Genomic DNA, 144,179 nt, shown 5'->3' on the forward strand with positions numbered 1-144,179 from the left:
AGTTGTCCTCTGGGTCACGTACTATGTTCATTTTGTGAGGTGGGGTGTCACAGCAGTGACAGCACAGTCCCTTGCTGTAGAAGTGGACATGGAGATGACAGTTGCCTTTTAGAGCTCCGTTTTTGCTCACATACCATCACAATATCTTGTACTGACGCAGTTTCCTGGAAGAGCTGTCTCTATGAATATAGAGACAGAAAGATCTATCTGACAGAATTTGTCATAACTGTTAGAGAATGAGAAGTAATGAAGTCTTCAGTAGCTTCTTTCCATTTCAGAAAAGCACGGTGCTGTGCCTTGGACCAAACCTTTACCTGAAGGATAGTACCTGCTGATTTGAATCTTAATTCCTGTTCTTAACAGAAGTACTTTCAGAAGCACAGGATAGAAGAAATTGAAGGGACCTCTTGAGATCTTCAACTCTCCTGCTTAAGGAGGGTCAAGTTGAAGTACCCACAACTTTGCAGTCAGTCTTGAAACATCTCAGTATTTATTACTGAAGGAAGAGATAAACCGTTCCCCATGCTGAGTTAGGGAGTGGGAGGGGGAAAGCAGACAGGGTTCAGATGACTGGTAGGGTGGAGGTGGGTTCTGGTAGAATTTCTTCCTCCGAAGAATTAACAACAGATGAAAAAACAATCCATCAGATAACGTGATGCAGAAACAGCTTTCTCGCCGTGGTGGGAGAATGGAGTGTTTGATTTCTTTGGGATTTTTCCAGCCCTATTTCCCATGGTTGTTTTTCCCTGACAAAATTCTACTGAATTATTGCTTTAATGAGGAGCAAAGATTTCTCATTTTAGGTTGTGATAAATTATTACAGTATTAATTAGGACTTGCATAGCCAATTTCACTTTTTCAGAGGTTTTAAAAAGATGTTAATTACTTCATTAGTAATAATTAACTTGTTCTTTGGGAATTGTAGAACTTATTTTTTCCAGTTGTTTGTTTGCCATTGATTTTTTTTTCCCTTTCAGATATGTTTGCTTTTCTCACTGTGCACTTTCACATTTTCACCTGGTACAAGTTACACTCAATTTTTTCCCTTGACCCTTTTGTTTCTGATAAGATGGGTTGTGGGTACAAGGAAGAGTATGCAGCTATGATGATGGATCTATGATGAGCTGACTGTTAAAATGAGACATGACTTCCAAATGTCACTCTAAGAGCCCTTGTGAGAGGGAACTCTTGCTCTGATTGTAGAGTTCTACCTGAGTTCTACCATACAGTGCACCTGGTGTTGCATGTTTTTGTTATCTTGAAATGTGTTTATGAAGTATTTCAGGGCTTTGGGGGAGGGGTGGTGGTGGGGTTTAGTTTTTTCCCTTGGTAGATGGCTATTCTGATGGAATGGTTGCAATGTTCTCTAATTTGATTTGGCATGTCATCTCCAAGTCTTTTGAGAGCCCAGATGCATTGCCAGGGTTATTCAATGAAGTTTGGTAAGTCATCATGGTGTGAAATCAGGAGTCCAGCTTGGCTCCTGCCACAGCTGTTTCTGTGGCGGTGAGTGAAGTCAGCAACAAGCACATTGCTAGCTGATTATGAGGAGAGTGGAAGTATTTCCTGGCTCCATTGCTGTGTGGATTTCACAGTGTCTTATTCCTAGACAGGAAGGTAATACCTAGCCAATAATTCCTTGATGCTCTTAGGAAGAACTTGCTGATGAAATTAAAATTGTTCAAAACAAGGCCTCCATGTATTATAGTAATACTTCTCAATCGTGCCATGTTAAGTTTAGAAGATACTTGTTACATGAAAAGTAGAAGATAAGGAAAGAGCACCGACAAGGACAGAGATGATGGCCTTTACTGTCCCAAGAGGCAATGATCAGAAGATCAGTCAGCCTTTCTTTATCTGCCAACGCTGACCATACAGATGGGCAGTATAGGAAAGAACAAAGAAAATGGTGGAGTGGGAACAAAGAGGATACGAAAAGTAGCTGGGTTACTGTTAGAAAGCTAGTGGTCCTGATGGCCTGCTCCATCTAATCTGTTTGCAACTGGAAAACAGGGCTGAAACTGTGCATGTCCCCCCGTTACTGGGAGAGCAGAAAGAGGGTTGGTGTGGCATAGATGTATAACACAGCGTGGTGTCGTATTAATAATCTCCCAAGGAAGCTGTCTTAAAAGTCAGGGAAGAATCAAACAAAACAAAATGCCAAACCAAAAGATGCGGAGGGTAGTATAGTTGATATTTTTTTCTGAGGAGTTGAAGATGACCTATGCAGCCCTGCCAAGGGACGTCTTTCCGAGAAAGACAATGCTTCAAGTATTCCAGAGATTTTCACTGAGCATGAACAAGATTTTGACTGCTTCTGAGACTTCCCCTGAAAAGTAATGGTTTTGTAGCAAGTAATCACTTGAATATGGAGAAAGCCTCCAGATATATAAACCAGCTGGTTTATGAATATCTTATTAAGGAATGCTGATTGAAATATTATTATTTTTACTTTTTATTTGTGTTACTCTATTTTGGTAACCAGGACCTTGCCACAGTTCTTTGAACATCTGGATATACAGAAATATTTTATTATTAGATTGCAAAGCTTTCTTTATTAGTCTTACTGCTTGCTCTCTCTCTCATTTAAAGTGGAGAAAAGCAAATTGTCTCTGCTATTTGAATTAAGTTAGGTTTTTTTCATAGCCTGCTCAGATCTGATTTCCATAGTGGAAGAGACTGAAATTAAAGTAGGGAGATAATGAGGAAAGCACCTCGAGGCCTCACAGCCTAACCAGGGAATCAACTGATCTCGCTCAAATCTTCAAGCTTGGTCGGTAGGTTCACTGACTCACAGCCTTCATGCCATGGAGAAATTTAAGAACTGCCAGACTATCACTTCTTTTTTTTTTTCCAAAGTTCAAAGAGAAACTACATTTCATCTAAGGCCCAGGTTCCCAGCCTGCTTGCATGATCAGGGAAATAAAGAATAATTTTTACCAGTCATAAAACTTACAGAGTTCATCTTCTCTATAGTTTGTTTCTTTTGCCAGAAAACTGACTGGCTCCAAAGACAAGACTGGATTTTTTATTGTGCATTATGCTGTGCTCCTGTCTTACCAGTCACTTTCAGAGGCACAGAATTTCACTTTGGTGGATAAGTTCTTCCACTGCTACAAAATAGGTTTTGTTCCCAAATCCTCTGAAGACCTGGGCTGAACCTGTCTGTTGGTGGGAAAGGGAAGATCTGACTCTGATGTACTTGTTTGCTCTTGGAGATTAACACAAGCTATTAGAAGAACAGCCACCCGAGAACACTGTTTTGCTCGAGGTGTAGGAGGTGGGGAGAATAAATGCCTCATTTGAGAGACATGTGTGACTTCTGTTATGTGGAGGCAGAAAAAGTGTCAGGTATGTCGCCCAGCTAATAAGCCAGAGAGCAGCACTGGCATCCACTTGCACATCAAAACAGCACTGAACTCACTCCTTGTCTGCACTAATGAGCAAACGAGTTTCTACAAAATTAGTTACCTCCATTCTGCTTGTGTGTGTGCTTCTTTATATGTAGAGAGATTGCTGTAGTAAATTCCTATTTACTTTCCAAGCCCCTATCAGCCTCCTGTGCGTGGAAATGTTGCAGAAAGTGCTGGTTGCAACCTCCGGTGACAGCACTGGCTCAGGCTCTTATGGCTGGTTTTTGCGACGAGCCATAAGACCCTACAGACAAAGTTAATGTCATGCCTGGGTCACTTTATCCTGTTTTGAACTAGAAGTAATTAGTGGCCTGGACTTTTCTGTGAGGTAGAAGCATATCTGCATTCATTTATGCTGACTCTAGTATGGGCATTGCTCTGCTCACCCCCTTGTGCTGCACTCGAGAGTTCAGGTGACGTCTGCCAATGCTGAGCACTCAAATGAGTCCTACCTTCCCACCATTTTCTACCCTTTTGAAAAATATAGAGGATCTTCTTTCTGATTTTGAAGGGAGGTGTGCTGAATGAGAACAGAGCTGTTATGGATCTGTTTGCTTGGCAACTAAGGGAACACATAGCTCCTTGCTGCAAAATGCTAGTGCGATGCTCATCTCTTGCGATCTTTTTGATCAGCACGGGACACTCCAAAGGCAAGCATTTTCTGAAAAGCCTTTTTCTCTGGATCAAACATCCTGTGAGATCTGCTACTGATAAATGTGCAGCTTGTTCTCACTTTGGCCTTGTGTCTATCTAGGATTTCAAAGCCAGGACGTAAATCCTATGTATTTAGAAGACTAAGTGGTGCGAGTATGGATAAGGCCACTGTACTGACACCTTAAGCCTTGTACAGGCTTGTGTGATCCACTCAGCTTACTTGATGCATAAGTGTATGAGACATTGACACAGTCCCAATTGGCAAACTGAAAGCTTGGACTTCAGATACTCTCACCTTTGTCTTTGCATTTTCTCCCTGCTTGTCACGAGCAGAATGGGAACTGCAAAGTTGATTAGAGATTAACTCCTATTTAGTTACAAGATGCAGAAAGGACCCTCTTGCTTTCTAAACTCCTCAGGGAGGAGTCTAGGTGCTGCTGGATCCAGCCTTAGCCCCAGACTTTGTCAACGGTTTGAGTCTGAAGGATTACATAGGTGCAATTGAATCTTTATACAACTTTGTCCTGCAGGATTAAGGATGGTAAACCAGATATATTTATATAAATAAAAATGATTTATTTTGATAATGATTGAACCAAGAGACCTTAATTGGAGTTACTACACAGTATAGGTAGCTGTAACTACTGGTAAAGTATAGCGCACTATTTTTGAAGCAGTATTGAAGCAATTATAATAAAGCAATTATATTGAACCAATTATATTAAAATTAGCAAACCCAATTATTAAGTAGAGATTGATGTCACTCACCCATACTAATGACCATGGGTAATCTCTTTTGCTCAGCCTTGAGGAGTAACCTTGAGGGGTGTTCCTGCTCAAGGAACAAATCTCAGCACACACTCCAGAAGGATTATGTTAGAAGAACCTGCTGTTAAAGTGGGACTGAGCTTTTATAGTATAAACTGACTGTCAGTCATTTGTCTCCAGGCCAGCTATGTCAGCTCAGCATCTTAAGATAAGTCATCAATAGTATCACTTGTTTGTTCCTTTACTAGGTCCTTTATCAGGTCTACCACATCTTCATCTCACTATCAGGATGTTTAACTTTGGGATTGATGGGTCAAATTGGCTTCAGCATTATTCAACACCAAAAGTAACATGATGCCCCCTTCTCCATTCACCACTGCTGGAGGCTGTTCTGTCATTATTTATGCAGCAAAGTCTGCATAGCCTTCTGCCATACCCCTGGATGGTGCAAAATAAAGAAGTGAGAGTAGCAGAAGGAAAATAAGTGGACATGAATGACTTGAGATGAAAACTCTTCTGCTTAGACAGGACTCTCTCCACTCTGTAAACTCTGACAGCTTCAGGAATTCCTTTTGATGCTTTATTGCTGGTGGCCAAATTCAGGAGGCCAGAGAGTGTTGCACTGCCATTCCCCTTATCAGTAGATCTTCTGAACTGCCAGATCTGAGATGAAGCCTTGTATGGGTTTTACCTGGCTGCAAAGCAGTCTTTTCAGAAGATTGAATGCTATAAGGAAGGGAGATGTGGTTGACCTGATGAACCCTTCCCACACCTGCAAGATTTCTGGATGGCTTCTCATACAGAGCAGAAATCCTTACACATTTTGAAAGTTTGACTCTAGCTGTGTTGAAAATGGTTTGCTGACCTCTACATTAGCAAGGCCTGCTTTGCAGCAGAAAGAAGACACATCTGAGGGGTGGAAGGCGGGAATTCTGCCTGCTGCTATCTCCCTAGCACTTTAAAAGCTTAGTCCTTTCTTAGAATTCCACTGAAGCTGTGGAAGAAGTAGCATCAGCGTCATGGAAGACCTGAAATGAGCTTGTAAGAGCTTTCTCTTCATGATCTGTGATGCAATCTGTACTTAACTTATTTTTCAGACGTTCTTTCTAAGAAATTACACAAGGAAATGTTGTATTTCCTTGGAAAGTCCCAGGGAATGAGCCTTTGGTAGTGCGTGGAATCACTGTTGTATGGACCATTAAATAATGAGAGCTTTTGGAAGTCCAGTGAAGCACCGGCAGATTTTCACTAAGTAGAACCCCAGGAAATTTCATGCAGAGACTCGTCTAATGGTTTTCTGGGTGTTTAAGGGTTAGTTCTTCAATGTCTGGTATGATATTTAGTTTAAGAGCTCATGCCTAACGGTTGTGTGCTATAACAGAAGGAAAAAACAACAACCCCAAGCAATCTTGTAAGTTGCTGAGGATTTCTCCTGTTTCTTTAAACAGAATCAAGTAAAATAATCTTACTTTATCTTTCCAGGTACATTGAGTCTGTTAATATTTGAACATAAAATTGAAATCAGGTAGACTTTATGTTTTTGGACTAGCAAAGATGAAAGGAAAAGGCTGCAAAGAAGACAGGATCCTGGAGAACAAATGGGAAGCTGTCTTGCAGGGCTGAGCCATCTTTTCAGTTCCCAAACAAGTGTTACTTCTGAGGCACTAAGCAGTTGAGTAGGTAACTGACTCTGTGAGAAACGTGGTGCTGCTGGTTATGTCCGGCTGTTTGTTATGTTTCAGGGATGGCAGAATGCATGTCAGCATCAAACCAGGTCTGAGAGCAATAGGAGGGAAAATTGAAAAGGGAGACTCGCATCCCTTTCCTAGATCTTCTCTTTGAAGTCCTTAATTTATCTACAAAGTGTGAAGAGAAAAGAAGGACAGAGGCAGAGTTGGGAGGCACATTGAATAATAGCAGTTTCCTAAGTATGACAGACAGCTATATAGAATAAAAGCAAGTAATGTCACTAAATTATGGGGGACAGGAGTGACACAGGTCCCCACAGAAGGGTGAAGACCTTCGGAAATAAACCATGATGAAGAGTCAACCAGTCTATCACAATTTCCAAACAGAACTTCACAGCACTGCTCTGAAGGGAGTCAAAGATGTGCAAGGTTCCAGGGGGACATGGTACAGAGTGGGCAGAGCTAAGTAACTCAAAGCATTATTGGGGATCTTGCTATGACTCTATACTTTGATCAGGGATGTTAGAAGCCTTGATACTGGAGAATACCAGACATCTGGATCGGGAAGGAGCTTTGCCCTCCACTTATTTTGCATGGGCAAGCACACTCTGAAAGCTTTTATGATTCTTGCTCTTCTTCATTTAGAAAATCATTTTAAAAGGAGAGGTTGTGGTATCTCTCTGCCTGGAGATTTCCAAAATGTGAGTAGCCAAGGATCTAGGCAGCCTAATTTAACTTTGCAGCTAGTCTTGCTTAGGCTTGGCTTTTGCTAAACACCCCTAGAGATCCCGTCCAGCTTGAAATGTTCTGTGATTTAGCCAGTGAAGAGGAGTTGGTCAAGTCATAGGAAGGTATTCTGGACTTTTTACTGTGTCTTTTACTAGATGACATGCTTGGAAAGCCCTGTTTTTCCCCATGAATATTATTCTCCATTTAAAAAAAGGAATGAATCAGTGAGACGGCAGCAGTTGTGAAACTCCCAAAGTACAGTAGGGGAATACTCAAAGGCAGCTTGTCTCATATCACCACTGAACTGAAATACTTAGCACAGAAAAAAGAGACAAGGTGCAGTGCAGTTCACTGTATAAACTGTTCCATCATCCTTGGTGGAAAAATGATGTTAGCAGGTAAGGCAGGCAGAGAAAAAGAATGTGGATTTGGGTTTATGTTTTCGGAAAGATTCATATCTCAAAAGGCAGCAGAAAGTCAAGGGATGCAGAGGTTTATCAGTAGCGAACTGAAAAATCTTGATGATCTGATCTGTGCTTGGCATTAGAAACAGGAGGTATCAATCATTAACTGAGATTTCCAAAAGCCTCAATGTCATTAAAATGTTCTGGACATGATGAGATTTTCTGCCAATGTCTTCTGTACAGAGTGTGAAATCTCAGCCTCCGTCCTTGAGATGTGTGAAGTAAAATGGTTGAGCTGGGATATAGATGAGAAATAGTGCAATTAAAAGCAAGTTGGGGAGCTCATCAAGACTTCTTTGCAGCCAGTGTGACTCTGGCCGTGCATACAGCATAATCCTCTCTAGAGATCCCAAATGTTCAGCGTAACAGCCAAAAGATGCTAGACTAATGCTTGAAGTACTTCAGGCCTAATACTTTCAGCTAGTGATCCAGACCTCAGTTTTATCAGCCCACTCTGTGCAAATCCTATGGTAGGACAGATGAGAAGTTAGTCTTGAGCAGACAGTGTGCATGGGAGAGCTGGCCCTGGAATTCCTACCAAAACCCTTGTCACCAAAATCCTACTTTAGTGCCAGAGGTTTTCCCGTAGCCGGCTGCCCTCTTCTTCCTTGTCTATCGGTAGGGGCAAAGGAACGAGAGAAAGAGAAGATGAAAGCTGATAGGCCAAACCATCTTCAAACAGCAAGGTCTGGCACTCTTTCAATAGACATTTGTTGTGGTTTAGGAATAGTATTCTCTGATTTTGCGCCTCTCCTCCCCTGAAGACTCCAAAAGCACTTGCTGCTCAACTTGCTTCCTCTTCCCTCTCTTCTGCTGGAAGGTCGCCAGAGAGGAGAGTTAGAGGCACAAAAGGCAAAGATCACAGGTTGAGATAAGAACAATTTACTGGAAACAGCAATGAGATAAGAAAATGAAGAGTAACAGCAACAATATTAATAACGAAAATGTACAAAGAGAGGGTGACATACATGCAAAATGCTCACAAGACAGTGAGCATTTTCACAAGACAGTGAAATAATGGTGGATGGGTCCTCTAAGCCACACTTGCTCCCCTTCTCAGAAGAGAGAGAGTCCCTTTCACCCCCCCTCCCCTGGCCCTGGCAATGACATAAGATGGTATAGGATAACATTAAGGTCTTGGCCACATCCACGCTGCTGCAGGCTCCCCCACATCACAGCTACTGCAAAACATTAATCCTGTCCTTAGCTGAAACCAGCACATTTTACATCAGTTCTGCAGGCTTCATTTCCATCTCTCCTTGCAATCTCTCTTTGTCCAGTGCCATGTCTTCTTCTTCTATTGGTCAGTGTAATGTGACAGCCCTTGTCTACTGCTAAAAGATCACACAGAAGACTTTCTGTTGGTTTATTGTGAAGGATGTTGCAATAGGAGCAGGGACTGGAAAGGTCCTGGTCTTTACTCTTTTGAGGGCAAGCTTCATTTTTAATTCAAATGTTCAGGTGGACATATGAAATCAATTTGTGATGAAGCATTTCTGTAGGATAGATTTGGCATAGCATTGTGTTTTCAGCTGATCTTAATTGTGCATTCATAAGACTGGAGACCTACAAGTCTTTTTTCTTCCAGCCCCTGACATAGTTTGGAATTGTTGCATTTTCTCTTTTGGACATTTAGACCTGGGTTTTGCAGATCTACTCATATTTTCAGCCTGTCTTAGCATTCAGATGACTATCTGAAAGCAAACTCTGCAAATTATTAAAAAGAAACACAATCAAATACATCTTCTCTTAAGATGTATCTGCATGTTTCTTTTTCAAGAACAGCTCATCTGGGAATATTTGTGTGTGTAGACATGCTTGTTCCAGAATCAGCTGGAATCCAGGATAGCTTAATTCCCTTTCAAAGTTTTTGTGCTTGACACTTTCCATTTCTCAGGAAGGTTTGGGTGAAATCAGCAAGTTGCATTTTTTAAGACTGTTAACCTCATTAGCATAGAGTTCTTACCAGAGGTTAAAGGAAGAACCATCCCTGACTGTCATCAGAATTAGTTGCTGAAAAAATGAAGATAATAGATTTTGTCACTGTCTGTTTTTTATTTTTTTGTGTGTTTTGTTTTGTTTTAATGTAACTAGTCCTTCTTAGTGATGGAAATGGGATAAAATGTGTGCATTTTAAAGGGATGCCTGTGCAAACAACTATCTGCATATTAATAAAACTGTTAAAAACAGTAATTCAAAACAGTTAATCAAATATTTTGTCTTGGAAAACAAATACTTCTCTTAATGTCAGCTTCATGTTTCTAGCCTGATCACCATTCAGCCTTACTTTCGAAAACTGTATGTGTGTGCTTTAAGTATCCTTGAGCAAAAACTTCCAATGAAGTTTTTCTGGCAATAAATTAGAGTGAATTTTGTGATGTATGAGCTAAATGGAACAACCTAGCATAGAAAGGGCAAATTGACTCGTATGCCAAGGGAGGCATGAAGATTTACACCTGGTTTCTTCAATGGCAGCTGAGCTGCTGAGTGTTCTGCACAAGAAAGAATGCGTTCAGTAGGTATTTTTACTGAAACAAATGGTACAGTCACAGTGCATAAGACTGATGAAGTCTTTCTATCCCAAGAAGATGAGAGCTTTGGCAAAATTTCACAATTGCTGGGAAATATCTGAGAAAGTAAGATGGTGTTTTCCTGGCAAGTTTTTTGAATTCTGTGGGAAGTCCAGAAGAAAACTGATGTTACTTCCACAGTTAATTGTTGAAAGGAAGGAGGATGACCCAACTTCATCTGTTTCTGAAGAAATCAAGAAAATGCCTGACACAAGGAAGGTAAGTGCTTACTTCAGTTTGTGTGATTTAATCAGTGCCAGTCAACATACAGTTTCTTAAAAGTGCATCATGTCATGCTAAGCCAAATCCATCTGGAAATGATATCACATGCAAGACAGAGTATCAGCAGTATTGCTGATACAATACCTTGGTTTTTGAAAGATGTGAAGGTAGACACTGCATGCTATCTTTGAATAGATTAGAATATCAAAGAACAGCATCAAAACTGAGTCCTAGGTCAAACTCAGAATGTGCTTTTAAACAGAAGCCATGGATTTACAATGTGCACTGTTAGGTGACTAGCAGGGCAAGAGCTGGTGAGCCTGTGCTGAACTGACAAAAAAGTAGATGCAAATCATCATGCTGCTGGTTTTCCAGCTTGGGCCCATGACCCTGAAAGGTGCCATAGAGACCACAAAAAATCTGCTTTATTGTGGTGGCACACTGATGCTGGGTACTAAGTAACAGCTTTCAGAGGGAAATAAGGCTGCTTGCACACAGATTTGCCAAGACTGCCCATGTTACCTGCAATCTCCTTTCCAAGTGCATGATGCCCAGTTGCTTTTTAACTGGTCTTTTCAATGCATGAATTAGCCAGGAAAGGTTTTGCAGCTTTGCTAAGATGTTGCAAGTACAAAGACACAGAATCTGGAAGCGGTTGCATGGTAAAGTCCTTAACAGAAGGCTCTGATTCTGTGCCCATATTCACATGTTCATCTTGCTGTTGGTGGAGTGGATTGATTGCCCAGCCTAGGAAAGATGGAGGACCTGTACTCTGCCTCCCAGTTTCTTCTTGGATGTTTGGGAGGGGCAGCAAAATGATCACTCTTTAGTGATGGACCAGGATGTACTATAACTATGGACTTGAAAATCACAGCTTACACAGGCCTAGCATTCTTCCCAAGGGTAGAACTGTAGCCAAGGGCCTTCCTGTGCTTTGTGGTGTAAACAACTGAATTCTGTATTCAAATTAAAGCCATGGACTCACAAGCCTCTTTTAAAATGAGACCACTTCCAGCATGTTCAGAACAGGACAGCAGATAAGCATTCCTCATCTGCTCTTATCTCCTTACTCACCTCTGTGCAGCGTTAGAATCAAAATGTGTTCTGAACAGTATGACAGTAAATGTTAGCAGCTTTCTATCCTTTGGGCTAGCATGGGAGAGTCCATGCAAGTGTGTAAGAAAGGATCTCCTTTCCTTGCGTATCCTGGATAATATGTTGCAAGAACCCTTAGAGTCAGACCAGATATTTTTTCACGGTACCTGAAGAAAGGCATCTTTCACAAGAAAGGCTGGAAATTTTGGTGGAATCTAGAGGCTCTGAAAAGAAGTTGTGCTTTGCATATTGTGAACTACAGCCCAGCTAGTGGTAGATCAGGCAGCACTAGGCTACTGCAGTTTGTTGACTGATGCCTTGGATGCAGCTTAAAACTCTGAAAGAGGATGATATTTAGAGCTATTATGACAGTTAGTTTACAGTTATAAATGTTGACAAGTTCATTGCATGGATTTTTGATCTTGATATGTAAGCTGCTGTACCAATAAATTAGTTTTTGGCAACATCAAATTAATAATCAGAGTAGATTTCTCTGCTGGCTGCATGCAAATCTTACCTTACCTACACTGTAAATAAAGCTCTTGTGAAGTCTCTCTTAGACCTTGCTCTGTTTTATATTATGGACAAGAAAAATGACAGAGAGAGAAAAAGCAAACTGACAATGGAGGAGATCAGCAGAAAGTCTGATGGAGCTTGCCAGCTAAATTAAACGAACCAGCGCCAATGTTTATCTAGTAAAAAAAAATCTCAGACAAATCAGGGGCAATCCCTTCAGTTAACAGTTTGGACAAGAAGGAATGTTGTGATTTTTCATGAATTTGTTAAGGACAAATACATTTTGAGATGTGTCAGTGAATGACAAAAAGAGCCAGTATGTCAAGCCCAGAAGATGTTCAAGGCTTTGTGTGTTTTGCCAGCAGCAAATGAGATGGAACAGAAGAATAGTGTTGATCTGCTTGAGGGTAGGAAAGCTCTGCAGAGGGTTCCGGCCAGGGCTGAGTCCAGTTGTATGAGTGTCCCAAACTTGGGCCACAGTAACCTCACACAGTGCTACAGGCTGGGGGAAGAGTGGCTGGAAATGGCCCAGTGGAGGAGGACCTGGGGGTGCTGGTCAACAGCCATCTGAACATTAGCCGGCAGTGTGCCCAGGTGGCCAAGAAGGCCACTGGCATCCTGGCCTGTATCAGCAATAGTGTGGCCAGCAGGACATGGCACTGGTGAGAACTCGAGTTTTGTGTCCAGTTCTGGATCCCTCACTACAAGAAAGACATTGAGGTGCTGGACCAAGTCCAGAGAAGGGCAGTGGAGCTGGTGAAGGGTCTGGAGCACAAGTCTGGTGAGGAGTGGCTGACAGAGCTGAGGTTGTTTAGTCTGAAGAAGAGAAGGCTCAGGGGAGACCTTATTGCTCTCTACGGCTGCCTGAAAGGAGGTTATAGTCAGGTGGGCCTAAGTCTCTTCTCCCGGGTAACAAGGGACAGGACAAGGAGAAACATCCTAAAGTTGTGCCTGTGGAGGTTTAGATTGGATATTAAGAAAAATTTGGTCACCAAAATGGTTTTCAAATATTGGAACAGACTGGAACAGTGAAGTGGTGGAGTCATCATCCCTGGAGGTATTTAAAAGACATGTGAATGTGTCACTTAGGGACATTCTTTAGTGGTGGACTTGGCAGCGTTGGGTTAGTGGTTGGACCCAATGATCTTAAAGATCTTTTCCAACCTAGATGATTCTATGATTCTATGAAAAATATATATGGAATGACTGGAGATTTTCCAGAGAAGGACCACGAAGCTGATCAAAGAACAGAGAAATCTGCTATATGAGGAAAGGCTGAAAGAGTTGTCTTTGTTCAGTTTTGAGAAAAGAAAGCTTAGGAGAGACTTTGTCACCATGTTCCAGTATTTAAAGTGTGACTAGAAAGAAGATTGAGACTCCCTTTTTATAAGGAGTCTCATGGAAAAGAAGGGGAAGGAAATGAGTTACTCCTGGTGAGATTCTAATTTACCACAATATGAACAAACAGCAATTCAGTAATTTCCCCAGGATAGTGATGGGCTCCCTATCATTGGAGATTTTAAGATTCACCTGGATGGGATGCTGGCCCATCTTGCTTTTGTCAGGCAAGTGTTGGACTAAGTGATGTTTGAAGTTACTTCTAACCTGGTATTTTGTAATTCTATAAAAAGCAAAAGATAGAACAGTACGGAGCATGTATGCTGTGGTAACCTAGAAACTAGTTTGAAGAAACTCCTTTCTGTAAGTAAAGGTCTATGTTACATGTTAGTTTGAAGGGTATTGTTCTCTCTGGTGAGCAATTTGAGGTCTGGGGAACCTGTGAAGGGACAGTGTTCCCAAGGCAAGAGGCATTATCTCCAAAGGTTTAGAGGAAAATTCAATAGTGACAGCTTCTGCACTGGAAAAATGATGTAGTCTAACCCAAAAATTGTGTCAGGAGAAGTTAGCAAATGAAAGTACTGTGGTCTAAATGAAGCAGAGGTATCAAAATGTGGCACTTCAGACTGCAGTCGCCATTTGTGTGTATGTGTGTGTGGCTGCACTTTTGTTTCCTCTGGGAACTCCATTCAGCTGATAAGGCATCATATACAGTAGGCTTCCTGTGATTAGGAAGTCTGTCGTTTTAGTAGTGCTCACAGATGGAATCTGCCTCACCGTGCACTGAAGTCAGTGAACGTCTCTTTACTGTTTTTGTTACAACTTTTGCTTCAGCATGAGTCAGAATTTCACTAACCTGAATTTCCGCTCTGGCCTGCATAGGTTAAGAAGCTGCATTGCTTCTTCTGAAGATTGCCCCAGTACATCACAAAAATCCTGGCCCTTCTCTCTGTTCTGACCTTACTTTAACAAAGGTCTTCTGTGAGACACACTCTCTACAAACCCCTACCATTGTACAGACATTCTGCTGTTAATATTTCCGTTTTGGAGAAGATTCCATGTTTTCCCCTTGATTAGTCTGGCAAGGATAAAGCCACAGCTAGTTGAGAAAAATTGATGTAGCTTGATAGTCCTTTATGATCTAGGTGAAACTGGGAAGAACATGGTGCCAGGAATGGTCTGTGGTGCTACTGGCACCAAGACTGGATGCTTCCTTATGGAGCAGTCTTATGGAATAATTTGGCATCCTTTTGTGCATGTTAACGGTGATTTTGGTGCCTGGGTCAGCAGGAAGTCACTATATCTAGCAACAGTAACTCTTCTTGAGAATAATCACTTAGTACTAACCAGGAGTCTCTTATTATTGTAGCCTGGACTATACAATAAAGGTAAATCAAGTCTATTATTAGGCAGCTGTATTTTGTATAGTCCTAGTACTCTTGGCAATGTGGTGTTAAATACAAATTGCGTGAGGAATATGAAAGGATACCAGTATAATTGCTGAATGTTATGTTTCCATGATTATGCTGGCATTATGACTGCATTCAAAGACACAATCAGCCTCTGTATGAAGGTGCCTTATACTCTTTTAACCTGGTCTTTTGCTGGCCTGGGATCGAGTAACAGTGGATTGGAAAGACATTTATACTACTACCTGTTCCATGGTTAGATTCCTTGTACAGCTGAATATACTTAAGGCTCAGAAAGGTGTCATTTGGGCTGCTTCTTTGACATTTGAGGCCTTACAAACCAATCAAATTGCCTGGTTTAGTTTCACCTTGCATTGCCAGTCACATGGCTGGCATTGGAGAGTTTAGGAAGATAACTTCTGACAGGGAAAAGAAGGGACAGGAATTAATGTCTGAGTGCAGTAAGTCCTAGCAATATGTGTGTGGTCTGTACACAGTAAAGAGGATTGCTTTTTAAAGAGAAACCAAGAGCTTAATTGGCTATGGGTTGTTGAGGCTTTTGAAAAAATTATCTGTGTTCAGCCTCACATGTTGTGAAGCAAATAACACAATCTGTGGTTCCATGAATGGTAGGTGGCAGCAGTCCTCAATACAGCAATTTCTTTTGTTGTAGGTTCCCATCAATAGAATCTTAGAATGGTTAGGTGTGGAAGGGACCTTAAAGATCATCTAGTTCCAACCCCCTGCCATGGGCAGGGATGCCATTCACTAAATCAGGTTGCTCAGTGCCCCATCCAACCCAGCCTGGAATGCTGCCAGGGATGGGTCATCCACAGCTTCTCACTGGCAATCTGTACCACTGCCTCACCACCCTCACAGTAAAGAATTTCTTTCTAACATCTAAACCTGCCATCTTTCAGTTTAATTGCATCTTGTCCTGTCACTATCTGCCTGGAGAGAAAGTCCTTCTCTCTCATTTTTTATAAGCCCCTGAAGGTACTGGAAGGCTGAAATGAGATCTCCTTGAAGCCTTCTCTTCAGGCTGAGCAACTCTGGCTCTCAGCTTGTCTTCATAGGAGAGACGCTCTATCCCTCTGATTATCTTTGTGACTCTTCTCTGGACCCACTCCAACAGGTCCACATATTTCTTGTGCTGAGGACCCCAGACCTGGATGCAGTGCTCCAGGTGGGGCCTCACAAGGGCAAAGTAGAGGGGCAGAGTTACCTCCCTCGACCTGCTGTCCATGCTGCTTTTGATGCAGCCAGGGAGTGGTTGGCCTTCTGGACTACGAGCACACATTGTTGGCTCATGCCCAGCTTTTCATCAATGAGAACCCGTCAATCCTTCTCCTCAGGGCTGCTCTCAATGACTTCTTCTCCCAGTCTATGCTCATGTCTGGGATTTCCCTGACCCAAGTGCTGCACCTGGCACTTGGGCTTGTTGAATTTAATGAAATTCTTGTGGGCCCGCTTTCCAAGTTTGTGCAGTCCCTCTGGATGGCATCCCTGCCTTCCATTGTGTCAGCTGCATTGCTCAGCTTTGTGTCACCTGCACACTTACTGAGGGTACACTCGGTCCCACTGTCTGTGCCATTGGTGAAGACACTGAAGAGCACCAATCCCAAGACAGAGCCCTGAGGGACACAACTTGTCACCAGCTTCCACCTGAATAAAGAGCCATTGACCACAACTCTCTGGCTGCATCCTTCCAGTCAGTATCTTATCCACTGAGTAGCAGATAAGAAACCAAATCCATATCTCTCTAAATTAGAGATATGGATGTCACGTGGGACCATATCAAGGCCTTACAGAAGTCTGAGTAGGTTCTTTCCTTGCCAGCTGTTGCCATAATTCCATCATAGAAGGCAACCAGATTGGTCAGGCATGATTTTCTCATAGTAAAGCTATGCTGTCTGTCAGGATCACTTTCTTGTCTTTTATATGCCTTAGCATATCTTCAAGGAGGATCAGCTCCATGATCTTCCCTGGCACATAGGTGAGGCTGAGTGGTCTGTAGTTCCCTGGATTTTCTTGTCTCCCCTTTTTAAAAATGGAAGATAGTTACTAGGGACTTTGCCTGACCACCATGACTTGTCATATACAGTGTAGTGTGGCTTGGCAACAACAGCCAGTTCCCTCATACATGTCAGCAGATTCTCTAGACTTGTAGCTGTTCAGCTTTATCACGTGATCCTGAATCTGCTCTTCACTTATAGTGGGAGGAACTTCATTCCCCCAACACCCACTCAGAGGATCAAGGGCTTGAGGGAAGTGGGAAGCCTGACTGCCAGTGAAGACTGTGGGAAAGAACTCACTGACTACCTCAACCTTTTCCAGATCAGTGGACACCAGTTCACAGTTCTTGCTTATCAGTGGGGGTACATTCTCCTTTGTCTTTCTTTTCTGACATATACACTTATAGAATCCCGTCTTGTTATTCTTCATGTCCATTGCCAAATCCTGTCCCAGTATTGCCTTGGCTTTCGTAACTCCATCCCTGCACATTTCAGCTGTATCCCTATACTCTCCCCATGTCCCTGCTTCCACTGGCTGTACATTTCCTTCTTATTTCTCAGTCTGAGAAGTAAATCCTAGCTCAGTCATGTGTGTTTCCAGCTGGCCCTGCCTGATCGAGTTCCTGTGCATCAGGATGGAGAGCTCTTGTGCTCTAGGAAAAGTGTCTTTAAAGAGTTGCCAGCTCTAGTCAGCTCCTCTGTTCTTAGGGAGTTTCCCAGGGGATCTCATCCACTAGCTCTTCAAGCATTTTCCAAAGTTCAGAGTCCTGACTTAGTTCTTTGCCAGGCTCACATTCCTTGAGATCCTGAACTCAACCAGGGTGTGGTCGCTACAGCCCAGTCTGTTTCCAACCTTAACCCCTTTAATGAGCTTTGGTGAGCACCAAGTCCAGTAACATCTCACCTCTGGTTAGCTGGTCTAATGCCTGGACCAGCAAGTTGTCCTCTACACACTCCAGGAGTCTCCTACATTGTTCACAGCCAGCTTTCCCAGCAGATGACTGGGTGGTTGAAATCCCCCATCAGGATAAGAGCTTGCGAGCATGATGCTCCCTATATCTAAAGCAAGCAGGCTTTGTCAACAGGCTGCCCCTTATCAGGCAGCCTTTGGTAGCCTCCCATTTTCAGGGAAGAGCTGCAAAGATTTGAACTGGGACATTTGGGATTACAGTGTAAAAATGGAGTAAGAGGAATGAATTGGGAGGATGGAAATGCTTAATCCACCTCTGTGACTGAAGGCAAAATCTCAGTGTGTGTATTTTGATGAATAACAAAGAAATTTTTAGTCTGGCAGGAGATTCTTTACCTGTTCCCCCCTGCCCCCCCTTCAAAAATGAAGGTTTTGGGCATCAGACTCTGTCATGGCAAGTGCTTCTGCATCCATATATCTCAGCTACACTGCAGTGCAGCATTCAGTACAAAAGTATGATCAGCAGTCAAATGTCACTCTCATGCACAGGGACATAAGAGAATGCCTAAATAAAATAGAAAATATAAAATTCCTGAGTATGCACATTTCCCTTCTTCCCTCTTCAAGGAAGAGACTACTAACCACAAATACCTCTTTGAAGAGAGTTTGTATTAGATAAATAGCTCCACAAAATTTGCAATTCAAATCAGAAGTACTTGTGTCAGTGTTTGACAAAGCATGACCAGTGGGGCGCCCTGTAATTCTGTCACTGAGCAGATGGGGAGATAAAGGATTATTGCTTGCTGCATTTCATATAGACAGCACACTGTACATCACAAATGAACCCTCACAGCTGAAGTTTGACAACTGCTAATGGAAAAATACTGGTGAAGTAAAATGTAGTCCATTGAAATGGTAGGCTTACATGATGAGATTTTTTTTTTTTAATGGAACTGTTTTCAAGCTTCTGGACTTCATGGGATTAAAGACGATACATTTATGGTCCTGCAAAAGAATGGAATTGTAATGCAACTTACCTTTTTTCTGTTCAAATATAAGTCTCTTTTTATGGATAAACAAAGAGAGTGGTGACTGGCTTGGAATGATCTCCTTGTCTGCTACGAATTTTGATGGCATACTTAATTTCTACTTAATTTCTATTGTGACCTTCAGTTTTACACTGAAGAACAGTGCTAGTCTGTGGGTTGAATTCCAAAAGCCTGAAGCAATCTTGGACATCTTGTTGATCTAGTTATTTCAAAGCTTCTTGTTTGGTAGAAGCACATTTGTCATATAGCAGAGAAAGTCAATGTGTTAACTCCCAAGGCAAAACAAAATTACGTGAACTTGTAAAATGGCTCTATTTGGTATGGGGGATATTATCTCCCAGGTGCCTCTCCTGAGTGCCTGTGTTGCTTGTACACTTGAATTACTAGGGGAAATAAATAACCAAATGTTTAATTTGAATGTCTGTAACCAAAGAGCTGATGACTTTGAGCAGTATACTTATCTTCTTAAACTCAAAAACCAATACACAGGCATATTCCACCTGTTAAAGGATAATAATATTTTCAGTCTAGCTCTGTTTTTCTCCTTCACTGATAGTTATGTGACTATTACATAGTTTAGGCTCATTTCTCATCCACACATGTTGTTCATTTATGTGAAGCAGAAAAAAGGGAAGCTAGAAGGTTATTCTCATCATACTGAAAAGATGGGGTCCATCTCAGCTATGTCAGTACATCTTCCTCACATTTTGCATCCTTACTGTTGGTTGCAGTTGCAGAACAGGAAGCACAAAATCATCCCAATAGAATTGGGTGTATTTGAGGGGCAAGAAGGGCTAGTTCAATTTTTAGCAAGAAACTTTTGTCTCAGTACTCAGTTCATCTGTGAAAGTCATGTCAGGATGAGCTGAGGCATCCTTCCCTTGACAGAGCCCATTCCTGTGGCACGAAGGAATTTTTTTCCCATCTATGAAAGAAACAGAATCAAGTATGTTATATTTAGTGAAATCTCATTTTACTTACTACAGGATCTTGGTTGTAAAACAGACTTGGAATGTCTAAGTGTTCTAATGGTAACGGCCCTTTTAAAACTTCCAAACACCAAAGAAATTATCCGTGTCATGTAGTAACATTGTAAAAATACTCACATAAACACCCACAGGCTGCTTTCACTTTGGGGAATAAGCGGCAACAAAAAAAAATCATGTTTTGATGTGACATGGGAGAAGATGATGTGCCTCAGCTTCCAGAAATTGTAATAGAATTTCTAACATCTTATTTTTTTTTCTAATTTTTTTTTCTTTCTTTTTTTAAGGACTCTATCACAGAGGCCACAATTTCCATTCATCCCCCTGCCCCTAGCCTGAAACCAAATAACCTGTAGATGTAAATTCCAATTTTGCCTTAATCCTAATCTAGGTTGGAACAGTAGTGCAACAGGATCAAAGCACAGGTCACTTGAGTTCCCCATCCTGCTGCTCAGAGTGAAGGCTGTAAGTATAGAGGAAGTTTAGAATGCTGCTTCCCACAATATTCTCCTAGCTTCCAACCATGCTGGTTCAGGAACTTCTTGAACAGAAAGTAGTTTTTTTATATTTAGCAGCCCTCTTTTTTCTTCTTGAGCTTCTCTATTCTTCCCTCCATGCCATGAAAATTCATAGGCAAGGACTTTCACAGGTTAGTTATTTGCTTTAAGAACCACCACATTCTTTTGTTTCTTCAGAGTTTTCCTCAGACTAACTGTTTGAAATTTGCTTCCTCCTTAGGTCCTGCTTATCTCCTTTATTTAAAAAGACTGTGAAGAGTCATTCCTTCTCTCAGTCATTTCCAATTCTGAAGAGCTCCAGCAAAGTGTCTTTTTCACTAAATGAAAAGTTTCACTCCAAGTGAAAAGTTTTCACAGCCAGGCTGTCCCATACCTGTCATTCTTGATAACTTACTTTCGTGTCATCTCACTTACCTTGACAAGCTGCAGAGACCTTTCCCGTAGTGCAAAAGGAGTCTAAATTACACATTTATGTGAACATGCACCTATTCATGACAGATGCTGGCTGCATAAACACACACAAAAAAATGCACTGTGCTTCTCTTAGGTTACCACTTCAGGTTATTGTTGTTAGTGAACAATTATAAACTTTGTTCCATGGCTAGATGATCTTTCTAAACTTTGATTAGAGTGTTTCTTTTGACTTAATTTAAAAGATGTTTACTTCCTATACCTGAGAATATATTATCTTTAAATCTTTTTTAAAATAATTTTTCCCAATCATAGAGTGAATGGTGAGCTCTCAGCTTTTCACGGGAAAAAAATGGGCAGCGTCTCGGAGTTGCAGCCCATCTGTCTGCAAAAATGAGATTGAATCCAGTTGCAGGTGTGCTTGCAGATGAATTGAAACTAACAATCCCTGCTCCTGATTCTTCTGGAGAGCATTTGTTGAACACCTCAGTGCTGGAAACCTGTCCTTCTGATAACCCTCCTTAGGCCTGCAGTTCTGGGTTGTAAATGAGGATCCTAAATGTATATATATGGCTGTTGGAGGGACCAGTATTTGTTTCTCTGTGTAAAGCTTTTCCCTCCTTTCCTCTGCATATGTCTGTGTGTATGACTACAGCATTACATGTCAGGAAGTACAGCAGGCAACACACTGGGTTATGTTTTAAACAGCAAGCAAGCTGCAGTCTTGAAGGGATTCCAGTCGTGCTGTCATGTCAGCCTTGCTCCAGTGACCTTTGATTCCAGAGCTAGTACTAAGGGTACAAAAAAATTACCGTGAACTAGTTTCCTCATAGCAAATGATGTATTGTGCTTGTCAGCTGAGTTTCACTGTGGAAATGTGGCTTTACTCCATTGGTGACAGTGGAGTTAGCGCCAGTCTCTTTTTGAAGTGTTAGCTCATCCAAGAAGCTTGAAGGCCCTGGGGTCTCAGCTTTTCTTCTTTCATGATGAAAGCTTTATATTTGGTCATTGAGCTCCCTTGAGTCTCAGGGCTTGTGGGCATGGGAAATAGCAGTGATGTTATAGCACCATGGATGGCAGGTTTTTAGGAGACAGTGATTTCACATTGTATTATAGAAAGTAGGTATTAAAAAGCCTGTTAGTTTCTCTCTTGGCCTGGGGTAGGGAGAGACAGCACTAGTAGTGTACAATAAACACTCTGACTCTGGATGCTGCTGACTTTTTGTAGGTAGCCACCGTTGTGTTGAGATGCTCAGGAATTACTCTGGTCTCTCCTGGAAGTCTTGGGTGGCCAGTGGGCTCCCAGCTGGCTGGGAATGCCTTGGTTCAGCAGCACTGCTAACATGACCAAGAGACTGGAAAAGAGTGTGTTATAGGCCCTACCTTGAATACCTCTTAGATTCATTTAAACGCATCACCTACTATTATGAGCACTTATCTAGGGCAGATACAGGAGTGGCCACCAAAAATACTGTCCTGACATTTGACAAAGTATTGTCTCCTCTTACCTACTGCAAATACTGCAGTGCTTGGGCTCACAGCAAGGAGAGATCAGTGTAGCTAATGTACTGTGTGTGGATTCTCCCTGAGTCTAGAGGACAGGTGATAGAAAGATCAAACAGGACCAAGCTCAGAGCTGTGGAATTTTCCATTCAGAGTCAGCTATTGCCAAAGTCTCATGTTATCTTCCAGTTAGTCCTTTCTTAAGTCTGCTTTATACTTTTTCTTGTTGCATTTTGGCAGTAATGACATATTAAGTTGTATTTATATTCAGCATGGTCCCTAGGGGATGGACTGTGAAAAAAAATTGAATAGGAGAATTTGATAGTCATCTTTCCTCTAGGTAATAGACCTCCTTGTGATGCTTCCATGACAGGATTAAGCTGCTTACAAACCACTGAACTATTGCACACTTGTGAAACAATTTGTTTGATAATGATTCAGGTGTGAATCTGTGAGTACAAGGGTCCAATGGAAAGACTGTGCATGCATAGAATATCTATTTACCACATGAAGGAAAAAATGCAGCTTTTTCACATGATATTGGCATCTCAGATTATGAAGTACTCTTTTTATACACCAAGTGAATATGGTGGTCCTTTCTTCATGACTACGAGGCATACCCCTGCCCCTACCTTAAAATGCTTAAAGAAGAGCAGGATGTAATCCCTGTTGATTGTGCTGGATTTGATCCTAGAGTATTTAGAACCATATGCTATACTCCCTGCCCAGGGCAAAACTATACCATAGTGTAGTGTCAAGTTTTTGGGTATGGCTGTCCCCTCAGAGTCATGGCTGTCCCCTATTTCAAACCCTGACATTTCTGTTGCTCAGATAAGGCAACAGATGTGGCTATGGCATGTAAAGACTTGTGGAGGACTGATTTGTGCCCTGCTGCTGTACCTTCTGTTATGCAGGACAGCAAGAGGGACAAAGTGTGTCTGGAGAACAGGCTTAGTAGACTTACAACAATAGACAGCAGTTCCCAAAAGGGAAAAGAAAAATGTTTACTTGAGCTATAGTTGGTGTCTGACCAATGCTGACCATAATTTGCAATAGTTCCACTAGAGCACAAGACAAGGCCATGTTCATGCAAGTAATGAATGCAGGGTGAATGAGGCTGTGTTGCTTACATAGTAAACTTTTCACATGTAAATCAAGGTGAATTCAAGGAGTCAGAGCAACAGTTTTACACAACAGCTTCCTTGTCTTTTTCACTAGATAGGCATTTGTAAAAATATTTTTTTGCTTTAGGACTGCATTTTTGTCTCTTTCCTTTATGTGATATTTCTGTGAGTTGAGGTTAATATAGTTGCAAGCCATTAAAAATCTGTTTTCCTCATCTTTCATCCCTAAATGAGGATGTAAAGTCTCAAATGAGGCAGCATTTTAAATTCTTTTATAGAAAAGTTTTCAAAAAACATTTTCTTCTGGTTCAAGAGTGTTTCATGCCCTTCAATTTTCTTTTGACTCTCCTGAAATAAAAAGTAAAAAGTACAGAAATTACATCAGTTATTTTTCTTGCTCAATTATCTCCTGATCCCTTGAGCTTTTCTGAGTAATTCTATACACTGAAGTAACTCCATACCATGCTGAAAAGTGCATGGATCAATAGAAGGCATGGCCTATATATTAAAAAGGGCGAGAGAAAGAGCTACTGATGGAAGACTGAAAATAGAATAAGCACATCTTGTTCAATCAAAGCTACAAGGTGACTTGTAAAGGTCTTTGCTCCCTGAGTGTTCAACAGCACAGTGGGGCTTTTGTCTCCTGAAGTAAATTACCATAAAATTCTGCAAGGAAATTTACTTTCCTTTCTTTAAGAACATTTGTACTGGGATCTGCATATTCAAATGGGATTGTGCATCTCTCACACATCTCTCAGTTATGGAAACTGAACAAGACACCAGGATATGAAAGAGACTCTTAGAGTAAAGCTGAAGTACAAACTTCAGTAATATCAGATAGCTACGGTGATCTCAGATTTGTCAAAAAGTGATAAAGCCTATGTTAGGAACTGTGTCACAAATCTGGTTTTGTCCATATAATAAGAAAAGCAGCTTTTGTTTTGAGATTGTTACCCACAGAGGTCTTGCAGGACCCAGAATCACAAATGTTGGGGTGAAAGGGAAGGCTTACCTCCAGGGTAGGAACAAGTGCAACAGAAATGATACATGCATTGATTTGAGAATAGAAGATACTTGGTTTTTTTCAGGTATTTGAAGGAAATGGACTTTCTTAGTCCTGAGAGATGGTTTTTCTGGATGTCAGATGAGATTTACTGCTCACAGTCTATGAGGCAGTTTTTTTGTTGAGGTGCTCAAAGGTCTGAGTTGCAAACTGTGTAATGAGATTCTTGAAAAGCATTTCCAGACAGTGGAAAAAGTGTGAAGTCACTTTGGAAGAAGGGAAGATAATGATGTGGAGTTGAGAGTTGTGTTAATCAACACTAAAGGCTAAACCAGTGTGATGTGTCTGAAAAGAGACAGTAGCCAATGGGCAAATATGGGAGTTGTGTTTACTGAGTAAGGGGGCTTATGGATTCAGATTCTGACACTCAGATTCCATTCTGACACTCAGATTCCATTCTGACACACAGATTCTATGTGCTTGTGCAGGCAACTTCACAAACTGGAAGTTTATGGATACAGGCTTCAAAGGACTTGCAGGTCAAACATTTCATACTGAATCTGCTTCTTGCCAGGATAAGGATTATAAGGTTTCTAGGTGAGAGACAATCATCACAGAATAACCAAACTATGATGGTTTTGAAAATAATCTCACACATCTTACCTAATTATCAGGCTTGAAGAATGAACAACAGTTCAGCAAACCTTTCCGATAAGTTAGACATTAAAAGAATTGTCTCTTGTTTTATTTTTTCTCTATTTTTAAAATATATTTTCAGCTTTCTGTTTGCATTTCCAGTCTCCTAGAATACAAAACAATGTAATACAATAATGACTACTTTGACATTGTGATTTTTCTTATTACTTTTTTACAAATAAATGCATGTGTCTTGAACTGAAAGTGACTTCAGTCATTTGCTTCTCATAGCAGAATTTTGACATCTCAGATCTCTTGGAAGGTTTGGACTTACAAGGAACCAACTGCTCTAGCACTGCTTCTTCAACTTTTGGATACTTTTTTAATTTTTGCAGCTTTCTGAAAATAATTCACTTAGTGGGCTACTAATTTTCAATGGAATAATTGAAAAAGCCAGGCAACCATTTTGCTGAGTTCCATACTAGCAACCAGACCCGAGGCCATTGGACAGGCAACAGCATTAGAAAGCACTGGGTAGAATGTGCTAGTTCTTCCATGATCTGATTCTGTCTACAGTTGCTATTAGCTCTAAATTACAGAGGCAGAAGAGCACGTCTATCCATTGCAGGTCTGTTTCAGCAGATTTGGATACTCGGTGCTGCATTCTTAAGCTTGCCTGCTGGTAGCAAGCACGTTGTCAACTCGTTTCAGGAAAGCCTTGTCCTAAAATTTCACTGTTGCTCCAGTGGAAAGGCTGTGGAGTCTACGGGGATGTGTGTGTATATGGTGGGAGAGAAGGGAGACTGTGCTGTTTAACTTGTGTGTGAATCAAAGCCTGGGGGACGCAGGAGATAAGAATTGTCTGGGAGCAGCTGCAGGGCTTCTTTGCCAGTAGAGCACAGCCTCATAGTAGCAGCCTTGATAGCCACAGTCGTGGGCAAGCCCAGGAATGAATGGCAGGGCATGGTCAGCCAAGTCATAGCTTCGGGAGGGATGCAGGCAGGACTGCCTCATCAAGTGCCTTCAGAGGAGGGAATGGCCTGAGACTCTGCAACACGTGACACAGAGACTCCTGGGTGAGAATTCACCCAGTGCACGTGCAGGGCTTTGAGGCACCTCTCATGTAAGCCAAAACCACACTCCTCTGCCACTGCTTCACCCTTGCAGCCTTGGAGTCTTCATTTGCACCTCCATTCCAAAGGCATTGCAAATTACACTGCATCTGTACAATGCAGACAATGCCTGTACAGGCATTGACAAAAAATCCTCAAATGATATCATATGATGTCAAACCTGTTAATAAGCCTGTGGAGGTTATGACATGGATGATTTCAGAAACAGTCATCTCAGAAGTGGTTGTATTTTATTTTTTTTTTAAATTAAGGGAAGGTAATGGCTTTTGATATGTTCTGTTCCACATGTCCTGAAGGCAGATTTTGCCTTTTACTGTCTGAATTTTTTCTTCCAGATAGATTTGTCTGTTCCACCAGTGCTGCATCCTAGATGGAACTCCCACATGGAATTGAAATAATCCAAGCTGCAGAGAGAAGAGGGAGAGCTAGTCTGGCTAGCAGATACAATGTCTGTGTGTGTGTGAGAGTGTATATGTTATGTTTCTGTCTGTGGGTGTATGAAGAAACTGCTGAGAGCAAACCAAATTTAAAGAGTTTTTCATGGGTGTGGTGTATCTGTAATCACTGGTATTTCTTGACTATGGAAGTTCCATGGCTTCTCATGAAAACTCTGTCTCCTCTACTCACAACCTGCCTACTGACCCTCAGGCTTGAGAAAACATGACAAGCCACTGACAGAAACTATGTTAACATTTCTATATTTCTTCACATACAACTTGATTATCTTCAGTAAGATGAGGTTTACAAGCACCTAATTTGAGTAAAAGTACATTCCAATGAGCATTTTTCTCTGTCTGGTATAGGACCATCCCACTGAAATCACTTTAGCTACCAAGAAGCACCCCAGCACAGGTGTTATTACTATGCTGCTGTTACCAAGCATCCACATTTCTTGAAGTACACTAAGAAAATAAGTGGAAGTGAACTAATTATTTCTAAGGAGTTCCTGCCTTTTTCTGATAGGCAAGTAATTTTACCAGTTAAGCTTTATCGCAGCTGTTTAAACTTCTCTTGATGCTATGAAGAGTTCACATCACCAGAAGAACTGAACTGCATGGGAAAGAGTAATGAAGATTGTTGAAGATTTGACTTTCCTGTATGAGGATGTTGTTTTTTGAGTGATAGTCTAGCTTATGACCAGGCCCAGTGCCCTTATGCAGTGTCATTTCTTCCTGCCAATATACTAGACTCCTTCAAGGAGACGTGCCTTCCAGGAAATCTGCTAGGGCCAGGGGAACAGTTTGCAATCTCCCACCCAGCCACTGAGGAAGCAACTGAGGCAGCCATAACATCTTGCTAAAATGTCTAGGCTTCTGTTTTTTGTTTGGTATTAGGTTGGTTTTTTTTAATTAAAAAAAAAGTTTTCTTACTTTTAGTACTATTTAACAAATTAATCTGGCTTTGGTGCTAGCATAATGTTTTGAAGATGCCTGATAAGGAATCACAGAGTAGTTTGTTGAAAGAGGCCTTTGAAAGGTCATCTAGTCCAGCCCCAGCCCAGATATAAGATGAGAAATTTGAGGCAGAAGTCCACATAGGGAGCAGCATTTAATGCCCCTCCATGGCAGCAGATACAGGTGACTTGCTTCCCACCAGAGGTAGACGTCATGTTCTCCTGACTTCTTTGCTCTCACAGCTGTCTTTAGATAGGTTTGAGCCTGCTGCCAATTGAGAAACAATCATAAACACGTCACCAAAGTTACTGTGTAATGTGTTGTTCCAGTCTCTGTTAGCTTTTCTTTAAAACAACAGGGAGATTCCAGCCAGCAGGATTGTCTGACAGGTTGATGTTTCTGGGCTTTCTGGGTAGACTTGTCATCCTTGTCAGCCATAAACCATGGGGAAGACTGTCATGTTCCAAGGCACCAGAGAAGGTCTGGAATGTGTCACCAGGATTAATTTAGGAAATCTGTTAGAGCAGCAGAAATTCGAACAGTTAGCAATTAATTATTCAGCTGTTCTCTCTGTGCTGAAGTGAATAATTTCTGTGAAGCAGGGAAGTGGGACTGGAACAATCATAAATTCCAGGCAAATAAATACTGTGGCAAGCAGATATGCTTTCATGTTCTTTTCTTCTGTTGGAACTACAAGCTACATGTGACTAGTGCCAGATGCTGCAGTGCAGTTGGGCTCACGTGAACAAGGACCTATGTTTTCTTCTCCATCAGTAGATACCTGATATAATCAGGGCAGCAAGTCCAGAGGAAAATTCTCCTCTTAAATTAGGTGCTTCAACTTGGCCTGAAGAATCCTATCCCAAGCTCTGTGAGTACCTGGAGTAGATCTCCATGGACTAGGAAGGGAACTTCTGCAGAAGTTATATAGAGCTGCATCCTTGCTGGGTCATAGGGGTCAGGAGGACAAGACAAGCATTTGCCAGTCATTCTTTATCAGAACAGGAACTGCATTCACGTTACACAGGAAGTTGTTCCTGCTTGTGGGGTTGCATGGAGTGTTCCCCTGAAAATGGGACTGCACTCTTCCAGTGTAGATCTGGCTCAAAAGTGCCTGCTTTATAATGCAGAAAGCAAAGATCAACAGAATTACTGAGAAGGAGGAATGGGAGTACACCCCAAAGATGTATACAGCAGCTCTGGAGCAGAGGCAGCAGCAGAACCTTCTGTTATCAGAATCACTGTTAATCCTGCTAATCTTGACCTGTCTCTTAATCCGTTACTGAGTCATAAAAGGCATCATCTTGTTTTTGAGGGAAAAGATTTGTATAACAGTTCAAAGAGCAGTTCACACAGAATGATTAGCTGTTTTTGTGTAGTCCATCTGATACATACTAATACAATATGTCCAAAGGCAAGCCAGGGTGTTTTCATAACAAAGATTGCACACACTTTGCAGCACAAGTAGAAGACGTGGTGGCCTTCCAGGTATCTTGGAGTAATAATGACTTCTCCAAAAGAGTAGTCAGGTTTGCACTCTTCATCTGGCAGCTCAATCTGATACACCAGAATCACTCCCCATCATGTCTGCATCATTTTGATTTCTCTTCCTGTACAAGCTGCCTGTAACCAGTGGGGGCACAACTGTTGGAATATTCCCTTAGTGCTGGGTGCTGAAGACTGGTGATTGCTTTTGCTTCCAGCTTTTTGCTTTTCCCTCCTGCTGCCTTGTAGCAGGATTTAACTGGCGGGAGTTAGGTGAAAGGAATCCCGGGAACCTGCCTGCTGTGTGTGTTGGTCTAAGGGGAAAACTCCTCCAGGCCCCTCCTTACACAGCTACAGGATCTTGAGGACTCATGACCTGATACTCTTCTGCAGTGGACACAGGCATCAGAGTGGGATGGAGAAAGGAGAATGCTCCTTCAAGCTACCTATTTATGCCTGTTTATACTTTATGCCTGCATAAAGTATGTGTGAGGGAAAACATAACTTCTGCCTTTGGAGGGATCTGGGCCAGCAGGGTGATGAGCTGGGTTTCTCTGATGGTGTGACCCCAGCTCAAGGCACGTTTTTGGGGCAGGCCGGACACACTGGCCCTGCTTACATGACCTTTGCATCATCAGATATTTGTAGTTGCAGGTGTGCTACTTAATTACATATGCACACTGAAGTAAAGCTTTGTGTAACAACGCTGTAATATAAATTATGTTTGAAATACTGCAGAAAAATTCTGTTATTTAGCCAGTTTTCTGGTTTCATCTTCAGTAAGACCTGCTCAGGTGAACCCACTACACTTCTGGACAATCTATTTTCAGTCAATGGGATTATTGCTTTTATGAGTGACTGAAGTAGTAGCTTATCTTAAGGGTCTGTGTGTCTTCACACGGTGACAGAAGGGCTTCACTGATTTTTGAGTGTTGTAGAATGATGGGGAAACTGACCTCATACAGAATGTGAGTTGTGTTTATGTGTGGAACTGAAACTAGGTTTCTCTCTGCCTCAAAGCCTTACCCACCTCAGGTCAGAGACAGCCTTATAACCTTCCCCCAGCTTCTGTCTTTGCACATTTGTATTATACGTTTGTCTCAATCATCTCATCGTGTACCACCATCTTGTAGTTCTCAACATGAAAAGATGTCATCTTATGATATTAATAGCTATTTGGCATAAAGTACACTTACGTATCAGAATATAATTGTTCATACTCCTTCTAGGCTTCATGAAAGGTCACAGAGCAGAAAGAGAATGAATGAAGGTCCATCAGGGAATGTAAATGATTTCAGCTAGGAAGTGTGGTTTTTTTTTTTTTTTTTAACAGCAGAGAAGGCTTGCAAGCTAATGAATGAATTGAACATTTCACAGCTCAGAGATATTAACTGTAGTAAATCAAATGTGCGTGGTGCAGTAAGAGATAAGAACACTGACTCTGATGCATATAAATGAGATAGAACTGACAGGCCATCAAGAGTGTTTGACATCTTTCAGAAATTGATTATAAAATGTGGTACCTGCTTCAACCTGGAAAAAAACACCTATAGGGTCATTCTCAATATTAGCCCAGTGGTGGTTTCTAGTTTGTCATGAAATGGAAGTTGAGATCTCCTCAGTGCATGGCTGGTTTTGGTAAACCTCTCACTGCTTCCTCTGAAACCTGTAATAGAGAGTGGGAGCTTCTGCAACATCCTCTGAGATCTGTGCATACACATACACAGGCATTTTGAAAGACAGGTGTAGGGTGCTGGTTTTTTACAATGAGATTTGTGCAAAGGAAATTCTTTTGATTTCACTTGGTTACCTTACCTTAAGCAACAGTATGTGCAAATTTCCATCATCACTTGCTTAATTAAGAATGCCTAAGTTGTTCATATCTTTTTCTCTGTAAGTCATCCTTAGAAATTCTAATACTGTAACTTTTGCAACTTTGCCTGCCCTATTTAGGAGATTTGTTTTTTTTTTTTAGCAAAGTCAACACTGCTCCTGCAAGTTAATTCTGTGAGTTTATGTTTTCTCTGTGAAAGCTGGATTGATGTCAGTCAGCTATTGAAGGGTTAGGTCGTAGCTGGTGGTGCTCCTGCAACAGAGCTCAGGCAGTTTAAGAATTTACTTTTTTTCAGTTTAGATGCAGGATCTGTTTAAGTATGTGCTCTTCACCATTTTCCTTGCAAAATTCACTTCAGTCTCTTTCAGATACCATTTAAACCACTTACTTGAGAGGTCTCACAGGGTCACACGATATATGAGGTTGGCAGTCATCTACAGGGCTTATCTAGTCCAATCTCATTCTCAAGCAGAGTTACTCAGGTAACTCAGTTACTCAGGTTGCTCACGGCTGTGACCTATGAAGTTTTAAATATTTCTACAGATGGAGACTCCACAGACACTTTCTTCAACTCAGTTTGCTTTTTCTTATTTTTTAATTGTATTCCTTGTGTTTCAGTTTGCACTTATGATCCTTTCTGTCACTGGGCACCAGTGAGAAGAGTCTGACTCCCTCTTTATTCATTCCCTTTCGTTGGGTGTTTGTGCATACTGCTGAGGCCCCCACTGAACCATCTCTTCTCCAGCTTAAGCAGTCCCAGCTCTCTCAGCCTTTCCTTATACCCAAGATCCTTGAGTCTCCTCTTCAGGGCTGTCTCACTTCTTTGCTGTCTCACTCCAATAGTCCATCTCTCTCGTATCTTGAAGTCCAGAACTGGGCACATCACTCCAAATGTGGTCTTACCAAGGCTGAGTAGATGGGAAGAATCCTTCAACCTTCTGACAACAGTGCTCCTACTGCAGCCCAGAAGGCTGTTGACCCTCTCTGTTGCAAGGGCGCATTGTGGGCTCACGGTCAGCTTGTTGTCCACCAGGACACCAAGGCCTTTACTGTAAAACTGCTTTCCAGGCAGGTGACCTGCTTTTCAGCTATTTCACTGGGAAACGTCTCCCATATGTACCTGAAAAACTGTATTACTGTTTTTCAGATGGCTGGTGACAACTTAAACCAGCAAAACTGACATGAAACTGTATGTTGTAACACCTAGCCAGCAACCACGCAGCTGCTTGCTCACTCCCCCAGCAGCTAGAAAATGTGTGGGTTGAGATAAAGGCAGTTTAATAGGGAAAGCAAAAGCCATACATTCAAGAAAAGCAAAACAAGGAATTAATTCACTGCTTCCCGTGGGCCAGCAGGTGTCCAGCCATCTCCAGGAGAGCAGGGCCCCATGGTTACTTGGAAAGACAAATACCATCACTCCAAACATCCTCCCCCACCTTCCTTCTTCTTCCCCCCACTTTATATACTGAGCATGATGTCCTGTGGTCTGGAATATCCCTTTGGTCATCTGGGGTCAGCTGTCCCAGCTGTGTCTCCTCCCAGTTTCCAATTCACTCCCAGCCTCCTTGCCAGTGTGTCTCTATGAAAAGCAGAACAGGCCTTGGCTCTGTACAGGCACTGCTCAGCAGTAATAAAAATTATTTTATCAACGCTGTGTTCAGCACATGTCCAAAACACAGCCTGTTACTGGTCACTGTGAAGAAAATTAACTCTACCTCAGCCAAACCAGCCCATCATATCTGAGTGCCCTCACAGTATTTGGTTTAACACCTGATTTTCTAGCTATTTAGCCCATATGGGTCAAGGACAGGACTATTACTTTGAAATAACTGCCATGCCACTTGTCTTCTAAACATGCCACCTCTGGGATGCTTTCCCTTATGGAAGTTTTTTTATCCTTTGCTGACAGGGCTGTTTATTGTAGCCAGAACGGTGACAGCACGTGTTGTCCTGGAGCTTTAGCCATTTCTGGTTTCTTCCTGTAGCCTTGTCTAGAGATGTTAAAAATAATGTTGATTGAAACTCCTCACTGACTAGTGGTTACTGTGGCAGTCTCTATTTTCTCTTTATGTCAAGGTAGATGTCATGGCTGGGATGTGAAAGAAGACGAAAAGACCTAGGCTTATCATATGAACAGATTCAGTGTGTGTGTCCTTCCCCTCTCTTTCCCTGAAAGCTTCAAAAGTAGGCTTGAGGACAGAACAACTGCTCTTTCCTTCTGCTTGTGCCTGTAACAGCAGCACCTCAGCTGAATGTAGATCAAATCTCTCGAGCATTCAGTGCTGAGCTGCTAAGAACAGAAGCTATTATCCAGACAGTGTTTACAACAAAGTCTGAAGTTTAGGATGAAGAACAAATGAGATGGAAAAAAAAGCTTTTCTTCACCAGAAGTAACAAAAGGGACCTTAGTTGAAGTGTAGTGTAACAGTTTTGTTCTCATAGTACATTTCTTTACAATCAGTTAACAGTGATACCACAGTGCGGCATTTTGCACATTTACAAAGTGACTTTGAAATCAGAGGTGAATTAAGAGAGCCTGTGAGGACCCTGAAACTGCATTCTTGTTGTTCTCAGTGTCCTGTGTGCTGAATAACTGCAAAATCAATGCTAAAGTATTTAAAATCTTCTTCTTGCCTAAGAGATAAAAGAAAGTTATGCAATTTTGTTTCTTACATGATGAGCTGAGCTGACATTATAACTTAATGATAGCCTAGAATTAGTGCTTAGAGGGAAAAAATAGTCTCTTTCTGCTGCTGAATTCTGTTTCCTAAGTAACTAGTGTATTATACTGTCTGAGAAGCTCTAGGTGGAGAGAAGTTAAAAGAGATAAACTTGAAAGATTATTTAACCCAAATCAGTTCCACTGATCATCAGTGGAAAAAATCTGTTCAAGGGGGTCCAGAAATTAACAGTGTTAGTGGCACTGGTGATCAATGATGTATACACAGTAAGGCTGCTTAGAGAGATTCCTGCAGTAGGAATGTGTGACCCAACTAGGCTGCATTTCCTTTGCATTTGCTATGAAATTTCATCTTTCTTGCAATTTCAGTTAGCCTCCCTTGCGTGACAGGAAAGAAATCACCAGATGGTCTGAGTAAATTTGCCCTCCATATGCAAGAGTTCCTGTACTACTCTGACCTTGCAAAGAAGGATGCAAAATTTTAGTAGAGGAAGACTGACAGTAGATAGGGACCGTGAGTATTCCAGGTGGGGTTTGTTTGGGGTCCCTGGGTGTCTTTCTATTTTTAGTGACAGATTTCCCAACAGTGGAAGTGTCAACAGGCTTGTGGTTCAGCTAGCTGAATGGAGACAGTCATGTTTGCTATTGTTATTATTTCTCACCTGACAAAAAAACCCCTGTGTATAACGGCCTGATCTTGTGAGGCTTAGTTTCCCCATGCTTCTCTGTGGGAGATGTAAAGGGGACATTTCTCTGTCACATTTTGGGGGGTTGGAGGGTTGTTTTTGATTCAGGGTTGCTTTCAGTTTAGAGCTCTGGGAAAACATCTGACCTGGAAAAGAAATGTGGAGAGAAAAAGGAATTGCTTACCTCTTAGAAAGTTCTTTGGTGTTTATTAGAGGCAATAGTTAATCTGATAACTGCCATAACTCAGTTGTTTAGAGCCTGGTGCTAATAACATTAAAGTTACGGATTCAATCCCTGTATGGGCCACTGACTTAAGAGCTGAACTGAATGATGATCACCTTGTGGGTCCCTTCCAACTCAGAATATTTCTGTGATTCTGTGATTACTGGGGCAATTCAGGGGAATCATTCTGACAGGTTGCAGATGTTTCTGCCTTTAAGGACCAAGGGTTTGGCATCATTATCCCGAGAACTGATGTGGAACACAAAAACAAACAGTCCTCCAAACAGAGTTGACATACCAAAGAGGTAATTTATAGGGGAGACATAAGGGGTTGTGAAAACCTGTGATAATGCAAACAAACAATTATTTGGAAGGACTTTGATGGTGTCTCCTTCCAGCCTAAGCCTTTGTAAGACGAGAGATGATAAATATGGATACACGTATGTGCCTGTGACTGTGCGTTACAACAAGGCTGTCTGAGATTAATTCAGTTAAGTCTCAGCCAGCAGTGAGCCAATTTGGAGGTGTCCTGACTCAGCAAATAAGGACAGCAACTAACCAGCTGCCTCCAGTGTTTTTCCAGGGTGAAGGAAACTATTTTAGTAAATGATGCAGAGTGTATTCCTGCTCCAGGCAAGGTACAAGGCAGCTTCCAAAGGACATGTGTCTTTACTTCATCCATGTAACCAGGCTTGATCCTGCTGCGACCCTCTGGTGCTCTGATGATGCAGTATCACAATACACGCTTTCCCCTTTCCCCAGCATCTGCTTTCCTGCCCAGCTGAATGATTGACAGTGATTTGCTAATAGAAGTGTCTCTGAAATACAGGGTGAATGGGTTTATGCAGCCCTGTAGGGACAGGAGGGCATGCAGGAAGTCACCTCTTTGAATGGCTGTGCAAGGGCTTTGTACAACAGCAAAAAGCTGTCTCAGGAACACACAGGGATTGAAAATTTGGGACTAATGTGTATTCAGGGCTAGAAAAAGGACAAGGCAGAGCCAGGATCTTACTTACATACTAAGCATTAGAGGTGATGGTGTCCAAGGGCAGACAAGAGACAAGCAGAGATGCTTCTTTCTGATCCACAGTAAGAGCCTAGAATTCATCAACAACTCTGAATGTTTGTTAGTGCTGTGTGGTCCTACTTGCCATGGGGTGTGTAATTCCTGACAACCATTAAGGCTGTGATTACTCATCCCTTCAATCAAGATTTCAAATTCCTTTCCTAGCCCTGGTGTCATTTCATTCTGGAGGTATTACCTGCCTATTACATTAAAGACCCTTCAAAATCAATCTTCAACCACTTGACTGAACTAATGAAGTGAAAACATTGTGTAGGCAGCTTGTCCCCTTCAGGACTGCAAACCAACTATGCTGCCATCATGGAAGTCTACAGATGTAGTCACTTCCTTTTGCTGTGGTGCTTCTCGTGCCAGTGCTGGGTAACTCATCTGGTCAGGCTGAGTGCTTTGCCCACCTCCTGCCTCCGGGGGGGAGTGTGCTGCCTCCTCAGTGAAAGGTGAAACCTTTCCAGATGCAGAGCGAGTGAAAGATGGTCCTGAGTGTGGGGAAGGAGAAAGCTGGCATCATGGTGGTTTTCACTGCATTCTAACAAGGCTTATTTTCTTTTGTGCTTTCTCCAGGGGCTACCAAAGACATGGGGAAGATGCTGGGTGGAGATGAGGAGAAAGACCCAGATGCTGCCAAGAAAGAAGAGGAACGACAGGAAGCCCTCAGGCAACAAGAGGAAGAGAGGAAAGCCAAATATGCCAAGATGGAGGCTGAAAGAGAAGTTATGAGACAAGGGATTCGAGACAAGGTAGGTGTCTGGCTTTCAGCACATGCTGGTCAAATCAATGCCCAGTGGAGAACAGCTGTTTTCAGATGATTTGTGACTAGTTCCCTGAACACCTGAATAGAGCCAGGTAATTACTTTGCCACACTGAACTTTATAATCTTGTGCACTATTCCTTATGCCTGCACTGGGCCAAACTTCCAACCCAATCCTCATGATTAAGGATGGAAACCCGAGTAGGGATGAATTTCTCTGGTGGCATAGTGAATTTTGGAAAGAGTTACTGAGAATAGTTCTGCACATAAGGAATTTGGGATTATGCTTCTAAGAAAAGAAAGGACTTGGAGGTAATTGTCTACCTGTGACTCTGCCAGAGAAAGGTATTATTTAAAGGAGGGTGCTAGTTACAAGACAGCCAGATGCAGAAGCTCTACCTGGTCAAAATTTGTTGTTTTATAATCAGAGAACCATAGAATGGTTTGGGTTGGAAGGAATTTTAAAGATCATCTAGTTCCAAGCCCTCTACCGTTGGCAGGGATGTCGTTCACTAGATCAGGTTGCTCAGGACACCATCCGACCTGACCTTGAACACTTCCAGAGATGGGGCATCCACAGCTTCCCTGGGCAACCTGTTCCAGTGCCTCGCTGACCTCTGAGGAAAGAGCTTCTTCCTAATAGCTAGTCTAAACCCATTCTCTTTCAGTTTAAAACCATTGCCCTTGTCCTGTCACTACGTGCCTGTATAAAAATTTCCTGTCCTTTCTTTTTATAAGTCCCCTTAAGGTACTGAAGTTTGCAATGAGGTCTCCCCAGAGCCTTCTCTTCTCCAGGCTGAAAAACCCCAGCAATAATGTATTTAATCAATATATATCTAGAGAGTTTAGTATACTAATATAAGCATATAAATGTGTGCATAATATGTTTAATATATGTTATAGGTGGAACTGTTTCTAAGCAATTACATACATCATGCGGGTGAAAGAAAATGTAATGAATTTCTGAGTTGCAGGCAAATGATCTAATGCCCTGTTTCCACTAGTCACTATCTCTTCTGCCAGACCATTGAAGTGTTCCCAGAGGTAGATGGGGGTTGTATTTTTCTTGCTGGGCAAACTGCTGTAAAAGCATTTTAAAAGTCTGAGATGGACTCTGTTATAATTTCAAGGTGATCACATTCATGAGTAGGATGTAGCCTGAGCTTGAGTCAAGCATCCAGCCAGTGGGTATTTCCCTGTGATACTGGCAGCTATCTAGACTTTGCCAAATTGGCTGAGTACTGGGTGGCAAAGTCTCTTGGAAATGCATTGAATCCTTGAGCAATATGGCAAGGAGTTGGGTCTGCAGAGAGAGAGAGAGCAAGAATACTTGGAGGAGCATTATCTGGCCTCAGTCAAGGCTCTGGACTGCAGCTTTTCTAATGGTGTGGTGGGCTACCTTTGAGATTAGCATCAGAAGGTCCTGCTTTGGGCAGGACACCAGGATTATGAAAACAGAGGGGCTTGGTTTCTTTCCTATGGTTTTCTTTCTCCTGTGAGTGATCCAGGTAGCATGCATTTGAAAAATGAAGGTGTTTTCTGCAGAATCAGAAAAGATGAATAAGGCTGTAGAAAGGAGCTGTATTTTTCTTTTTCTTTTTTTTTTTTTTTTTATGTTTGAGAATTCATGAAAGAGACATTACTTCATCCTGACAAAGAGATAGATTTGATTATATCCAAGGCTCTGTCTTCAAGTACTGTTGATTGGTGGCTGGAAATACAAAACAAATATTGAAAGAATCAAAGAAATAGCTGGATTATTTCCTCCATTACTTGATTATTTAGAAATTACCTTAATTTCTTTGCCAACTCCAGTGAAAGCAAAAATGTATAAAAGGAGAAAACTGAAACAGAAGTTTTGTCCAGTATGTATACATACACAAGTTGTTTTTAACAGGTATGGATTAAATCCAGGACACTTGAAGTTTTAGACAGCTCCATGATGATATTTCCTCATTTCTCACAAGAAAGAGTGAGAAATGAGCAATTAAGTTGAGTGAATGAGTAGGAACAGATTATTTACACAGAATACAGGTTTGAAAGTGCATGCCCTAGGTCATGAACCCACAGTCACAAAGTTAGTCCTTTAGTGCAGCTGCAGGATGTTGGGGAAACAAGCCATGAAATCGCATTTTCATCAATTAGTTAATAACGTTCTAGGTGAGGCTGACAGAAGGAACAGACTGATGATGTTTGTTGTTTTTGACTTTTTGCCTTGGCTTTCCAACAAATGTGATGAATGCACTCTCTTGTTTAGGGCTTCAGGAAATGTGGGAGCTATGGCAAGCTTGAAAGGAATAATGACAAATGCCATTTGCTTGTGTTACATTAAGCTTGTGTTAACTTCTGGTTTTAAATCCAGTCTGTTAAATTGAGACGCATATGCCCTTAGCCCAGCATGGCAGCTGGGCACAGAAATGACTTAGGGAAAGAATAGTATAAATTATGCAGAAATCAGATATTTTTTTCAGTAAAAAATATGCTGCACTCTCATTTGGAAATTAATTTTTAAGAATGATATTTGGACATGACATTTAGAAATAACTGGACTAACAGTTGTCTAAGCTTCTACCCAGTGTAGTCCGGCACCTGATAGTGAAAATGGACTGAAAGAATGTAAAGAATGTAACTGGGGTACACTCCAGCTTCCTCCTACCCCAAGAGATGTGTATGCAGCTTGCCTTCTGATCTGATCTGTTCTTGGTCTTAACATTAATGCCTCACAGATCTTCTGGGCCCTATTATAGCTGTCCCTGGGAAGAGATGCCACACTTGACCAACACAGGCAAGAGTGCCAAGAGGCCTTCAGTGCCCCTGTGTCTGGTAGGTGAGGCTCTGGATAGCTAATATCCCTGTTACCTTGCTAATACCAAGTACTATCATCTTGTTATGCTGCAGCAGCTTTTGTTTCCACGGCTCTTGGGTGGAATATGGCCTTCTATAAACAGATGAGCTTGTTTGTGTCTGTGCACACCTGCATACCTCAGCTAATTATTTTCTTCATGTAATAATCTGTACTTACTTATTTACATAATTAATTATTTCCACCACTGTTGCAGAACCTAGTCCCGAGGAAGCCCTAGTCCATGCTTTGTTATTAACACTCTACCTGTCTTGGCTGTTAATGAGACAGTGTCCGTAGTCTGGCTTCCTGAAAACCTCACACATGTTTAGGCAGTCAGCATTGCTGAACCCATGCTGAAAAGTAGCAAAAGGTCTGGGCTATCCTCACAATGATGGGTTTAAACCAAAAATTATGTAAGCTTGGTCCTCTGTCCAAATGTCTTGACTTCAAGACAGAATTTAGGTTTGAATTTAGTCCATGCTTGAGATGGAGTGTGAGCTTCCTCAGTGGTTCAGTTCTCAGAGTAAAAGGGGGAAATATCTCTGGCCCATCATGTCTTTGTCCAGCCTTATGTGCTGGTCATGTGCTGTACAGCACATGGTTTTGGTTTATGTCCTACAAAGCAGAAAATTAGTTATATTAATAAGGATTTTTGTGCTTATATTATTAAGGATTCATGTTCTATATAAAGCAGAAGTTTAGTTATACTGACAGAAATTCCCATCCTTCAACTGAAGCATGAAATCTGCATGAAAAGTATGGAAAGGTGTAAAGTGGAAAATTCTAATGCTGGAACAATTAAGGTTACCTCTACAGTTGTAATTGACTTTGTTGGGTGCTGTGTAAAGATTGTGACACAGTGCATGATTATATGTTTGTCTTCTGCAATGGAGAGCTGTGATTCCTAGAAGCATAAAGTCAACTGTTTTCTTAATAAGCAGATGCTTAGTATTTCATCTCTGTCATGCCTTACAGTGTGTGTTTTCAAGCTCATATACGATGTGTTGAAATTCTGAGGGCAATATAATGAATTTCCTCATTTGGGAGTTTAATTTGCTATTATTTTTATGCATTTACTAACATAGTTGAGTTTATCGCAAGCATGGATTCCTCTGAGATTTATCAGGGTGGAGGATAGAGTTTTGTTTAGTGTTTTGTGTTTCCAAGGTATAAAAGCAGAAGGGTCATTATGTGAATAAAGCTTTGATGGCAGGAGAACGTTAGCAACTTATTGCATCAGTGATCCTCAGTGACACAGTAAGAAATGCTCAGGACTTCTTGTCCTTTTGCATGCAATAGGGAATGGTGAAATCTGGGTTTAGTGTTTGTTCCTGCAGGCAGCATATCACACAGCAGGAGAATGTGCAGTCCTTGTTCTGTTTAAGTGTACGTCCTTCTGTCTCTGGATGCGAGCCACTAATTCTTCCTATTTTTCTTATTGTGGCATTAAATGCTCTCAGTGATTAGGCAGTAAGATTCTCTGCAGTATTTCGAATTGTCCATAGAATCATAGAATGGTTTGGATTGGAAGGGACCTTAAAGATCATCCAGTTCCAACTGCCCCTGCCATGGACAGGGACACCTTCTGCTAGATCAGATTGCTCAAAGCCCCATCCAATCTGGACCTGAATACTGCCAAGGATGTGGCATCCACACCTTCTGTGGGCAACCTGCTCCAGTGCCTCAACACCCTCACAGTAAGGAATTTCTACCTTATATCTAATCTAAACCTGCTCTCTTTCCATTTAAAGACATTCCCTGTTGTCCTGTCAGTCTAGGCCCTTGTAAATATTTTGTAGCCCCTTTAGGTACAGGAAGGCTGCTCTAAGTCTCCCTGGAGCCTTCTCTTCTCCAGGCTGAAGAACCCCAAACCTCTCAGCCTGTTTTTGTAGGACAGGTACTTCAGTACTCATTTCATCCTTGTGACCCTCCTCTGGACTCGCTCCAACAGGTCAATGTCCTTCTCATGTTGGAGTCCCCAGAGCTGAACGCAGTACACTGTGTCCCAGAAAACCATGAAAAATATTCAGTTCTTTGTGGATATTTAAGACTTGTAATTTTCTGGTCTTCCATGCCTTAAGGTGGATGGTATTGGAATTTGCTTCTAAGAAAGTAAGAACATTTGGGTTGCTGGCAACGGGAGCAGTCCTAAGCTAATGTCTTTATCTTCTCCAGTGGGAAAATGTTCTCATAATGAGCCTTTTTTTTAAAATCTGATTGCTGAACTTACTTTTAGAACTAAATCTCTCAGACCAAAATGCAGTCAGGATTTATAGCTGCAGCCCTAGATTCTTACGTGAGATAATCAGCATGCAACATAATATAATTATTTAATTTTAATATTTAATTTGCATATTTCCTTATGTAACTGGTGCATAGCTGTTAAAATCCTGTCGTAGGGCAGGAGAGATAGCAAAATGTGAATTGGCTCTGTTCCTCAGCAATATCAGACCTTTGAAACTAAACTCCAAGCTCAGGAGTGCAAGCCTAGGTTTGGTAAAACTTTGTTGCTATAGAATAGCTTCCCACTGTTAGCTAAACATTCTTGTTTCATTCTTGTATACCTTCAGATGCAGATATTGCCAAGGGCTTTAAAAATCCCTGTACAATGGATTGAAATTTCACTGCCTTAAAATGCAATTTTGATGGTGCAGTTTTTCCTCATGAGGAAGAAATATATAGTACATTTTTCATTGGAGACTATCGACAGCTGAAAAAAGTACTGAAATTGTATTATTTGCATGCCACAATGTGAAAGATCTCAAAGAAAATGTTTTCCTCAGCAATGAATCATGTTCTCTAATTCAAAAGATAAAATTCATGTCTCAATGAACACAAAGATTCTGTCTGATCTCTTCCAATTTAAATAATTGATATTAAACCAGTGATGTGAGTTTTTGTCCAGCACTTTTGATCTAATGAAGATGTGGCTACTGTTCAGTGTGGGAACCTTAAAATAGATTTTCAGAAATCTATATATACTGCACAGATGGAGAGGTATCATTAACTGGACTCTTCTGTTCCTACAGTAGATTTTTATAATTCAAGGTAAAAAAACAAAGAAAAAATATTCTGCTTAGTTTAGTTCAGTGCAGATTCTATTTGCAGTATAGACAGAAATGTTTACAACTGGGTCACAGGCCCTCTAGCTATGAGAAAGAAAAAGGCTTGCCTATGACACGACCAGTGTGATGATTTGCAAGACAGGGATTACATTGTGCCTTCCATGAAGTGGAATGGATGAGTGGGATGAGCGGGAACAGTCGTAATGGCACCAGTGATGAAAACTGAAAAGAATTGCACTCTTTGCAGCAATTAAATCATGGGCTGTTCTGGGTGAGGAAGTTTGCAAGGGCAGCATCCTGTGATGTTCTGGCCACATTTGATTCATTGGTTATTGAAGATGGTAGAAGCTGCAGGAAGCCCAGGCAGATTCAAAAGAAAGAAACACATCTGCAGGGTGATTGAAGGACATTGTAACCCCATTTCATATTGGTATTTGGAGGGTTCCAAGGGGATAAAGTGATTTGACCTGGACTAGACTTTTGACCTTCTGCCAGAACTTGTCCCCCTACCAGTTGTATGTAAGGATGTCCTGACTGGCCTGTGTTGCCTCTCAGCCAGATTCTTGAGTTTCTGTTATCAGTTTTCTCTATAGCTTAGAGTACAGATTTTTAGCATCAAACTTCTTCCCAAACTACAGCCCTTTGCAATTTTACTAAGTCACCCACTTCCCTACCACTTTCAACCTCCGTAAATTCCAGACAAGATTTAATTTTCTGCTTTGTATCTCCAAAGTCCCCTTGTGTGGAAGGCAGTTACTATCTTTCGTGAAAGGGTGAACAAACTGGTCTCCTTCAGTAAGAGGAAGCACAGCCAGAAAGTGAAAGGTTAATAAAGTTATTTGGGTATGTCTAAGTTCAGCAGTCTCTCTTACAAGTTGAGAGAGAATGATGCCTTCCCAGATGTGCTTTTTAACACAGAACAGGGATTGATGTTCCTGGTAAGGACCTCCAAGGCCGTTATTAAAGGTGGTCATCTTCAGAGTTATTGTAGAGACTCTGTTCCTACATAATTTAGTAGGTTTTTTTATATTCCCTTATATTCCCTTTATATTCCCTTAGAAGTCCCAGGATATACAACATGTCTTGACCTATGTGAATCCAACCACCTATATCTACACAATTCTCTGGGTGGTCTGAATGGAACTGTGAGTCAGGTCTTATCTCTTGGCATTAAACTAACAGAACTTCCCCAATGAGATAAGCTGCGTGCATTCATTCCTTCCTGCGCTGTAACTTTAGGCCTTTCTTTTTTTTTTTGATTCATAAAAGGAAGGCACCTTCAGCAAACCATTGGAGCTTGGAAGTAAACTGGCAATGTGCTTCCATAATAGTTAGAGGTTCCATTATTTAGCAGAACCCAGAAGGTGCTGATTCCCCCACTAGTTCCCTTGGGGTTCATTAGTCTGCTTCTTTGTGTAGCTCTGCCTTGCTCTAACTTGGTTTCTATGTTTCACGCTAGTCCAAATCTATACCAGTAGATGTCACTTTGGATACTTGCTAACGAGATCCCACTGGGTGATGCTTCTGAAGTTACCGAAATGTCTCTTGAAATACAGCCGGTTTTCACTGACTAGGGTGTCCTGTACAGTCGTTCAGATGAAATTCTCACTTAAATTTTGTTTTACTGACCTAACTGGCAAAACCTACGCGCGTTGCTGAGAGGGTCCTCCCACTCAGGATTGGGTGCAAAATAAACCCAAGCAGATGACATACAGTTATTAGTGCTGCAATTTAACTAGGGAAGGTATCTGAATAGTGTGTCAAGCCGTCCTTGATGTGACTCATTGGAACTCCACACATTTGGCTCATGTACTTGAAGAGACACAAAATATGGATCTCAACTTTTACAAGTTTATTTCCAGTACTACTGCAACTGTGCATTTACCTCTGAAATACCATTTAGCACTGTTTCTGCCTTTTTGATGCCTCTTTGTGATTGTAAGTGTGACTGAATGATGATCTTGTTCACATCAGCTGGCACGACCAAGCTACACAGGGGGAAAGGCTTTTTCTCAAGAGATCTCCAAAATGTAATTTTTAATGACTAGTATTTAGTTTAATTATTTATATTAGATATTTTGCACATTAATTAGATAGATTCTATCATGTACAATATAGTAAATACTATATTAATTATATAATTTAATTAATAATGTGGTTATTATTAATTTTTACTTAACATTACTGTGCGTGATTTACAGGTGGAGAAATTGAGTGGCTTACCCAAAATCATGCAGTGTTTGAGTAGGGAATCAATTTCCTGAGCTGGAGGCTTAGGGATATAGTCTACCCCTTTTATAAATGGTTTTTTTTTCTCTTCCTGAAAACCTGGACACCTCCACAGACAAGCAGATCATGACAGACAGAAGTTAAGGACTTAGAAATGGAGGCCATCCCAGTGTCTTTATGACCCATGATCCCATTGTCACTGGTCTCTAGAAGTGGTTGCCGTGCCCACACCTGCCCACTTGGAATTTCTTTAGCCACTAGAGCTAAGGCTACATGGAATCATTTTTTGGCTAAATCACAACAAGGGATGCTGCTTTGGGGAATAAAATATTTTTTCCTTGATAGAAAAAAAACTTAGTCAGGGTGGTATAAAATTTGGCTAAGTGGCTGGAGGGGCTCTGAGATTTCTTCCAACACAGCCACTCCATATCTTTTGGTTCATCTTACCTTTAAAAGTAGATGGCTCTGTCCTTTGAATCTTTCTGGATCATGCTACTTGTGTCAGCCTCAAAATGCAGACAATTTTGTGACAGTAATTTTATTAATACCATTGCCTCTAATAAGTACAGCTACAGCATTTTTTCCATGGAACTTTTTTCCTTGCTTATAAATCAGATGCAAGGGGGAGGGCTTGTACCATTGTTGATTCTTTTTTAAGTCAAGCTGATTCAAGGACTATGCAGGTCACCAAATAGGATTTAAAGGTCTATTCCATTTTTGCTGCAGCCAAAGAGCTCCCATTACTGCTTAAAATCAGGGAATAGCTACATTATGTCTCTTCTATTGGCAGTTTGTTATCTGAGTCTTGAACGATCATATAACTAACTAGGAATTAATGAGACCAGTGGAATTATGCCTGCTTAAGAATGCAGCCTGACGCCTTCATGACTCAGCTAATGGAGGTATCATTCTTTTCCTATGAAAGTCATCAGAGGCAGGCTCAGCCTTTGAAATGCTGCTGCTTCCTTAGAGCAAGCTGTGACTTTGTGCTGGCCTCACCATGAAGTTCTGCATCTGTTCCGGCATTGCTTTCAGTTTCATCAGTCTGGGATTTAAGATTGTCAGAGAGAGTTAGTCACCTCATGCCTGAAAGAAGGGCTCATATAAGGCCAGATCTGAGTTCATGCATGGGACAAGGTGGTAAAGTTTAAAACATGCTTTGCTTGTCCTAGTTCTGTAGCCTTTGCCTGCTGTGTGTCTTCGTTTCCCTTAGATGCTTACTGCTTATGGTTAAGCTGAGAAAAGAAAGGATGGTTTGCATGCCCTATTTCTAGTGACTGGAAATTCATATGGCCTTCCTAAGGATCTCGGGGGTTCTCTTTCCTTCCTTGTTGGCCAGCTTTGAGGCAGTCATGAGTAGAGCTAACTTAGTCTTAGCAGACACCAGTGCAAAGTGCCCTCTTGGAGGCTCCAGGCCAGGACGGTCCTCTTGCTGATGCAGGAGGAAGGCTGTGGCCTTCCTTTGACCATGTGAGAGTTTGGGGAAGACAGACTAGCTGCTGCTGGGAAAGAAGGAGGGAAACATTCACCCTTTCATCATTTCCACGGGCTATGGTTTTTTAGGGTTCTCTCCTTTCGCTTTCAACACAACCTTGTCTCTATGTCTACTCCTGCTGGGGAGCACAGGCTCAGGTTATTTATTTGAGTGGGAGACTTCATAGAGGAATTTCTTTTCCTTGGTTACAACGAAGGGAGGAAGAAGGCAGCCTTTCAGCTCCAGGCCACCACACTCAGATTCCCCATCCTTTCCTGGAACTGTTGACATGATCTTCACAATACCATCAGCCTATACTGAGCACTGTGCTTTTGTGCTTTTGGTCCCAACCTAGGCCTCCCAGCAGCTCATTAGAAATTTAGGGTCATAAAAGGGCTGATCTTACTTTTGAAACTAGCACCATGTAGTTCTGTAGGATCTCACTAGTAATTTTACAGCTACTGGATTATTTGTGTCATGCTTATTTGTAGGGAAATATATTCTCCTTGTTGAAGAGGCTGACTCTAAATTAGAGGAGGGATTCTTCAGCCGGAGATCAAAACACAAAGATAATCTAAGTAAATGCCTGATGTGGGAAAAGCAACTGATAAACTTCCCCTTGAATAGTGCAGAAAGCACAATGGGTCTTCTAGGTGTTTTTTAATCGGGACTTGCATGCCTGATTGAAAGTTTATTCCAGCTGCTGCCCAGTTGTTTTGGAGATAGAGGCATCCCAGTGTACGTCTCTTGAAAACTCCTCAACTGTTCTCCAACATTCTGAGGTTTCTGTTGAATCATTGGTTGTTGACTTGTGGGTGGTGCTGAAAGCATTTCTTTCCCCTGTTTAATGAGTGGCTAAGATGCCATAGGCAGAACACACCAATTTAAACTGTAAACCTGGCCTGCAAAGGCAAAAGTGGAAAAACAGTGTTGCAGAGAAGCAGAGGCTCAGCTTCAATGTCTGTGTGCTTGGTCCAGCTGCATATCGGGCTAGAATACTTTCTCACCTCCTGTCTTCTGGTATCGTAATCACAGATTTCCATGCACCATAATTTGGAGTGACTATTAGGTTTGTTTAGAAGGGAAGAAGCTAGTAAACTGCCTTCAATTGGGTAAGGGCTGCACCTCCACTTTCTGCAGTTAATCTGTTGAACGAGAAGGAAGACTTTTCGGCCCCTGTCCACTTTGAGTTATTCTCATATAACATGGGGTTTTAGCTCAAGGTAGGAATTGAAATCTGTGGCTTAAATTTATCACACTTTGATCTGGAAGTGAGGCTGCAAGTTTTAGGAGAACAACTCCTCTGATACAGTCTCCATCCATACCTCATTGCTACTACTGCAACTCTTGTCTGCAGTGTTTTTGCTTCTGGTCAGCTCTGATAGGAGAGATGAATGAGAAGATTTAAAGCAGAAACAGAGAAACATGTTTTTGAGTCATGCTTGGATCTCCCCAAAGCCTTAAACATGACATGGAGCCTTCTGGAAATCTGAGAGAACAGTTCCTTGGCTTAACACAGTGCCCTGTCAGTCTGATGCTGTGTAACAGAAGCATGCTTGTTTTAGTTAACTCCTAAAAGATGGATGGTGCTTTGTAAGTCAAGAAGTACACCAACAATGCCTCCTATGTGTGGTCTTGCAGCCTTTGCAAATCTGTCCGTGCTATTACAGAGAGCCAGCTTTCGCTCCTAACTTCCAGTAAAATAGGCAATAACCTGTATGTTTTCTTGAAGCAGTGTCTCGGTCTGATGTGTGCTTCTGCTCTTCATTTGCTTTTCTCCCTTGTCTTGAGAAAGAAGACAGATTCCAGAGGAGGAACTGAGGCTGTGTACTCACCTCTCTACAGGTGTTTGAAAGGTGGACATCCCATCCCCCCAAAAATGGTTTTCAGTGGGGAGGTGGGGTAAGGGTGTATGTTATGTTTCTTACAGGTTGTTCCAAAGGCAAATAATGTGCTGTTGCTGAATTTCCATGCATGGTTAAACTGACTCTTCCTCCTTCATGACATTTGCTAGGGAAGGGTGATCTGCAAACAGAAACAAATGGAAAAACATTGGTCTGCTTCTGCATAAATGTCCACTCTTCTGTTATTCAGACTGAGTGTTTGGTAAGTGGTTTAGGGTAATTCTGCCCTGCCATATGCTTTAGATGTGAATTTGAAGTAGAGAGAGGTAGGGGGTGCTTCAGGACTTCACTTTGAACATGCAGTGGGAGAATATCAAGTAAGAAGCTGGCAAGCTATGCCCAGAGATAAGGATGCTTCTGTTCCTGCAGGGCATCTGGCACTTTTAGGGAAGGAACAGGAACCAAACTGGCTCAGGACTACTCTGAAGGCACTCTTTCCATAGACAGCTGTGCGTGGTCTCTTGTTGAAGCGTCAATTTTCTCAGAGACTTAGCACTCAACCTTGTTTGACAGGCTCAGTGAGTGTCAAAGAGAAAGGCCTGTCACGCTACTCATGATCTGCCTCTCACTCTGACATGTCACATTAGAGCCTGTGTAAAAGACATTATGTATCCTCTGGGCCCTTTCAGAGGCTGGAGTCACAGGTCTGGTTATCAATAATTTTTCTAAGAATCTTTGAGTGAATTTGGTTGGCAAAAGCCAACACAGTGATAAGACAAAAGCAATCACAGATTATGGGAGAACTCAACAGACCAACATTCGTATTAATTTTTCTCTTCTGCCTTCTGGCTCTTTGCTTGTGCTGTTCACATAAAATGGTCAGTTCATGTTCCCAGCACTGCTTTTTATCTCTGCTTGGCTCACAAATGCAAAATCAGATTTTAAACCAAACAAGATTGTGTTCCTTTCCTCCTACTGACTGGTCCTGGGTTTCCAACAGGCAGTTTTTCCCTGCAAAATATAGCTGTTTCTCAAGGGCAAACGTGGGACTTCTGGGTGCTGAGAGCACTTACAGAGGCCCCAGGCAAAGGACAGAAGTCAAGGTGCTTTGCCTTCGATTCAGTACTACCACACTGTGTCATAACTGTGAACTGACCTGCCTACACTCTTTGTCTCTTCTATTCAGTTTAATGATCCACTTGAACCCATGTATGTTAGAGGCACCACATGACAGGTAATGAGCAAATACCCAACAGCACGGACTTTGAACCCATTAAAATAATTTAAATCTGCTAGAGATGGTTATGAAACCATACCCTTGACAAAACTTCTTTGGTGAAAGGCTTTATGCTCTATGACATTATATTTATTAAGAAGTCTCACCACTTGGACAGTTTTGAGACATCTTGGTTTCCAATCCCAGTGACTTGGGCACTCCTTGCATTTTTCCCTTATTGTTTGTGTGTATTATTGAGGCAGACAAAAAACACTATTTGAAATCCTGGCAGGAGATGATAATTTGAAGCTCCTCTCTGCCTATTTCTATGACATATATCTTGTCAAGTGTCTTAACCACAGGGCAGCATGAATAAGAGCACTGGCATAACCACAATAGCTCTATGAAAGACTGTGATTTGTCATCTGCTTTTAGTGAGGGTGCCCAGAAATGAAAAATGTATACCTCAAGCTTAGTGAAATTATTTATTTGACTGTCATGGGCTGTTTGCCTCTAGTAGTGGGAAGTAGTTTAGAAAGAAATTTGAATTTTTAGTTCAAAACCTAAATGGAAAAATTCATCAATTTCTCCCAAATCTGATGTGACGTAGAGTTGAGGAACCAACTATTGATTTACAGAGGGTGGGGGTGGTTCAGGTGCAGAGAGACCATTAAAGGTGCTTTTTCTGTCCTGGTAGCACCAAAAGGCATTAAATCAATTCCGTTATCTCACACATACACCCTGCAAGCTTTTAACACAAAATGTAACTCTGTTTTTTTAGGAGGATTTCTTGACATTTGCTCAGTGATGACTCAGAAGTAATGTGGTAAACCCTGCATTGTTGTGCACATATGAATTTGTACATAATTCTGACAAAGAAATCTAAAATAAATAAAAAATTCAAAGCTTAACTCTTGGTAAGCACAGCTTTGAAGTAGTTTGTAAAAAAAAGTCCACAGGACGAAACTGTGGCTCTTCCTAATGCAGCTAACTTAAAACAGCATTGCACAGTTCCTGTTCTCCTAGTCTTCTGTAATCAGGGCATGATGATTGTGAAGTAAGGAAGTTGCTTAAAAGATACTAAAAATGTCGCAGCTCCTCTAATTAAAATCAAACCTGAAAGCTCTGAAGTGTTGGATAAGCGAAATAATAGTTATTAAGGCACGTGGGCCTTGATAGGAAATGCCAGGACTCCCTGGCTTTACTGTTCTCAAGGGCACAGTGAAGAACTTCACAATATGAATGAAAAATCAAACTGGAAGCTGCACAACAGGATGCCTGTGAAACAGACTAATTTATAAGTTGGTGCGGAGCTAACAAAGGGCTATGTTGGACTCCTTTATCATGACTTTGATAACAGAACACAACCCTGTTTTCACAAGTCTGATTAAATAGGGTAATCTGTGCACTTTCTAGCAATTAAGCTTTTTATTGCAGCTTTCAAAATCTCCAGTCATGCATGCAGTATAGTCCTAATCACAGTGGCTAAAACTTCTGATGGTTCCTGGTTTACAAAAGTAGAACTCAAAGGCAAGAACCTCATTTGTAGTTAATGGGTAGTGCTTGTGAAAATTCAGGAATTGCAGTGGCTTTATTGTCTGGGAGGTGCAGTAAGTTCCACCCCAGCAAGCAGCCTCACACTTTCTGAAACAGAAATTATGGTGGTACTTTTGTGACAGGGTGAAAGGTGAAGTAACACATAAGAATAAGGATAATTTCACCTCCAGTGCAGCTGGGAGGCAGAAAGGAAGATGATACCACAGCTAAGAGAAGAATACTGTGTAACAGATAAGTGTTGTTAATCATTCTGGTATATGGTCTAGTGGTTAGGGTGCAGGACTCTCACCTCTGCGACCCGGGTTCGATTCCCAGCCCCCCAGGCAGATGGAGCTCGTCAGCCCTGTAAGGCAATCCATCTAAGAGAAGGTCACTCTAAACAAACCTACGTCCTGGGGACCTCACTGCCACTGTCCAAGCTTGCTCGGCCCCGGCAGATGAACCTCAGGATTAAAGGGTGGGCTCAGTTCAGCGCACGCTGGGTCTCACCTAAAAAATCCACTGCGCAGGCTCGAAGGGTTAATGACCTTTCCCAAATCTTCACTCGCGAAGACTGGCCATTATAGATTGCTATCCTAATAATGACAGCAGACCTAAATTTGTTATGCTTCCTATCACTTATGCTACACTGTTCATTTAAGGAGACATACCACTGTGAAGACCATCACAGAGCATAGCAGGAACAGGTACAAGTTTCTTCTGTGTCCCTTATCAAATTTGGATTCCACACCACCCCCAGAGCAGAAAGAAAGAAAAATAAAAAAAATTCCAATTAATTCAAAGTCACAGTAGGCTGGTGATTATAATCTTAAACAAGATAAAGCATGCATAGGTATTTTTTCACTTAAATAAAACCAACCCCAAATCAAAATATTATCTACAATTCAAAATAACTGAAAAATTTATTTATAATTTTATTTAGAAACTGCAGAGAAATATCCTGCAGTATTTAACTTGTTTAAATGCAGATTTACAGAATAATACAGGAACAATGGTATTGTTATGTTAAGCCCAACATTTTTAGTGTTTTCTATTTAAAACCTGTTTTTTCCTTTCTTTTGAATCTGTGAGAGCTGGTGTGCTCCGATTCTTTGTTCTGAACCAGTGGAAGTATTCTCTGGGGAAAAGTGCAGGGTTGTTTTGCCATGAATATGGCACATACTGCAAAGGAGGAAGCTTTGCATGATTTCTATGTGGATAGTTAAGCTTGTTTTGTTTCTGTTTGTGTTTAACTGTGGGATGGTTTTGGTTAATCTGACACAAGGTATCAGCCTTTCTGCTCCATGATTGCTTTTCACATAGCCTGGAGGTGTTTTTGTCTTTCCCGAGACAATATCACTAAGTGTCAACTAATAATAAAATGTCATAACCTGATATCATATGTAGTATCTTCTTACATGATTGGAGAAGTTTTCTATGTATTAAATAGTGTTGACAATATTTTCTTTGTCCTTCGACTATTTAAGTCATGACAAATTTCGCTCAGCTTATTTCATTAAGTTATGCAAGAAGCTTCAATGGGTGTGCAAATGGCAGTAGGTCCCTGCCATTTGTTCCCGAAGCCATTAATGCAGCTGGTGGTCACTCCTAGTCCTCAGCAGGTTTCTGAACAGCAGGCTTGTGCCTGACAGGAGCTGCTGGATTCTGTCAGGTGCAGAAATGGAGTGCTGTCAGCAGAGCTTCAACACAACAGAGGCTGTAGTTATGTGTCTCAGCCTTACAATCCTGAGATATAAATATCCTGTAGCTGTACTTCAGGCCGTGGGCATGATACCGTGGTCTCCTTTACTCTGCATAAAGTTTGGAGGATGAGCTGGTTCCATGTTTTTGCAGTCTCCTGGCTGGTAGTGAGCGGTTCCTGGCTCTCCTTTGTGCTCTGTATAGAAACAGTAGTAGTGCTTACAAACTGATGTAAAAATAGTGCTCTGACAAACACCTCTGTCCCTGGTTGGCCAGAGAATTTCCACCCTGCCTGGTCCCTCCCTGTGGTTCCCTACATACTGATGTCCACACTGCTCCAGTGCAAGAAAGCAGCTTGGACAACGTGCCACCAACTTGCTGTACCTGTTGCCCAGATTGCCTAGGAATAGAAACATTCTTTAATAGTGAGTGGAAAGCCTGTCAGGTTAAACTTTGGTCAGGTCTTCCCTGGCACCGTATGCTGAATTCCACACCCTTCCTCTGACATGGTGAAGTTGCCTGTGTTTCCTAAGGCGGCTCTGAGGCAAGTGATCCCAAATATTTCTGAACTGGTACTCCCATGCTTCTCATACATGATGGGCTGTGTCTGCTTTGGCTAACTATATTGCAGCACAGAACTGCATATTCAGCTCTTCAGGGATCTTAAATACTTACCTAGAAAGCGTAGAAAAAAAGTCTTTTTCCTGGGAGACTTCAACTAAAATGAAATATGTTGCATGCCTGCTACTGCAGGACTAAAAACATCCTTGGAAATATTTTTCCTAGATCAAGAGGTGTTGCTTTCACAAGGAAATTCTATCTTAAGACCTCATCTTGACGAATAAGTAGGAATTCAACTCAATACTTAAGGGTGGATGAGTCTCAGGTGCAAGGGATCATGGCCTGAACATGTTTGCAAAGCTAAGTTTAAATAAGCAAGGAACAATTATTTGATACTTCTGATGGGTGGCTGTAGAAAGTTCAAAACAATATTGGGCTAAATGAGCTAGAAGATCATATTTAACTAGGAAAACATAATTAATAATTTGAAACTGTTGAACACATTTTATCACATGAACGCCCTCATTATACAAAAAATCCTGATAGTCTTGGAGGAAAAAAAAGTAAGCATTAAAAATAGAAAATACACTGAAATAAAGGAAATAATATGCTCAAGATCATAAAATGTACCAGAATTTGTAAAGGAAGAAAAGGAGCAGAAGCAGAACTTTAGAACTGGAAGAATTAAAGGCAATAAGGTGCTTGTTTAAAAAAAATGGCCTAAGAAACAATACTTCCAATAATATTAATCAGCTATTAAGTGAGTTCTGCACAATGGTTATTAGTGCTGAAATTTTTTTCCAGGTACAGAAGACACAAACAATGCATCTGAGGTGAAAATTTTATAAAGTTGTTTGCAGCCAAAGGTGGTGCTAGATAACAGCACTGATGTGAAAAGAGGGAACCTGGGTGACCTGTACTGTAGATAGTAGGTATTGGGCCAGTTGGGTGGATACATCAGAAAAAGAAATACAGATAGATAGTACCAGTGAGCCTGCATTTAATCTGAAGTTGGAAGAATTGGTTCTTGTACAAGGTTAGAAGTTTGTTTCATAATATAACAGGACATTCTCAGACTTGGCATGTTATCACTTTTTAATTCTTAGCCTGAAACACATATTAAAGAGATAAAGGTTTTGCCAACAGAATCCTTGTCAAATATGTAGCTTTTCAGTCTTGTGAATGATTAGTCCTTCGCCTGAGACCTAATGAATGTTTTTATTAAGGAGATAGACAGTTGTGTAAAGAAAGAGCAGAAAATCTATTTTCTTTTCTGCTGGACAGGTTAAGAGCAAGTAATAACATCCCATGAAAAACCCATGTGAATCATCATGTGACAATAACAATGCTGTGGATTTCATTTCAGCCATCAAGCCTGTGATGGAAGTAAAGGCAGATCCAATTCTTTCAAAAATTGCAGCTTTACTGAGAACCATTGTTGAACCTCATTAAAATTATGTATCCTTTTAAAAAGAAAGAAAAGGGGAAAAAGGCATTTGATGATAAAAATGTCTCCTGCTGTTGGAAATTTTCTTGCATTCTTTCAGATAATTAAAGGACAGAATGAAACACTTACTTGTGTTTTGGATGATGTTAGGGTAGGAGCACAGCTCTGCTTGCTAATGACTCCCCTTCACTTAGCTACCTCTAAGCCATTGATGCTACCAGAACTGAATCACTGAGTTTTATGAAATATGAGTGGGTTTCAGGTTGCTTTTCCCCTTTCCTGGTATGAATAAGAAGAGGAAAGGGAGTAAAAGCTTGCAGTCTCGCCCTGACCAAATTCTTCCCTCTCCTAGAGGAACAGACAGGTGGAGGATGAATTTTAGATAAATTTAGCCTGACTACCTGAAGTGTGTCTCTGTTCTGGCCAAAGAAGCATTATAGACCTGAAGCAAAATCACTGTTCAGCCAAAAGAAGTGTGCTGTGGGTAGCTCTGAAAGTCCCATCATCCCACTGTCAGAGAAGAAAATGTTGCTGAAAACACTGATGGTGAAGACCTTTGAAGAAAATACATCAGTTTGAAAGAGATTTGATCTAGCTACAGAACAACTGAATGTTTGTGGCCTGTTGATGCAGTCCTATCTAAGGAAGAATTTCAGTGAGGAAGAAAAAAATCAGACATTGAAAGTTTCTTCCAAAACAGCAAAAGCATTGTGCCCTTTGAGTTTTTGTTAAAGCCAATGGCAAAACTACTACTTTTGACTTCTGTGGTGCAAAAGAAGATCAAAAAAGTTGGTCATAAAGAGCTCAGGATAGCTGAGAGAAGACAAAGAACATGGAAAAAAAATGAGTTAAGTGACATCATCAGGATGACACAGCAATTTAGTGGCAAAGCTGGAAACAATTTATGTTCCTTGAATCCCTGTGTCTGCTTAACAGTATGGCTTTTCAGCATGAGAAGGTAATCCCACTGATTTCCAATACTGTAAGAAGAGAAAAAATCCAATTGAGATACTATTCATGTGGTGTGGAGAAAAGCAAAACAATCATGTACATTAGATCCTTGGCAGCTAGGCAAAACAGACTGCCTTGTGCAAATGCTCTGAGGAGATTACCAGAGTAATATTTGTGAAAATTATTCAATTTATTAGAGATGAAAAGAAGAAATAAGACAGTCCCAAGCCTGATCTGCTGCTCAGAGAAATCACTGAGAGACTTTAATTAATGTTAATTGGAGTGGATTGATCTTTTTTGGAGCATTAAGTTAGCTTGAAATCACAGTTGAAAATGCAATCTTATATTAAGAAATAAAAGTTTGTATTCCTATCAGAGGACACAAAGTAATAAATAAAATATGGCCCCAGTGCCTTTAATATTTATAAAATGTAAATTGGGAAATGGCATTGATGAAATTACCTCAGAAAGGAGTAAGCATAGAAACTAGAAATAAATACATGTGCTAAATTAGCAAGTCAGTTCTGAATGGTGTTTTTAGACCAGCAAAGTCTACTATGACAATGCTTAACTGAATCATAGAGAATAATATGGTAAATATATAGGATATATTTTATGTTTATCTGGTATGTATTTCATGAAGTGTCAAGAACTTTTTTTATTCTCTAAATATACACTTCCAAAATGTAACAAAGAGCTGATGAGTTTCTTTGGTTGGTTTACCAATTGCAAATTACCAGTAGTCATGACATGCACACACTGGAAAAACATTCATAGTTTTGCCCAAAGAAGAGGCAGAGAAGACAAATGAGGGATTGTAAAGAACTGATTTCACTAAATACTGAAGAGGCACTTGATTTTTCAAAAAGCTTTAAAAGTTGAAAACACACAGAATGGGTAGTCTGTGCACCAAAATGTTTCTCTAAGCATGTGCTGTCCCAGCTTTGCACTACAGCTCTGAACAAGAGAAACCAGTTAGCATGCATTTCCTCCAGGTCTCAGACTTCTTTGCTGAATCTGAATGAAGGTAGAACTCAGATTTCCACGTGGCTGTAGAGTTAGCTGTATTTGTATGTCTTTGAATGTATACAATGAAGTATTAGCTGGGTATCTAACTATTCTGCATTTGGCTGAATAATAATTTTGTTAGAGAACAAGTGCTCCTTCAGACTAAAGAATGGTCACGTCCACCCACGACACTCACTCTCATGCTGTCTGGAATTTAATGTTAATGCAGTGGTTCAGTGTCTAGCTGTGGCTGAAAGAGAACCTGAGGTGGGATGCTGTAACAGTAATGTATGCATCTGTCTCAGCAAATTCTCACAGAGATGCCCAGTAAGAGATGTCCACCAGGGAAAGAGAAGGGATGTAAGATTTTGCAGGGCTTATGAAATCCTTGTCACAGTTTCAGGTGCGTTGCAGTGGTCTATGTGCAGGCTGCATCCATTTTCAAGCATCATGTCTGAAGTCTTTCAACAGACTTGGAATGAAAAATATAACAAGATTAGAAAAGAAGAAACATTACATATGGAGAAGAGCTAAATGTGGTGACCTAAATGCAAACTTGGTTACACAATGTCCCTAAATTGCTGATAGTTGAAAGTAGTTGTCAGAGACAGGATCATTTAATATTACCCTAATTCTTACAATCCTTCTCAGAGCAGCAACTTCTGGCTATCCAACTGGACCCTTGATCTAACACAGCATTACAGTTCTTCTGTGCCATTGCATTCCTGATACAAATTTTGATCTGTGGGCTTTTTTCTCCTTTCTTTCAGTGTTCAGTTTCACAGATTGTCCCAACACACGACTGCTGGCACTTCTTCAGACTGTCATAAAGTGATACCTGATGCAACTTCATTCTTGTAGCAAAATTTTAATTCTCCCCAGAAGCAGAAAATTTTCTCTAAAACTCTGACTGGCCAATGAGATTTAAATGCCCTGCAGCCACTCAAAGCTTAAGACATGGGTCTTAAGTTCCCATAAAGAGGTCAGCCTGGAAGGGCCTCAGATTGTTGGAGAGTAGTGGTGGCAGACCAGTACCCAAAGAGGAGAGCTGCTGGGAGATGACCCTTACTGCACTGTGGCTCAGGATGTGCAGAGAAAAACAGGTCAGGCTGGTTCCTTGACCTTTTCCTGGCAGGAACTATCCAGCTTAGCAGCACTATTGCAAAAGGTCTGTAGATGAGGGATAGTTAGTGAGGTGGGCCATCAGCCTTGGTATCAAAAGAGCTCATCTATTCCTGGTGTACGTTCAGGGAAATGTAAATTCAGCAAGGGGTGAAATTATATTTTGGGGCAATTGAGGTAAAAGTAGGGAATATTATCATCCTGACTAGGCACCCATTAAGTCTGTGGAAGGTCTTTCATAACAGTCAGAAGAACTAGTGAAACTGATCTTAGGTTTGCTCAAAGGCATAGGCTCCACATTTGAAAAAGAACTAAATTAAAGTAGTTTGGCCTCAGTTTTTAAAGACTCTTTTTCTTTGTGCTAGATGTTAGCTGTGGAATGATAGTGTGTGACATAACATACCTTGGAACTAGCTGGGATATGTTACAGTAAATTTAGCAGCTATTACCAGCTTTCATTAACAGAACCCAAATTTATTCCCAGGTTGTTTCCATTTCTGCAGAAGGAATTGATTATGCATAAGAGAAGGGAGGTTGAGAGAGAGAGAGAGAGAGAGAGAGCTGGAGAAAAATGAAGAAGAACCTTGGTGCTTTCTAATTTTAGTGAATCAGTCAGAATGAGAATGGGTAGTTAAGTCTCTGCTTTTAAAAAAAAAAAAAGAACTTCACAATGGGCACCCACACGATTCAGAGCAAGAGAGAGATAAACTCAGATGAGGAGGAAGCCTCGGGAATATCTGATATCATTTTAGGGATAGCTAGGTTGATAAATGAGTTTACCTTATCAAGCTTTAGCTATCAAATTGTTCATTGCCTCCACCTGAGCTGGTGGTCAGTTGTTCCTTGGCACTCAGTAGGGACAAATGCAGACCTCGAAGGATGATATCCCAGATGCATGCCTTAGAAGGGGATGTATTGCTGTCCACCGACTAGAAGAGCTCAAAACAGATGCTTAACTTGTAACTATCAAACTATGAGCAAGTGCTCACTCATGAGGAGCTTCTTCTATTACCACATTCATTGCAAAGCCTTTGTGGAGAGGAGTGCCCAAAACAGGAGAACATCATGTGAATCATTGTGCTAGTTACTCTTAATCATAGCCTTAAACCAGTTTGCAGTCCATGGCTCCCTCCGGAGCTGGAGGTGGCTGTGTCTGGCATAGGGCAGCCCCAGAACTCTTATCATAGAGGCCAAACCTCTTAGACCCCACCTATCAGCACCTGGACACATAAACCCATTATTGTGTGGCTTCCCAGACTTTGTCTCTTGTACTGTAGAAATGCCCTGCACTTTCAAGGCATGGTTCAAAGGGAAGTTGTGTCTGGAGTTTTTCTTTTTTGTTTTGAATGTACTTCTCAGATGATATCCCAGCAGGAAAAGCCACGAAGCAAAGTGGAAAAAAATATTGTTAATGTCTTCTAATTAAATTCATTGAAGCAAATCATCTTCCTGCTTCCTACATCCTTCATTGTCTGCAGTGTTGCCTTGTCTCCTCTGGCATGAGCTGGCACCTTCTTCTCTTGGGAGCCCCACACCTGCTCTGCTAAAGGCTGATGAAGTTAGTGCCCCAGAAAAGTCATTTTCCAAACACAAGCCTGAACAGCCAGGCAAATAACATTTTCACACAACATTACTGAATAATAACACAGTGTCCTCAGGCTTGCAGTGGCTGTGCTGGGAAGCAGGTGTATGGTGGAATATTGATGGGTAATCTAGAGAGCAAAGCAGGTGCTTTTAGAGCCAGCTACTATAATGCTGTCAGTGGGTTGTTCTTGCCTTCATACAATCAGAGACCGTATGTCTCTAAGGCTCATGCTTTTTCCTCCTGGCACATGTGTGGGAGGGGCTAGCTTCTTTCCATGGAGAGAACAAAGTCAAACGAGCAGGAACTGGGGCTGAGTAAGCTGCCACATTGGGAAAGTGACAGGCAAGCTGTTACCAGTAAGGATGCCCAGAATGTATGAATATATAAATAAGAGGGAAATTTTCTATCAGCAAAAAAATGCACACCATATTTCCCACTCTCTTTGAAAGTACTCCATAATCAGAAGCTTGTGCCCATCTTAAAAATCTGCACACAGTTTTTTTGCCAACGTGCAAACTTCCTATCCTCCCACACTCTACAAATCCCTTTGACAAAAATCCTGCAGATGATGGATTTCCACTCTCAAAGCACATTAGGTCAAGATTGAGAAGTGCCAGAATTCACATGTCAGCATCTGCTAAGCAAGATCTGAAAGGTAATCACAGGGTGATACACTTGCTTGACCTGTTGACATGGTGCCAGGAGTTGTCCTTAAGTGGGAATGAAACAACATCTCCTTTCTCTTCTGAGCCAGCTCAGACACAGAGCATCATTTCTGTTTTTCCTATTTATTTGATCTGCCTTGGCTCTAGATCGGGCTGAGTTTGTTGGTGGCTTCTCTGTTCAGCACACAAAGAGCCCTTTCCTTCAGGTACTTCTAAATGGCAACAGTATTTCTTCTCTCAGTATCAAAGTTTCTGGTTGTGTCGCTGCATTTGTTCTAGCTGCTTCTGTGTATACTTGCAAGGTACATGGTAGGAATTTTTTAAGTACTCTACTGTTGGTAAAAGATACACTTCCACTAACATGGGACTTCTCTTGTGGCAGCAAACACTGAGATTTGAAATGTTTTTTTTTTCTCTCAGCTTCTCAGCCAAAGCTATTACATGAAAAGAACCTAGATTGTAGCAGCAATTTGTGTAAGTAAGGCCTTTACCAAGATAGGGTGAGACTTTGGCCAAAAATCCCAACCAGCTGATCCAAAAAAGCTCACATGATCCAAAAAAGCTCAGTGAAGTGTATTCTTAATTGATCTTTTTAATTACTCTTTTTTGCATCTGAAGAATAACTGTTCATTAATGGCCTGAAGCGATGGAAATTTGTGAAGTAATAGGATTCCTACTTGTTCATGGCTTTGTTGGGCATGCACAGGTATTTTATGATGGGAAGATCCTAAATAGTAGTAAGGGCACAAAACAGCATGATCAGCTGAGCATGTTGTTGATGTGCATGGTCACACTTACAAGCAGGCTCAGTTACTGATGTGTCTTCTTCCAACACTCCCTGCCACTTGATGTCATACAAGATGTGATTTAAGGTCTCTCTCTGCCTTTATACCCTGCCTCTCACCCTTCCCACATGGCCACTGAAAGTCTCATTAATGATGTCAAAATGCTTAGACAATATAATATTAAAATAGAGAGCCAGCCTACATTTGCCCAGTTTGAGGAGGATAACATGAGCACAGCTGGGTATCAATTAGCCCATAAGTAAGTGCTTTGAGCTGCTGTTTTTTGACATGGACACAACAAAAAACCAACATGCCACTGCAAAAGATCCCATTCATTGTTGTATCAAAAGCACCCAGTTAGATCAAGGAAGAGGGAAAGAAAATGGGCTTGTTACTCTTGTTTTGACTCACTGTCTGGAGGATGAATGCTTCCCAGCAGAAAGAGGTTAACCCTTCAGCTGTTCCATACCCTCCCATCTGAATTGCTATGAGGGCCTGCATATATGGAGAGGGCGAGAAAAACTACATGTCCCAACCAAGACCTCAAGAACCTATGAAAATTATTATAGCAACTGCTCTCCCTTGAAAAGGCTCCTTTCATTACTTCAGTAATTGAAGGTGGTAGGAGTGAGCTACAATGCCTTTGTCTTGTTTCTGTAAAGAAAAAGGTGTGCCTATGAGAAATGTACAACAGAGGCAGCAAGCTCTTCTACACAAGGTTCATCTCTCCATTTTGCTGTATAGCTCTTAGCTGGATGTGGGTTGTGAGTTTCATGGGATCTGCCCCTGCTCACATGTCACTGACAATGCTAAACATTTGTTCTCTGACCACGGCCAGCCAAGAGAAATGATGAGGAAAGGTCAACAACTCACCTCTAGTGTGGGTTTTCAACCATCAGCCCAAACTGGTTGCTTGCTGTTGCAGTGATCTGAGTTTTTTTATGCAGTGGCTGTTTACATGTGAAAGCAGTTCTCCATATCTGTAATAGCAACCCAACCTTGCAGCACTAGATAGCCTGAGTGGGTCCTTCTAGCACTGTAACACCATTATTGCTGTTTGGTTGGATTGTTAAGATGAACCAGGTATTTTCCTTTGCCAACTGCCATTCACTACAGACATGACTTCCCCAGTCTCTTGGGAAGCAAAAAACCTGTCTAGAATTACATAAGGAAGAGGCTGGTGTGCCAGATCAAAAAGGGCTAGAGAAAAATAAGTAACTTGCCCTTCATTTTTTCATGTCCCTCTAAAAAGCTACAGCATATGAATAAACACTCATAATTTCCTACTTGCTCTTTTTGGATATCAAAAGCGTCCTTCCTATTTTTAAAGCATTTTGATGTCAGTTCTCATCTCTGTTGCCAGTTAATGGGATTGAAAAGTACTTTTTGTACTTCGGAGGGAAGCATATGTCAAAGGTTTGGAACTAATTGATTAACTATCTTTGATTTTACTGAGTCTCGGCTCTGAGCTTGTGACAATACCTTGGTCTCCACAGATGTACTAGCAGGGTGGGTGTGCTAATTAGATCCTTGCTGCAATGGGGCATGGCAAGATTTATTCCACAGAGAAGAATCCTCAAGGAATTGATGACAACAATTAAATACTCCCAAAGCAAGGACTAAAGATAATCACCTAACTAATCTTTCCTGAGCTCTTACTATTTCTGAATTACATTATCTTGTGCTTTAAACAAAGTCAGCTTTGAAAACTTTGGTGTAGGTTACTGAAAGAAAACGTTTGAGGCAGTTCATTGTCCCATAAAATTCATCCTATCAAACTAGAGGAATTACTGAGGACAGTATAACTCAAGAAAATGGCATGGAAGGAACTTGTTTTATTTCAGTGCAGCATCATTGTAAGCAATGCCTATGTTTCAGAGCAGACTCACTGCAGCCCCTTTAGAAGGGTAAATCTTATTTAAATTCTCTGTTCACAAAATAAAAATTAGTTGTCTCCCACACCGGTCTCACAGAAAGCTGAGAAAAATTTCAGATGAATACCTAAATGTTGCTGTAGAGGATTAACTTCCAGTTTAGTCTTCAGGATTCTCAGCAGTAGTGATATGAATGCTGCTTTTATATCTGGGACTGTTGGTTGGGTCTATTCTGATTTTTTTTTTTTTTTGCTTGTGTAGCAATTAAGCTATGTTTATGATCTGTTGACTTTGTTTAGGTAGACTTTAATCTTTTTCATTTCCCTCAAATCCACTGTCTAATAGGAGACTAGAGTTAAATGAGACTGTCCCTCACAGTGCTGAATTACATAAATTACAGGGAACATAAATGTGGCCAGAGCATACTTCCAATCATGTAGAGGGGTATCACTTCCAAAATCCTTTCTAAGTTCCTTCTCGATCTGCTGTGATGAACTCTGTTACTTGCCACTTTTCTTTACTGATAATACACTCCTACACGTGCAAGGGCACTTTTTAGTCTACTACAAAATGCCAAGGAGAACCTAAATTTTCATAATACCAAGAGCTGACATGTGCACAAAGAAATGAATGCAACATGACAGAAACAAAACTGGCACTCAGAAACTGTTTTGTTTTATTTTTTTTTTTTTTAAATCTGCCATTAGTGGCTTCTAGGGATCTACAAAGAGATAAGATGCAGAGAGCTCACATAGTTTATCTACTAAGAGCTGAACTTTAAATGTATCAGCAATTTAGGGCTGAATTTTCATCTGGCTTAAAGCTCAAGTCTGCCAAAGTGCTTGTGATCAATAAGGCAATGAAGTGCTGAACCCTACCAAGCATAAACCTAGAAAAGCAGGATAATAATAATTTCTAAGCCTTATGAGCAAACCATGAGTTCCCTATTCCCCTGGAGAGGACAAATTATATTTCTTTTGGCAATTATCTGCATCTCCAGCAAGCTTTGCATTGTAAGAAAAAAAAAAAAAAGAGACTTCTTATCCTGCAGTAAACCACTCCCTATCCACTGAAGCCCTTGTATAAGGTTCTTGTAGAGACAAACTGACTGGATTAGAGCTTTCAAAATAAGATTAAATAATGCAAAAATAAAAATAAACTCCAAAACCCTAAAGCAAACAAAAAATTCAACAAAACAACAACAAAAAAAGAGCTTTCACATGTGGTAAACAGAGGCTATGAAAAAGAAATGTTATGTCTAATCTAAATTACTGTAGTGTTCTGAGGAAATAATTTTGCCAGCCTTGTACTAAAAGGAAGGTTTTCACCTGGCAAAGCAAAAAACTGCAGGAGGCAGGAAGAAGGACGAGCACCTTATACTCCATGTTCTGATCTTGTGAAGTGTGCATATAAACAGAGATATATTCTATGGATTTATTTATGCTGCCAGATACACAGCCATAACATAAATTCTTCTGAACTTATACAAGCAACTGCACGTGTGCATTTCCAGGTCTCTGCCATTGGCGTCTGTAGAAAACTGAATGCAGACTTTGGGAGCAGTAGAAATCATAACCTGCTTTGGCTAGGAGCACACGTGCTCTGCATCACTGGAAGACGCCTCTGGCCTCATGGGAACCTTCTGCAGCTTGACCCCATCCTGGTGATCATGAAGCAAAACTGTATTTTCACTGAAACCTACGAGCAATTCAACTGTAATTGTTACTGTGGAATATGTAACTTTTCTTTCTTCTTACCCTGTTTTAGCTGCTTTGAAGTATAGAACTGACCCAGATTTTCTTAGCTGAAGGTGCAGGTTGGGTTCTGGGGGAGAGATTTTCCACAGGACCTAAGAGGCTTAGGAGTACAATATATACTGTACTTATCTTGGGCCCTGTGGTCATGAGTCAGTGCACTGATTTCAGTCAACCCTCCAGGTACCTAAAATCAGTATTGTGGAGCATCTGGTCCTATACTCTTCTTCAAAAGTCAGATATTCTCTGCTTACTCTGGAGATTCTTCTCTGATTACAAGATGGAAACTTTGCTAGTCAGTAGTAATTTGATTATCTCCATTACTGAAACTTTCAAAACGTCATTCCTCTCACTGAGGCTGACTGTATAGCTGTAAGGCATTGTTTTAATATGGATGCTGCATATACAAAAGGAAGAAGGTTAACATATTTGCAAACACAGAGAAAATGAAAAAATGTTTTCTACTGAGTATTCTGAAAAATTCATGTGTCTGTTCTTTCTTATAGAGCTTTGTTTTCCAAAGAGTAATAACTTTGTTCACAAACTGCTGTTCACACCACCTGAATGTAGTAATGGGAAAAAAGCTTTTGACTGGGAAAACCATGGAGTTGACCAGTGAGCAGAATGGCCAGTTTTCTTCAACAGAGTCAGCATCTGTAGTAGATTGAGCCAAAACATGTTTCCCATCTGCCTCTAAGCAAACACAGGCAGCATGGGGAAGAAACAAGAGGAGTTAGAGATGCACACATGCCTTCAGGGCTGTGATCTTATTGGCAACACAGGATCTTATTGGCTGCTCCTATAGTTGGATGTCAGAAGAGCAGAGTTTGACCTCTTCAGGAATCTGCAAGCAAGCAAGCAAGCGAGCAAGCAAGAGCAAGAAAGAAAGAGCAAGAAAGAAAGAGCAAGTGAGTGAGCGAGAAAGAGAGGAAGAATGGAAGAAAAGAATGGAAAGAATGAAAAGAACGGAAGAATGTAAGTAAAAACAGAAGGAAGGAAGGAAGGAAAGGAAGAAAGAAAGAAAGAAGGAAAGAAAGAAAGAAGGAAGAAAGAAAGGAGGAAAGAAAGAAAGAAAAAAGGAAGAAAGAAAGAAGAAAGAAAGAAAAAAAGAGAGAAAAAGCAAGAAAGAAAGAAGAAAGAAAAAAGAAAGAAAAAAAGAAAGAAAGAAAGAAAAAAAGAAGAAAAAAGGAAGAAAAAGAAAGAAAGAAATCACCAATCCTGCTTGCAGCATCAGTCCAGCTGATGGGATGTCTGGGCTCCTGGGGCACTGCCCAGGCTTAGTGGGGGTACGTTTTTATAGACAGGTTTCCCTGCCCTGAAGAGGCTTCTTGCTTTCTATGCAAATTACTTATCATTTGCAGTGTGTTCTTCCACACCTTTCTGGAAATGAGTGGAGGGCTTTGGGAGTCTTGGATGGTCCTGATCCCCCTTACAGTCCATGCTCACTTCTCGGCCTCATTCCTATGCTTGTGTGGTACTGTGTTGTGTTCATCTCCAGCAACTAGAACAAGGGTGTTTGTCCTGGGAAAGTGCTGCCCTACCTCCGTATGGCCCCTTCTCCAGCCACATCTTGTTCTTTCCTGCGGCATAGAACAAGGGAGAATGGCCATAAATAGAAAGAGGACAGGTTTAGACTGGAAACTAGAAAGAAATTCTTTACTGTGAGGGTGGTAAGGCACAGGTTGCCCAGAGGAGTTGTTCATGCCCCATCCCTGGAAGTCTTCAATGCCAGGTTGGATAGAACTCTAAGCACCCTGGTCTAGTGAAAGGTGTCCCTGCCTATGGTGGAGGGGTTGGAATGAGGTGATTTTTAAGGTCTCTTCCAACCCAAGACATTCTGTGTTCTTATGATCTCCCTCTTTTAGCTGTGTTTGTCTGGTCCTGTCTCCATTGAGACCAACGGAAAGATTCCCTTTGATGTGAGTTTGCAGAAAATTCAGAGTGGCCTCTGCAACCAGGAACCTGATGCAGTTCTGTTTTTCACTTAAACAGCAAGCAATGGACAGATGTCATGTTGTTTCCAATTGAAAGTAAGGAAGCAAGGCTTCTTGAGTACTGATCAGGTCTCTGAGAGAGAGCAGTGCTTTATATTGCACTCTGTCTGTTGTGGAGCTTCAGAAAAGCAAATTTCCTACCTATTGCTTAGAGCGCCACTACTCTTGGATGCATAGATCACTGGGTATTCCAACTGGAATGCATTGCAATCCTGCAGCTAGTTAGAATGAAAACCAGATGCATGGTTCTTAGACAGTAGTGTTGCTGTGGGGCAGAAGGAAGACAACCAGATTCACCCAGTGTCACCAGAAATAGATGCTAATGGGAGGCAGATGAAGATGAGTAATTTGAAGTCCACATTGCATCTGATCTGTGCTTGTGGTGCAAGAGGAAAATTGCAGGGCTCTACGTATCTGCCATGGGAGCTGCCTGAGAGGAAAAGGGAGATAAGACTGAAGAGGATATGGGAAGACATGAAACAAGATAGGTCATGAATGAAGAGCTGCTGTGATTTTGAAAGGGCTGAAAGCCTGAGCTAGCACAGAGTAGCAAGGCATGTGTAGCCAGAGGCAACTTGTGGGGAGATGGAACCTTGGATGAGGTAAAGGATTCAAAGGACAGAAACCTGCTTTACAAATAATCTCTGCTGGAAAGCTGGCTGAAAAACTCTGACAGTCCCTGAAGAGATGGTTTGGGAACATCTTTTCCAGGAGAGATGAGGCATGAAGCAGAAGCTGCTCATATATCCATAGCCCTGCCTATGCATCTTGGGTGTCCTCTATCCGAAGTTTTATTGTCTTCCTTTCTCTCTGTCTGCCACCTCTCTCTTGAGTTATGCTCCTGTTTGGCTCACACGCAATTGAACAATGCAATTTAGGACTGCAGTTTCCAGACTCTGCCTTGTTCTTTTCCATTATTAATCAGCCCTCTTCCACTAACACATTGACAAGGTCAGCAGAGCTATGCAGAGGCCTGTGGAGACAAGAAAACAGCCACACTTACACCACACCCACACACCTACACATACCTCCATGGTGTGGCAGGGACTGAGACACCCAGTACTCTCTCTCATACCTTTCATTCTCCACCACAGCTTGAAAATGGCGTGGTTGCCCATGTGGCAGGTTGTGATTTTTTGTTCATTACTCCTTATGAAGCACAGAGGTTATCCAGGGTCAGCATGTCTGAGTTGGGTGAAACCATCTGTGTAATTATAACAGTGCATGGCAGAGCTTGCACTGAAATGGATAAATTTAAGAGACAAAGATAGTATCCTCCTTTCATATGTATTAAAAGGCTTCCCCACAAGTTTTCTGGGGACTAATACTGTCCATCAAACCAGGGATAAATGAGCTGTTCGGAAAGACAAGAAGACCAGGAAAAACAAACAAAAAGAGCAAATTTTCACACAAAATGAAATAAAGAGATTTGAGGTGGGAAAAAAGCCAGGGCACATTGTTGGGCCAGATCTACATCAAAGTAGGCTCTGTTCTTCAAACAGTCATGAGAACCAAGTACCCAGTGCTCTGGCTTTCAGCATTGTCACCTCCTGTAGAAAACCCTTCTCTCATTCCGCCACATCCCCAACTCAGGGGCTTGTAGGGAATAGATGTAGGGGAGGAAAAAGAGGCTGTTTCCATTGCCACACAAACACATAGCAGCACTCTTACTGCAGAAAGATCTGTAACCAATACCGTAGCATCAGGAAAAAATTCAGAAACAGATGACAGTCCATCACAATGGGCAAATACTTTCCTAAGCCTCTGACTCAAAACTGCCTCACTTTCACCTGAAACTTAAAGCCAGAGGTGTGTTTGATAAACTGTTCACTCACAGAGAGACCAAACAAATCATGTAGAAAGGCTTCAGGCTTTTATGAATCAAATAAAAGGAGAGTAATTTTCTGTACCCTGGACTCTCACATTTGTGGAACTAAACTCTACCTATTACTCCCAACTTGTTTCAGTCCTACATATATTCCTGGCAGAAAATACCATGAGTTAATGATGGGAAGACCTAAATTGGGCTGATGTTCTCTTTGGGAATAGAATAGAAAAAAAGAACTTTGCAGACTTGATAAATACAGCCCAAAAAGACACATGAACGATAAATATTTTTGCAGTAGCTCTGTCTTTTCAGTTTTCCAGATTTTTTCTTTGTTTAAGGTATTTATTAAAGAATCGGCTTAGACATGAAGAGAAATGTTTTAATTGTAAAGGGTAGCTAAGTTCCAGAGCAGCTGAGAGTTCTTCATGAGCTGAAGTCTCTAAGAAAAACTATTTGTTCTGGTCAAGTTAACCTTTGAGGTGAAATTGTGTGTGTGTGTTGCCCTCCTAGTTCTTTTCTAACCATATGCTTTCAAGTCTGGCTGAAAATTTTTTTGCTGTGTGGTTTTTTTTATTTGATTGGGTTTGGTTTGTCTCTTGTTTTATTTGGTTTTTTTTGTACTGAGGGTTAGAATAGGAATAAAATTTAATAGACAGGGCTGTGTAAGAATAGGCAAAGTCTCCAATAATTAGTATATTAGGCAAGATAAGGAATAAGCATTTAAATCTCTCACTGGCTTTTCAAACCTTAGCTAGTAAATAAAATAGTAATCCCAGAGATGCCTATATCTGCCACGCCTGTTCAGACATGGATTTAATACCACCTGCAGCTACACAAAATCACTGAGAAGAAAAACTCCCTGAATAGATGTGTAACCAGAATCATTCATAAAGCCAACCTTTTCCCAGAAACTAAAACTCAGTGTTATCTGATATGTGGTTTTATTTCTTGAGGTATAGACGGAAGGCCAATCTCAGGCTCTCAGAGCACCTTGGGAGGAGGAGTTGTTTCCTGAGGGAAAGAAGAGCAATGTTGCCAGTTGCCATAGTGAAAACAACCGCCCATGAGCAATCCGTAGTGCTGTGGGTGGTGCACAGCTGTGTTGCCTGGTTCCTCTGTGCTTATCTCCAGATTTCAATCACCAAGATGCAGCCATAATGGAGGACTCTTGATTGACAGCCATGAAACATACTGGCCAGACAGACCCACCTAGGACATGCTGTAGCATTACAAAATCCCAGCTCTCTCTGCCTTCATGGCTTTGCCTTAGCGAGGCGTGCATCCTACTCCTTGCCGTAGGCTTCACATGCACACCCTAAGTTAGCTGAGCTGTGTGTTAGAGTTGTGACTATGTCAAGTTAGCCAAGGGATCATAGTTCCTTTCTCTGCCCAAAGAACTGAAATGTGCCATTGTTTATCTTCTTTACATTCCCAACAGCTGATGCTGCAAGTCTGTACTGCATGACATGTGTGTAGTTCCAAAAGCACCAGTTCTCATTCCCTTTTTTGTACAGATAACTAGGAGCAAAGAAAAGTGTACAGTGAAAATATTCAATAAAGAAAGAAGCTGGGATTATATAAAGTATATACATAATGATATTTAATGGTTTATAGAGACTGTAAAAGATCATAGTTCAACCATGGCAATAGTGATACAATTATGTGAGTTACTATAATAATCTTAGCAAGTAAATATAATAATCTTAGAGCATACAATCATGGTAAATATTAGTAGCATAATGTTATTGTTGTTGTGTTGTGGTTAACCCAGCCTGCTAAGGTCAGCACTCTGTTGGTCTTTTGAATCCCCATAGAGTGTATGGAAGTCAGAGGAGAGGCATCCTGCCTGTCTTGTCAGTGGAAATGTCCGTTCATCTGGGCAGCAGTTTGTTCTCAGACTCCAGGATCCTCTGCACTAGTAATCTTCTGCTGATCACACCATACAGTCTTTGAGTTTTCTTTGCATCCCCCTTTTGTATTTCACTAGCTTCTCCAGGTGCTTCAAAGGAGGCAGTTTCAAATCTGATCCAAAGAAAACCACTCACTTGCACCTTGGTTGCAGCTGTCATCCTGCAGCCAGTTCCATACCTGACCCAAAGATAGGCAGTTACTTCTGCAAGTGTCTCAACTGTGTTATTAGTGTTGATTCATTCAGTGGCCTAGATATTTGCTGGCTAAATATGCTTATTTTAGTAGCAATGGTTAGCTTGTTATAGGAAATTGTAACTATATTTATGGTGGGTTGACATTTTACCTGCAGCTTCCCTTGACTCAACAGTCCTCTACTCCTTGACACTCTTAATGTCATTAGAGTTTGATCAAATTTCCAGCATGTTTCTAGTTCAGACACCTACTTTGGCTTCTTGTGAAAAGCAGGAGGAATAGTGAAGGAAAGAGATGGGGAGGAAGTTGATGGCAGCATGGTAAGTCTGGTCTTTTCCTGCTGGTATTTCTGTAACATAGCATGCAGTGAAAACAATCTGCATGTGGCAGCATAGTAATGATTTTAGGAGTAGCAAGGTGTTACACATACTGAAAATGTTTCAGTGTCTTGCTGGGTTAGGTCCATGATTCTGCATATGGTAGAAGACTTGAATACATGAGTGAAGGCCAAGCAGGCGATGGTACAAATACAACATCATGATACAAATACAACATCAAATTTTGTGGGGTTGAACCTTGGATAAAAGTGAAACTGTTCTCATCCTTCAAGTTTGTTGGAAGCAATTTTTTTTGAATGCAATATTTCCTGTCCCCAGGAAATTCAGAACACTGGAAAGATTGGTTTTAGTCATATTTTTAAAATTTTTTTGTTGACTCCACCTAAATGATTTCATGTGAAGACACTACTTTAAAATTTTTGCTCGTATTAATATTTTCCTTGTATAATTTTATTTCCTCTGAAACAATTTTAAACCTAAAGGATGCCATTTTATGAAACGTCACAGCTTACATTTTTTATTACAAAAATAAAAATACTGCCAGGTTTAGATGAGTTCTCATAACTGGTCCTTTAAATTGCTTTTGATGTAATGTCATCTTTCTCCAAAAGGAGAATACCTATGTCCAAAATAAATTTGTATTTGAATGCTATATATATGCTAGGGAAAATGTCTTTTTTCTACATGTTGTAGCATTACTGCAGGTAGGAGCGAAGAAAAAATAATTTCTGTATTTGGCATTAGTGTCAGTAAGCTGGAACAGTAGAATCTGCTTGTCCTTAATGCCCTTTTACAGTGAGAAAGCTCTTTCCAGTCAATGTATTACCAGATTCCGCAGCTGCCCTGTAAGACTGCCCGTAAGTTGTAAAATTTAAGGTCTGTCTAGGACTGTGCAATTCTCTGATGGCAATCAGTGAGGGCTTCCTAAGGAAACATGTCAGGACAGGCTGACAAGTGAAGTGCTAATCTCTTTGTGGAATCTTTGAGCTTCCCTCTGTCCTAGCACACAGTAGCGCTTGAGTGGTTGCTTTTGCTCCACAGTTTCCTGTGGCCTGGATGTTTGTTCAACAAGTTCATGAGCTGGAGGATCAACACACGTTGAGCTGATACTTGTTTCGAGATGGAGAATTTGAAAGCACAGTAACCCGTGTGTTACTATGATTTTTGTTGTCTCCACTACTGTTCTTGTCTAGCCGGCATAGGAAGGTACAGTCTGTAGACAAATTACACTGGGGATCACCTAGAGACATCTACCTGTGACTTGAGAGGGAGAGTGAGTATCAATCAGCCTTACAGACTGACCACAGTCTAGCATTGCATGCCATTCTCCCTGCATGGTGGCGGGTCCTATGCTTAATCTCCTCTGTGGTGTGTAGCCCTGTAACTACGGGTTGATCAAATGCTTTCTTTGTCCCAGATATGAATGGAGACATCATTTAACATCTCTCTCATGAAATCTGGTCTGACCACTAGGTGCAAAAATCATAAGACAAATGGCCCTAATGAACATTCTGGCTTGAAAGAATTGATTTAGAGTGTTTTTGAAGTTACTGGTTTCAACCTTGTAGGCTGTCATCCTAAATATTAATGATGATGGAGAAAGGAAGCAAAAATATTGCCTTTGCTCGTAAATGCTTGGAAGGAAATGTTTCTCGTGAAACCTAACAGCCCTTTGAAATCAGAAAGTCATGACAGCAGGAGTGGACTTTTTGCTTTACTGGTAAACAATTTGGACTATATTTAATTGGAAAAATGAAAAGAAAAAATAGTGAAAATAGCATCTACTTCATGTCTATTCAGTAGTACCATACCAAGGATAGTTGAAAATATTGAGTACATGGTACCAGCATAGTTCTTTAACGTTTTTCAAATAATATCTAATTTTCTTTTTGATGTTCTTTTCAAGCTTATTCGTGCAAAATGTTTTGCTGGCCTTTGCATGGGTTTAAGTTAGTTACTTTATAGCTCCAATGTACTAAGAACAATCTAAATTCTATTTGGTACTTCAATTAAAATTTGGGCATAAGTAAAGGAATGGCTTTTACAAAGCAATAATTTTGAAACTGATAGCTGCTACAGCAAACTTGAATGCCTTTCCTCTTCCTCACAAAGGTCAAATTCCTCCCTAATGTAGCTGAAATGAAAGGATTGTAAGCAATTGTGCAGGTGCTTTTGATGTCACTGGTGGCTGAGGAGCTGATAGGGCAGGAACAGATGAAAGCAACCATGAAGGCAGCTGGTTAAAAGGTAAAAAGACTGAGTAGAAGAATGTTTTTGCCAGCCTGTGAGCTGTGGGCCTGGGGACCAGAATTATCCTCGAAATGTGCAGCTGGCCTCTTTGCAGCACAGCTGGGCACTGAGAAATGGGAGACTTCCTGACTTTGCATCACGATCAGAGTACCAAGAAAGTTTAACCTCCATTTATCATCAGAAAAAGTGGAAACAGTCTGTTAAATTTGAATTGGTCTGAATAAACAGAGTAGGTCTCTGAGCAACCTAATCTAGTTGAAGATGTCCCTGCTTAGTGCAGGGTGGTTGGACAAAATGGCCTTTAAAAGCACCTTTCAATCCAAAACATTCTATGATTCTGTAATAGAGGGTAGCTTGCAGGTATACTTGTTCCTGTAGATTTCCATGTGACAGTTTGAGCTGATTTTTTTGTTTTTACTTTGTAGCACCATAACATTCAAAACATTGCAAACACTTAAGGAAATATCAGCGTAACCTGAGGAATACTGAAATGTATGAAGACTATTGACTGATGAGGTTTGGTTGTGCAGAAATTGTTTTCCTTGGACATGCCTTCAAACTAGCAATTGGAAAGGATGTCCTAGTCACTGTGGGAACTGAGATATTACAGCATTTCTCTCCCTAGCCTGACTCACAGATGCATATCTTTACTTCTCTATTAAATATAGCATTTTGAGTGTAAAATCATAAAATGAGATTCTGGTTACTCATGTAATGTCTTAGTGGAGTGCCTTTAATTCTCAGTGGGAGTAGCAAATTTCAGGTATCTGTTCTACTCATAGGCTTAAGGATGTTTCTCTTCAAATAGTATGGGCCAGCTGAGTTTCTAATGAAGGTTTATTTTCACAAAGAGTTCTTTAAGTCCCACTTGTACAAAGAAAACATGGATGAAGTGGTATAGCATATGTTCCACATGAAAATATCTGAAGCTGTCATTTTTACTGCAGTCCTGTCTGTCCTGTCCTGTTTGCTTTGTTTTGTTGATAATTATTTTTTCCCTGAAGTTTTGCTACATCCATAAACCTTTACAATAAAATGCTGCAGATGGAATTTCAGAATCATGTTGGACTTTGGATTTGAGCATCAGACTGTTAACTGAAGAGAGGAGGACCAACACCAGTAGAATGTCACCCTAAAACAGAGCTTATATTCTCTTTACTAGGCCCACAGCTGCATAGTTGCAGTTTCTCTCACGTGCTTGTTTCTGAGTGATCTGAGCAGCTGACTATCTTGTCTTGTGAAAGCTGTCCATCCACTGGGCTATTCTTAGGGACAGGTTGGGTTTTGATGTCTGTGTAAAAGAGCAAAATGAGAATATTAACAGTGATGTTCATACTGGAGAATATGAGGCACCATGTGCAGTGGCTGGCTTTGTCAGCCATCCTGTTCAGTGGGTGACTGACAATGTGTTATCTCTCTCCTGCAGTATGGGATAAAGAAGAAGGAAGAAAAGGAAGCAGAGGCCCAGGCTGCACTGGAAGCTAATGCTGAAGGGAGTCTGACACGCCCAAAGAAGGCGATCCCTCCTGGCTGTGGGGATGAGGAGGAGGAGGAAGAAGAGAGCATTCTAGACACAGTCATCAAATACCTACCAGGGCCCCTGCAGGACATGTTCAAGAAGTAATAGCTGCAGACTGTTAGATGGGCATAAACAGTACTGCAAAGGATTTCTCTTTTGCCCAATGGGGATTTACAATCTTGCCATCCATCACGCAGCCCTCCCCACCTCTGCCCTCTACTGCTCACTAGGAGTCCCTTCGCTTCCCATTCCTTTCTAACAGCCTCTTTCCCTTTCCTCCACCCCAAGACTTATCCATTCCTTTTTTGTACATAGTCTCACATCCAGTAGATGCCTCTGAATGGATGTAAAGATTAAAAAGCTGCAGACTACACAACTTTTATTATAAGCCATAGTACTATGTATGTTAAATAAGGCAACTGCACATCAAGCATAGAAAAGGAACAATCTCATTTCCATCCAGAGCAAGAAGGAGTGTTCACTAAGTATGAACAGTGGCCTCTTTAATTTTTTTAATTATCTTTTTTTAATTATTATTTTTGATAATAATTAGTCATTATTACAATGTTCTTGTTGATTAGGTCACACTAGCCATTTTTTGTTGACCACATCTGCTCTTGGCAGGGATATCTCAGTTATCCCATGGAAGCAGAGCTTTTCAGTTTTAATTCCATTGCTGACATAAATAAAAGATCATTTGTAAAGTAAATCATGCATGACTTACACAGCTGACATCACGCAGAACTGTGGAAGAAGTGAGTCATCTGCCCTCAGATGCTGTAGAAGTTAAATGCCTCAGAATCTAAGCAAGAGTCATGTTGCTTTGGGAATTAGCCATACACTTAACTTGAAAGAGCATATTGGTGAGACAGTTGCTATACAGAGAGCTGAGACCACAGGAGAGTGCATGGTGCTCTGGTAGAGGACCTTCCCAGCCCCTCTGAAGCCAATGACCAAGTACATTTGCTGCTCTGTTTAACCCTCCTCTTTCTGCCCAATACCGTATTCAACACTTGCATTTCCAGCACTGTTTGCAGGCTGGGCATTTGGGTTTCCAGCATATTGTTGTGGCTGTGTCATGCCCACCTCTTCCTGCAGTGTGTGGGCGTGTGTTGTGGCTCGAGTGTTAGTTATGGCCCTGGAGATCCAGAAATTCGAGATATGCCTGATATGTATCGTGCTAAATTACTGCCTTGCCTTGGGGAGGTCACTTATTTTTCTGCCCCAATGGCAAAATGTAGGTTTCGGTCTCTGCCTGCTATAAAGGCATGAAGTGAGGATGCTTCTCCAGTACTGTGCAGGAGCTAATTAATATCAGTGCAGAGTGTGGTATCCCTTGATGCTAATAGGTTGGGAGGAAGTCTCTTTCTCACCAGTTTTTTGTTGCCTTTTGCAGACACAGGTACAGAGGGCTTCTCAATACAGCACTGTAGGTATGAAGTAACTACAAAAGATAAATAAAATTCTATGGGAGATGTTGACTTGGTAGTACATGCATAGATTCAATACATAGACAGACTTATTTTGAACATAGATTCTCATGATTAGGTATCTGGCTGGTTGTCTGAAGAGCTAATCTTGAAATTTTGCATTTGGCTATGTCTCTGTAGTTGATCATGCCATCTCAGTCTTATGGTCTTGTAAAAGAAATCAGGGTTTGTCTGTTGGAACTAGTATTGCTTATCCCTGTCCTGGAAAAAATAAAAATTTCCTAAATATATGGAAGAGATTTGAAAGCCAATACACACTTTCAGCTGGCCATGGAAAGGAGAACAATCTCAGACACTTCATTGTGTACCTAAATTAAGCATTTTACTTCAATGGAACTTCTTAGTTGCACTGGTTCAGTGGAACTGAGTTTGGGCAAACATCTCAATATTTTCCTGAATAAGAAATTTTAGAAGATATTTATCATCTTTTCAGACCAAATCTGCACCATGGTTAAGGCAGTGAGCTTGTGAGCTCTGTGCCTTCCAGTAGCATCTCTCATAATAGGGGAAAAATACTATGAAAGAGAAGAAATACAGCATTTCCTCCTCACCCAGTTCTTATTCATGTATTATAGTCCTTGCTTCTTCCCAAATAATTTTGACTGTAAGTTTCTGCTGAATCCAAGGTAGACTCTGAGGAAGTTTGACTGATCTACAAGTCAGAACAACCTGACAAAGATGCAACTTATTTCAGGCTGGATCTTCAAACAGGACATGCTCATTCAAGTACAGGCTGCCAAGGGCTATCCAGAGGAAAGAGAAAGCAGGTTTTATTCGTTTGGATAATGTCAGTGGGGGTTTTTTACCCTAACTTTCATTTAAAGCAAGATGAGTGTCTCCCTTTTAAGACTTCTAATGACCCAGAACGCCCTGTGAGTAAGTGCTTGGATATAGCACAGCAGTGTTGAACAATGTACCATTTTCGAGGGAGAGTGCCCTACTCACCCCATGCAAACTCAGCAACTAGTAATCTGAGCCTATTTAAGCAAACCTCAAAGAATTGAAAACCCTCCTTTTGTCCCAAAGGCAGCAGCTCCTTTTGATGCTCTACCACAGAGCACCCCTGAAAGCTGCAAGGCAGAGTCTGGATCTTTGCTTCAGCCCCTCATTGGTAGTTAAATCTCCTAAGTTAGATCAAACTGACATACAGATATCAATACTTTTGCAGTGCCCTCATTAATCTCTGTGGCCTGCATCCTCCAATACATAAGTAGAACCAGAAATCTGCCTCTGCTAAAAGAAACATGTCCCTTCATATTGTCCCCTGGCCTTGTGCTGGAGAACTCTTGCAAACAAAGAGGATGAACTTACTCCATTTTGCTTTGGCTTTTCCCTACCACTTGCTGGTTGACCTTTTCCTGACGCCATCCTTGACTCCCTTCCTCATCCACCAAATAGTGTTCCTGACACAGTATCAGAATTTTCTGCCTGGCATCCTCCCTGAAGAATGCTACCGCTGATTATTTTCACAGTCTCTCTGGCAGCTTGATGTGCATGTTTGTGCACATATGTGTGGACAGTTGGGAAATTAGAGAAGAAAGGGAGAGGAGAGATAAAGGAGGAGTGTTTGGTACAGTTTTGTCTAACTGCCTCAGCAGTTGTGCCATTGAATAACTGGTCTACAAGTCAGGATCTTGTGTGGCCTGTGCTCAAATTTCTTAAGCAGGTACTGCTATCCCTGGGCTCAGAACATTAAAAATACTCCTTTTGTGAGCTGAGCTCCTGAGCTGTGTGAACATCTGGATTGAAACACTTAAGAAGTCCATAGGAACTCTCTGCTGAGTCTGGTAGGCCTTATGCCAGACTCACAAAGCAGAAGGGAAAGGGAAGGTGGTTTATTAAACAGTGTCTACTGAGTCTTTTTCATTATGGGAGCTTCCCAGCTCAGCCATGTCATCACTTCTGTACCTCAACATCTGCAGCAAACCTTCCTCCGTGGGCAGCAGACAGTTCAGCCAGGTGTGAGCTGATAGTTCCCATTTTCCTTTACTTTCAATTAGAAACATGACAGAAGATCTATCATAGGTGCTGGGTAGGTTTTGCTTGGTTTTGCCTCACATGACTCTTGGCACGCTGCATGAGTTGTGGACCTCTCCTCAAGTCATTCCACTGTCCCTGAAGTGCCTAAGCCATGCTGAAGAGACTCGAGAGCAGGCACTCTCCCCTCTCTCCTGCCCATCTATTTCCCTTCCCACTCAGAACTGGCAACAAGGTACACAGACACCTTTGGCTCATGTATGGAAGTGAGAAGAATTGTCTCAGACAGTTTTCCCCTCGGCACTCAAGCAGGTGATGAAGCACTTAAACAAGACCAAAGAGAAGCATGGTTCATTGTTTGGATTCTGAATATCTCTTTGTCTTTTCATGACATTGTTTTATTTGCATCACTGGTCTGTTCAATCTCAGGTAAATGAGGTATTTTAATTTTATAACAGGTTTTTATTTACACAGAAAGGTTGGTGGCTAGACACTGCAGTCATTTTCCCTCACAGCTCCAAGACCTTACTGGTTAGTTAAAAAATAGTCAAAGGGCCTTCACATTTGGAGGGTAAATGATTTAGTTTGCCATTGACCTTGTAAAATCACATTTGTATTTAGAGAAAGCCATATGAAATCAGACTGCAATATTAATTATGAATGCTACTCTTGTGTTTAAAATGAATAAAACAAAATGTAAGATCATATGCTAAATCACTTTGGAGTTCCTCTGTCTATGTTTCTAGTATCATACATTGACTTAGATCCCTCCCAGCCCCTCTCCTTCATCAAAAAAGACCATTCCAATGCTGCTGAATACATCTTTTTGCCAAGCTTACCGTGCTAGAATAAGCATTGTTAGAAATTAGTTGTTGTGATCTAAATGTAAAGTCTTATGTATCTGGAAGTTGTCTGTATCTGTTCTGAATATATGTTATCAAGATAACTGTTTCTTCATGCACTGAGTTAGTAAAATGTTTCAGTATTGTCATTAAAAAATTGCCTGTTTTCTCTCTTTATCTCTCACACACAGCAAAATTCAACTTAGCCATGCATTTTCTAGCAAAAATGCTCCCCAGCTTTCTTTCAGATGCATGCAGCACTAGAAGATGATTTAAAGTAGAAACTTTGTGAGTGTGATCTTAATTTGTTATTTTTCTGGTACTTTTTCCTGCATGATATGGGTAAATGGTATGATGTTCTTTTAAAATGGAATCACAGCCAATAAAAAACCCCAGTGATTTCATAAATTGTTTGCAATGCTTTCCTGTGAAATTGCTACAAGGCTACACTTGGAAGTCAAAGTATGGTTGCTGGTATACAAATATAATGCTAACAGACTAGAGGAGAAATATGGATACTATTTGAATAGATATGCTCATTTTTTCATCTGTCAAAAACACTGGTGAGATTTGACATCTGCAGGTGATTATCAAATTTTAAATCAGTTTTGCTATTAGGAGTTAGTTTTCCTTAGAAGAGAAAAACAACACTCCTTTGAAAGAAACAGACATCTAACTAAGGTTTAATGAGAATATGTTTGGATCTTAAGACAAAAAAGGTAAAACACTAATTTGCAAGGACACCAAATGTATCTTGGGATCCAGAATTTGTGATATATATATAAAACTCTTTGGATAGCAAGTTACACACAGCTCAGCCTCATTTTACTTGCTCGGGGACAAATCAGTAGTTGTTATATTCAGCATGAAAGTGTTGCATCATGTTAGAAAAAGATATTACCATACATCTCATAGGAAAAGCTGATACCCTTTCCCCTAGGAAAGCTCTTCCTTAGGACCACTGCATGGTGATATAGTGTTGTTGGGTTTTTTTGCTAACAGAAGCAGCCACAGGACTGTCACAGAGAATCAACTCATATGTTACATGATGTAACACCTACTCGGACTTTGAGCCCAGCACTGCCAAAACTAACACGTGCTAATGCTACTGCAGGCTTTGAGTTCCAGGGCAGGCTCTCCATCTGCTCCAAGTTCCATGAAAGGTCTATGTTTGAGGAAGATGACAGGGCAAGAAAATATTTATCACTGGTTTCCCTAAGAAACAGCCAGCTCCAGAGAACCAGAATAATCATATCAGACCAGTGCTGTTGAGGAGAAGGTTCAGGTACCAAAGAAGGGAAGCAGATGATTTTGACAGGTTTCATTTTGCAACAGAGGTAAATTATTCTTTCAAACCAGCTTCTACCTTCTTATTTAAAAAAATACAGAAGGATACATTTCAGTGGTTAAGGTGGTGCAATCTACCTTTTACCATTTTAAAAGTCCACTTTGTCAGATAAAATATTCTCCAGAGCAGAACATGACAAGAAATCAGCAGGCACATCATGAGTGCTTCTGTTGAAAAATCACTCCAGTTATGGAGATGCATTAGTGATCTATTTATCAGACATTGATCCTGAGATGCAATGATTAGCCCTATTGGAAGCTCCCAGCCTTCACATACTTGAGGTAGAAATTAAACTTCCAAATGGAAAGCTGTGTGCAAAGACACTCATCATGGTTTGTTCTGATTAAGTCTATTTTAATGGCTTGATTTAATTTTCTTCCTGACGTACCATGGGTAATGTAGGCCCAATAAAGTTCTCTTTGAAAATGGGACTTGAGTGAAGCCTACTGAACAGTGCTGGCACAATGCTGTTCTTTATGTTGGCATCCCAGGAGGTTTGTGGCAACTGTCAACATCCCCAGTTAAAAAATCCCAGCCAAAATTTCTCATTCTCCCTCTCCAGTCATCCCTCCTCTTTTAAAAAAACCCAAACCAAATCAAACCAAAAAACCAACCCCCCTCCAAAAAAACCCCAAAAAACAACCCAAAACCCTCCCCAAAAAACCCAAACCAACAAACAAAAAACCCTGCAAAACCCCAGCAACTAAGGATGTAACTGCATTGGGATATTCCTTGTTGAAGATAACTCTGTTACAGCCTGTCTCTTTGGATTTTACAGGCTGTTTGAGATAGGTGGTAAAAGTACATCTGAGAAAGGCAAATGGTTGGAGCGTGTGATGTCAAACACCCATGCTTTCTTGAGCCTTCAGTATTTACAGAGAAGCTGAATTCTGCTAGGGCTGTGGGATGGAAATACTTTTTTCATCTGAGATTTACTTTTCTCGCAAACCCTATTTTTATATGAGAGGGTCAAATACAGCAGTGTGTTTGACAAACTCAAGCTGCAGCAGCCGAGCATATTTTGAGTTAGAAAAGGATTGTTTAAAATTTATGATTATCATAGTCTCTCCAGACCACAGATGTTCCATGAAAAACAATGAAAACAAAATTCTTGGCTTTTTCGTTTGTTTAAAAAAAAATGAAAACAGATGAAGAATAAAACTCTTAAGACTTTAATATTAATAAGTAATGTAAGACATTAATGAAGAGGGAAAATTTTGCAAGTCTCTTTCCTGCCTCTCTCACCCACTAGTAGCTCTGAGTGAGAGCCCAGGAGAGGTTGTAGTCAGCATGGAAAGCAATGCTTAGGGCTGAACAAACGCAGAGTTAATTGTGAGTGACGACCCCTAGTCATGTGACTTGTAGTCACTGTCAGACAGGAGACTGGAAGTCTCCAGTGAAGACAGTTCCCCATGGAAGCAGAGTGAGCTACATCCAGGATCTCAGATATGGTACCAGCTGCTGTCAGGGCAGAGGTACTGGCCTACCAGAAGGAGCCTGCTGCCCAGCAGATCTCCTGTGGCAGAACAGTATTGTTGGGTCAAGAGAGCAGAAATGAGTGAAAACATTTTTTACGAGCTCCACCCTGGCACTAAATGTCTGATATCTCCATTGCCACATTGTTTGCAGAGTTCATTCCTTCTGTGCCTGTCTGTTGACCCGGAGCTGGGACCTCTGCCCTCACCATTACCAATTTGTAAGTTTAGTAGTATCTTTTTTCTCTTGTCCCTTGTGCCAGCCATCACAGGCATGCTAGAAGTTTTCCCAGGCAGAAAAAAAGCTGGTGAAGATCAAATTTCAGGCAGCAGAGCAGATGATTCAGCTTGGCTTTCAAGGGCAGCTTGGCAAGCTGATGTTTGCATTCGTTCTGAGAGATCACTCCAGAAACTGCACACTGTGCCAGCAGGTTCCCCAAGAGTCACTGGAACAGAAGAAGGTCAGTGACAGCATACAGTACCTTCATACTTTGCTTTCTGCTTCCATACCTGTTTCCTTATTACCCTTCCACACTCTTTTCAGTGGTCTGCCTAATGGAATCCTGACTCTTTGGTTATCAACACATTTGGTGAGAACCTGGGGTCTTCTCCCAGCTTCTAGGTATCAACCAGCCGAGAAGGGAGATTTGAAACAGATCCGTTCTCTCAGATGGGACATCTGAGCTCTTGCTGAGCTTCCATGCTGTCAGGCAAAACACATCCATTTTGCCTAGGAGCCTAAGACTCGTTTTATCGTGTGTGGTGGGCTTAAGAAACATATTTCCCTCACAGGGTGGCTCCAGTTCTTTCCAAAGAGTGAGTGCTTCACCCGGGCTTATGCAGCACTTTTATGTGAGGTTACCACAGAGTGTTCAGGTAAGAAAAAAAACCCCAACATCTGTAAGCTTGTTTTTTTGGAGACAATGCACATCAACTTTTCCCCAGTGTGTTGCTGTTTGGCAGAGAATGTCTGGCTCTGGTCTACCCTAAGTCTCTGCAGACATCTAACACTGCTCTGGTTCATTAATTGGTGGAGACTTAAGCTCACATCTTTCACAAACTGCCTTGCTATTGCCAATAGACTTTGGCACTTGACACTGAAGAAACTATTTATGCTTCTCCAAGGAAGACCTCCATGTTCTGCAGAGGGAAAAAAAAGGAACAACTCTCATCTTCAAGAGAATTAATTATACCTAAGCTTTACATGCTTTTAGGATGGTATTAATGTGATGAAAAATGACAGACCGACAAGAAATTTACCCATATTAATGAGCCCGAAACTGGCTTTGCTGTTGGGAAATTAATTTTAATTGATTCATCAAACAGTGGCCTCTCCCTACCATTTCCCAGTGGAATCAGAGATACTGATCTGACAAAACCCTCCAATGCCTAGAACTTTGAATTGTCTAAACAAAAAATGCACTACATCCAAAGCCAGGTCTTTCAGTTCAAAGCCCCTCTGAGTGGCACTGAGGTCATGTGAGAAGGCATCATCTCAACACGACTGTGTTGCGCTCTCACCCTCTCAGATGAGACTTCCTTCATCAGGATCTAACTAAAATATGTCACAAGGGCCCTTAAGGTCCTCCCTACCATGGTCTCAGTGGAGGCCAGAGTGATGCTGACAACGGAAGAAAATCTCCATCTCGTCATGCCTTGCAATGGCAGCTCTCAGGCTATGCTGACCAATTTATGCAGGAGCACCTTTTGTTACTGTTAGAGCAACTGGGATGCCATCTCAGGGACACCACTAAGACCTAGCAATGCTATTAGATGTCAGTGTAATGTAAGATGTCATATCTTTGCCTAACAAATAGCTTGGTTTAAGACAGTTCTGGAGAATCTCCCGCTATCTTCTCTGTGACTGACAGTCTCTGCTGGGTGCTTAACGTAGTGCCAAACTGCACACACAACAGCTCCACTGCAAGTGGTAGCTGTCATGCCAGATGACTTCATGAGCAGAACATAAGTACCTGTGTGAGAATCAGCCTGACTCTCAAAAGTTTCCAGCCTTCACTGATTCCTTGTGTTTATGGAGAAACACATTCCTGCAGGGCCATGGGTGGCATGTGACCGTAGCATACCCTTGTGCCAAACAGAAGCTGTAATCCCACCAAGGCTAGTGGCTGAACACTTGCCATCCTAAGGCAGCCATGTGGGCAGAATGTGGTACAAATGACAGTGTGACTAGACAAGAAAAGGAAGGACCAGACAGCACTGGGAAACTACTAGCTTTCGCAGTCCAAGTGCTAAGGACAAATTGCCTTCCAAGGACATGTTGGCAGTGAACATAACTCTAGCTGTGTCTTGAGCTTTTGTGAAAGGTTAAGGCACAAGATGAACAGCTATGGTAAACTATGGAGACTTGACTCCACAGAGTATGGGTACCTTCCATAGTTCCCTGCTCTTAATTTCCTCTTGTGGTCAGGTTGGCTGTGGAAATGTTTTTTTAAGAAGAGAATACACTGTTATATCTCTGTGACTCAGTAGGTGCAGCTTGGGTCTTGTTTGGCAAGAAGAACGTGAGAAAATAGAGCAAATAAAATCATTATTTTGAAGTAGCACACATGTTGCAAAGGAATATGAGGTGGGATGGAGCACAGGATGAGGATATTCAAAATAACAAGGTTACTCCTACTTTGAAGTCCCTCAAGTTTTCTGTGAATTCATGCTCTAAAGCTGAGAAGGAACAAACCCCAGCTAGCAATGCTTCCCCTGCCTTTTCCCTAAAGATCAGATCTATCAACCCACTTGGCAATTGCTCACCTACTTTCTCTTAAGTTCAGGCATAACTATAAAGCACAGGATGCTTTCTACTAATGTTACCTATAAAACTGTAAGAATTGAAGTAATAGACTATTTTTTAACCTCTGCCATAGACCCCTCTCACATACCAAGCACACAGTAAAAGGTAATGCTTATAGTGTTGGCTAATACACAGTAACATGTCCACTCTGTGTAAAAATAACTCATAAATGTAAAAGCCACTCAGAAGCACTGATATTTTAGTAACAATCTTCACAGAAATAAGTACAGAGGGGCCACAACATTCGAAGTAGGCATTGCTTTGAAACGTAGCATTACAGCTCATCAGTACTTTAAAAGAACTGAAGTTACTTCTGAGTCTGGACAAAAGCTGCTCAGGAAAAAGGAAAAAAAAAATCCAAAACGACAGATCAGACCAACAAATGAGGTCTTATTTTAATTGCAACACATCTTTGAGGATGAAAACCTGTAGGCAACTGTGGATTTGTCACTGCCAAAGAACTGCATGAAACTAACAATTATAACTGATGGCAGCAGTGGAGAACTAATCCCACAGCAACAAATGCAGCTTGAAAACCTCCCTCTCATACTAAGGACAAGACTGAATAAATACTGCAGAGCTAATAGGAAGCTGTAGATGAGAGCACTTGTCAGAGCTGGCTGTGAGTGAGTTTGACCTATTCAAATAGCCTAGCAAGTCCACAAGGCCTGTGGAGTTCCTGGAAGAAAAGGCTGCTATAGAATGTGCAATCAGTCAAACACACATAGATACGCAGACACAAGTGCCAGACAAAATATCCCAGCACAAAAAAAACCCCTTAAAGTTATGTCACAACGCTGTGTTCTTGCTTGCAAAAGTCTCCTTTCACAGTGACAAATGTGATATGAGTGCTTATTGCTCCATGAACATCTTCTTGGCTTTGAGACCCGGCTGGCAAAAGGTATGATTAGAATAAAACAAAGATTCAGCACTTGATGTTTCATCCAGCTCTCGGAACACTCTGTGGCTAAGACCAAAACAAATGCAATGAGTACAGGAGTGAAAGAGGAATGTTCGTGCCCTGGGGAAGAACTGGCTCGTTCCAGTCCTGGTGGAATGGATCCCAGAGGAAGAATGATGGAGTGTCCCTATCTTGGAGGAAAACAAGTGGGCTGGGAGCTAGGTCACCAGACTAGGATTTAGGTGGCTTTTCTCTGCCTCTTCTTTTTGTTTACTTTCACCTTGAATCTAGAAATTTCACATTGTTTTGATTAGGTGCTGGGTGCCGCTGTGGCTTCAGGTGCCTGGGAATATGAAATGCTCCCAGAATATAAATCATGATATAAATGTTTATTTACATTGAAGAAGAAAACTGCCAAAGCAGAGATGAATTTGATTTCAAAATAAAACAAATTAAAATCCATAGAAACTGGGTGTTTAAATCCTATGGCATGGATTAATTATTAGATTCCTCTTGCAAGGAAAAACAACCAGCTGAAACTTCAAGGAGTTTTCTTCTGCAGGAACTATCAGAAAGAGGCTGCTTATGGATTTCAGACTTTCATATGAAATCTACAGGAATTATTAATGCAAAATATATGAGGGTATCAAACTTTCAGAGCTATCAAAACGCTCAAGGGGATGCTTCCACATCTAGAGAAATATTCTCTCATCTTTGTGCTACATGCTAGAAGACAGGATTTTTACAAAAGAATGAGCATGAAATTTAGGTCTATAATCAATAAGACTTTTTAAAAAGAGAGATTCATAGTCAATAAATAGTTTTTTTGCTGAAACTCGGGCAGTGCATGCTTATTGTGCATTACAATGCACAGCACATTAAGAAATAACAATACCAGGATAGAATCACACAGCTTAAGTGCAGCAGAGCAAAGAGAGAATCTTGAGTTGACATGCTATAGAGTGTGGGGTGGGAAGATGGAAGTAGAAAATCTCTTGCATCTCTAGTAATGCAGAGTAACTTACTGAAATTTTTTTCTTACTAATTAATTTGTATTTAATTTTTGTGTCGAATATTAATTTCGGGTGTGTGTCATAATTTGCAAAGAAGGTACTAAGGTAAAATTATATAGAACTGAAACCATCTCCAAACTTTGCAATCCTTGGATAAATTTCCTTTTACAGCTTTCCTAAACTTAGCTTAGGGTGTTGACAGATTCATGGAGGAGTTCAGTAGACGAGTATTTTTTCATGTCTTCATACATTAACTGAATTAAAAACATGAAGAAGTTTACGGGGTTAAAAATACTATTAGTCCCTGCTACTATTAAGTGCTTGCTGTAAGCTTCTAATCAATTAAGAATTCTGACTGTTCATTGCTTTTCAGAGCTCCCTTTCTGGAAAAAAAAAATAAAAATTGTTGGAGGATTGATACTAATCTTACATGCCTTACCTTGGCTGCACAGCTGTGAGCTCCTGCCTCAGCAGCTCTCACCCTGCTGTCTGCTGCTCTCAGATCTGCTGTGGGTTCTTTCCGAATCCCTTTTCAGCCCTGCTTCCTCATGGGTAAATCCTGGAGGCTTACTAAAAATCCACTTTCTCTCATGTGCTGTTCTTTCCCTCCTCCAGTCCTAGTTTCCTGAGGGTTTAACATGGTTTTGGGTTCCTGCTGGGCTAAGTAGTGGAAACTGAGCCAATTCTGTCTGGAGCAGTACCTGTGATCAGTTCTCCTCACACAACAGAAGGAAGAAGAGGAAGGTCTTGTAAAGCAAACCGACACAGCATGCTGTTATATTCCGATCAGCATAATTTCCAAAGTAATCTCACTTATCTGAGACAACTTTCTGAGGATACAATGAATCACTAAACTCTTAGCATGTGAAAACTTTTAGGTAGTGGCAGTCCTGCAAAGAGGCAGCACCAGTCCTCTGGTACTCTTTAAAACTGAAGCTTTAAATTAGAGTTTAAAGGGTGTTGTTTCAGCACAGACGAGAACATTTTCTGCGGGTCCTGAGCTATCTTTGGAGAGGCCATTTTTATAATTGTATATATTCTCCAGAAAATGGTTAGCAAACGCTGACATCATTTAATTGGCTGAAAGTAACTTCATATCATTTAGGAAAGACATCGGTTTAATCTGCCTTTTTTTTTTTCTTTCTTAATTAAATTTGTCACAGTGATGTATTTGCACTATTAAATCATCTTGAATTTGCAAGAAGATTTAAAAACCAATGTATTTTTAGAATGACGCATTTTCAATCAATCATCTGAATGAGCCTGCCGGGAGAAAGCAAGCTATGGAAGGCACAGCAGGGACAGCATTCTCCCAGAAGAGGGATGCAGACCTATCTAGTTTTCTGCAATGTCCACCATGCTAATCCTCTGACTCAGCTGTAGTGAAGCAAAGGTTAAAGCTGAAAAACAGCTTAAAGTGTCTTAACACCATTAAAGGGAAGGATATTTTCATTGTCTGATAAAGGTAATTGTGTATTATTATTTTATTTTAGAAAAAACATAGGGAAAGCTTTGATTAGCACTGACAAGGAGCCTATGCCTAGAAGAGGTGAACATGATCTGCTCTACCTTAAGTTTATAATCTGCACCCAGCTATGGACAAATCCTATGGTTGGAAAAATTTGAACTGAAACCATATTCTGCGCTTTGAAAGTGAGACAGACAGAATTGAGTATAGAAAATCCGTGCTTTGCTCACTGCTTGACAAATTCCCCACTATTGGCTTATTTATCCTGCCTTTCCCGCTCCTTTCCTGATAGCTTTACAGAAGCCAAAACAACTCTCAATAAGAGCTGGCTTCATAGCTGTGCCCCAAAATACACCACATCTACATAGTTCTCAGAACTTGGTGACATCAATATTGTTGTGGCTTGCTCTCATCTTTCAGTACAGGGAAGTAGATTTGCAGCAGAATGCTGATCTCTTCCTTGAGCAAACATCTACCGCTTTTTCCCTGGAAACAGTAAGGTGGAGTCCCTGATAAATTAAGCTCTAACAGGCTTCAGAGCTTTAATCATTTCCATGTCAGTTTGGGAAGTGTAACATTTTCCTTCTTGCCATAATGTTGCTTCCAAAGTTATGTACGTATGTCAGTGTGTCGCCACCCACTAAGGTTGTGACAGCAATCTAAATGGTTTTTTTGTTCTTCAAATCCAAGTACTTCCTTCAGTTTCAGCTTCTGAACTGGAACTGCTCAGGTATGAGAGCTTTGAAAGTACTCACCAGGGTGAGTTTGCCGTATATTTCTTAAAATTAATATACAAAAAGAAACAGTCTGCTACATCAAAATAATATTAAGTACAAATGTTCTGGAAGCCCAGCTGCAGAAACTGCTGTTGCCACCTGTTCCTGCTTGGTTCCCTAATGACTTATCGTCACAGAATTTCACAGGGAAGAGTTCTCTAAGATGTTGGTCTCAGAAGACCTGTGCCAGGCTTTACAGGGAACCAAATGAATTAATCACATTAGCTCACACAAAAAGATTCCATCAGATATTTATCCTTGTAAATCCCACTTGTACTGGATAAAAAAATTATCTCAGGGATGCTGCTATGCTCAACAGGGGCACTGCAGGACAAGTGGGATGTCTGCTCCCCAATTCAAGGTTATGACGCATTTCCCTCTGCTTCAGTTCATGCTTCCTGCTTGCAGCAGCTTCTGCTGAAAGCGGATCTGTGAGCAAGCAGAGGTGGCTTGGAGAAAACCTCCTTTATTCTTGGGCAGCCTATTTTCATTTTCCCGTTTCAGAGTGGAAGAACATGGATTTGATGAGTCCGTGTTGAATGACTTTACTCTAGGCATTTGTTTTCTTGCAGGCAGGAAGATGCAGTGGGCAATCATGCCTGGATTCCTGCGTTGGATACTCCTGGGACTTGCAAATCTGAAATATCAAAGGCATTGGGATAGGCTAGCTCCTAGACTCCAGTGTAAGGGCATGTGTTATGTGCAATGCTGAACACAAGAAGGAAGGACTTGCAGATTTTTCTCAAGATATGAAACCACTGTACAACAACATGTGCCTTCCTAAGTGAAGCTCGAACTTGGGAACAAGAAAAGTCACCTTGTACCAAAGGCATATTGATCCAAACACCTTTCAGGTCTCCCTCAACTGGCCTCTAGGAAGATGGAGCAAGTCAAAGAACTCCATGAGAAGCTGCAGGTGCCCAGAGATTGTTTCCTGAACTCTCTCATGGCATTTTTTTCAAAAGATGGGTATTCTCCTGAGAAGTCATTCTGCTGAAATAAACTGGGATCTGCACTCTCTCAAAAAAATCAGATGCAAGACTGTTAAGTGCATGCATAATTGCATTGTTTATCACGGCAGGTAGTTTGGTTTAGCTCAACAAAGTAAGCTTCAGGGCAGGTCCTTTCACTTTGGCAGATTTACCCCAGAAACATTAATATCTTTGGAGTGCTCTGAACTCATTAAAAATGTTCACTTTAGAATGAAAAAATTGTCTGGATTTTAGAGTTAGTAGAAAGAAGCTTATCAAAGGCAGGAAAAATTCTTCCTCAATACTTCTCATTCCCTTCTGAGTTTTCTGATAGGATGAAAGAACATGAAAAGGGAATGTGCTTGTTGCAGTTTTTCAGCAGCAGCATCAAAAGTCTTCTTGTTCTTTTGGTAAATATTTCAGCTTTATTTTGGTAAATATTTCATGCCATTTGAGGGTTTACTCTGTCCTCTTTAGTGAGGAAAATTGCCAGTCAAAAGTTTCTTTTTCCCATAAACCGGAGCAAAATGAAATTCCCCCCTGGAAACTGACAGGAAAATAAAATGTTAATTACATCAAGACATTATTGAAAAAAACCAATACAATATTTAACTCTTTACTGCTGAAAAGAAAATAGTCTTTTTCTTCCAAGCAGCTCCATTAACAGGGAATGTTAGGAACAAGAACCAAAACCAATACAGAAATGGCCGTCTGAACATCTGCTAAGGCACATGATCTGAGGGCTGGAGCTTGCCTTCTCCCGTGTGAGAGAGGACATCAGTATTGATATGAGAGAAAGGAAAAAAACTGTCATTTTTTTAACAAAGCTGTTCTGATACACAGTACCTCAGCTGGTACAGTGTTCCACAGCACACTTCACAGACACACTTCGCTAGCCTGCTCCAAGTTAATTTTCATTTACCTCCTTCTAGAAAATAAGATACTGCTTGCAGAGATCCGATCAGTTGTTTCCTACTGTTGCCACCAGCATCTAGCTTAAAACTGATGATTTATGGATGTCTAATTGACACAATTGTTACCCATTTTTATCACAATCAGGTAGCAAGACTCAGCTGCTTAGCCAATATATCCCAAACTATTTATATAACTTGCGTTGGGCATCGTTCCCCGATTAAAAGTATGTCAGCTCTTCTCTCTCTTGGACCAGTTCTCCTGGCTGGAAAACAGTTTTGTTTGCTATGTATTATATGTGATGGTAATTAACACACTGTCTGGTTGACCTCTATTTTCACTGTCCTGTACCTTCAAGAGACATGGAAATCCTGGTGATCTACGCTTTTAGCAGGAGGAGTACAATGTTCAAAAGACATAGTTACATGGACAGCATTTTGATTCAATAGTATGAAAGAGAAGAAGAAATAAATCTCACTATTTTTAAGCCACTCCTGGTCAGAATTTTTTTGATTGCGTATTTCTTCCCCAAACAAAGACATAAAAATTTCTGAAGTTGTCAACAGAAAATGTTTGCCATAAAAAGAAGCCTATTTTTCATTCAGAAGCAATTTTTGGTAAGAAATGCAACCACTTCTGCTGCAAAACTGAATTCCTGAAATGTCTGAAGTTTTCAAATTCCTCCATCTCAAAAATGCTGACACTTCTTCCATTTCATGGCAAAGTTATGAATCTGTTTTTTTTTCCTATGTGTTACCTTAAGCACAGCATTGAGTTAAAGGTGGTTTAATTACCTTCTTGTTGATATCTTCCTAAGGATAACCCTAAACTTCCTTTTAGTTTTGTATATTTATGGATGCCTTCCATTAGTGCTAATAAATGAACAGCTGTAAAATTAATGAAGTTTTCATAACCAGGTCAACGCAGTCTATAGGAAATACTGATACTTCTAGACCCATCCCCTTCAGAATTTGGTGTTTCAAGACATTTCTCAGCCATTTATCCCTGTGACTTTCTTTATCTCTGTCCAAAGTTGTCTGTAGAGTCCTGCCATTTTACCTTCTTTCTTAGAAAGTGCCTGCAGCATTGCATTCTCTGCTCACTGTGCTTTATCAGCACTCCAAACCACATGAGTGCTCTGAAGTGCCTTCCTAATGCCAAACATAAACAGCCCAGTATGATCTGGCCCAAACTCTGTAAAAAGGGGCAACCTTTCTGTTGTGAAAGGTAAAGAATTCTCAGCCAGGGAGTGCTGGACATCTGCACATGTTGGTGTGATGCACTCAGTCAGAGAATTGCAAGCCTCCCTTCATACTAGAACACTGTATTCATTCAGTTGCAGAAGCAAACAGTGTAGAATTGTAGGACTGTTCTTCTTCCACTTAATTTTTCTACCTTTTATGACCAATGGTATCTAGGATTTTGATGTGTGGGGAGCCTGACAAACAAATAAATGACATTAATACTCTGTTTGATTTTGCTGTCTTTTGATATTAAAGTCAAACTTCGAAGAAACCCCGTAGCTTAAAAATAATGTTTTAAATATTACACATACCCTTTCCCTTGATTTTTTTTTTTCTTTTCTAAACAATGGAATTTGTCAATTAACCATGAAGATGTTTTTCTTCCTTGAAAGCTGCACTTTTCTTACAGTAAGATTTTTTCTTCACCAGTAATAAAAAGAACACCTGACATCTAGTTTGATGCTGAAGATAGTCTAATAGTTCCCCATGGACCTAATCTGCAAGGCAGGACTCTCCATAACTCCAAAGTTCACTTCTCAATTTCCTCCCTTCCTGTTGAAGCATGCTTGGTAAATTTGTCCTTGGGGAACCTCGAATGAAGATTGTCTTCACAGATGTTATGAAGAAATATGATAAAGGGGAACATTTCCAGAATAACTTCTTTTTGCTTCTGTTACGATATTGTCATCAAGAACTGTTTTTCCATCTTAGCACTTTCCTATCCAATTGCTTTGGAGTGAATGGGACTGAATGCATAAATTCTTGGTAGTAACTAAGGGCTTGATAGAAGAAAAAAGAAGGAGAAACAGAATAAAAAAAAGGAAAAGGGAAAACCATGAACCATTGAGGGCTGTAGGCAGGAGGAAGAGGAGAGTCCTGCTGGAAGCAATCATGAAAAAAAATATTTTCCTTAGCCTTGCTTCACTCAGTCCTTTGTCTTGCTCTGCACAGCAGCAGAAAAATTATGACTTCCTAAAGACAAAATCAGGACCAGAGACTCAGGTTGCTTATTTTTTTGACAGAAGGGAGAAGATGAAGTGCCTATAGACTAAGCAGAAGAGCCAGAAGTTACAGGCTATCATTCTTCATTTGTCTCCAGACAAAAACCAGATAGTTTGGAACTTTCTGAAAGCAGATACACCAGCCTAGCAGTAGTCAGAAATGCTGGAGGGAATTAAGGAGATCTTCAGGGCTGCAGACAGCAGCCCAATAAAGAGAAGTTCCAGGAGAGAATACATGAAGCTTTGTACCTTTGTTTCTAGCTGAGGCAAAGCCGAATGGTTTCCCATCTCAGAATCATAGAGTCACATGGGTTGAAAGGGACCTTAAAGATCTTCTAGTCTCAACCTTCTTGCCATGGGCAGGGACAACTTCCACTAGACCAGATTACTCACAGCTTTTCCCAGCCTGGCCTTGAACACCCCCAGGGCTGGGCCATCCACAACTTCCCTGGGCAGCTTGTTCCAGTATCTCAACACCCTCACAGTAAAGAGTATCTTCCTAACATCTAACCTAAATTTCCCTTCTTTCAGTTTGTACCCATTACTCCTTGTCCTATCACTACAGTTCCTGACCAAGAGTCCCTCTCCAGCTTCCCTTGTAGGCCACTTCAGGTACCAGAAGGTTGTCATGAGGTCTCCACATAATCGTCTCTTCTCCAGGCTGACCAGCCCCAACTTTCTCAGCCTGTCTTCATAGGGAAGGTGCTCCAGACCTCTTATCAACATTGTGGCCCTCCTCTGGACTGGCTCCAGCAGTGCCGGGTCCTTCTTAATGTTGTAAGCACCAGAACTGTATGCATTCCAGGTAGGTTCTCAGAGAGCAGAGTAGAGGGGGAAATCCCCACCCTCAACCTGCTGGTCACTCTCCTTTTGATGCAGCCCAGGATTCCATCGGCTTTCTGGGCTGCCAGTGCACATCTCTGGGTCATGTTGAGTTTTTCATCAACCATTACCCCAAGTTCTTCTACAGGGCTGCTCTCAGTCACTTCTCTACCCCACCTGTGGGTGTGTTGGGATTGCTGGGATGCAGGTGTAGGACATTGCACTTGGCCTTGTTGAACTTCATGAGGTTTGTGTTAGCCCACCTCTCAGACCTGTCAAAGTCCCTCTGGATTGGCACCTCCTCCCTCCAGCATGTTGACTACACCACACAGCTTGGTGTATCAGTGAATTTGCTGAGGGTGCCCTCGATCCCACTCTCCATGTTGCTGACACTGGTCCTAGAACTGACCCCTGAGGGACAAACTTATCACTGCTCTCCACTTGGACAATGAGCTGTTGACCACAACTCTAAGTGCAGCCATCCAGCCAGTTCTTTATCCACCACTTTATCCACAAAGTTCTTTATCCATCAATCAAATCCAGGTTTCTCCAGTTTAAAGACAAGGGCATCCATCACATGGGACAGTGTCAAACACTTTGTATCCTATTTCTTGCTTCCTGTGGGCACTACTCAGATCCCAGAAAAAAGAAGCGGTTGACTTCATGTTCAAAACAATGTTGTCAAATGGGGACAAAGCTCTTCTAATTCAGACCTAAGAGTATTTTTACCCAGCAAACATGCTGTATTTTCCTAACAATTTTCAATTGCAGCAAAAGATGTCCCATGCATAATACTGCTTCATTGAAAGGAGCAGTGTAGGAGAGTGATCTCATAATGTAGATCAGTTATCCTTACTTCTGAACATTAATGGATTGTCACTTATGATTAGTTTCTTGTCTTGTCTACAAAGAAATTAATTCTACAGAGAAGTAGTTTCTTACATGAAAGCACGTATCTCCAAACTTGCTTAAACCAACTAAGGCACCCCACAGAAGTCAGCCAACTATATACACATATCTTCTGCTATTGCCTACTCAACAGAGATGTCTGATGACCAGAATCTTAATAAAAATCCACAAAGGAGTCATCTGGAATAATCCCCACACTTATTCCCCAGGAAAAAAAATGTCAGTTTACTGGCTCTGTAGACTAGCAGACATGATCCTGCTGAATATGACAACACTGTCTCCGTATTCTTATTCACATGAGCAGAAATTGATCTGAGTGAAGAAGTCTTCTCACATACAGTCATTCCTGATCACCAGTATGTGCTGATCAGGGCCATTAGGCCAGAATTCCTAAACAGGGAAGCACATGGTACAAGAAACCTTCGGTAAGAAAAGTTTATTTTTCTGGTGCTTCATGAACCTGTAGCATCTGCAGAGGTGCTGGCAGCTAGGAAATGTGCCTTGTAGTGGTCAGGTAGTGTCACTCATCCCTCTGCCCATTAGGTACCATGCTAGTGGAAACCTACTTTACATCAAGTTTGATGTGAATGACTAGTAATGATTAGTAATGCCTAATCATGCAACAAGAAAATCTGCTGAAGATTTGGCATCTTAAACAGTTTCTCCAGCTCAGCCTTGCACTTAATGCCAGTTCTCTCATACAAGACTTACAAGCCATCTGCGCTTTCACTTTGTGGATGTTTACTTTTTAATATTGGGCCAACAACAAGATCGGTCTTTAGTTTGCTTAAATTAATCCGAAAAACTGAAGATATTACTTCTCCATCAATGTCACAGCCCTAAAATGCTTCCAGTTACTCTGATTAACAATTTATACTTGAAATTCCACAGCCTGCAATATGCATTAGCCTGAAACATCACATTCAGAGAGACATAAAACGCTTATGCCATCGAGCCGTTCAAGATATTTGTGTGTCTTTACAGAGAAACTGTGTGTGATTGTTCCTAGTGAACTGGCTGGAGCTGAGTTTGTAGCCTAGATACATGATACTGAAAGAGCAACGACATCAGAAAAATAAGTGTCTTGTCCAAATTCCCCAAGTTCTCTTATTTTCCCACCTACTTATTGATTATACCAGCCCACATGCTAATCAGGGGGAAGTAAGTAATACAGAAACCTGGAGGGAATGCAAAATGGTGAGGGTATGTTCTAGTCTTACCTCTCAGAGATCTGTTCTACTACTTTACAAGACACACAGTTATGATCTTATGCACTATACTTAACGTTTGCCCTATCAGTTTGTCACATTTTGGTGTTTTGTAGCATCACATCTGCATTTTTATTGGTAGCCTATCTTCAGGAGAATTTCCTTTCCACTGATGGAAATCTTCACAGCTGTGGAGAAAAGTGCAACCATTTACTACAAATGTTACCCTAGAGGCTCAAAAGCTACAATACCAGGATATAAACAGGGAGGAATATGTATGAGACACCTGAGAAAGCAATGAGAAAACATTTTTCAAGAAGAACAAAATAGTTCACAGCAAAGTACAGATCTGTTACTTCATGGGAAAAGAGAGAAAATGATGGGTGATACAAACAAATATTGCACTTTTTTTTCTCTCTCTCTCATCTTCACAGAACTGTCACCAAACGACATTACAAGGCACGAAAAACAGTACTAGGGGAAGGAAAAGAACAGGATAAAAATACTGTGAAAACTGTGCAAGTCTGAAGAAACTTGTCCTTGGGTGCTGAAGGAAACAGACAAAATAATCATAAAGATTACTGTTTCTGAGAAGTAGTAGAGGAAATGCAAAGCCCTGCGAACATGCAGGGCAAACATATATCCACTTTTGCAAAGGGGGAAAGTTGACCTTTGAGAGCTCTGAGGTAATCACTAACTTCAGCTGCAGAAACCACGAAATTTTGGACTAAACGAAGCTCACTGTGGAGGAAAGGAAGACAAAGACAGGTAAAAGGCATTTGCCAGGAATCAAGTAGCTGGCCTCACTTGTAAGGGCACACTCAGTGGATGTAATACACATCAGTTTCAGTAAACCTGCACATAACTTCCTTGTTAGCACACAGTGAACCTACGGCTCTAGTGAGCTTTCTAGGGAGCAGACACCTGGCTGGGGGGTGGTCTGTTTGTTTTTTAGAAGACAGTCAGAGGAGTTATTGATGAGTCACTGTAATTTGTGGATAGAGATGCAAATTGGTTCCCGTGGGGATCTGTTCTATGCCTTGTGTTATTCAATTGTTTCATTAATAACCCGGAAGATGAAGAGTAAGTGCATTTACAGAACTTGCAGATGACACAGACTGAAAGGAGCACTCAGGAGGACTGGATCAGAATTCAAAATGATCTTTACAAATTGGACAGATGGCCTGAGGTCAACAAGATGAAATGCCACAGAGATAAGTGACATATTTTGAGGGAAACAAACCAAATGTCACATACGAAAAAAGGCAACCATACGGCTAGTATAATGTTTGGGGTTTTGAGGTTGAAACTAGCTCACAAAGAGCATCAGGACTCTGGTGCTCTTCTCTTGGAATATGTTAATAGGAATATTTAGTAGACACTCTAAGGGAGGGGAAAAGGTTTCAGCTGCAGTACTGTGTCCAGCATGGAGCACTATACTTTCAGAAAAATGAATTATTCTCTGGGTTGTTTTCTGTCTATAAAGGACATAAGAGATATTAGAAGACATAGTGGTCCCCGCTTGCCTCCAGCCAAAGTCATATAGCAGTCCAGAGGTATAAGACTTGGCAAGACACAGGACTTCTGCTCCTCTAGATTGAGCTTCTTTGTACAACTTTTTAATACAATTGATAATTTTAGTCTTGCAGCTAATATAAGGATGACTTTAGGTTCCAAGTTTCAGTAAACAAGACATTTTTCCAAAGCCTGGAAGGCCTACATTCTGCATCCCTCTCTCCCTTCCTCCCTTCTTTCCTCTCCCTCAGAGTATTTGCTTGTCCTATAAAGAAGACTGAAAACTCTGTTCCTTGCTTGCCATATGATCAACAATATGCCTTTTGTGTTTGCCTCAGACAAATATTTATTTTTCTTCAAACAAGTTCAAGTGGCTAAGCCCTTCTTCCATCCGCATATGCTTTTTGTGACTTCCTTTCTTAAAACCGATTCCACTGCTTCACTTTCATTTCCAGTATAGGATTAGGTTCTTTCTAGAAGCTAGAACTTCAAGGGCAGTTCAAAGCCACTCCACCTGTTAGTCAGGGACACTGACTTCCTCTATCCTTGCTAGGCAATCTTTCTGAGGTTTTCTCTTTAATGACACATCATAATTTTGTTTTGCTGTTATTTCCCAGAGTTGAGCACTCTCACAAAGTTTCCCTGGGAAGAAGAGCTGGATACTCAGAAATTGTCTACCTTTTTTTGATTGTTTTTTTCTTGTTCGTTTTGGTTTTTTTGTATGGTTTTTTTTTGTTTGTTTTCTTAATTCTTCCCCCAACCTATGATCAATCATGGAAAACAAAAATGTTATATTCCCATCATGAACTGTGAGGATTCTGAACAGCTTTCAAAGTTTTGCCAGAGTATCCAGAATAAGATGTCTTTTTGCACCTCGAGTAGAGATCAATATTTGTGCACCTGTTTCCTACTGTGCTTTATTTTCATAAATCTAATTAATCTTTAACAACATCATGTGGCATATATGCAGCTACAGTAAATGCTAGTGACACACTCAAGTGCAAAATATAACCACTGAACTGTAGTCTTCTCCAGTGCTGAAGGCAAGCATGGGAAATGGCTCCAAGCAGCTAAGTCTTAGTTCAGTTTTTCAGAACTGTATGAATTGCTGGTAACGGGGCACTTTCCTACTCAGAAGATACTACAGTAGTATTAGACTGTACATTTTCACACGTCCCTTCCTTCTCTTTTGCTTACTCAGAAGGCTTTAGTTCTAGGGACTTTTTTTTCTGTCAGAGACAATGTTTGTCCCATCTATTCATAACCATGCATTGTACTTGCATATAGATGACTTTGCAAATAGGCCAGTAATGGCTGGAATTCAGATGTGTGTATATAATAATAATTTCTTGCTATCATGATTTGTAAGTCTCAATAAGAGTAATAATAAACACTTTGCATATTAGGCTTAGTTTTGTTCTTATGCGACATGTGCTGCAGAAAGTCACAGCCTAGGTACTGGTGTTACAGCATACAGCTCAAACTGAAGCATAACATCTGAATAAGGCAGTAAAACACAATTTTTTGGTGCAAAGAAAGGAAAAAAGCCACAGTGGCAAGTTTTACATACTCTGAGCTTCAAAGGAGCTCCAGGAGCTGCCATCAATAATATTGCCTCTTCTACAAGAAGCTTGATCATCCACCCATCCTTAGAGAAAAATGGTACTGACATGAGTACTTACTGTGAAACTCAAACTGGTCCATGGTGCTGCACTGAGCCAATGGTGCCTACTGATTCCTGCTCCAGCTTCTTTGGGGTAGTTCTGTACAGTGTTAGATATGTTAGATACAGCCTCATTCATACCCATCAACACGAAACACAGATGTGCCTCTCAAATCCCAGGACAAATGAGGTCCACGGCTAGAGGTAACTATTTTAGGCAATGATCTTCAACATCCCATTGGCAACAATCAGTATTTCAAACTCTTGTGCATTGGAGTGATGTTCCCAAGTTCTTTTAATTCATTTGTATTTCCAGCTGACATGGAATTGTGACACACTCTGGTATGTCTCTTAATAATCTTTCATAACTCTGAGACATCTTCAGAAAATGTGTGCTCCTTCTGAAGATAACTAGAGAAGTCAGTCCTCCCTTTCAAATGGCTTGGGACCACAGATTATGCCTTTCTCACTTGCCTGAAGTGAGTCAAATACGTTTTAGAGATGGACCCAAAGATCTTTTGTCATATTTTCAGGGATTCTTTTGTTTGTTTGGTTGGTTTGGTTTTTTTTCTTTGTAGATGCAGAAAACATCCATAAGCAACTATTTAGTTGACTCAGCAATTCCCTAGGAAATGAGGATATAAGCTGCATTGTTCTACAGCAACACCACAACAAAGTATAGTCATTTTAGATGAAAGCCGGTGTTCAATCTGTTCCATGAATCAGAGAAAGATCCTGATACTCTTTGCACAGCGGCTGGCTACAGATTTCCTAAGGTGAAGATTCTACTGGTTCAAATGCAGATGTCTGAAAGTCAGATATCTGCTACAAATTACCCACTTAAGCTCCCTTTGTAGAGAGACAGAATCTTAAAACAGCTGTTTGAGAGAGGTGGGTACCTGCGGGCAAGCAAATATACCTTGGAGATTCACAGTGCTGGTAGTGTGTTGGAACCAAACTCTTGGGAATAAAATGACATTGGGATTATAATTCTTTGCTGTTAACTTCCATTCAGAACTGCTCAACCCTAGATACAGTAGGCTTTTTTTTTTTGTAATTTTCAGGATTTTTTCTGCCTATACATGAATTTCTGTAGTTCTCTCCTCATGCCTCCTCAACCCCAGGCATTCCTATTAAATATCCACCCTTTCTATCTTTTCTGTTTCACCACATCATATTAACTCTCTGGGTTACCTTTCCAGTGACCAGAAAAAAAAATCAATTTCCCAGTGTTAATATCTACAGTAAGATTTCTAAAACAAAGTCAGACTATTAGAAAATCTGTAATTCATAAAAAAATAAACCTCTCATTAAAAAAGGAAAAAGGTTATAGATTATTTACTGACCTGATTCTGGTTCTAACAGATAAAAAGAAGATTTTGGTGCCACCTGGTCAAGGAAAGAAAAAATTTTTGATTGCTGATTGGTTGTATGTAATGTTTAAAAATAATAAAGACAAATTCCTGCAGCATGAGCTATATAAAAAAATAATTATTAACAAAATCACAGGGCAAACCTAAAAATACATTCATATCTCAGGACACTTCTAATTGAACCCAGTTGTGTAGAAATTAAATATTGCTGATTTTTTTGGCAAACAGACATGGCTGAATGGTTTCCATGCTGCCCTCACAAATGTGAATCCAACAAACACCTACACGGAGAAGCTGAAGACATCACTGCCTGTATATTAGGAAGGGCAGCCACTGATGAAACCAGTACTGAGCCAGGTCACAGCTTAAGGGACAGTTTTGGTCCTTCTCAACAGGAAAGACTCGATGTGTAAGAAGCACAGGAAACCAAAACATGCACAAACACATGACAGTAAAAGTTACATGGGCAGTGTGCTTAAGGTTGCAATGGTTTCACACATTTTCCCTGTTGCATGATGTCAAGCCTTTGTACCAGCATGCAATGTGAGAACCACCCGGTGATGTCTAATCAGGCATGGAAGACTGATGTTCCCATGTAAACTGGCTCTCTGTGCCATTTCAGAATATCCATTTTCTCAACCACCTGTTCCTGAAATCTAGTCAAAGATGGCCTGAATGCCTACCCCAGCCCACATACTGTGGAGGGCCCTGAGCATCACCTGCCAGGAACTGACACCTTAGATCCTTTGCTCAGTGCGTTTTCCTAAATATATCCTTCCTTGAGAAGTGATCACTGACTGGAGCTTCCTCAGCAGCTTTGTTCCTTCCCTCAGACATTGGGAGGCTTGTGCATTACCCAGCTCATCTCACAATGCTTTCTTCCCTCTATAGGGAACTCCAGCTCTGGCTAGAGAACTACTTCACCACAAGTAGGAAGGGAAATACTGTGTCTCTCAGCCTCTCTAACTCAGGATGAGTGCATGAAAGCAGCTCAGTGTTCTCCACCAATTTCACTGTGCTGGAATGGCCCAAGAACGGCTCTCTAACTCACTGGCTACTGCAAATATGTGAAAAACTGAGGGGAAAAGCATACTGCATAGGGTAGACATGGGAAAAGCACCTTCATATGAGCAATGAATATTTTGTGAATCTGAACGTGTCAGCAGAAAGATACCACAGTATACGAGAAATGGGTACAGGACAGAATGTAACTAGAACTAGGTAAAGCATAAGGGTGTTTTTTGTGCAAGAAAAAGACACCCTTTATTTACACATGGCATTTTTTACCTACTTTCAACTAATAGTTGAAATAGTGCTTTAGAGAAAGGCTTGCATAATTCAAATTTTTATGAAACATCACAAATCTGAACAAGACAGGATGAAGTTAAAAGGATCTGTATTCTCATTTAGGAAATAAAACTCTTGTTCAATTAGAATCTCTGGATTTTTCCTCCATGCCATTGAATCAGCCACATAATTGTAAGCCTTTAGAGAAAAATACTAAAAAATATCCCAAAGCAGTGGGGGGGGGAGGAAAGTTTCATCTCATTAGGGAGAAATTGAGCAGTAAAAGCCAAATGAAAAAAGATTGTAATTTACATAAAGGAAATCCCTAAGGACAATCTAAATGCTCATAAAGAGAGGGCACAATGGCACTAGGTCCTATTATTTTCATTAAGCCATTAAAGTGTAAGGCAGAACAACTGAAATGTCTAGAAAATGTGTAAGCTTTGAAGACAAATCTAAATGTCATGAAAAAGGCAGAAATCTAACATGAAGGAGTGTTCTTGGTACACTGACAGAAACTGTTCTGTAAACATGACAACCAGACAGATACCACACATGGCTTCAGGTAGGCATGGTTTGGGAATCTTAAGTGCATTTCTCTGTATCAGTTGCATTTTAATAAAATCAGTTCAAAAGCTCCAGTTATAATGATGATCATAAGATGTCCGAGATTACATGTGCAACATTAGTGCTCCTTAGGTCAATGAGTGGAGGCAAAAAAGCAGACAGACTTGGATGGCCCAGAAGATGACTGAGACAAAAAACCTCACAAGAATAAAACTGATGCTGGATGTAAACGGTAGGGACAGAGAGAGAACAAGAATGGGGACCACCTGAAGAGTGCCAACTGAGCAGATGGTCAGATACGTGAATACAAAGATTCCCAGCTTCTTGTCAGTGCTCATTCTGGACTGAAAGTCCAGTGGAAAATACAAACATTTTTTTTCCAGTGTAAGTATTTCAGAAATGTCAATAAGATTTTGATTTGGGTCTTTGAACAGCAGTGGCATTTTTACTTTTCAGGACTTTTGTTGCTGTTTTCCACAGTTTTCAGCTACTCCAAAGAGAAGAAAAATGAAGGAAACAAACAAATAACAACAAAAAAGAAAATCTGAGAGAAAAATAAATATTTCTGAAAGGGAGAAGCCATTTTTTAATTGGTGAAATACTGTCCAGACCCATTCTGAAGGTCTGCAGTGATTTGGGATGAACAGAGAGAGACAAATGAGAATGCAGAGACCAAGAGACAACACTTTTATTACATTGGTCATTGTAGCTGTGCCTAAAGGAGACAAATCAGGATAAAAGGATCTTTCAAAATACAGATGCCTTGTGTGAAGAAAAGGCTCTGATAACATTTATTTTAAAAATCTGTATTTTCCACAAAATACCTATTAAACTGTGAGGGTTGGAAAGAAGCAGTTTGACTCCTCTAGTGCCTGAATGCTCAGAAGCTGACTTCTGCCCTCAGGCTTTGGTTGATTCAATGTGTTTGGATACAAAGCTCTTGCTGTTTCCCAAACTAAAGCCTTGTCATTTGAGTCCTCATTGTATGCTGTGGGACCATGGCAACTGTGCTCAATGAATGACTACATCTTCAGCCTTGATACCAGGAGAAGCAAGGTTTTATACCTTATCTCTGTACACAGAGATGGGATTTGCAGAGGGGCCACATGAGTGAGACCCTCTAAATATTGCCCCAAGACACCTTGAAATCTCGGGAGACAGGGACAATTTTCAAATCTTCATTCCACCTGGGTATGCCTGTTATTCTAGTTCAACAGAAGCTTGCAGTCAAAGGCATGGGGGAGTCCTTTGAGCCCATCAGAGTTCCTTTAAAAACAGTGAGTCATACACAAATTAGAAATGCTGTACCTGCCAGAAACTGTCCAATGGGTGTCCCCCTATAAAAACTGTATGAACACTGCAGTTGCACATTACGAGAAGGATGCTGAAGTTGGAGAAGGGAAAAATATGTATTGAATGTACATTAATTAACAAAATTCCATGCAAGTTGTGGGACACCCACAGAAAAGAAGTAGTCTTTGCCCCAGAGCTGCTATAGTATGCTTATAGTATGCTTAAGTCATATGGAGCTTTCTGTGAGCAGAAAGACTAATATGTGTAGTAGAAGCCCCCTAGCAATTTCTTCTGCTTAAAAGATCATTCCTATTTTTCACAATTAGATTCTGATCACTACCCTGACAGGTAACTGAGGAATACAGAATGGATCATTATTTTTCTGTGCTTAATATTTTACTGCATTATAAGTGTCATGATGCTTAACAATTAAGAATTTTTCATATAATTAGCTCAATTTATTGAGGTGCTCAGTTAGAATCCTAATTCCTCCTTTAGCCATTAATCTGCCAGATGTGATAATACACAGCTAGCTTTCCTCTCCTTGATTGATATTTTCCTGAATATTTTTCATCTGCATATTTTCGGTGAGGTTACACAGGAAAGTCTAGGGTTTTCTGATGGCTGTGAGTTTTTGTCTGTGACAAGAATGCATACACAATAAAAGGTAGTTGATTCCTTAGTATCTGGCTCTGCATACTGCGGTTATCACTTTTCCAATTATCTGAGGAGATCAAGACCAAGAGAAGGCTAGCAAACCTTTATTGATGATTTAGATGAGTGGATTGAGTGAACCATCAGCAAATTTGCAGATGCCACCAAGCTGGGGGGAGTGTTGACCAGCTGGAAGGCAGGAGGGCTCTGCAGAGGGACCTGGACAGGCTGGAGAGTTGGGCTGATTCCAATGGGATGAGGTTCAACAAGGCCAAGTGCCAGGTCCTGCACTTTGGCCACAACAACCCTCTGCAGCCCCATGGGCTGGGGACAGAGTGGCTGGAGAGCAGCCAGGCAGGAAGGGACCTGGGAGTTTGGATGGACAGGAAGCTGAACATGAGCCAGCAGTGTGCCCAGGTGGCCAAGAAGGCCAATGGCATCCTAGCCTGGATCAGGAACAGTGTGGCCAACAGGTCCAGGGAAGTGATTCTTCCCCTGTACTCAGGACTGGTGAGGCCACAGTTGGAGTGCTGTGTCCATTTCTGGACCCCTCAGTTCAGGAAGGACATGGAGGGGCTGGAGCAGGTCCAGAGAAGAGCAACAAGGCTGGTGAAGGGACTTGAACACAAGTCCTGTGAGGAGAGGCTGAGGGAGCTGGGGTTGTTTAGCCTGGAGAAGAGGAGGCTCAGGGGAGACCTCATCACTCTCTGCAACTCCCTGACAGCAGGTTGTAGCCTGGTGGGGGTTTTCTTCTTCCAGGCAGCTCTCAGTAGGACAAGAGGGCATAGTCTTAAGTTCTGCCTGGGGAGGTTTAAATCAGATATTAGGAAGAAATTCTTTACAGAGAGAGTAATCAAACATTGGGATGGGCTGGCCAGGAAGGTGTTGAAGTCACCATCCCTGGAGCTTTTTGAGACTGACTGTGGCACTTAGTGCCACGGTCTGGTAACCATAGCGTGTTGGATCAAAGGTTGGACTTGATGAGGCCCCTTCCAACCCAGCTGATTCTATGATTCTATGATTCTATGAAATGGATTTTTCAACTCTCTGGAAAAAATATCAAGTTTTCAAATCAAGGACCCATGGGGCAAGTTAGGGGGCCCAGAGCTGGGGAAGGGGTGCTGGGTAGGAAGAGGAGCCATGATCATCCGTGGGGCCACATCCATGAATGTGTGTGTGCTTGTGAACTGGGAGAGTGTCATGTTAGCAAGGCCAGCTAAGTCATTGGAAGGCCAATGAACCTTGGTCTGAGGCAGTAACAGGTTTAGGATTAGAGCTCTTTCCCAGAAATCTGTACCAGCCAGCAGTCTGCTTGCTGTTGTGGATGTTTAATGGGTCTCTAGAAATGGGAGGCAATCTCTCTGCAAGAGATTTGACTTCAGAGTTGTGAGATTTTAATTACATCTAGTGAATCCTATTATATTGTGCTGTATCATGCTGCAGAACAACTTCAGGAGCTACGAAAAATTGAATTTCATAAGGAGGGATAAAACCAGAAAAAAATCCACATATGAATATTAATATTGAATACTGCTATTAAACTTCTCCTAACTACATTCCTGCTGTTTGCCAGTTAGTGGAGTTAGCAAGCTAACTTTGCAAAGGGATATTGGGATTATTGAAAAATTTGGGGATAGTGTATGAGAAAATGGCATAGATAGGAAACTGTTATAATGATCAGAGTTAATAGACATGAAGGCTCCATTCCAATAAACAAAAATTCACAGGAGATCCAATGATCTGTGGTCTCTGCAAACCTTTGGCTGTCGCTATGAATCTCTCTTTAATAAACTCTTCGTTGGTAGAATTTTAACTATGATGACCCTAGCTGGCTTGAAGTTGGAATGATTGCCACCAGCTGTGCTGTCAGTATGATAGGAAAAATGACACTTCCATTTGTAAGTGACATTTAAGATGTTCGTGAGCCTGCATGCATATATAGAGAGCTAAAAATAGATTGATAACCAAAATAAAAGTTTGTTGCAAGAGTATGATTAAGGAAAAAAATAAGCAATACCTGCTAATAATCCCACCATGTTCAAAACATGCTGCACTCTGAGAATGCTTTTAAGCCTACAGCTTTTCAAAGCCATATCCTGACTACTTGAATAAGCCTCCACCATCATGACAGCCATCTAGCCAAACCCTGGAAATGGGAATACGCAACTGGAAATGGAAAGAGTGAATGAATACACAGCCAGTCTCCCTCTCACAGGCTAGCACACAGCGAGCTGACTTCTTCAAGAATGAGTCAGTGGCTCTGAAGCTCTTCCTAGTTCTACCCTAGACTACCTCCCAATAGGCCTGTTATGATCGCCTGTAATAAAATAAATCCTCTGCCTCATTAACAGGACTGACATGAATGAGATAGTCCACTAATCCACTCCTTAAGAAAGGAAAATTAGGGATCACTATTTTATAAGCTGTACACAGGTAAAGCTGAAACCACCTCATAAAGGAACCTGACAGTTTATTCTGTTTACAGAGCAAGAGACTGGGGCCCTGTGAGACAAAGTGACCTGACTGACATGAGTAGCAGGCTGAGAAACACCTCCTATAGGATTATTGCTGTCTGATTTCAAAAATAATTTCTTGCAGCACTCTTTGCATACAGTGGAGAATGTTGTCTGACTCCTAGAAGAGTCACAGAGAAAACTTGTTTATGGATATACCCACCTGCACAAGAAAGTTGTTTCTTGAGGGCCTTTTCGTCTTCACATGTTATGCAGCACTCTGATTTTTACTGGTATAGGCCCTGCTACCTCCCTGAAACAGCCAGGGACCAAACTTGTCTGTGATCACTTTTAGAATCCCAAATATGGCAGCTCCTTTCCTCTGCCACAACATCCCTGTGCTAGGCAGGCTGGCAACCTTTAAGAAGGTGACAGATGTTTCTGTTTCTCAGATGCAATCAGAGGAAGGTAACTTGCATTCTAATGCAAAAAGAGGTTGCACGCAGCTACTTAATTTTTCATTATTTCAACCTCATTTTTCAACCAAGCATTTTCCATCCTCGACTCATTGTATGGCCCACCATTATTTAATGGTCCACCAGTATTTAATCACACTGCTGCATATTCCTTTCCTTCCTAACTTAGGGAAGAAACCCACTCCTACCTCCTCTGTGAAACAAATCGTGTCAACGGTTGCAAAGATGATCGGTGCAGAACTTTATTCTCAAAAGCTTTAGTTGGTCCCTACTGTGCAAAGACATGGCTGCTTACATTTTCCATAGCAAAAAAGTACAGATCAGTCTGCTCTAGTAAGTTCTTTATAAGGATCAACAAAAGCTGGGCTGAAGCTGGAGCTGCTTAGGTTTAATGCACTAAAAGCATTCTTGTGAATGCTGTTATAAAGGCATAAATGCTGTTATAAAGGCATAAATTGCAGTGGTAACTGAACAGAACAGCTCAGAGAGGAAGTTGATGCGAGAATATAATGAGGTTTGGGCTGACAAATGCATGAAGAGCCCGCTAGGCCACCTGAATGCTGTTCACTCAGAGGTCACTTAGCCCTTTGGGGGAAATACACAACTTAAAAGAGGCTGTGAAAGAGCTTCCCCCTGATCTTTGGGAGCACAAAATCTAGGAAGACATTTCCAGACTCTGGTTCCAGCTCAACGGTGCTCAGAGATTTCTGCAGACACAGAGAGAGAGCTGAATCTGTGGTCTTCACATACTTTCAAAGTCACCATCAGATGACAAAACACTCATGTAAGAGTGGGAAATGGTTCTGCACCTTGTCCCCAGTTCCATTCCTTTGTACACAGATCTTCTCCCCACCTCCAGGCCACCATCAAGAAGAAATCAGATGATGTTTTCCATTCCTTGTCATGGTTATGCTCCTTAGATTTCCAGTGCTGTTACACTGCTTATGGCATGTTCTCTCTCTCCTTTTGCCTTTGGTTCATAAGGTTATTACCATTTGGCCCGGGTTATTTCACCTTTTCCATCCCTGTTTTAAGGCTGTGATCTGAAGGCAAGTTAAAAGCAATGGTTCAGGAGAAGGCAATCCAATCCGATGTGTTGCTTTGCAGGGTGGCTGGTCTCATGAAATGGTCTTCACCACCAGCAATGAGGCTGCTAATTCAAATCGGCACCAGAGGCAGAGCTGCAGTTATCTTTGCTGTCTTCCTACACTTTTGTGTGCATGTCTGAAAGATCACAGATGACTGGCAACACCACCTCCAGACATCTAAACAGAACTTTTCTTGTTGCCTTTCACCCTCTCTTTAGTAGTCTTCATAGGGCTGCCAGAAATGGCTTTTCCATGATAAAAGTCTTTCAGCAGATAAATAGAAAGGAGCAAGGGATAATGCTGAATGAAAGCCACATGCAAGAATGCACGTTGCAAACACTTTATATTGGTTAATTTCTTTTTCTCTCTTTGGAAAAATGTTAAAACATCTAGTGCTGGGATTTCACACACACATAGACACACACAGTCCCTCTGACAAAGGCTAGCAAAAATAATAGCACTGAACAGACTGGGCTGACATCTGAGCTCCATATCCAACACTGGCTGAGTAACCACGGCTTTCACTAACACCCACATCCTTAGTCTACATAATGCAACCTTTGGACAGCTGCTCTTCTTCAATGGCTCTTCTGTCTGCTTGTGCATGGCCTCTTGGTCCACGTTCACAAAGCCCCCTCAGCATGGTACTTGACAGATTTTCCGTCTCCATTACTACCATTCCCTAGAGAGAGACAAATCTCTCTCAAACCTTCAATTCCATCCAAGTATTTAATCACACTGAGCCTAACCCAAGGGACCTTCTCTACTGTAGCCCAAGTTTCGGCCAGTTCTGCACGAGTGAGAAATAAACTGAAAGAGGTGAGGTGAAAGAGACTGGTTTTTCTGGTCTCAAAAAGAAAGCTCTGACAAAAAAATGGCTTAATAAAAGAGCTGCTTTAACAAGGAAGAATAAAAGGAGAAATATAGATAGCAAGTAAATCTTATGTCACCTGAGATGCTGAGATCCCCATGGCTGCACAGCATGGATGGACCCTGGATGGATTTTCTCATGGCATGCTGTGCTGATCTCATCTGCGGAATAAGGTTCCTCCATTTTGCTTTTGGGAAAACATCTCTATTCTCCATTTATACCATCAGACAGGAAAGAATTTTTCATGAGACCTTCTCGCTGCTCTGTTACACAGAGGCAGGTACAGCCATCACTAGCACCAGGTGGGAGCCGCAGGGTGCAGTTCCTGTGAGCTGTCTGACTTTATCCTGAAGCCAGTGGACTGTGCAGCACAACACAAGCACCAAGGCTGCGCTGTTATGAGCAGCACAGCACAGGCCTGGCTGTGCTCAGGTGAGTTGTGCTGTGAGTCTCTAACTCCTCTGTGTACAATGGTCTCCTGACCACAGCCGTGGCAGGATCCCGCCAGAAGCAGACTTTCTCACCACCATGCTGATAAGTACTGTATGCTCTTCTTCTTTCACCTTCCCCACCCTATACCTTGTAAATTCTGTTTGATTCACAAGCTTCTGTATCAAGCAATATCTTCTTTGCATGCTGATTATGTGCCAAAATAGAATCATTGCCTTTGACATGGAGTCCTTTCACCCACTGTACAATTTCTACTAGGCACAGGGTAGGAACCTAATTTCACATCTACCTGTCACTCATTTGATGCCATTAGCTTAGTCCTGAAAATTCACCAACCACTAGAGCAGGTCCAGTTCTGTTGCGTGCATTTAAAATGCTTTTGACTAGCAGAATGGCACCTGAGGTAGCTGGCAAAACAGGAGGTGGTGCACGTAGTAAAAGCCCTCTGTAACTGCTCTCTGCCACGGGAGGAACACCCCATTATTCTGAAGGTGTTTTATGCAATTACTGTTGTAACTTTGGCTTTGATGAATGCTACCCTCATTTCATTCATTAGTGCTTTGTTCTCTAGAAATTGCCTATAGCCCACAAACAAACTACTTGGATTTTGCTTGGTAAAAAAAAAAAAAAAGTAATTGCTTTATGTAGCTTCTTGTAAATGTGAGAGCCTTTGGGGTGTTTTTAAAAAACATCATTAGCAGTTTTATTTTTATCATAATTTTTGGAAGAAGGTTATTGCTTGCCATAGAGGCTTTCACACTCAAAGGGGTTATTGTTGCACTGGGAATTATATTGACCATAATAACTTTTAAAAAAAAAATAAATCACAGACTAAAAATAAGGAAATACAAAGTGCTCTGCTTTCTGCTGTTTACACAACACATATATGTCAGACTTTCACAGCTCTTCTGCAATTTCTTCACTCCAGCCTTGCACACCCTGGGTACCTGAGCCATGTACAGTTGGACTACTGCAGAACGTCTCACACACAGTCACTAAAAATACTGGGTCTTTTTTCTCTGATGGACTGCTCTTTGAAGCATTAGTTTGGAGTCACATTAGGTGTTCAGCAGACAAAATAAAGATTGCCACAAACATTCTCATGCTTTTGGAATATGAAATCAGAAGTACCGTAGAAAGATCAGGAGTCAAGCTTGGCAGGGCCTGAGAAAAGTGATGGTTTAAACACCGTACCAGGTTCTGATTGTTTTCTAGTACCTATTTGCACAGAAAAAGCCAATAAGTCTGTCGAGCTCAATTGATATTTCACTGAGGCAGGTCAAAAACAGGTCCAGGCGGGTTACATGAGCTATTTTCTTTCCCCACACAAATACTAGCACAGAAAGAAAATATTTTTCGGACAGAATTCATTAATATCCTGAGATAAGTAATGAGTGAGGGAACAATGAAGCCTATACAAAGCAACAAAGGGTGCCTGCCTACAACAGAGCAATATAAAATAGAAGAGTTCACATTTAGAGACAGGTTCCATAAAAACTTTGAAATCTAGATTTCTAGATCAACCAGGGCCAGTGCCAGAGGACAGATTATTAAAAAATGAGAAGGAACAAACAATTCATGGCACCAGAAGCCAGAGTTGGATGTTATGCAGTAGGATAAATTAAGGGAAGACTTTTGCTATGTATTTTGATATAGGTGATACCTCTCTGGACATTACAAACTTCAACTGACTGTGAGTGCATACGGAAGAACAAGAACTTCCCTTGCACATTACAGGCATGTTTGACTGAAAAGAAACTACTAGAACAGATCACCATTGTATCAAAACATCCCTATATATACAGCAGTTTCCCAAGTCCATCATCAGCCAGGAAGGCAGGAACATTACCATTAATACTGCCCATCTCACAGCCCTTAGGAGCTCTCTTCAGCCAGTACCTGCATGTCAAAAAAAACTGTATCAGATGTGAATAGATCAGAGTTGGCTGATGTCAACACTCTGATTAGAAGTCAGTCTTATGAACACATTCATCTTTTGGTTTATGTGCCAAAAATACAATACTGAAGAGGCTAAAATTCAAGGACAGAGAGGAGGTGAAACCTGATATCAGTACACTTCATCTCCCACAAGGTATGAGAAAAAAGTCAAATGGCTCTTCTTTCAAGTGAATCAGAACAAATGTGGTTCAGTAGTGTTCAACTGAATAAGGACTGAAAATCAAGCAGTTAAAACCATAGATAAAATAAGAAGTTGATCACACAGTCCAGTAGGTGTGCCCTGGCAGCCAGTGAAGACACCCAGTTGTTCCTATCAAAACTAGAAAAATCGTGGGTTCACTGGTGTAATAAATTGGGCAGTATCTCCTAAAACACAAGGGGCACTGTAATCCTCCAAATAGAACCAAAATTCTATAAGGAAAGAAATGCTGCAGGACACATTTCAACAGAAATATTTACAGCAGCACTGTAGATCACAAATGTACATTTACAATTGTGGTCAGAGTGTAATTAAATTGTGAATTTACAACTGTGCAATTACAGCAACATTGGCAAAGAAATTCAGGACACTGAAGCCTAGACACAAAAATGCTGGGATGGAAAAGGAATATCTTGACTTTTGTTAACAAACATTCAGCAACTGTCCTGTTTGCTATTTTGAAGAGACCACCAAATCATTTGAAGTCCAGCATCTGCCTTGTGGTATTTGTTCTCCACTTCCTCTCTGCTCCTTTCTCAGCCTCGTTTCTCAATAAAGAAAGGACATGAATGAGCTACAGGGGAGGTGCTGAGGTGATGTGTGGAAAGGAGACAGAAGGAGAGCTGAGGGAAGGGACAGACAAGAAGGGAGAGGAGCTGCAGGCATTGCCAGAGGGAGAGAAAATGAGATTCAGACAAGGCAACTGTTAACCATCAGTCACTGTTTTACAGAAGTAGAGACCAAGTTCATACCCCTGCCCCCCAGTATTATAACTTTTGTAGCTCCCTTTCACAAAAACAAAAGCAATCAAGATAGATATGATATTTTGACTGAAAACCAGTTCCAAAGAGAGTGGGGGAAAATCGCATTGCCTGCCACTCTCTACTGAGCTCTGTAACCCAGGTATTGTTACAGATGTGATGAGTAAGAAGCCTGGGTACTGCTAAACATCTTGCACTGTCTGGAAATGACAACAACATCTTCATCACAGCTTCATTTCTCTAACTTCTTGCTGGGTTTTCCTTGCACCTTAGGTAAAGCAATTCATTTTAACTCACTCCTGCCACATTTTGAGTCTGCTGGGATGAGGAAACCAGATGTGCCAAAGTCAGTGGCATTCACATGCAAATAGAATCCTCAAACTATTAATTCAAACTGCATCTTTAAATTTCACCTCCAAGCAGAAATCCCACTACATGAGGCACTCTTTAGTTTGCCATTAGCTAGTAATGGGTACACATTAAGTATGAAATAGAAGTCAGTAAAATCTTTATGACTGTAATATTTAGAAGCAAGGCACTCATCACCACAAATTAGAGAGCAGTGGGAAGAGTAATTTTTTTTTAAAGTTGTGCTTCCAGCTGGGCTTCTAAAGCTAAGATTTTAAGAGGAAAGCAGACAGCAGATAAACTAGCAGAAATCAATCTCTCCCAGAAAGTATTGAAATGCACTTTGGTCACAAGCAGTGGGCTTTCAGAAATTGCTGTGTAAGTTTTAAATGTTCAGTGATGGCCAATTCCTCTCACAGTTCTCACTGACACTAGAGAGTGAGTCTGGGAGTAAAAGGAACATCAGCATTGCATCTGAAGAAACTTCACAAACCCTTCTGCTTCCAAAGTGAACCATTAAATAGTGGTGTGGCCAAGGACACTCCTACCTCTACCACGGAGGATAACCTGGAGGTATCTAAGCACAGTGTTTTCCAGCTGCAGCAGGGATGCTTTGGGGGTGCTTTGGGGACCCACTCATCAGGAGAGCTGGTGGTTTTCTGTGAACTGTGCCTGCTTGCTGAGTGCTCTCAAATCTGTTCATCTGCAGAGAAAACATGTGTGTTTGATCAGATCAGTGGTCCACTCAGGTTAATCTTGTATCCTACAAAAGTAATACGTGGATATCAACGAGGAAAATAGGGTACAAAGCATGAACACAGAGAGGTTCTTTTCCTTTCAATTCTCACATTTCAGCAGCTCAAGTGCCTGGCTGAGGCAAATTATGATCACTTCACAGCAGGTTGGAACACAAGATTCAGTTCTACTCCTCCTACAAAAGCACTCCATGGAGTCCCTTAATGTAGATCCACATCAGTTTTTTTCCAGCATGACAATGGTGTTCCCAGACTGGCTGCAGGATATTTTCTATCTCCATCACAGTTCTCCATCAGCAGGACAGAAGCCCTCTGGTTAACTGCATCTCTCCACATATGCACACGAAGCAACATTAATACATTGGCAGTGGTTGTTTCCTCCTGCAAGTAACTCAGAGAGATTGCATTATCACCAAAACAACAACACTTACCCCCTGAGGATCACTGTGGAGGTGAAACAGTATGCTATGTCCTTACTGAAGAGAACAGGAAAAGAAAAGTAGCCAATAATTGCAATTTGGGCTTGGATCTGGAAGGCAAGAAAACTTGACCCTGTGTAAGAGATGGCTTCATCTCTTACTCTTTTTGTTGTTTTCACATTGACAGGTTTGGTGAATAAAATGGAGGACTCTGTCTTTAATTCCTGGCGGGTCTGCCTTCATCGTCCTGAGAGGACATTTTTAAACTACTTGCCAGCCCCTCCAGGAGAGTCTACAGCAGAGAAAAGTTATGTTTTCCCACCTCAGCAGAGTCAGCCTGCCCAGATACCGACGGTCAAAACAATCGGCAGCGTGGAGGAGTCTGCCTGGAGGCAAGCCGGCCAATGAGCATTGATCGTGGGGTGCCCAACATCGCCAGTAGGGAGATTTTTGTTGGTGATCTTTTGTTTTGGGGGTCCAAGACAGCTGGAGTTCAGTTTTGTTTGGGCCCAGGACACGCGGTGTTCAAGATCCAGTCCACCAGGTTTCAGTGTTCCAGTCTGCTCTGGTCCTGGCCCCACTCCTCACTCCATCGCACCTGACTCCATCTCACCTGCCTCCGTTCCACCTTTCCCACTCGCCTCCAGCTTGGTCGGGTTCAACTCAGGGTCCAGTGTTGGCTGCTGACCCCCGAGCCTGCTTTCACCCATCTTGCCTGCTTGTCACCATCCCACCCACCCATCCACTCTGCTCACCACCTGCCTCCGTCCGAGGGTCCTCTTGCTGATGCCTGAGGTCGTACGCACCCAGTTTCTTCCCTCACTGGTGGTGGCCATCCTTTTGTAATTTAATTTTGTAGCCTTTCCCTTTCTTTATTTTTCCCCTTCTCCTCCCCTCTTCCCTCATTTTTACCATTTACTTATTGATAAAAATAAAGTTAATTTTCTGTTCGAGACCTTAACATTTGGATTTAGTGCCTGAATCTCGTCTTCGTAGTATCCATCTAAAAAACCTCGTTGCAGTCACTAATCAGGCTGTAACACCCCGTCCAGAAGCATGGGATGCAAAGTCCTGGTAAAGGCTGCAGGCAAAAGAAGGCGTCTCAGAGCACAGCCACATACCAGGCCCAAACCCTCCTCTGTGGGCACACTGTGCAGCAGGAAACAATATTGATAGACCACCTGCTAATCCTGAACTGCCATGAGCTGGCTGCATGATCCTGCCTTCTCCTTGCCCCTTCGACTTTCTGAAAGTGCCTCCACAAGACCTGCTCCCATAGTCCTTGGCATCGCACAGGATAGAAGGCATCTATCACGTCTATCACCACACTCTGACAAACACTTAGTGCCCATCAGTACCCCATGGGACCTGCCAGAGGGCTTCCTTTATATTCATGTCATACAGCAGGCAGGAAATATGTACAACTGAGTTCTGCAGGGCATAACACAACTTAATGTCCTGATGTTTCCAAGTGCTGAACACACAGTCTAAGACTTTGTTAGATATGTATTCTTGTGGGAAACGTACTGTCCAGAGCAAGAAGTTTCTCTGATGTACTCGTGAAAGAAATTTATCCCATTTCTAATATTATTTTAATGAGTACTTTTATTGTCCTCCAGAAATTCTGCAGGTAGACAACATTTTTGGGGTCCACTTTTAGATTCAACTGTTTATAATATAAATATAGAGAATACGTACCTTTTGTGACACAGCTAGAAAGTTTCCTTCTAAGTTACAGTATTTTGAGAAACCTCTGATTACAGGAAAGTTCATTTATAATGAAATGGGGGAGAAAAAAGGCAAATGTATTGGGATATTATGCTAAGATTTTGGCTGACTCTTTCCCATTTGCAATGGAAGTCGTCCCTTAGTTCAAAATCCCAAGAAGACACTTACTAAAGATCCCTGTTAAGGTGGCCCATGTAAAGTAACTTTCAAGGAAGGTCTGGGGACATTTAAAGAGCTGGTAAAGGAGTTCCACAGCACAATGTCACAATGTGCAAAACTCAGCAAGCTGAGCAGACAGTGGGAGCTGTGCAGTGAGGACCAGGTGAAAAGAGACAAGAACCTCCTGCCAGTAATTTTGCCTTCTCCTTAACAAAATTTGTAGAATCAAAAACCAAATATTTTAATTACAGATAAACACAATTGTCTAAACTGTTTTTATTTACTAAAATGTGGGAAAATTTAAAAAGGGAGAAATCAAATAAAAGAAAAATAACTTGGTTAATTTTTATTTTTTTTCCCACTAAGGTGAGTTTTGCTGTCTACAGCAGGGACATTGTCTTAAGGGATGTGTAGTTCTACATTTGTTTTAATGCCACAGGCACAAATTGGTCTGTAATGGCATTTGGGTATACCAGATATTTTGTTTTTTTCTTGGTTGCCAGCCCACAACTGTGGTGTGAATGTTGGAAAGGGAGACGTATATTAGCACATCTGAAATCCTGCAGTTTTTTGACACATTAGGGTTATTTACATGAACATAAATAAGCCAATATGAACTGCTGCGCTCCTGATGGGGTTTCCAAAAGCCACCAGGATTCAATCCAAAAAAAAATCCTATAACATGCTTTTAAATCCTCTGGAAGCAACTTTATGTTCCCAGATTCCTCTATTGCTTTTTAAATAACATCATTAATATAAAAAAGCAAGGATGCTTCTTCATTATAAGAAGATACAGTCAAAACAGTTACAAATTAAGAAATGTTCAACATAAGAAACATTCAGGCAGAAATAGGATGGTTTTTAGGATTACAGCTTCTCAAAGGGAGACATACAGGGCTGGCTCCTTGACAAGGACTCATGGTTGCCATGGGAACATAAATAATAAACAACTATAAGAATAAAGCACTCTCGCAGTGATAAAGCATAAAGCAGCACAAAAAAGGCACATAGTATATCGCCTAAGAACCAAGAATTTTGGTTTTTATTTTTACTGCCCACATGCTCTCCCTTCAGATCAAAACCACATAAAATTATCTAAATGCAAGCTTCAAACAAAGCCAAGTAGACTTTCTTCACATTTCAGTGCAGCTTTTCTGTGTGCTGATAAATCTGTCATGAAAAGTTTTTTTCAGGCTTTCAAAGGAATTTCGGTTTCTGTATGACCAGGAAAAAACTTTCAGAATAAAAAACTCTGACTACTCCAACAAACAGTCTGAAAGGTTGGGATCTTAGCAAAACCTCTAAAGAGATTTGGTCCCTTTATGAACAGTAAAAAAGACTGTTTTCTCACCCTGTTGCCTGAAGAACCAGCAGTAAGTCCTGCTAAGGACTGTATGCTAGGCTTCTTGCATTTATTGTGTGGATTTTGGCCATTCCCCTGCTCTCAAAACATCACCAAGCCGGGTTACTTCTTAAAATTGCAATGGTACTTTTCAAAAAGCCTATAAAATATTTTACTTTTTTCCCAGTTATCAAACATCAGTGAGCTATTTTAACATGCTTCTCACTCGAGAAGCATTCATTATAATCCTGTTTCTGTAAGTTTACCACCAGGATAACTGTCAAGTCAGGCTCTAAAAAAAGAAAATTCTGGTAGTTTTTCAGTCTTCAGTCAGCTTACCAAAGGCTAGAAATTTTGAGTGACTGGCTCAGCTTTCAGTGGCTACTCCTACAGGGACTTTGGCTTCTGGTGGCCTTATATGACATAGATCCTTAGCACATAAGGTATCTGAACTTTTCTAAATCCAAATTACACTGGCTAGCTTGAGCCTCTGTGTATGATTCAAAGCTTTTTGATTCCTTCTTGACTTCAGACGGCTCCCAAACTGAAATAAAGGTTGTATGACACTGACCAACAAAAATGGACTCAGTGACATACAGTTCATCAGATTGCTTAATATGCAAGTTTTAGCCCAGATTTTTACTATTACCAAACAGAAGTTAAAGAAGCAAGTCCAGATGAGGGTATTTTCTCCAAAAGGGGACTATGCATGCTGCAGAGCTAGAGCTGGGCCTTGGTCTCTTCTGCCATGCTTGTAGTTTTCTTGGGATATAATGCTGCAGACAGTTTTGTTGTTTCTGCCCAGCCACATATCAGAACCACTATGCCAGTGCTCTTTGGATGTCCATGCTCTGGAGTATTCCACAGTAATGTTGTTCCAGACAAATATGGATGGTGGAAAGCTAGCACTCCATATGCCCAGGGAGGTGATGGAGTCACCGTCCCTGGAAGTGTTCAAGAAATGACTGGACGTGGCACTTGTTGGCAAGGTGGTCAAAGGTTGGACTCAATGATCTTGGAGGTCTTTTCCAACCTAAATGATTCTGTGATGCCCAGTTGTCTTTCTCTCAGCAGGGTAAAGAGAGCCTACAATCTCTCTTCAGACTCTTCAGAGATGGAAGGAGACTTTGCCAAGTGCCCACGTACCAGGCATGGTGTGACAGTAAGTGCAGAAGTAACCTGACAGCAGCTGTTATGTCTGTGTTGCAGCTGGCTGAGAATCTGCACTCTGCCACACCTGGCACTGTGCTGAAATGCTTAATAAAGCAAAAGTCCTGTGTTCCCAAACAACTGTAGAAAACAGTATGAGAGAGGAACAAACCCTGAATACCCTTTGAAACAAATTGTGACTTCCAGATAGGCTTCTAGAGTTGAGATTAACAATGTCATCATACAGACACCATATACAAGTCTCTAAACAATTTAATTAGGTTTAATCTATTTCAGTTCAATGATCATCTGTGAAGAGTCCTATTGAAAAAGGAAGGACTTGAATTGAGACAGCTGATCAATGAAGAGCCCATAATGGCACGTACATGATTATTCCAAAAATAAAATGTTGACAATTTCTTCCATGGTTCAGTATTATTAGCAAGTTTATCTTCAGTGAAAAGGCAACATTAATGCAAAAAAAGTGTCATGAGGCCAAAAGAGGAAAGAGCTTCAGATTTTGTTTTGGTAAATGAAGAGTTATCAAGGAAAATGTAGAGAAAGAAGAAGCCCCCATAAAAGTTCTCTCTGTCAAAATAAAGCCTACACGAGGGAAACCCTTCTAATGTAAAACAACAACACAAGACAAGTTCAAAGCCAGTTTTAAGTAGGACTTCCTGATTACATATACTTTGTGATGGTACCTACAATTGGAAATATTGCAGAAATTACAAGATTTGGTATTATCAAAAAAAGGCCAATGTGTAAGTAATCAGCATGAGCTTTCCACAGTCCCACTGAATTAAATGCATTCAATGTATTTCCATTTCAGTGAAATACTAAGGAGAAGATATTTTAATCCTAAAATAGAAGAATTATGCAACTTCGACTTTAATCCCAAAATTATCCTTGCAATAATAATTGTCTAAGATACTTCCCTTTCATAATAAATGATTATTCTCGTCTTTCACAAAAGAGGACCAATACGTTTTTATTTATTTATTAGCTTTTTATTTCTATTTAAAATAAGAAGGAGAACATTTGTGTAATAAGAGAGCCGGATTTGCAGAGAAAGCTATTTTTATGTCTCCCAGCAGTGGATTCTAGTAGTCAGTCTAGCTCTCACGAAATGTCCTCACTTTCCCTTCTGACCCATCCTCTCTCTGCCATCTGTGTGTCTAGCTTCACTTACTGTGAAAAATATCCGTGGAAGCCAGCTGTCAAAGAGCGTGCCGACTGAGCAGGGAGTTTCCTCTGACAGAGCTAGGATTTGTGCTGAAGGTCCTTCTAAGACAGGTCGCATTTCCTCCACCACTTCCAGGACTGATACAAGAATTATCAGGTGAGTTGTTCACCTGTATTACAGAAAAGGTCCACTTAGGAGATCACAGAGGACATCTGCTCCATCCTCTGTGCATTTCCTCACAGAGCTCTGAAAATCAGACTTGTGGCCCAGAGCTGGAGCTGCCTGAATTGAGTGCTAGGACAGAATTATGTGTTCTGAGATTGCTTTTTCAACACGGTTAGTACCCATGGCCTTAAAAAACTGGAGGCACCCAATGAAATGGAATCTCTAGTACAACCAGTGGGACCGCATACCACCATGAATCCAGCTGTGAAAAGAACTTAACAATATTGCAAGAGGAAAGAACAAAACAGCTTATACTCACACTTTTCTCCTTTCTGTTTGTCTTTTGAAAAAAAACAAGCAACTAATGTCCTGGAGGTATAATGCCAATATAGTGACCATAAAGTGCTCTCTGCTCAAATTAATGCACATCTTTTATTTGTTTTCTGCAGAGCCTGGACCAAGGCATATGTTTAAAGAAATAGGGAGGGACACAAAAATGAAACATAAAGAATACTATATCTACTGTGTATGGATATTGTGATTTAAAAAAAACCCATTTTTAGAACCTTAGGAAAATGAATAAGAAACATTTACCTCCAGTGCTTTAACAGTACACAAGAAAAATTAAATTGAAAAAAGTATAACCCAGCACATAAGCATTACTGCAATGAGGCAGGAAGTGTCTCCTGGAAAGGATGTTTTGCTTACAGCATGTCTGAAAGATCTCAGGGCTAATTCATCAGAAACTCGATGCAAGTGCATACAGCATGTTAATATATGTGGCTAGAGTCAGAACCTTAGCAAAGAAACAACTCTTTGGTTGACAGCTGTGCTCCTTTTTTTTTTTGAGTGGTTGCTCTTGTATGAAATTTGTCTTTAAAGCTCTATGGCTTTAATAGAAAGAAATTATCTTCTCATCCTTCTCAAAAATTCAACTGTGCCTTCTCAGTCCAAGGATCAGATTTGGAACACTGAACTACAGTGAGACAGTGGCTTTCATTACAGCAGAGAGATGATCTTCCTTCTAAATGCTGCGTGAAAGCAAACATGTACAAACAGAGGACAAGTAAATACCTTTTGTAGCAGGCTCACTACACAAATTCCAGATATGGCAGTATACACCCTCAAGTCTCTTACACCATGCTTACATGTGTGCATAAATATGCAGTGCTGATTCCACAGTGTGAAAGCTATTGCATTTTGTCCCGTACACAGAGAAGTCAAAAAAGAAAGTCACACATGGAGAGAGCAGGAGCAGGGAAGACCTTTATTTACTTTGAATGCAATACAAATATCTCTAACACCCACAGAACAGAGCCTGAGAGAGCCAAACTACACAGCCTAGGTGCTAGAAGCATAAAACAGAGGAAACTTGGTCTTGGTCAGGCACTTCAAAAAAGTCCCAAACGTTTCATCAATTCATTATGTAAATTGGTTAAGCTGCCTGTGGCACTACATCTCTCCTGCTCCCTCATTGCAGTAGCTGAACTGTGAATTCTATAGGAGTGAGAGAAGTGTGACTGCAGAGCACTTGTTGTAAATCCTATTTCTCAAGAGCTTAGGCTTCTGAGGCTCTACCAGCAGGTAAAGCCTCTCCTGCCCACTACTGGGCAGTTTTGCAGGCCCCTCCTCAACACTTGATACCGTTCAGACATGCATTCCTGGATGGATGGGGTCATGCATGCTGGGGAGGATGGGGAAGATGTGTCCTATGGCACATCAAAGCCTGCTTGCAAGGAAGAGATAAGCCCACAAAATCACAGCACAGGCCTTTTCATTAGATCATACACTCCTGTTGAAATGTTTTTCTCCATCATTCTGATGTTGTCTCGTGTAGGGTTTCAATTGGTCTTCATTTTGTTTAAGATATTCTGAGGCTCTCTGGCTTAATTTTCAGGGAGTGAACCAAAAAAACCCACATAAAATATAAGAAAAAACCTGTCAGCTTTAGGCTGATGACAAGAACTTTAGATCACAGGAGATAGCAGCCCTGGGGCAAGTTCTGTGGCTTTACCATCTATTTGTGTTGCACCTGCTACATTAAGGCATTGGGTCTATTACAGAGACACTAACACAATGTTCATTTATGTAAGTGCAAGCCTGTCTTCCAACCTAAGAAAGAAATCCCTGAGAGCGGGTTTATGTTAGTGCCTGTGAGAATCAGTGCCTACCCAGGCCTGAAAAAAAGCACCTACCAGATACCTACTGCCAGGCTGGTGGGAAAACAACTGGTGGGAAAACAACTGGTGGAGATAGCAGGAGCAGTATCCAGGAGTGATACAGATTTACAGAGTGAAAAAATCTCATCTGTGTTAGATTACGGTGTACCAATATTGGCTGATGAGTCTGCAAATTGATAGTAGATGCACAGCTGAATTATTAGCTGCACACAGCTCCCCAAGTCCTTCACATGCCTCATAGTACCAACTTCTAGATCACTAACCATGACCATACAACCAAATCATGAGATTAAAGCAGAAGGCTTAATTTGATTTGAGAAGTCATCCTGTTAATCTGTGACAATGTGTTGTGTTTCTATTAAGGGATTAATGTCAGGATTTTCTGTTACAGTCATTACAGAATTCAATAATTCTTTAAGGGAAAAGTTACTGTGGGATTGAAATGACTGACATGAGTTTTGTACTTGAGTTTGTAATTGTCATATGTTTCTGCTAGAATATTTAAAATATGGCTAAGTGACATGAAACAGATTGCTCACTGGACTCACACATTTCTGGTTTTGTGGAATGTTTTGTGGAAGCTGCGAAAGGGGATTCATACACCCTAAATGAGCTACCTAGAAGTTAGAGGTATGAGACTGAGTTAGTTAGTCAAGACTTTCCTCATACAAAAAGGGGAAGAATAGGACCACCGTATACATTCACCTCATCAAACAATTGCTCAAGACAGGTTTGGACATGCTTCTTAACATCCAAAAGAGAAGCCAGCTCAGATACAGATGTTGAACTGTATGGGCGATGAAGAAATGAGGTTGCACACACAGCATTCAGTTTTTGGGATTCTGCACAGAGCTGTGTGCTTCTCATTTGCTGCACAGTTTAAAAAATTAAATGTAACTATACATATACCCACTTATACCTGGCTAAAAATAGACAAACATATAAAAGTGAATTTTTTAAGTCAAGCATCACAAACTGGAAAACATCTGAAATAAGTCCTGCCTCAAACTCCCATCATATCGTAAAGACCAAACAACCTCCACACGTCCTCCAAGTTTTCTGGTGCAAATGCAAACACTTTACTCAGTTGGACACTCTTCTTCAAGAATGAACAGTCCAAATTCACTTTGTAGTTCTGGCTGGAACATTTCTGAGTTGCCATACTGCTCACCTGTCTCTGCTCAGCAACCTTCTTCAATGTACTAAGAAACAAACAGACCAGTTGTGCTGGTTTAAAGGTAAACCAGCAGGGGAAATGAACTCAACTCAAAAGAGAAATTATAAATCAGAATAACAATTTAATAAAATAATACAATAAGTACAATTATACAGACAAACAATTGGTTTTAACCCATAAAACCCAAATATATAACCCAGCACCTTGGGGCATGAACAGAGTGGTGTTCTTCGGGCCCCCTGAGTCCAAAGGAAAAAGTGAGGGGAAAACCTGTTGTGAGAGGGCTGTTGCAGTCTGGTCAAGAGTGGTGATTGCAGTCTGGTTGAAAAGTGGTGATTGCAGTCCAGTTGAGGGTGGTGGTCTCAGTCTGGTTGAGAGCGGTGAGCTGCAGTCTTCCTCTGGATCCCACGAGTGGTAAAAAGGTTCCAAAACTCCAAGTTTATACATTCTCCAGTTCAGGCAGGAATGTTCAATCCTTCCCTCAGAGCGGGGAATTCCATAAAAGGGTATGAGGATGCTCAGTCCTTCCCTCAGAGCGGGGAATTCCATAAAAGGGTGTGAGGACAGGAACATCTTCAGGCTTCTACTGCTAACAATTTCTGGGAAATGGCATGGAAGGCTATAGAATACACAGTTTTGGGTTACACCCATACCATGATGAACTGGTCTCAGCTGTCCTAACTAGAACACCAGTGTTCTGAAGAAAATGAACCCATATTGTAGATGCCTAATTGATTTCCTGGTTTCAAAAAGAGAAGTGACTTCTCTGGAGTTCAGTTCTCGCTGGAGACAGGTCACAGCAGGATGAGAATTTCTTCCTTCAACTAAATCTTAAGTCCCCTTTCAGACATGGGACAGAAATTATGAAGTCCAGTGTCATAATTTTTTTTTGTTTTGATTGAGTTTATGTTAAATCAGCTACAATGAACACATTTTTATTATCAGAGCAAGGGGGTACAGTGGTGTCTTATAAAATATCAAACTCCTCTCTCCCTAACTGAAGCTTTCAGAATTAACATGGAAAATTTCAGTCACGTTTCTCCCATTTGTTGGTCAGCTATGAAACTGCTTGCTTTTTGTGTGCTTGTTTTTGCAGTTGACATGGCTGATCCGTCCTCCGTTCAGCTTGGGGTCTTTTAGAATCTTTTTAGGCAGAACTTTTTCCCCACAGTAATATCCCTTCAGGTCCAATGATGGCATTTGAAAAACTTATCTGGAAGAGCTCAGTTAAGGCAAAACTTATCCCTGAACTAAAGAAATACATACTTCTCCTTATACAGATTAATTAGTATCAGTTACTCAGACTGTTCTCATGAAAGGATTTATTTGGCAAAAGGATATCTGTAATTCCTTCAAGGGAAATCTTTTTCAGCCACAGAAAGCAGGACTAGTAATGGTATACTGCTGTACTGGATGCTGGCTGAGAGAAAGTTACGAAGTTAACTTTCTTCATAACAGCTCATATAAAGCTGTATTTACATTTGTGAGTAAAATAATCTTAATGATACACACAGTTCTTGGACAGAGTGAAATCTGCTTTCTTTCTCACTTTCATAATTGTTGGTTTTGTGATGACATTGCTTTGATTTTCAAGTGTGGAACTTATTTTGTGGACACAAGTGAGTTTCTGAAGAGTGCATGGTGAATATATAATTTAATGACAATCCAGTTTCACAGAGTCAATGGGTGAAAAATATTTTATGTAGATGTCCAGATTTTTGTAGTAGGGAGTCTGCGGCAGTGGTCTCTGTGAGAAGTCAAGGGTTGCCCTATGCTGGACACATGATTCCAGGCAGTTTCAGCTAGCTCCAAGAGACACAACACAGGACATAGCTGAGCCCCTCCATCAAGCTTGTGTCACCTCTGGGAAAATGTATTTAAGAAAAAGCACAATGCTGTGAAGAGTGAGGTAAAAAATATTCAAGAAGTTACCCTGCAAACATCAGAGCAATTAGCTATTATTAGGGATAGCTTCTGCAACTGCAGTTGAAAAATGAATCCTGCAGCTAGAAAGCATGAGCATTACTGGTGAAGGTATGTCTGTATGAATGGGCACAAGGATCAAGGGATATATTCCTTTCATACTGCTACATTGCAAGGTGACTATTAAATACATCATTTCCAAGAACACGAAGGCACACTCTTTTACAGCAGAGAGTATACCTGTGAGTCTACACTGATCCTAAACACTTCATTGTTGTTTAAGGGGAATTCAGTGCTATCCTGTCACCAAAGTAAGTGAATTGAGGTTAGGGATGTTCCTACCATCATTTTGGTGAATGTATTCCACTGTCTCAGCAGAGCTAAACCTGTAGTCCTCTGAGTTACAACAAAGAAATAAGTGCAGATGTTTCATGCTATTTTCCTCACCCAGGAATCCCTTCTAATTATCAACACACTGAAGAGCTTTGTGAAATGAATATCAGAAAGGGATTTTTCGAAACACAAGTTGAAGGTCACCTGAAATACAGTAATAATGGAGCTGATCCTCCACCTATCCAGTTCTGCAGCTGTATTTCAGGTGACCTTTAACTTTTGAGTTGTGAGACTTGCCCCAGACTGAGGAGTGAGGGTTTCACATGGAAATCCCTTTGTGGTAACAATTTCTTAAACTTTTTCTGTGCGGTGATGTATTTCCCACTGTAGGGCTCTTGACTGAAAGAAAAAGAGAGATTTTGAAAGCTGGATTCTAATTCCTCATTTTTACTTTTTTTTTCAGATGGAGCACTTTTTTTTTTTTTAAGCAGCATACCATGCCACAGGGGAAAAAAAAAAATCACTATTTCCTTTTTTCTTTATTGTAGTCTATCAGCTCCTGGAGAAAAGGATCCCTTCTTGGTCTTTCCAACAGCTGTGAACTCTCCTGCTGGCCTTCTCTTGGCAGTTCCAGACTCCTGGTTTAGAGGCTTTCAGATGCTAATGACACTGAATATACAAAGACATCTCTCCTTATATGCCTCTGAAACAATTCTTACTTGCACAGCATTGAAGTGAAAATACAGAGAATTTGCAGAGTGTCCTTTCAGGGGAATGCTTTGTGAACATCAATGCAGGAGAGAAAGATTATGCATTGAATGAAGATAGTAAACAAAATTTTCCTTAGAGAAAGAATAAAGTAGTATTACTTAATTGGCAAATCACAGCACATATTGATCACAGTAAGTGAAAACTCATGCATTATCTGCTCAGGAATAACTATCAGAGCAAACAGTGGTAAATTACTCTATAGAAAATGTAGAAAAAAAGTACATGGTGCAAAGAACAACCATTTATTTCTTTGCATGATTGTTAGCAGTTTATGTTCCCCCTTCCTGAATCTGCAGAGATTCCAACACATCTGCTTGCTTTCTTTCAGCAGGGGAGGCTGAGACCATTTGTACATTAATGTTTAATAGTGATTGGATTGCGGCAGAAAACAGAAGAGAGAACAAGCAGAATGACTGAGTTGTCCTGTCCTGCCATAGGACTCATAAATGTCCTTGAGCAACTCACATCAGACAAGATGAAAGAACAGAGCAGCAGTAAGAGAAACAGGTAAATCTGAGCATGTGCAGGCTGAAGCCTCTTCTGTAGACAGAGGTGAGAGCCCGGCACTTCTCAGCTGAGATTCCTTGCACCATCATACACCAGAATGTTATTCGGTTCCCAGAACAAATCAAATCCACCTATCCCTCAGGACCTCACCATTCTTGTATCCAGAAACATCCTATTTTTTTCAGTGGGCTGAGAAATTTGTAGCTCAGCCTGACTGGATATCTAAGTCTTCCTGCTGTGTCTCTTGAGGAGTCTTTTAAGGAAGGAGACCAAGGTCCTAAGTGGCCAGCACAAGCCACCAGTAATAAGCTCCACATGAATGTGAGTAAAGTTTCAGTCAGAGCACATAGATAAAGTCTTATGGTTCTACTCTTTTACTACAGGTTATAATACTGGTCTTCTGTGTAAGTGCTGGCCATGCACTTTGCAATATTCTATATGCATTTTTGAAACTCCAGTCCCAGAAAAAGCTACACCATTTCAGTGGCCCATATGAATAAACATCTCTACCCAGCTCATCTTTCAGTCAGCATGACCGTCTCATTGCCAACAAACACAACCTCTGAATGGTAAGAAATGGAAGGTGGGTGCAACATCACTGAAGGTGGTAAAGTTTCTTGACCCATTCTGTCACAGACTCCCTGGAGAAACAGGCAATCAGGGCTAGTCCTAAGAAAAAGTTGTCTGCCTTACCTGTGCTGCATAATCACTACTGAAGATCCAGTGGTATAGAATTGGTTAGAAATAGAGGTCCAGCACTATGGATTTCTCCTGAGGATCACTATTGCAAGGGTGCAATGGGAAAGGAGAGGAAAACATTGCAAAACTGGAAGGGTTGTTAAGAAAATTAGGCTCTTTCTTAGACTGAAATAAAGTTAAAGAAAAAGTAGCTTAATGGTCATTTTTCTGAGTGGAAAATATTCAGTAATGATGTCCCTCAGGTTTTAGTTAGCATCCTCATCAGAAAACTTAAGAAGGAGCTGAACAGTGAAATATCCAATCCTGCTGATGATAGTCTTTCAGGTAGTCAAATGCCACAGTTAATGATGAGGCAGTCCAGAATAACTTTTCAAAACTGATTCAATGGGCAAAGGATGGCTGATGACCTCTAGCATAAACAAACATGAAACAATGTGTCTACAGAAAAATAATTCTAAGCTGTGTTATTGTGGCTCTGAGAGCAGAACCGGCAATTATAGCTCAGGTCAGAGCTCTCAGAGTCACTGCACACAGGTCTCTGCAAACATCACTTCAGCATGCAATAGCACTGAGTTGAACAAGCCACAGAATGGTAAACACCAGCAGAGAAGATGCAGAACAAGATGGGGGGAATCACTGTTTCGTGCCCAAAGACTTGGTGCACCTACCTCATAATCACTGTGTGCAGTTCTGTTTCGTACCCCTCTAAGTGGGTGGTGGCGAGGATCAGAAAGATAAAGGCAATCAGGTGGTAGACTTCTAGAGAAAGACTGTTCTACAGTCCTAGACCAAAGAGTGACTTGGTGAAATTAGAATGAAATGGTTTGAAGGAATAAAAGAATTCAGTGGGGAAGAAATTTGTGGAATCTGCTGTCATAGGAGGCTCAATATGGAGACCATGTCAAAAGTTGTGGTCAGCAAGCCTGTAATTATGTAGTTTAACTTTTACCTCACAGTTCCAGTGACAAGCTGAATAGCAAATCTGCAGAAAACAGACAGGTTTCCATGGTTTCCCTCAAGGTTCACCTCTGCCCACTCTCACAGCTGCCCTCTCTGACACTCTCCAACAGGAGAGAGCAAGCAGAGAACAGTATTGAAATGAGAGTTTAGAGGGTCTCCATGGCAGATAAGGGATTTTCTAGACATAGAGAGTAAAGATGGATGATTCCTATTCCTGCCAGTTCTCTTGAAAGCCTGGGAACATGCAGATGGCCTGACCCATCATATAGCCAGAGGCAGAGAAGGTTGATCCAGTCTAGAAGTAAAACCAGCTGCAGACAACAATACTGGAAGACCACAGGCAGATGTGATCTCAGAGAACAACCTACTTTGGAAAACAGGAACTGTAAGACCGACAGCAGAAAAAGCCTTCTTAATTTTTTTTTTTCCATCATTTGTCTCAGAAATTGAGATCTGTCTGAGGAAGCATTTTGGCCCAGAAAAATCAGCTTAGATACTAACCAAAAATATTTGAATAAGGAAAGGGAGAGCAGTATGTGCTCCAAAGCACTAACCAATCCAAAGAGAACGAGCAGTGTTTCTTGTACTCAAGAAAGCTGCAATTGCTCAGCTTCAGCAGCATGGAGGTACTCATGCTGAGGATATTATTTCCATTTTGCTAATGACTGCTGATACTGGAGAGGAGAAGAGAAGGCAGACCCAAATACAAATAGCTGCTACCTGCAAAAATCATCCCCCTGTGGGTAGAACACACCTGGCCCAGCTGGTGTGAATGGGCCTCTGCCATATAGTATAGAGGAGTAGGTGACAGTAGGACATGCTCTTGTTCCTAAGTTCAGACCCTACACTCAGATACACAACAGATCCATGCTTGCCCAAATGTTTCAGAAAAAGGTGAGATGATCATTTAAAGAGATCCAGAGTCTCAAATGACAGCACCGTTCTCACATGCCCTGCTCAAAACTTAAAAAGAGATGGTGACGCTGGCTGCAGAGCAGAGTGCTGGGTAGAGAGTGGCCCTTCACTCCAGAAGTTCCTCAGACCCTTTCTGGTATCTGCCTTGGAGATAAAAAAAGATAAGGGTTTCAATCCCCATGGTCATTCACTTACGAGTTGGACTCGATACTTGTGGGTCCCTTCCAGTCCAGAATATTCTGTGATTTTGTGACTCTGTTTATTTGTCTAACCAGAGACAATTTCCACTATTTGTTGTCTATTGCTTTCTATCTGTTTGTGTACGGGTGTATCCCTAAAAGCTGCTAGGAGCTTTTTTTTTCTATAGAGTTAATTGAATCCACTGTACGTGTATTCCCCCCTCTGTTCAGTTTTATCAGTCCAGATTCATCTGAGTTGCTATTTCACAGATTATCTAGGTGCCCCATTCCACATGATACCGCAGTGAAAGTGAAATCTGTGTGCAAACTGGATGAAACTTCTGGGGAAAGACATATTATCAGCCATTTATTGGTTGCTCACCCAAATACAAGAGTCTGGCAGCTCCATACAGAGACTAGTCTGTATCTAAACAGCCTCTAAGACACTTGCTAAGTTTATTGTTGCATAAGGTGGGCTATACATAAGTTCCAGCTGGCAACAGTCCTTTATGTAGTTTGCCAGTAGAAATGAACAGTGCAGAGTAATCTAACACCTGGTTGGATCCAATGTGTATTATATACAACTCACTGCCTGCAAAATACTTTACTTTATGAGGAGTCATGCAGCCAGTGAGCACACCAAAAGAATATATTTCATCTATAAAATGTGTGGAATTTCAAGCAGGCAAGCTGACTGCTTGAATGCCAGAATAATAAAGATGGTTTCAGGCCATTTCAGTCTGATCTAAATATCTGCCTTCTATGAGGGTTCTTTTAAGTCCAGAAATCAGACTTAGTCTTTCTTCTCCTTCATCTTTGAATAGAGCCATCTTTCAAAAGGCATAATGAGGAATGTATCTTGTTGATACTTTACAGTTCTGGAAGAGAGAAAAGAAATACTGTTGTTATTATTATTATTATTATTATTATTTTATTTTTATTTAAATGAAATTCTCTCTTTACGGAAAACAGAAGCAGAACAGCAAAATGGGCAAATGTTACAACCTGAAGCTGTCATAGCAGCTCTCCTGAGAATTTTAATCTGCCAGACTTGTCACAACCCATCGCACTGTTTGCTGTGTCACCTTGCATCTTGAATGAGCTGTTCTTGCCAAGTAAAAACCAAACTTTCTTCCCAGGCTTTGCCAACCCTTTCCCTGCAACTGTGGTGGAGAGCTGATGCCATTTAACTGCTCCTTCAGCAAATTTGGAATGCCTGTACCTTTCTTTCACAGCAGAGACTCAGAAAACTGCGAGTGCTTAGTTAAGCAGCAAAGACTTACAACTGAGCTTTTGTTTTCTCTGACATATCATATATTAATTTCTAAGGGACAGTGTGTAAAGTGGCACATATTCCTTCATTCCACACTGCTCTCTCTCCTTACTCTGAGAGGAAGAGATGTGGCACATGGGGCTGAAGATCCAGAGAGGAAGCGGGGTGGTGGGCTAGGTACGTTTGCTCTGCATGAGACAGAGCTCGAGACTAATGGGTGCAGAGGGAAGGCAATATGTAAGACATGTCATGGTCATGATGGGGAAGGGAAAGGCAGTGGGGAAGCCAGAATCAGTGTTATGATCTTTGGTTAACAATTTGCTTTTGCAACTGTCTTGTTTTTCCTTGTTAGTGTGCCAACAAACAAGAGACATTCCACCTCCCCTACAGCTGTCTCTAAAAGAGTAAAAAAACCCCTATCCTTCTTTTGTAGATGTGGAGAAATTTATGTACTACAAGAAAGGCAGCTTTGCCACTGTCCCATATACCAGTCAAATAAAACCCATCAGTTATCCTTATAACTCTTTTAAGATTACAAGACAAGAATACAAACAGGGAGCTGAGCTTTGGAGTTGAAAAGCATGGAGCAAATCCATAAAAAATTTCAGTGTGAATTGCACATCTAAAGGCTAAAAGGCTAAAACCTTCTACCAAGACACAGAGCAGTGGCAGAGGATGGAAAATTACTTGGTTTAATTAGTTTAAACAACAGAGGAAGATTATGAGGATTTCTGGATGATTCATAAATGCAATGCTTCTTTTAATTTAGTCATTACAGGATTGAAAAATGAACTTCATAGGAATTTTCCTTTATGCTCTGAAATTGGTGATTTTTTTAATAACTGTTTCAACTGTCAAAGCAATCTCTGGTTTACTGACCCGGAAATATATTCTGCCTTATTGAGAAACAATGTCTGAGACTGATTGCTATTGTTGATACAATTATTAGCTGACAGCAAAAGAGCTGGGGAGAGCAAGGAATCCTGCCTGTTAGAGTCTGTGGATGCTTGTTACACACAGAGTTTCCTTCCAACTTATCCAGTGGGTCTGGCCTTCAGACACATCTCATACACTTGTATTTTCTCACCAGAAACTCGATTCTCTTTACACCAGTTAGTCTGTTTCTTTTGGATATCGGGCAGGAACATAGTAAAGATTTTTCAAGTCTCATTCATAACAGCTGAGCAGATTTACCTGAAACTTTCTAAATAGCATTCAACCATGGAAGAGTATACCTGGCATAGAAGAGTATAGGCCTGGATGCAGTTGTGTCAGGTGGGATGTCACGGAAAACATCTGTCACAGAGCACACTATCTGCTCTCCCAAAAGTGAGAGGACCAGTCCTTGTGATTTTCTTTTTATCCAAACTGACTATAGCTCTCTTTCTTTGAAAAGCATATACCAACAAGTGGGATATCTGACGACAAGACAGTCAGCCTATTTGAATACGTATCTCACCAAGATCTCCAGAAAATTGTCTGCAGGAAGAAATGTCTGGGAAGCCAGTATCAGCCTACAGATGAGAAGCACCAGACTAACCAAATGCAGTTATGATCTTAGAATCTCATGATTAGTTTCTGCATATTTGTGCTGCTGCTGAAAGGGGTTCAGTCAGATAGATCAGGCACATTTTGGAACAATAGAGATGTAAATTAAATAGTGAGTTTTGTCTCTGGTTTTCTGATAAAATCTAGATACCCTCTCCAAACTGTGGCACTATGAAGGTGGGAAGAACTAAGACAAATGCTGCCAGATTCGTAATACAACCACAGCTGTCCTAATACTCTTGAACACCTGGAGGTTAGTAATCTGTTCTCCTTCCTTTCCTTTGCAGTTTCTGCTATCTGTCCCTATCTCAGGCCCTTGTGCCAGTTTCAGGTTTTGGCAGAGCATGCCGTTATCATCTGTATATACAGGATAAAGGAGACACTGCCCTACACACAGTATTTGAATTCTGTGCATCAGAGAGGAACTGCACGTCTGATTTTCCAGAATAGTTGGCAAATGAAGATAAAATAAAAAGCTCTGTGCGGATCTGAAAGCCTCAACAAGTTAGGACATCATCATCTGCCTGTCTGAAGCAAGTCTGAATGGCCTAGCCTGCTGTGCTGCGAATTTGTTTTCTTGTGTAGTGATTCTCTCAACACTGATCATCTCTAACGGAGCAAGAGTAATAGCCTGGAAAAACTCCACAAACTGAAACTGAAAGGTAAAGAAGCAGGTGGGAACAGTATGTCTCTAGTGCTGGTCTCATTCTGACTTCTGAAACACTTAAAAAATATTCTATTACTGGGATATTCTATCTGGGCTCAAATTGCATCTCTCTGATAAAACCCGATAGCAAGTCTCAGAAAGATGACAATTCACTTTCTTTCTACCTACTGTCTCTGGGACTCAGCAGCCAGGTTCTAAGCAAAGAGCAGCTGTTCTCTCTCACTGAAAGTTGTTCCTTGCAGCAGCATTGGCATTTAAAGAGTCTGATGAGGGATAAACAAGCAGAGATGACCTATCTGGTGCACTGGTGAAGCAAAACTCAGCTAGAGGTGCAGTTATGTCATTTCTCTGTATCAAAGCATCTTCTGAGGTGTTGACTAGGACTCAGTCTATATGATGCCCAGAGTACATTGAAATTGGCCCTGCCGTGGACCACAGCCATTAACAGTGTTTTAGTGGCACTGAACCCTTTCCTGGGGTCTGTGGACTGCTATCACCACAATAGTTGCTCAGTGAAACCATTTCAACAGCAATCGCTGGAGCAGGAAAATTTTGAACTGATCAGCTTAGAAAATGGCCTAGGAAAATGGATCAGAAAGGTGGCAGTGAGCTTGCTCTCTCAGGACCTCTGCTCAGGGTTAGTGCCACATCTGTATGCTAACTGGACTATGGTGCTACTAGTTATTACTCTGCAATGTTTCCCAGAACCTTGTTTCCTGTGCAGGAACATCTTGCATGGTGATCCTCTATTCTCACAAATGGTGTATACATATTACTGCAATGTGAGAAGCAAATCAGAAGTATGTTCTTATTTCCTCTATTTAATTGGAACAATCTTTCCGTATAATGAAGCATGAAAGTGGGAACAAAAATATGCTGGAGGTGCAGGGGAAGGAATTTGTTATACTGTTTGCACTTACTGTTTATGCTTATCGGTGATAAAAATAAACTAGTTAAAAACATATCTTTTTTGACAAGTTTAAAGAAGCTGTCAAGAAGTGGATCAAATGCATCAACAAATGATTTCTTTGCAAGTGTATTTAGAAGTAGATGCTTGCTTTGTAAAATGTATCTGAAGCCTTCTGGCTTTTATGTTTCTGGCATCTGTTTCTGGTACAGAGGCCATTCAGGAGTTCAGGAAGGTCATATCTTCTAGCAGGACCAGGGAAGTGATTATTGTCCTGTAATTGGCATTGGTGAGGCTGCACCTCAAGTGTCCAGTTCTGGGCCCCTCAATTGAGGAAGGATGTTGAGGTGCTGAAGTGTGTCCAGAGAAGGGCAATGAGGCTGGTGAAGGGTCTGGAGCACAAGTCCTAAGAGAGATGAGGTTGTTTAGTCTGGTGAGGAGGAGGCTCAGGGGAGATCTCATCACTCTTTATGTAGAACTCCCTGAAAGGAGGTTATAGTGAGGTGGGGGTCAGTCTCCCAGGAAACCAGAAATAGCACAAGAGGACACAGTCTTAAGCTNCATTGGTGAGGCTGCACCTCAAGTGTCCAGTTCTGGGCCCCTCAATTGAGGAAGGATGTTGAGGTGCTGAAGTGTGTCCAGAGAAGGGCAATGAGGCTGGTGAAGGGTCTGGAGCACAAGTCCTAAGAGAGATGAGGTTGTTTAGTCTGGTGAGGAGGAGGCTCAGGGGAGATCTCATCACTCTTTATGTAGAACTCCCTGAAAGGAGGTTATAGTGAGGTGGGGGTCAGTCTCCCAGGAAACCAGAAATAGCACAAGAGGACACAGTCTTAAGCTACACCAGAAGAAGTTTAGGTTGGACGTTAGAAAGAAGTTCTTCACAGAAAGAGTGACTGGCCTTTGGAATGGGTTGCCCAGGGAGGTGGTGGAGTCACCACCCCTGGAGGTGTTTAAGGAAAGACTGGACGTGGCACTTGGTGCCATGGTCTGGTTGATATGATGTTGTTCAGTCATAGGTTGGATTTGATGATCTCAGAGGTCTTTTCCAACCTAGTTGCTTCTGTGATCCTGTGATTCTACTCTATTACTCTAATCTGGGTTTACTGCTGCACAAAGAAGTCCACTGAAACCAAAGGGTCTTATTCTGCATATCTGAGGATGACAGTTTCCAACAACATGCATGCAAAGGAGGCGAGTCACGTCTTTGGAAGTTAGTACTCATTTTGGGCTTCCAGAGTAAACGAAGAAAGAAATCACAGTTATGATGAGGGTTAGCTGAGTAAGACATTCCATAGGGTCTCAAATTCAATCCCTCTGCATGTTCACTGAAGAAAATCAGACTGCTGCTTTCTGATGAAGTGCCATTTTCCTACGTGGAGCTGTGTTGTGCATTTTTGCTCAGGGTAGAGGCTGGAATGGACAACATTTGTTTTTTGGGATGACCCATAAGCAGATAAAATCCAGTCTGTGCATTTAGTCCTAGAGTTAAAAACACAGGAGACAACAGTAAAAGGAAAAAAAGTTTTGTCATTTTAAAACATGAGATAGCTCTTAAGCCCCTGCACAAAGACATTGCCGATTTTAGCAGATTTTAAAGTGTCAAAGTTTTCTCTGGCTGAGACAGGACAAAAAAGTTTGTACTATAGTTGACATCTCAAAATTTTCAACACCTGTCTCACCTTCATCTATAGTTACATTATCCATCTTGTGGGAGTTTTCACGTGTCTAACAATTGTTGTTTGGAATTCAGCAAAAGCATTTGATGTTTTTCTTTGGGCTCTGCTCTCCACGAGCTTGGGACATTACAATTGGGTTTTTCGTTTGTGAAAATACTGAGTTTCTGCTTGGCTAATTGCAGGAAGGCAGTAATACAGTGGGAGTAGTGCTACACACTGTTCATCTCTTCTCTAAGCCAAAGCCACCAAACACTTTCATCTCAAAAGGGCCTAAGTCTACGTTCTGCCCTTCGTTCTTTTTGTCTACACTGAAATCAGCCACACAAACTTTGTTCTCATGGCCCCACTCCCTCAACCCACCCAAGACACCTCCAAGGACACACGTGAGACAGAGGAAGAGTGATCTGTAGGTGTGGTACTACTAGACTTACACATAAACCTAAAGGTAATGTTGTGTGTGGCCAGACCACGTCCATGTCAGCAAGCCTAAGGAGAGGGAATCATCTGAACAACAAAGAATAAAGGTCGTTTACACTGGGAAGACAGCTGACATAAAACCAGAGTTGCTGTGTTAAAGTTTCTATGTGTTCGCCTATCCAATAGCCCATAAAGCCTGCCCTGATATGCTGGGATGCATGAATTCTTTCTGTTTCCATCTTCCCCAGCCAGAGCTTTATCCTAAATGGAAATCCCCCTGATGAGCAAAAAGAACCCAGCAGCATCGTAAAGCTTCTTGCTCTGGATGAAGGAACACCATGGCTGGTTTGTTTTTAAGACTCCCAAGGACTGTTTCTCACTTCTCTGCTAATTTAAGCTGTGAATTCAGTCTAGAATTGTGGTCAGCAGAGTGGCAGCTGGTGATTGGAACTACAGGAAACAATTTCTCCCTGCTCCAGTGGGAAGTACAAAATATTTTGCCTCTGAATATCTTAGGCAGTAGCAGCAGCTGCTCCCTACAAGCGTTAGTGGGAACAGTGCAATAGGAGCCCTATGTCACCTGAGACAAACCTCTCAGCAGCACACCACCACATACAACAAGCAGTGTCACGTCTCATAAAGCACCACAGGTGACTTGAGACAGTTTTGTCAGAAACCTAGAGTACCTGACTTTTGGGAGACGGGACTAGCCCGGAAGAACGAGCAGCAAGCCTAGTTCACCGAGGGGCCTCACCTCACAACTACAGCCCTGTCCCAACCACTGGGGCCCCAAACCTCCATTCAGTGTGTGCTGCTGAACAGCCTGAACCGGTTCTGAAGAACAAAAAGGAGGTTTGTCTGCCCAAAGGTCTCACTGCAATATGGGCTACAGACACTAGGGACCAGGTACGGGGTAGCAACCACAGTGCAGAAGTTCAGCTAGTCTGGGAGCAGACTCCATCTGCAACCAGTCATCAATTAAAGGGACTGACAGCCTCTGGCTAGTTCAAAATCTTTCAGACCCTCAAACAGGAGTCTGCACAACATTTACTTGCTCGGTCAAGTATGATTACAAGAGCAAACAGCAAATGAAAGAAAATCTATAAATATTCTGCTAACTGCTGCTCAGAGCTTTTTACCAGCTAATCTGAAAAAAAAGAATCCACTAATGCTTGTGTGTACTTGCCCTTGCTAGTGGTGGCAAGAGTCTGTTAATTGAAAGGCAGTTATCAATGCCACATTAATTTAATTCTCTCAATTTTTAAAGAGGTAAGCGAAACCTTTGCTGATGGATGTCTTAGCCTGTGGTTTTAACAGCATGGCTTTGTCACAGAGCAGAATCTGGCTACTCAACCTAAAGAAGTTTTGGGTTGGACAACACAACTAGACTGGACTCTACTGCCCTAGTCCCAAGGTTTTTCTCCCCTCTCCCCCCAGTTCTTTTCCTCTCCTCCGAGTGATTTTGTGAGTAACTAAAATATTTCCCTTCCCCCGAATGAACAAATCAATAAAAGAAAGAAGGATAAAAGGAAAAGGGAAAATCTATTGTAATAAGAGCTACCAATTGTTTAGAAGTTTTGTGAGCATAAAGATTCTGCACACCAAGCACACAGTTCAAACTTCTTGGACATCCTCATCTGGGGTCAGCAGAGATATGTAACCACTTTTTCATGAAAAATGCTATTTGTGTTGAAAGATAGGGAGCTAGGAACCACTGTAATATCTTAATAATTGCATGATTAATAGCAATTCTTCACCTTGGCAAAAGTATGAGAAAGAAAATTCATCTGGGTGTGCAAGATATACCTCTGCAAGCAGCAGTGTACTGAGGCATCAGCATCTTCAGACTCCCTCCTACCAGCAATGTGAAGGTGCACACTGCAAACTCCTTCTGGTTGATGAACTAGTAGGGAAAAGCCATGACTGGTTCAATCTTTCCACTTTATTCCACCTAGCATAATAAAAAAATTATGAGTAATGAAGAACAAGATCTCAATATGTGAAAACCTGTGCACATGAGTTAAAACTTCTTCCTTTTCTTTCCCCAGATTTTCACCAACAACCAGCCAGCCCACTAAGTTATGGGAACTAGGGGGATAATCTCATATGATCCTTCACAGGTTTACATTAACAGCTGCTCATATGCATAATTACACATTTCTTGTTGCTTATCAAGCTTAAATGATCTCTCATATTACAAAAACACATGAAAGAAGAAACCATCAATTTCTGCAAGAACTGTGTTCAAACTGACTTACTGCATGACATTTCACACGTCATCCATTCTGAAAAGAATTTTTCAGAAACTGGCACAGAAAAATGTGCTGTAAAGAGCATAATTTTAGAAATCCCTCATTCTTTAAGTAACAACAAAATCAACAAACTAACCAAACAAAACCCCAAGTGAGCACAAAAGAGAGAGAGTGAAAAAAGCCATTTGGACTTTAGGAAGTAGTTTTCGTTTCTGAATTTCACTTTCTTCACCCACACTGAAAATTCTATGTAATTTTTCAGAAAAAAGAAAGCCTGAAATTTTTGCATAAGGCTTCTCAAGGTGTTTATGTTGCTGAGCTTGAATCTGCTCATCTCAAACATTTCTAGAGAGCACAGGAAGGAATAAAACCCCTTATACTTGTCCTGAGAGGTAAATTAGTGTTTCTCTAACTCCCAGTGTCCTTGCACTCCACAGACTGTCAACAATATTTACTTTTTAATGTCAGCTATGAAGCTGCCCTCATCTACTGGCCAGCTATTGAAGATTTTGGCAGTGGAAGAGGAATTTGAGCAGTCAGGGTAAGCCTTCATACAGCAATAACAAAAGTTAAGAACAGAAAAAAAATTATCCATTTGCACTTCCTAGTGCAAGAGTCTGTTAATTAAAGGCAGCTTTCAATGCCACAAAAATTTCATTTTCTTGATTTTTTTATTTTTTAATTCTCATTCCCATGGACATTCATGCAGCGGGGTTAAAATAAGGTGGGCCTGAAAGTTAATCACTCCTCCACAGCACAAGAAGCTAAAAGTAGTTTTAATTCAGACTGCACACTGGTTTTCAGGCCCTGTACAGTCAGAAAAGTAAATGCATCCTTTCAAGCTAATGAAGGACAGTATAGATTTGTATTCTTTCTGGATTTCAAACCTTCCAGATTTCATGGTAACCCTTAATCACTCTCTTTTGTCAGGAGGTCTTAACTCTAGGACATGGCCTGTTTCCCTGGATTTGTTTTTAGGACTCTTCACCCACTCTGCTTGGAGTCAGCAACTCACCAAGAGCAGCTTTGACATGACTCATTCTGTCTCCTGGATGATCTAACAGATTGTAAATATGAAGATTTATGAGGAAATACACTGGGGAGGCTGTGCCTGGATGTTTTTTCACTAAAAATATTGCTACCTGTGTTGCTTCTGTCCAACAAGGCAGACTTTTATATGTAAATCTTTCCGTAAGCATGCTAATGAGGTACATAAAGCTGCCTCTTTCTTTTGAGCAGAAAGAGTCCATGGAGAACTCCCTGTTTCAGCTGTAAGTTATGAATACTCTGGAGGATGCACTAACATATCCAAAGCTGCCTTCATCTTTATGGAGTACTGACCTCTCTCTTCCTCACTATGTACTAAGCTCACTTTCAAGTCTTTCCAGCTACAACAAAAGGGAGAAAAGGTTGAAGGCATTTACATATTTTTGAGGCAAGACTTCCTGTTGAAAAACTGAAATCTATGTCTTTTGCTGACTGAATATTCCTAAGTGTCACAGGTGCTCCAATGGTAACATGATAAGTTTGGCTCTTAGTATGGGACTCACCTTAAGTGCCTTGTATAAAAAGCAGGGAAAGTTGATTACTGGGTGAGGAGGAATGCACATTCTTGAAGAACTTGGGACACATCAGAAGATATTCCCAGTGTTCTTGGAGCAACCCAAAGTCTTAGGACACAGCAGTGAGTTCCTAAGACAGAGACAGTGATATTCTACCATAGGAAGGTTCGGAAATCTATGTGTTTCTGTCTCTGATCTTATGACATTGTCTGTAGAGCAGACCAACTCATCTTCAAAGAAAGGTTTTCCCAACACAGGCTCTGAGCAGTGCTTACTGGAAGCACAGGTATGCACAAATCTGCCAGAGGACAGGCTTTTCTTCGTTGAGAGGATGCCCAGAAAACTTCACATCTAGTCTAAATATCACCATTTAAAGTCACCACTACAACAGGCCAGTGCTGTTCAGTCTTGATGGGATCTGGCAATGGTGCCCCGTGGAGCTCTGGACCGCTATAGAGATCCACAGAGATTGGTTCACCCTGTTTTGTCTCTTTGCAAGGGCTATGGACAGACTCAAGCTTCTCTCATCAGAAGGCCAAACTAACCCAGTAGCAAGGCATTCTGGGTCTGTAGGGGTGAAGGCACGGGAAGAGTCAACAAGACTCACTTTTTGGCTCTGATGATACAACCTTGCTGTGCCTATGTCACTCCCCAGTATGACTGCACTTGCGTGCCATCAGGAGTGCGTAACTATTCAGTTCTGACTTCTTAGACTCCAGGAGAACTTGATATTCAAATTTCCAACTAGACTGCCCTCATGGGGGTTAGGGCTGGTTATCCTTTTTAATGTACAGTCAGCCACAGAATGGTTACTTCTGGCTTCCCCACCTAACACAAGCCTTCCTCAGGCTGTAAGAGCTTCAGGACATTACACTGCATCCTGTTATATCCACACAAACAGCACTACACTCTGTGGTCGAATAGTCAAGCAAAGGGTATAAGACAACTGTCTTGTTTATGAATTGATAATGGCTCCTTAATGCTCCTTTGGCAAGAAGGTTGAGCAGCATAAGTCAGAAAGATGAGGTGTCTCACTGGTGTGTTACTGCATATCCTAGCTGCTATCTGTTGACTAGGAGGGCTGATAAATGGAGCTCTAATAGACAAGGACCTTTTCACACTGGAGAAAAGGACAGTGGGTGAAAGGATAAAATGCAGTTAAAATATACAAATAAAAATCCTGAATTCATTAGAGATTAAAAGGTAAGTGCAAGTCTTGATCCCTGGAGACAGCAGTGGAACAACTGGAAAACTAAAACAGAAACAACAAAAGACATGACAGGAGAAAAGCTGAGTTTCATAAAGCAGAGACCTGTAGGCACAGTAAATAACCCAGGAAAAAAACCCCAAAATCAATCTGTCCTTTAAAGGAGGTCTATAAGCATGACTTTAAGTTTCTCTAAAGGCTTCTGCCTTTAGAGAAGAAAGGCTTCTCTAAAGGCTTCTCTAAAGGCTTCTGCCTTTAGAGAAGAACTAAAGAAACACTGGAGACCCTAGCTAAACAGGACAGGTGCAGCCCATCTCTCAACTGTCCCCTGGTCATTAGTTATGTCCGTGGGTTCTCACCTGGAAGGTGTTAAGGCAGCAGAATAAGGAGGTCATCTCTCCACCTGAGTATACTTTGAAAAGGGGATGAAACAATTGTTTTGTATTTATTAAGCCAAAAACAATCACGTAGTTACAATCAGCAGCATGGTAAGTGAGCAAAATACTGCACCATATTTCTCTGTCACAAATAATATCCAGATTCTGAAATTTGAGGAGAGCTGCAACACTGTGGAAATCTTAAGGATTGGATTTTCCAACACTGTTCATACAATCTCTTCTTTTAACATAAAAGTTGCCATTTTTTTTCCAACTCAAAGACCATTTAGCCCAGCCTGTTTGTAACACTCGACAAGAGCAAATGTATTGGAGAAAGCAGAAAAGGGCAAGCACACAGCAATACGGTCCCAATCTCCAGTAATTTGCAGTTCAAGGACTTCCAAAGGAGATGTTTTTATATTTGAGACCCCAATTAATTTCTTTTTTATGACTTTGTCAAGTTACCTTCTGAACCTGAGTGAACTTCTAACAGCCACGGTATCCTGTGGCAAGGAGTTATACTAATTAATAGTAACTTGTATAAAGAGCAAAAGAAATTCTTCTGTTTTGAAACTCTTTCCTTCTAATTTCATGTGTTGCTCTGTACCTTTTAGATTTGAAGGGGCAATGAAGAGTTAAATTCCATTCACCTTCTCAAAACCACGTAAGAATTTAAAGAAACCTCTCATATCCCTTCTCAGTTTTCTCTTTTCCAGGGTGCAGTGTATTTATTATTTTCAGTAGTGGCAGCAGTCTTCCCAAAGCCATCACAGATGATCATTCCCCTTTCTTTATACTGTCTTTTGTACTGAAGAGATACTATTCAAAGCAGTTACAAATGGCTATTGTTCTACATGAGCATGAAGTGCACTTTGCAGAGACTGGTGGACCATAAGGCTTAGGTAGATAGCATGAGTGACAAGGTATTCAGGACCCCAAGGTATCCAGCAAGCAGTTATCTGAACCTGGGCTAAATGAAATCCTGCTAAGTACGAAGGAGAAGTATCTCCAGTGATCCACAGGCAGGAGAGAGACGGGCCCCCACCTTGTCCCTTTCAGCATGGTCCCTTCTAGATCTGTAGCAGATCTGAGTCTGCTTTCAGGATGATTTCCTATCTGTAGAGAAAGGGTGTCCCCAGAATCAGGGCGTTTTCTAAGTTTTGTTAAGGAAACCCAGTCCTGGAACAGACACAATCATAAATGATACACAGAGATAACCCCATTTCTAGAAATGGGTATTTCTAGATGGTATACCCATCTGCTGTCTCTCACTTTAAACACTAGAGGTGATAATTTCTGAAACACATTTTACTACTCTTTTTTTTTTTTCCCCAAGCCCTTTATTGTTTGAGCTTTTAAGACTGGGTTTTATTAGGCAAATTCAGTGACATCTCTGAAAACTCTGGAAGTGATGTCTGACACTGCTGACAGCTCTGTGAGAGTTGATCTTTTCTCTTAGAGGCTGTTGGACTTCTATTAATATACATAAAAAATTCAATTTTACACAAATAATAATATTATCTATCCCTCAGGCTTATAACAGAGAGCTAAATAATATGAATCAACAATATCACAAGAGCTCTAAACCCATAAGGCAAATAAAATTAGACCCACATCTCTAAAAGTTGCAAACCATAAGCCAGTCTTGCGATTTCATGGACAAGGATACAATTTTGTATGTTTCAGCTTAGCTATGCTTCCAGCTGACTTTCAAAGCCATGGATAAACACCTCCCAGAATCATAGCTGAGAAGAGCATAATTGGCAGAGACTACTGTATGAGTACAAAAGAAGATATCAAGATTTACAAAGAAATTTTCCAGATGAGAATTGTCAGAGTCCGAAAATGAAAGGGTGTCTCCAAACCCACCTTTTCTAGGACAAAATAAAGTATATGGCTTATTAAATTCTCTCATAGTTGGAATATTCAAAAGAAGAAAAATCAAATGAGAAGCACTGGCTGCTCTAAATGGATAAGAAAATTTAAAGCTTTGCAGGAATGTCTGTTTTGAAAGAGCAAGTACAAGCTTATGACAGTCATGAGCAGAGCTGGATCATTCCTTCAGCCTATCTGTGAAGCAAGAACAGCACATGCAATATGGAATGACTAGGGCTTTCCATAGGTATGAGTTGTATCTAAGGAAGAAGTGGCTGAATGATATGAAACTGTACTGAGGAACAGGGGCAGTGGACAGGTTCATATTGCTTTCCTTAAGAGGGATGTATTTAGAGGTGCTTTGTCATCATGGCTCAGGACTCCAGTCTCCCATGTACATGCATACCAGTATCTGTAGAATCTGTACTGCTGAAGACAAACCAAAAAAATCTGGGATACACACTGGAAGAGCCTCCCAGAGCCAGGCTGAGAGTTGAAGCACACTGTGCTTCAGAGAGATCGTCTAAAACTGAGGGTATTCCAGTGATTTCAGAAGGGTCTAGCTGGAATCTCAGATGTCTACTTTAGCATCTGAAGAACAGACCTGAAGTTCAGATAGGTAGCTTCTGAAAGATTCAGTTGTAGTGATTTTGTTCCGTTAATGTTCCCTACAGCTTTTCAAAGTCTCCTGGATAGACAGGGAATAATGTCCTTCAGCATGAAGGGAGGAGGTGTCACTGCTTAAACTTTGGCAGTTCTCACTGGGCCTGATGTTCCCTGATGGCTGTCTTGGTCTTTTTCTTTCACCTGCACTACTATTCTTCCTTCCTATCCCCTTAACTTGTGTTTTGCTTTCCAGAAGAGCTTCTGTGTTTTTCCTCAACTTCTTTGTTCTGTTTTCTTCTTTTCTCTTCCAGTTTTTCTCCCATTAGTCTACCACAGGTAGATCGCGCTTACCTTATCCCAGATTCCTGGGAAAAGGCTCTACTTCTCAGTCTGTGCACACCACCACACTGGTTACAGATTGAGTCAGAGAGTATATTTAAGCCAATGAGTCATCCACAGCTCTTTCAGCAGGAGATTTTTTTCTAAGATTGCAATTACTGACATAAGCAAGGAGCCTATACTGTTTACATCGAGACATAACTGGTAAGACAGGTGAGAGTAAGGAAATGTCCCTTATTATGGGTCAGAATAGCCACCTTTCTAAGTGAGATGCTTTAGGAGAGGAAGAACTCATTTTGAAGAGATCAGTTTTAGTGCAATAAGTGACACTTTTTTTTTTTTTTAAGATTTCATTTTCTTCAACATACAGAAATACCACTCAGCTTTTTAGGAGTTGTTGGCACGTGCTGTGTAAAACTGTATAATGAATTAGTTTCATTTATAGTCACATAGAGAACTAAATAGAACTAAATTGCTTAAGTATTCAAAAAAAAAAAAAAAAAGCTATGCATACTGCCAATTAACAAAACCATCTAATGTTCAGTACTTTCAAAACGTTTTGCCAAATGAAAACCAAAAATGGAGATGATATGTATAAAAAATTACTCCACAGAGTTAACATGTGTGTTTGTAATTAAAAATAAAAGGGAGCCAGCATGTTTCAGAATGCTTCGATATTATATATTCTTCCATTCCTGATGTAAGTGAACTTTCCCAGAGAAATTTAGTACAAGGTAGAATCAACTAAGAGAGAATTACAAAATGAATTAAATCAGCAGAAGTTTCCAACCTGCAGAAAGAAACTGTAGTGATAAAGCTCCTTA

General features: G+C 41.1%; 1 protein-coding gene across 1 annotated transcript; it reads left to right on the forward strand.

Annotated features, from left to right (window-relative positions):
- Positions 1 to 36,074: 36,074 nt before the first annotated feature.
- On the forward strand, positions 36,075 to 78,448 carry CPLX1 (complexin 1; the record flags this gene model as incomplete). Its single annotated transcript, XM_017822447.1, has 2 exons — positions 36,075 to 36,277; positions 73,890 to 78,448. Coding segments are annotated over 2 exons (401 nt in total), but the record flags the coding sequence as incomplete, so codon positions are not given.
- Positions 78,449 to 144,179: the final 65,731 nt, after the last annotated feature.

The sequence above is a fragment of the Lepidothrix coronata genome, unplaced genomic scaffold (genome assembly GCF_001604755.1).
Source record: "Lepidothrix coronata isolate B3197 unplaced genomic scaffold, Lepidothrix_coronata-1.0 Scaffold98, whole genome shotgun sequence".
Taxonomy (NCBI): domain Eukaryota; kingdom Metazoa; phylum Chordata; class Aves; order Passeriformes; family Pipridae; genus Lepidothrix; species Lepidothrix coronata.